The following is a 144,179-nucleotide window of genomic DNA, read 5'->3' on the forward strand; positions in this document are numbered from 1 at the left end:
ATTCAGGATCATCCCAGACAGATGATCATTTCCTTTTTTGTCACTCAGATTGTAAAGTTTGTTTGAAAAAAACTCAGCTGGGTGTGTGCTCAGGTGAAACCATGTAAAGAAACATGCTAACACCTGATTCACAGTAAAAGACAGATCTCTGATCTGTCACAGTGAAAGACAGATCTCTGATCTTACAGTCAGTAATTCAATCAGAAATACAATCTCACTATTTGGTCTCTTTATCTCTGCTGACAGAACTCGTGCTCTGATTCTTCAAAGTCAGTCTGACTCTTATTTCACCTCAAAGTCATGATAACATGCGCACCTCAAAATCCGTTTGTATTTTCAGTTGGAACGTCGAGGGACTGTAGGGCCACTGATTCAGGTGTCTCACGCTCTGATGGTCCTGGAGCAGGTGTTTAAACATATATCTATAGATTAAAGATAATCCATCAGTCACATGAAACCTCAGAGGTGTGAAGAGGGAGAACCAGCTACTTCTGTTTGTCTGTAATGATCTCCATAAATGTCCTCATAAAACAGAGGATTCGCCTGAATCACGTCAACTCTCTTTTCACATTTTAGAAAACCAGCAAGATATTTCAACTCCACAGCTCTTTCTTCATCACCTGCATCATGGATCCAAGAAAGCTTGTTTTCCTTTTTTTTTTAAACATGGTGCTGTGTTTAACTCCTTCTTGTTTTTGATTCATGTAAAATATACATAGCTCCTGCTTTGAACTATAGCCTACAGTATATCATGTAAGAGACTCCACGTGAGGTTTTCTCAGTTAAGATTGTTTATTATTGATTCAGAAGTTTCTCTTGGAAAAGCATTATGGGAGTTGTAGTTGACAACTCTCCCTCAGTTTTGATTTCCTCATAAGATGTTTTATCTGGCTATATACATTTTTTTAACAGCTGATTGACAAGCAGAATTTGTCATAAAATCAGTGGCGAGTTCAAACTGTGAGTCTCTGACGTCGTCGAAATGACGATAAACTGAACGTCTTTTTTCAAATACGTCTCCCTCTTCACAGCTCTGCCCGTGACGGACGTGTTGGCGTGACAGATGTTGAAGTGATGTGCGTTCTGAGCAGATGATGATGTGGATAAAGATGATTGGTCAGATGTGTCCGATCCGGCTGTCAGTTCATATCGATCTGATTCATTGATCTTGTCTCGACCTGCAGACGGTCTGATCACTATAAAACACATTTCAAGTAAACACACCAATCAGAAAGCACAACCACCTCCAATAGCTCATCTCATTGGCCGAGGATTGTCCTCTGCTGCACGATTGTGTTTGTACAAAACGTCACCATCTACACACACAGTCACACAATATATTATGATTATTATCACAGGTAATTGACCTGGACAGGTACACTGTCTGCATGACACCTAGCTGAACAAACATTAGTAAACCCAAAGTATATGAACAGTCTGCATGAAAAGCCGTGAACACAGAGGAGACAGCAGAAACAGAACATGACAGAGGAGAAGCTCGAAATGTTCATCCTCTGAGGATCGCTATGTGAAATCTAATGTTGGTAAGTTTTCATACTTTTGCCCTGTTGATGTTTCTCAGGTAAAAGTCAGAGTCAGTGACATCTTTCCGATTCAACTTTAGGGGACCATGAACACCGGCTGACAGTGTGACGTTTTTCTTATCTACAGTTTATCTGCGCTAAAGCTTGAAGCCCCCCAAAAAAACCCCAAAAAACCACATTCTGCCAGTGCTCCGAAAAAGCCTTTTCTTTAAACTCTCAGGATTATTCAGCAGTGATTTCTCGGTGGTAAATGTGATCGCTCAAAACAAATGCTCTTTTTGTGTGTTGTTCACATGGCTGATTTTCAGCTCAGATTTTGTTTTCACTTCTTCAGTTTCTGATTAAAAGGGATACTTCATCCATTTGCATGAAGCTGTGTATCATTAGAAACATGGTAGCAGCGTTGAATGGTCGTGAATCCAGCCCTAAAATGAGGGCTGGATTCACGACCATTCAACGCTGCTACCATGTTTCTAATGATACACAGCTTCATGTAAATGGGTCAAGTATCCCTTTAAGATACAGGATGTCGCGACATGTTAAAACTGGAACTATTTGCGTACGGATGTTGACTCCCCCCCCCCCCCCCCCCCCCCCCCCATTAGGCCAATCTGATGGGATTGTTTCATTGTCTCATGCTGCTGTCTCCTCTTTGCGTCCATGTTTTCTTCATTTTATCAGATCACTCTCTCTCTCTGCGTCTCTCTGACGACAGCTCTGTCGTGCCTTCAGAAAAACAAACATGAAGCACTTTGAACATGATCAGAAGTTTCTAGAACAAGCTACAGATTCTCTGACACGCATTCTGAGTTCACACAAACACCTGGATATGATACAGCATGAATACAGTGGCATTAAGGTGGTGAACATGCTTGTTGGCACAGTCTATAACAAATGAGGTAGATATGTCAAGAAAATATTCCCTTCTTTGGTAGAATCATACAAAATATGAAAAACAAAACAAAAAAAATCCAATGAACTGTTGAAGGAAACTTTTTTTAAATGGCTGTACAATAATAATAAAAAAAAAAACATCATGAGGTATATTTGTTTTTATACTACGACTATCTACAGACAGACTGCTGAGGTATCTGCACACATTGATGGAGCTGAATGCAACATTTGCAGGATCACATCTCAAATATCATAAATAAAATCTGCAATTCAACAGTTCAGAGACAAAATTAAAAAAAAAAATCTTCAAGCAGGTTTACGGTTTCCTGTTTCCCTTCACAATAAAGCAAAATATTAAAACAAAGAAAGGGAAGAGAAACAGGAGCTTAGATAGTGGACATAAGTGCATCAAAGAAACAAACACCTGATTCTGTTCAGAATATAAACAACAGTGTGTGTGATTTCCTGCAGACTGTGTGCACATGAGTGTGTGTGTGTGTGTGTGTGTGTGTGTGTGTGTGTGCATGTTTATTCTTCTCTCAGACGTCTCTGTCTGTGGTTCAGATTTAGTTTCTACAGTTACCGTTGCTACCTGCTGCAGCCTCAGGACAGATTGTGTAAATATTTCCGACCACAGCAACCAGTGTAGCAATCCAGTTGATTGCAATATTTACTGTAATGAATGAAGAAAGTCTGGGACCGCAGACCGCCATGACCACATCACTTTAACCCTTCACATACCTGTCAGTCTAAAAGGACTGTTTAACGTTCAGTAAGGGTTAAAATACTGTGCATGTGTGTGTGTGTGTGTGTATGTGTGTGTGTGTTTAGAGGGAGTCCTTCCTTCTTACACCATCAAAAGTAAAAATGTTACGTTGTATAAAACAATTAAAGCTTTTCTTTGGGCGCGACACAGTCGTCTGTGTCTGTCATTTGTTTCCGTAACATGTAAATCTATGAAGACATATGGGTTACTTTATGTTGGTGTTAAAGCAACAAGCTTTAACTTTACAACCTAAAAATTGTAGTTTCGAAAGTCGATCTCATGGAACAATAACTTTCAACAGGGAGAGTGGCGTCCCACCATCACCACAGAGCGCCCTGGTTGCCTGTTTTCAGCAGTATGTAACGAACAGGCCGCTGTCACTGGTGAGAAGTGTGACAGCTTTGCAGCACTAGTTCACAGCTGCCTTTAGCTACAAAGCCGTTTATGGTTTCTTTTGGTTCTCCCAGCAGCTTTGCTGGTGTTCTGTATAGATGTGCTGCCTTGTCGAGAAATGCTACAACAACGCCAAACGATAACTTTTTGATCTGTAAATATGCTCCCAGAACAAAATGACTTCATATGAATTCACCGCTCTCCTCATGTGCATTATCAGCACATTTTGGTACTGTTTTATTTAGGATTGAAGGAGTATCTCAGAAGACATTTATGACCTATCAATGAACGCTCCCATTAAAGAATCAGTTTAAAACACCATGACTCGCTGTATTTGCACTCCAGGGAAAAGCAAAGCATGTTTTGATACTCGATCAAATAATGATTCCTGTACTGCACAGAGCCAAGTGTGCAGGACATCTCGGCTGGCAGCACTATTTAAAGGAACTCCTGCTTTGCCCTCCGCTTATCAACGAATGCACATTGTTGATGAAGAGGAGGTGTAACAGCGTCATCTCTGTTTTACCGACTGTGCAGTTGCAGTCAGAGACCTTCAAAGGGCGCCAAAATGCACCAAGCCAAACTTTATACATACTGTTGCTTTAAAGAGAAAATGTAACTGGTGATGTGACTTTGCACTGTGTCGTCACCATCGTGTGTTTGGAGGGCTTTCAGTCCTGTTAACAGTGTGACACACAGGACTGCACCAACAACATCAGCCTCAGAGTGAAGCTTTGCTATCATGGAGTTATTGTGAAGAGCCTTTAGTTTATAACTGTGTTTATACCTGTGGACAGGTGTGAAGCTGTGTTCAGACCAAACGCACCTTGAGATGACACACAATTTCGATGCAAAGATAATCAAAGCTGTGAGTCATGCAGAAGGCAATGTCCCAGTATATCAGAAATATTTAAAACAAACTCCATTATAAAAACTAACATTTTATTTTTGTTGTCTTGCAGTCAGAGCTGACAAATCCTGAATTTTGGCTTTTTACAAATACGCAGCATGACAACGTTTTTTTCAGCGTCCTTTAAGCCTGTTTATCAAATCCCAATAGAATCTGTGTATTTTGAGTTTGTAGTGCTGTTGAACATGCTGTGAATGAATTTGTTTTGGATGTGTTTGGTCTGAACACAGCTTTGAGCTGAGGAGGCACTGAGTTTAAACCAGTTAGTTTAAAGTCTTGGTGATGAGCACAGGGTTTGTTCATTAGAGCTGTGTAAGCTGACTGTGTTTGAGAGAAATAAAGCACACTTACATAAGACTGTATATAAAGACATGGTGGCCAAAAGGAGCATCTGATGCTTCAGTATAAAGTCTCTGATGACACTGAACACAGCTACAGATGACTCCTCTGGATGTGTTGTGTCTCTTTGGATTCAGCTCACATGTTGACATGTTCATGCTGAAGCAGTGGGCTCATGTTTAAAGTTTAAACCAGGATGGATTCTTCTTCTTTGGTGTCAGCTGTGTGTATGAGCTCAGAGCTGACTGCTCTCTGGATCAAACACGGAGGGACTCTTCATTCACACTCCACGTGACATTACTGTGTGAACACCAGTTGACAGATGAGGAGGTAAAGACAATATTAACACACACTCAAACACAGAGTGTGTGTGTGTGTGTGTGTGTGTGTATTTGTGTGTGTGTGTGTGTGTGTGTGTGTGTGTAAGTGTGAGGTGGAGGGCCAGGAGGCTCAGGGGGAGGAGTTTCTCTGGAGCGAGGAGGAGGAGGAGGATGAAGAGGCGGAGGAGGAGGGCTGGAAGTGAGAGGGACTGCTCTTTCCCTGAGTGTGACAGCTGCTGTGTCTCCCGCGGTGTCCCGTCATCAGCGACTCACCTGAGAACAGCACACCTGAGGATGTCAAAGGTCACAGTCAGACTCAGTGTATACGCTGAGCAGATCACATCTGAGACAATTTATCATATTTCTGCCTCTTACTGGCTCTTACTTTTCATCTATCTATCTATCTATCTATCTATCTATCTATCTATCTATCTATCTATCTATCTATCTATCTATCTATCTATCTATCTATCTATCTATCTATCTATCTATCTATCTATCTATCTATCTATCTATCTATCTATCTATCTATCTATCTATCTATCTATCTATCTATCTATCTATCTATCTATCTATCTATCTATCTATCGACACACACAGTGAGTGTCAGTACAGAGTGTGCTCTCATAACTTTTCTGTTCATGTCCGAGACCCTCACGTTGATACAAAGTTTGCATAAGTCACTGAACTATCCGTACAGATTTATATGCCGTACTTTCTCCTGATCAAACACAAACTGAGACTGAGTCAAGAAATTAAACAGATAAAAAAAAAAAAGTTTAAAATGAATAAGAAGTGTGAGAGGAAACATTAAAGTCTGTTTGTTTCGCTGGTGTGTTCATGTGGTAGCACGAATAAATAAAGTCTGGTAAAATATTAGTCTCAGTAGTTTAAGACTTTAATTGATTAAAATTAATATTAAAACTATAGTTTTTAGTCTCATAGTAATATGTCCCAAACTGACAAGTTAGACCAGATTTACTGATGTTAGTGGATCTCAAACGGTGTGGGGACGGCTCCGTGTCATGTCGCCAAGGACAAGTAAAGTAAAATGATTATGACTCTTTTCTAAATGAGACCAAATCTTCTGTTTCTGCATCAAAAGAAACAAAATAATGTTGAGAAAATAAATGAATTATTGTTGAGTTAAACCCCTTCTATTAGAGTAAGACTTTTTCTATAAGTGTAATAATGATAATAAATAGTCCCCCTCAGTCCTTTATGTATACTTTTGTGATATATGGGGCGCATTAAACGAGTGTGTATCAGGAGGATGTCAGACAGGCAGTGATGTGAAGTGATGGTCAGCAGGCTTACACCCTGACATAAAGGTCTGTGTTAAAGCAGAGGCAGTAATTACCTCCACACACACACGCACGCACACACACACACACACACACACAAACACACACACACACACACACACACACACATAAGACAATAAGCCTCATCGACCTGGGCTCCACAGGCCCAATTCTGAGATATTTAACTTTTTTAACTCTATTGGACTGCCACTTCATTACGATGGATTTTATAGCAAAGACATCAAATTGTGAGGAGGACTAAGCACCAGGGTGCTGCTATAACTTATTGAATTTCCTGCCTGCAATTACATCAGCAAACGGCCCCTCTATTTACCTGTGTAGACAACTCCATTTATTTCTATTGACATGTTGATGCTGCTAATGCCGCTGGTAGACAGGTTCAATGCGGCCTCTTGTCTATCATCTGTCAGGAGAGGAGCAGAGAGGAAAACTCAATATGAGCATTTAGAGCAGGAACACAACGAGCACGATCGGTGAGAGTCTGAGGAGTGACAGCAGCAGGACAAAGAGCTGTCAAACACACACACATGCACACACACACTTAGATAGACACACACACACACACACACACTCAGATAGACATACACACAGATACAGAAAATCACAGATACAGACAGGTCACTTTAAAATGAATACTGCACAGCTGGAGAACCACAGTGAATAAAAGTGATGGTTCACACACACACACACACACACACACACACACACACACACACACAGAATAGAGAATACAACAGCTTTATGTTTTATCTAAAGCTGTTTTCGCACAAAAACTCCTGAAAGTCTTTTTTTGACAGCCTCTCAGTAACATTTCCACAAAGAGTTGAGGTGAAAGATGGAGATTAAGCAGAAAATATTCAAGACAATTTACAGCGAGTGGCCGATGTGATCTTTTCGGACTTAATGAAACTGCTTCATTCTCTTTCCTGTTCCTGTTTTCCTGTGTTCTTCTCCACTTGTTTTAATTTTATTTATGTTTTCCATTTATCTGTTCGCCATCAGATAACAACGTTACATTTTTCAATATATTTTTAGCATGGACACAAAACGATTATCAAAACCTTCAGCTTCCACTAAAGTCGGTTTCTGTTATTGTCCAAAACTTGCCTTCACATGTGAATCACGAACAACCTGAGCAAGAGAAAAGTGCCTTCTGTACTCTCGAGAGCTTATTGAATAACCAGACAAAATGCCTGTCTCTGCCCTTTAATCATGAAACGCTCCTTGACCTACATGAAGGTACTTTAAAGGCGTCACTAGAGTGAAGACGGTGGTGACAGATCAGTGAAGTTTCTTTTATTTTGAGATTTTTAATAAAGATGTGTGTAATTATAGTATTAATCATTACGGTTTAAAAAGTGACCATGTTGACTGGAGACTACATCAGATGTCGAAGACGGAAAGTCTCCTAACCAATGATGCTTTCTTAAGATTTTATATTAAGATGTTAAAAATACCAAATATGTCTGTGACTACAACAACCACAGACGCATTTGTCTGAAAGTGGGCAGTTAACTCAGTCACTCTATAAACCGTAAATCTGGTTAAAGAGTTCATTGGTCAGATTAGCTGCTATCAAAGTTATCCTCTCTATTAAAGGTAACCAAAGAACATTTTTTAATGTGCTGTGCCCACCTCTGCTGAGAATATGTCCAATTACGAATTATTATAAAGACATAAACTGTCATCATGGCCCCGTTCATGAAGACGTTCAGCTTCTGATCCAAAAAGCTTCAACGCCTTAAAAATAATAATCATCTTTCCTTTTTAATAAACCTTTAAGATCTAAGTTCTTATCACTCAGCTGTTAAATAAGATATGTGCTTTTCTGGATATCAGAGGACTGATGATCGGCTCCCTCTGCTCAGCTTTATCATAACCACCGATTCAAATATGACGTTTATTCAGTATGATGAGAGGATGATAACAGGGGTGCAGACAGGTGCACAAAACAATCATCTTCTGAGTGTGTGTGCAGGTGTGTGTGTGTGTGCATGCGTGTGTGTGAGTGTGTGTGTGACTCCATCAGATGTCAGGTGAGCTGTGATTAGGACTAATCTGAGCGGCAGTGATGCAGACAGAATGATGTCACATCAGCTCAGAGGCCTCTCTCTCTTCTTTAGCCTCCATCATTAAGGGTCATGTGACTGATGATCTGTCATCACCTTGCTTCCACACACACACACACACACGCATGCACGCACGCACGCACGCACGCACACACACACACACACACACACACACACACACACACACACACACACACACACACACACACACACACACACACACACATATACACACATACACACACACATTTTTACTCATGACAGGGCTCGGTCTGAAATGACACCAATGATATGATGAACTATGTGACTATTAGTAATTCCACACACACACACACACACACACACACACACACACACACACACACACACACATTAAAGTGTTTTAGCAGACAGGCACATTAGATATCCAAGATGGCGGGTAAAGCGACCAAGTCCAGAAGTTAAAGACAGTTTTAGATATCAGTGATAAATGTAAATTGTAAAATATGTAAAGTATTCACAGAATCAACAAAGAGTGCAAAAAGACAAGACAGTGAAGCAGCTTCATTACGTGCATGAAGATCACACCACTGGTTCACCGGTCACAGTCATCAATGAATGTCATCAAGCTGCATTCGTGAAAGTATTGGTTAACAATGACAACTCCTTTCCCCCATCCCTGTGTGTGTGTGTGTGTGTGTGTGTGTGTGTGTCTGACCTGTGTTGTGCAGTGTGATGTTGAGGGGCAGGGTGGAGCTCATGGCCAGCAGGTTGTGCTGCAGAGCATGGTGCATCATCCTCTGCTGCTCCTCCATCATCATCATCTTCTTCTTCTGTGGTGGTTCTCCGCCCTCCAGCTTCCCCCTTAGCTGCTCCAGAGCTGCCACCTGCACTGCTGCCGCCGCCTGAGCTGCAGCATGGGCGGCCGCTGCTGCTCTGTGTCTGTCGGGGGACAGGGGGAGGGGAACCCGGCCGGGCAGACAGCTCGACATCATGGACTCCTCTGAGGGGAGAGAGGGAGAGAGAACTCTAAAATGAGCATATATGCATCACAAAGAGTGGTAGATTATACTGTAGATATTATAGATACCTCCTATTTTAAAACCAGAATGTAACTGTATTTCTGTTTGTGTGTTAAAAGGCTGCATTAGACGCAGGACCCCACGAGAACCAACATAAATCCTCCAGTAGCAGGAGATGTTAACATTAATGGGGTTGGTAAAAAGAATCCCTGTGAGTGACTGACCGCTGATGTTGTCAGGAAATTCTCACTTTCTAATTTTCAGATGAACTGACAACGATAGAGAACATAAGACAACTGGAACTACTGAAACATTAATGTCTGCTGAGAGTTGGCGGTAACTGTGCCGCTGTGTTTATAACAGATGTCACGTTTAAACTTTATCAAGAAAAAAAATGTCCGCCTCTTTATGACTATGGTGTTTGTTATTCTGAGCATTTAACATGCGTTGTTCCAATGTGCCTGGGAACGGGCGGCAATGATCAGAAATCTAGCGGGAACAGCATAAAGAAAACAGTCCTGTGCAGAGTGTCAATATTAGAGCTGCTGATTTACAGCAGGTCCATAGAAGAGCTCTGCTTCGCTCGCTGTTGTATTTTGAAATCTTCATGTTTTATTAAAAGAAATTTTATTTTAAGAAAGTTTATTTTTGGCCTTTGGACATGGGTGGAGTCAGTCATTGGGAAGAGAGAGAGAGAGAGTTGGGAAATGACAAGCTGGACCCACTGTAGCCTCTGCACATGGGCCGTGCACACTGACCACTATGCTACCAGCACCCCGCATAGCCATAAATCAATCTGCATTAAACCCGTTTATAAATGTTATACTTTTACTGCTCTTTTTGAAAAAAAGTTTTTAAAGGAACATTTACAATAAAATCTTATTCATCATACAAGGAGGATCTTGTTTTCTTTTAAACCTGTTAATGCATAAAATAGACTAAAATAGAAATAATGTTGTTTATCAGTGAGTAAATTTATAGGATAGAATTAAAATCAAATGGAAACAAGAGAGTCCAAGCTTCAGTTTCAAAATGTCTAACTCCACAAAAACGTTTTTGACTGTGAACTGAAACAATGATAGGAGTGTGCTGCTCCTGTTACATCAGCCCATACATGCGTGTGTCATTTACAGATCACACAGACTCTCCCTGAGAAAATTGACGGTGCAGAAAAGAGGTAGTGTGGATGGTTCCTGTTTGTGGTGATGAGCGAGTGGCCACATGTTACAGGATGAATAATACAAGTGTGGCTACATTGTGAAATCTATTTCAAACATGCTAACACGCTAACTTCTTCTTATGTGGTCGAGGAAACGTTAAACATTGAACACGGAAACATCACGTGAACTTCTATTTAGAGTCTGTTCAGCTGACGACATCAAGACTACAACTAACTCACATGTTATCATTATTATTAGTAGTAGCAGGAAATATGTCCTAAACAGACTGTTTCATCATCAGCTCATTGTTTCTCCATATTCTAAATCAAACTCTCTGTCTCAGATAAAGTTGATCATAGGATCATATTTCAGATGTCCTCTTTATAAACTAAACTCAGTTTACAAAATCTGTTCAATAAAGACTCTCAGGAGAGCCTAATACGAGTTCACACAGTAATATTACATTGTTTTTACCACTGCCTGACTTTAACATGTTTGTGCTTGAGAGCTTGGTTTACTTCAACCATCCTCAGCTCGCCAGTAACCTGAACCATTGTGATGAAACTACTTCATCACAATGATGAATTTAAAGTGAATGAACTTAGAGATCATTGTTGATCATTGTGTTGTTATGACCATCACAGTGAAGAAGGAGGAATGAGGAGGAGGAGGAGGAGGAGGAGAAGGAGGTGACTCTAATTCTCTCTGCAGTCAAATAAAATACAAACAAATGAAATCAAAATAATAAATGTATTCAGTACTCCTGTGTTACCTTTCTTGATGCCTGGCACCTGGTTGACGTGGCTGCTGTTGTGGGGGGGCATGGACAGGTGGGACAGGTGTATCTTTGGAGGGGTCAGCAGGGTGGGGGTCCCCACAGGAGAGTAATTAAAGATAGCCGACCCGTAGCTTTGTCTGCGACCCTCACGGCGATTACTGTCGATGGCTGCCTGAAGCTCACCTGGAGAGGACAACCCCCGCTTCTCACACTCGTACGGGTACAGGTACTTCATATACCTGAGAGAGACATAATACAAGTCAATGAGTTTCATCTATCCTTTAAAAGGGGTAAAACACGAGTTTAAATGAGATTATTTTACATGTTTAATCTCATTGTTAAGGTATTCATTTTTATTTTCTTTGTTCTGGCACTGAGTTCAGTAAATTAGAAGTATTGCACGGCTTTTGAGCCCGTTACAAACGGTCAAATGAGTCAAAAGATCTACAAAACACACGGAAAGGGTTAAATGCTCCTCTCACTGCGCTGAGCAAACAGCCTCTATATGTCGGGGCTGCTTGTATTTAAATGAGCCATCATGCGCCACAGTGTAAGAGACGTCAGGCTCAAACTTTCCAGTGATGATAGAATAGAAACGTGTATTTATTTCACATCAGTGCTTTTACTTTTTTCAACCAAACTCTGATGGTATTAGTAATAATGAAGACCAGTTCACATGTTTTGATCTGAGGGGTCACTGTGGAGATATTCTAACACGTCTGCTCAACAGAAACTAAATGAAATACATTTTATCATACTGTCATGCTGTTTAAAGATGAGAGCGTGACAGCACTGAGTCTGAACACTGAACAGAGACACTGTAATTACACACACACACACACACACACACACACACACACACACACACACAGATGATGACTCTACTCTCCACACCTGTAATTATCCTCTGATAGAAAATAAACATCATCATTTAATCACAGCTCAGTGTCTGTGTGTGTCTCTTTCTGTTTTTGGTTTTTTGTCTCTCATGGTGTGTGTGTATGTGTGTGTGTGTGTGTGTGTGTGTGTGTGTGTGTGTGTGTGTGTTTGTGCAGTGTATGTGTCCTCACTGTGTTCTGAGTGTGAATGCAGCGCTGGTGATGGATGTAGGGAGGTGTAGTCCTTTGGTGATCTCTCTCCATATCTTCTTGTTGATGACTTCCACTAATCCTCCTTTCTCAGTCACCAGTCTGTACAGAGAGTACAGATCCAGCACCTGTTTGGCCATGATAGGAATCCTGTTCACCGGAGTCCCTGCAGAGAGAGAGAGAGAGAGAGAGAGAGAGAGAGAGAGAGGACCATATCTACAATCAATACCATTACCTGAGGCTCCGCCCATCAATACACCTCTACTGATTCTTATAAAGAGGGTTTATCTGCACCAGTCACACGGCTGACACTGAGACACACACAGGAGCTTTACAGGTTTATATCTAAAGTCTTTGAACTTTCCAATACAAGACACATAACTAAAGGTGAACACCCGTGAGCATTCAGGTTTCATAAGAAAACACACTAAGAAACTCACTTTAGGATTATTGGGATTATAGAGAATTAGAGAGACAGATTTGTGTTTGACACTCTGCAGCTTTGCACAGTAACACGTCCTCGCTGATGAGCGGTGTTGGGAGTAACACGTCACAGTGAACTACTATACTTTTCAAAGCCGTAACAATTACAGAAATGTAAAAGCACTTGTTAGGGTGCTGGTTGCCTCGTGCGCCCCACGTACAGAGGATGAGGTCCTCGCGGGACGCCCTGGTTTGAATCAGATTTCTTCTTCTGTCCTATCTGTAAATAAAGGTATAGATTTACCAAAAATAAACCATAAAAAGAGGAAGAAGAACGATCCATCGCCAAAAATAGTTATTCTATTCTCACGAAGCACTAAGCTAATCGCTAGCACTTCATGTGTCAGAGACCAACGTGCAGCTAACTTGAGTGACGGCTACAAAAACAAACTAACATGTCACAGTGGGAGCTCCAGCCTTTATGCACTTGGATATCTGACATGGCGCGACTGCAGCATGCCGGTAAGAATGGCACATGGCACTTTAGGAATGCTGTCGGTCATGGTCAGGATAGCACATGCTGCTGGATACAAAGCACCATGTGCCTGTCTTATGGCCTACAGAATAACAATCTGCTTTCTACAAGTCAGAATTCAGAACAAGTCTTATCTTTATGAGGTTTTCAGAAGCTTTGAATAAGGTTTATATGACACATACAAGTGGAATCACACTTTCTGCCATCGATTATTTTTATTGGCTACAGTTCCAAAGCTTACCTTGTTAGCTTGGATTAGCTATGCTACAAGCTTACAGATATCATGGGTAGCGATGTGTATATTTATGTAACTTTACCAAACAATAAAACGTTCAGTAAAGCCTACCTGAATAAAACTTGTAAAATAAATACAATCATATAAAAACATCATTTTGTTGCACTTACAATAGACAATAAAAGTTTACGTTTAGGGCAGTGAAGCAAGTCCAGAATGAATCATGGTAGTGAGAGATGTGTGGTTCTGGAGTGAGAGACAAATTTGCACATGTTGCTGTCAAATGAATGTTGGAGCCACATGCTGCTTTTCAGTCTTGGTGCACGTCAGCGCAGCAGACGAAGAATCAGACAAGGCCTGTTTTTAAATTCCAGTGCCACAAAATTTCAGCTGTACTAAAGAAAGTGATTGACAGGTATGTTATTGACGCCATGCTTCATTTTAACGGTTGAGTCTTTAGAGAGGAATTCGCAAAATACAGATTGGCAATGTTACTGAGTTAGATGAGTTTTTTCCTCTCACACAGCAACACGAAATAATGTCAACATTAATATGAGTGTTAAAGCTAAAATAAAATAACACAAAATGTTCTTTCCCAAGTAAAAGTTTCTTTAATAATTTGGTAACTCATTTGGTAGTAACTACAGCAGCTGTAACTAGTTTCAGTGTTGTGTGACTGGTGATGAGCACCTCCTCTGCGATGAGCAGATTAACGCCTCTTCTCTTTTTGTGAACACACACACACTGTGACCCTGAGATAATTAACCTGTATTTTGCTGATAGAGGTCTATTGTGCTCATTGGATTTACCATAATAGAGATCAATAAGTGCAGAAATATAGTGCAAACAGCAGCAGAGGAGGAGGAGGTGGTGAAGAACGGTCTTACGAGGTAAAAAGTCATCAATTAAAGGCAGTAATTAAGGCTTCATTCACCAAGATGGCAAGTGGACAGATGAGACACTATTAAAGTAAAGATTGATCGTCCGTCTACAGCAGGCACAAAAAAACTGCTGCTGAAGAGAAACAAAGGAGGAGGAGGAGGAGGAGGATGAAGACAGAATAACCAGAGGGTAAAAAAAATACATGATGTTTAACTTTCTAAGACGCTCTGAGTGATGATTATTGATCATTATATGAATGAGGAGACGTTGACTGTTTGGACTCTTCCAGCTCAGATTTAAATTCAATTTCAAACTTAACAAAAACCTTTTAAGCATACAAGTAATCAAATGTATTAATTTTACAAGTATGATACTCAAGCACGCACACACACACACACACACACGCACACACGCACACACACACACACACATGCGCGCGCACTGATTAAAATGTTCTGCCCGGTGCAGTTTGCTCTTGTTTAGTTTCTGTTTGTGGAGTTGAGCCCTCACTATCTCCTCTCTCTCTCTCTCTCTCTCTCTCTCTCTCTCTCTCTGCTGCGCTGTGCGCTCTCGTCCTGATTGAGCTCAAATCTGTCCACATGCAGATGATGATCTGCATGAAGAGGAAACTTTTCTACGTTATTTGAAGTCAAGTTTAATATATAGTTTATATAGTTTATATATATTCATATATACTGTATGTTAATAATAGTAATGTAATGCAATAGTAATGCACACCTCCACTTTAACCACTTTAGCTTAGAGGGAATTCCTGTCTTGGTATGAGGTCTTGACTGATTTTGGTGCAATGTTTAAAATCGGTTGATATTTTGTTGTTTTGTCTGATTTTTAAACTGTTTTGTGTGTCGTTTGATTTTGCAGCAGTGTTGACCTTTTTGTTTCTTCTGTCTCCTCCTGCTGTAAAACACATTTCCAGCAAAGAATCTGAATCTGAGTTTAGAGATTTCATCCCAGGTGATGTTTTTTTTTTTTTACCCCAGTCATCACATGGACTCCTGTTCCTGGAGAGATAAAACTGCTGAAGAGTCCGAACACTTGAGCTGAGTCTGTCCCTCTCACCTGCAGAATCTGTTTATAACCTGAAACAGACTCAATCTGTCCACAAGAGCTGAGACCTACAGGAGAGCTCCTCATCCTCCTCTTCATCCTGCTGATCAATAAAACTATTATATTAATGATAAAGAGAAGTGATCGATAAAACTACCCGCTGATTAAGATATTTATAATAATAGAAGAGTGATCTATAAAAGCATGATTTATCTGTATCTATCAGATCAGACACGTTCAGGAGCTGATTAATACACTCTGCAGGCTTTGTGTCGCAAAGACACCTTCTAAAAACAAGATGTATGTACTTTCAATACTGTGTGTGTGTGTGTGTGTGTGTGTGTGTGTGTGTGTGTGTGTGTGTGTGTGTGTGTGATTCTAACAGATAGAAGAATAAAAGAGAGAGGTGGAGTCTTTTGTCGACGGTAACTGTCCCATCAGGTCATGGATCATAATGACAACGAAGAGGAGGAGGAGGAGGGGAAGAAGAAGGAGAAGAAAAAAGAGGAGCAGGAGAAGTAGGAGGAGGAGGAGAAAGCGGAGAGGAGGAGGAGATATAATAATGCTATTATAACTGTCTCACATAATAAAACAAATCAAAGAACTGTTAGCATGCTGCTCTTTAGTCGCTGGTTACTTTAATCAAAAAAGTTGATTTAATTTGCTTCCATGATTTCTGTGTTGAATTTGAGTAGAACAATTCAAAGTCTGAATGAAACCATCCCACTTCTGACTCCAAACTCATCGTGTTTGAAGGTGCGACAGCGTTACCAGCTATCACACATGCAGGCCTTTACTGTCACATGATCGATGATGTTACATTTACTGATCACATTTGAACAGTTTGAATGCCACCTTTAGCTTGAGGTAAATGTTGATGGTGAAAAGTGTTCAGGAGCATTTTAATGCTTCACAGTACTAACACACTGGTTTAGACTTGTCTATGTAGATCACATCTTTGTTGTTTTGCATCGTATGTTCCCCGTGGGTGCCAGAGTTTATCTGACACTGCTAACGTCGCCTCTTGCACCTGTGCTGGCTTCATTGTCGCCGACGTCACTTCCTGCTTTGCTGCTGCCACACTATTACTTCACATTTGGAGCCGCAAATGCAAATAAATGTTAACCCTCATATTTGCTTCCACCGCTCCCCGTCACGGTGTTGCTTGTCAATTTATTTGACTTTAAACAAAAAAAAAAAAGACTCAGTGTACCACAAGAGGGATCACAGCGTACCACCAGTGTTACTCGAACCACAGTTTGAGAATGAAACCTGTACAGCATACAAATCTGTGTATGTAAAATATTCACAGTTACTCTATGTACAAAAAATACAGCTGTGCATGATAATCTCAGGATAACTCACTGAGGCTGAACAATCATTAAAAAGACAAAATTAATAATTGCTCGGAGTATCCTGTTTTCAGTTTACAATCAATGGCGGTTTGGATGCTGAAATCTTTATCGATGCACACTTCAAAGTGTGTGAGCTACTCATGTTTTTAAAGAAGCACAGGATTGTTTTTCTTTTTCCTCAACACGCTAACAAAGAGCGTCACTGTGAAAAGTGAAGAAATCCTGAAGCAGTGAGGATAAAGAAATAAAATAAACATAAATCTAAACAGTAAAGTGTTCACAAAGACAGATTCTAACAGATTTACAAACTCTTACACTGCATCATAGTGTCTGAGTCTCATACAGTGTATGACAGTAAAGGTAACAGGACAATAATGACATGAAGTGAACAGTCAACTCTGCAGCAGCTTTTTCTCTGCAGACTTTAAAGAGAAATATAAAGGGAGGGAACATAAAGAGGAGTATTTATGGTGACAGCGATCGAACCCTCGTACATTTTTGAAGGTAACTCTCACTAGTTCTTTATCCCTCCACTCTGAGCACGGACGTGACGAGGACGAGACAAAAGTTTAGTGTTTGAGAAGAAGATGGAAACCACGCGAGATAATCATCGCTTCATCAGAAGAGACAGTAAATCACAGCGAGGATTTATCAGAGTACAAAGGAGCCATCACAGGCTTTGTCTGCTCTCTCTCGCTCCCCCCCCCCCCCTCTCTCTCTCACACACACACACACAGACTGTATAAAGACTGTACCTGACCATGTAAAAAGAACAGGTTTGTGTTATAGCTATGATCTGAGGTAATATCACACACCTGTCCGGGTGTCTCACTCCGACAGATAGTTCATGATGAGTCCTCACTAACAGAGAGCTGAGCGCTTCTGTACATCTCACTTTAGTTGCTTTATGATATCCTGCTTACACTAATCTCTCAAACAAGCACAAAAAAAGACGTTTTAAACATGACAATAGAAGAAAACCTGCTCCACGTCTGCTCAGAAAGCATGAGCATGCTGATTCAAAAATCTAAACACATCTAAATATTTATTATTTCACAACTTCTCTGATTGTCAAAGATTTATTTCACACGAGTGTGAGTACTCTATTCTCTTTGAGAACAATGTAAATTCTCACATCCTGGCATCAGCAGCTGCTCCAGACCTGAATCTGTTCCCTCGAAAAGACGAGTCACATCAGTTTCTCTTTTGGGATTGTTGTTGACAAAGCCAAAGGATGACCACTTTAAGTGTCCAGTGAGGGAGAAGTGAGATTGTTAGCGCAGCAACAAAAAACAGCTGACGTTAAGGACATTTTTGCTCTATATCGGTTTTGTATTGAAAATAGGTTCTGCTATAGTAGACACAGACCTGATCTGCAGATATATATATATTAAAGCCGTAAAAATAGCCATCACTCCCAACAACACCACAAGTTAATTTAGAAATACACTGAGCTATTTTCTGTGATAACTTGACGTCACTGAAGTGTGGCTGAAAGATTCGACAGACAGGAAGTGACAGAGAGGTTTCTAGAAGGGTTAGATTATGTTTGTGATTAATGTGTGTATTATGACAAGTGTTATAATGCTCCAGATCACTCTGCATGTTTAAAATGTAACTTTAAACAAGATTGAAATCTTTAATTTTTTAATGTTATAATTTACGATTAATATTTTATTCCTATTTTTTTTTCAATCAGTCCTTAAAACACGAGTGATTCAATTCTTTTTCATCAAAAAAGTCCATATAATAAATAGAAATACAGACAATAGACAGTATATTATTTATATGTTTAAAATCAGAGAACACATTTCAATAATTTAAAGCATTTAATAATTAGAGCACATTTTTCCGCTGTCATCAAACAGAAAAATCTGTAAAACTGTTTTCCCCCTCTTGAGTGAAGGTCACGATGATGAGAACAGATTTATATTCAGACGTGTTAAAAAATGTGAACAGAACAAAGAATAGAGAAAAACACGTCTCTGACCTTGTGCTCCTGAAATAGCCTCATTGTGAGGTTTTACACTGAGCCGTGCGGGGGGTTCACTTCCTCACATTATGAACACTTAAGAACACTGACCTGTTTGTGAAACAGCTGCTGAACGCTCACTTAGGAAAACTTTCCATACAACAGATGGACAGTTACTAAATAGAGACTTAAAGAGACACTCCTTATAATTTAATAATAAATAAATCATTATGAATCTGTTTTTACAAAAACCTTGACTACCACACCGGGCTGTCAATCAAATAGGGAAGGATAAACTACCTGTCATATGAGAAACACAGCGAGTGTACCAGTGTGTATTATTGTGTATGATTTGTGAATGTCAGCTCAGACTGACTGAATCACAACCAAAGCTCACGATATTTGTGCTCACACTGTACGTGTTTTATCGGCTTCACAAGGTTTCTTTTGAAAACACCCACAGATGAAGGTTGGAGTCCTTTTTACGTATATTTCATATATTAACCCCCCCAACACGCACACACACACACACACACTTAGCATCATCAACAACAATGAGCTAACAAGCAGCTAAATCATGAAAAATAAGAAGACACATCAATCAAGCACCGCTACTGTTGCCATAGTGATTTCAGATGTTTTCTGCCATTTTTGACTCATGGTTCTTGTTTGTGAAGTCGTACTAAGAAAAAAGTCAAACAATTCATCTGAACTGTAGGAGAGCCTGGGATGTCACATAGACACCACAGCAAGAAAAAAAAGAGTCAGTTTTTAAAATGTTTACAGCCTGGAGCAAAAAACAAAATACATCTGATTAATCATGGTCATGTGCACACACTGTGTGTGGGGGGTGATTTTTGTTATTCACAGGTGAGCCGGATGGTATTGTTTGTCAAGAGGCTTAAAACTCTCCAAGAGAAATGAAAGGCATAAAAAGTCTCCTGTGTTGGCTACAAAGATGGAAATATTGGCTCTTATTAATGTGTTGTTATTGATTGATATTGTTGATTCGATTATGAACATATGTTGACGTTGATGAGGTTTCTTTACTTTTACTCAAGTACAGTTTTCAAGTACTTTTCCAACACTGCTGTCTTTATTTACTGGTCATACTGGTCTCATATTTTTAAACACTCACATTGTGAGACATCACAAACAACAGCACTTCGGGCGCACTCAACCTCCCCCCCCCCCCCCCCCCCCCACAGGCCTGCACTCACACTGCATCAGGACGAGTTAAGGTTACCTCATAATGTTGTAATGCAAGAATGCATCTTTTAACACTGCGAGTCTGTGTTAATGAAACAGCTGTTTGTCAATGTTTGTATCAGAGCAGACTTGTTTATTCAAATACTTTTACTGGTTTTTAAGAGGAAACATGTTTATCTAAATGCATTCCGTTTTTTTAGAGCAGTTGTGTATTCAAAATCTCACCTCGTTTCTGCATGAAGCTAAAAAGGTCGTCCAGAAACTCTTTACGCTTCTCATCATCGTCCAGCTCGTACAGCTGAGAGAGAGAGAGAGAGAGGGAGAGAGAGGGAGAGAGAGAGAGAGAGAGAGAGAGAGAGAGAGAGAGGGAGAAAAAACATGGTGATTCCTTTGTGTGTGGGGGAGAGCTTGTTTTTTATTTGTGTAAAACTCAGACAAGGACAGAGAATTTCTTTAAGACAACTTGTGAGCAACCTTGAGTGTATTTTTCTACACACACGACGCACACACACGCACACACACACACACACACACACGTGTCTGTATGTGTCTTTATGCTTTAGTAGCCCTCCTGTCCTTATTGGCAGATGCATTATGCAGTGGTTCCTGTATTTGTCGGTCAGAGAAGCTTTTAGTAACGTGTTAGTGTTCAGAGTGATCGAGCCCTGAGCTAACAGACCACCTTAATCGATTGAAGAAAGAAGGATGACCTTTGGACACAGTGGGGTCCTGTGGACGAGGCCCCTGAGATAATAACAGATCATTTAGAAGTGTACGAGCTGTCACCAATATTAAAGGAGCAGAGCAGGTCAGCACTCAGGAGGAGACCAGGGGGAGAGAGGTCATTAAGGAGTGTGTGTGTGTGTGTGTGTTTGCATGAGGGTGTGTGTGCTCTGCAGGTGGTCCACACACCAAAGAATATGGAAAGGTAAAGAACAGCAAGACACGACAAAAATGTTAAGTGTTCTGACGCACAAATAACAATGCAGCACAATCAATACAAAGACACACAAAGTGCTCACAGCTGTGTGTGTCTGTGATTGTGTGTATAATATTAAAAGCTTTAAAGTGTTCGATACTTGGATGCTTTTAGATACATGTCTGTAAATGACACAATCTGTATATTAATAGTAAGAAAAGGTCTTAACATCTTTTTCATAACAGTGTGCAGGAGTTTGTCTGAATGTGAATTAAACACAACAAATTACCCAACTGTGCCAATACGACTTCATTGTTGCCCTGGTGACGAAATAAATTTAACATTCACTCGTTACATAATGATGTTAGAATTGTCAAAACAATGTATACTACAGTATACTGTGTGTGTGTGTGTGTGTGTGTGACCAGCTAGCACCTCTATTTTTACACACACACACACATACACGCACGCACACACACACACCTACATGCACGCACGCACACACACACACACACACACACACACACACACATACACGCACGCACACACACACACACACACACACACACACACACACACACACACACACACCTACATGCACCCACACACACTCACTCACACACACACACACACACACACACACACACACACACACACACTGTGGTCCCTGTGTTGCGATCCTCTGATCTGATATATTAACCTTTATCATTTTTTTATAAACATTGTCAGCACAGTGGAGCTGGTAGATTTCTGAGCTCTTAATGAAGTTGTTCTGTGTCTTTACTATCCATTTAATTTATTCAGAAGAATGTTTTTATCTCTGCCTGACTTCAGATCATTCTTTACGTCCTCACAGAGACGAGACTCTTTCACATCAACAGTCCAGATATTTAATGAGTAGCTTGTCTGACTTTAATGATAAACAGAATGTCAGCTTGTCTGCACACAGATGACCTGCAGGCGATAACACAAGGCTCCTCAGGTTAACCTGCTCTCGATAATAAATGATTCCCTCTCACTGTGATGTTCTTATCATCTGTTCTGTGATCGGCTCGTGTTCCTGCAGACATTATTCACACACTGATCTCTGTTATAGATTTAAAACAGAGCTGGTACAATCACAGCTGGTGAAAGTCTTGACCTGAAACCTCATGTTCACCTGTCAGTTTTACTGTAATAATCTATACAGAGCTAATCAGTGAACTGAGATAAAAAGTCAGCAGGTAAAGACAACATCCACAGGTACACACAGGAACGTGGAAGAAAAAAGAAAAAATGTCCAATAATAACACTTGAATCACTTTAAATTTAATAAATATGATGAATATTTGATACAAGTTTATCTTTTTTTTTCAACATGAGAACAAACCGTCATGTTGTTTTTACAGTGTAACACATTACACAGATCAAAATGAAGCGCTGCAAAGAAGTGATAAACTGAATACACAGACACACACTCACACTGCTGACACGCTGAATGACAAACCACACCTCAGTGTGTGTGTGTGTGTGTGTGTGTGTTTTCAACTTAAATATAAAGCTGCGGCAGTCTGTGTAATGCCTTCATGTTAATGAGTGATGTGATATGGTGCACACACAGTCATGTTTGATCATTAATAACAGAGGACAAGTTCAAATGTTAATGTGTGAACTGATGGAGATCATCTACTGAGAATGAGTCACTTTCTCAGGTAGGCAACAGTAATTAATGAAGGGTTGTATTTATACAACACTTTATTAAATGAAGAGTTTGACTAATGAACGGTTTAATGAATAAACAGTTCTATTAATTAGGTTTCATACATGAAGAGTTTAATTAATAAAGATTTTTAACAAATGAAGAGTTTCATGGTAAATGGACTTGAGCTTGTTTATTTCTTTTTAGTCCTCTGACTACTCAAAACACTTTTACACCGCAGGTCACAACAACCCATTCACACACTGATGGTAGAGGCTGCTGTGTAAAGAGACCATCAGAAGTAACTCATCCCACACACATTCATACGCCACCGATGAAGCAGTGGGAGAAACTTGGGGATAAGTGTCTTGCCCAAGGGCATGTGGCTGAAGGAGCTAGGAGGAGTAGCGGCTCTACTCCGAGCTCCTACCTGGTGACTGAGCCCCTCACCCTGTCTCTAAGGGTGCGCCCAGCCACCCTACGGAGGAAGCCCATTTCGGCCACATGTATGCACACATCTTTATAAATTAATTGTAATTAATTTAGTTTTCACATGTTCATGCAGTGTGTCAATGTTCATGTACAAAAAACAGCCTCACAAGTATTCCTCCCTGTATTGTAAAATTTGCCTCCTTTAAGGCTGGAACACTCTCAGTGAAAATATTTCAGATACGTGCTGATCTGTTGATGAAAAACATCTGATGACTCAACTCAACCTGATGAACACCTGCACTGACACAAACACCTGTACTCTGTCATTAATGTGCACGTGAGTCATACAGGTGAGTCTTACTGAATCTGGTGCTTCGGAAAAAGAGCATCACTTCACACACACACACACACACACACACACACACACACACACACACACACACACACAGACACACACACACACACACAAAACACACGTTGTTACACTTGATGTAACAGTGTATCGCTCAGCAGAAATAAAGACAAAAGCTGTCAGTCAGCAGTTTTTTCACCTCACACATCAGATGTTGTGAGTTTTATAACTGTTTTAAACTGATTAATTTACCCAGATTAATGTTTTCAGTCTTCAGGAGCTCAGGAGGATCAGCTCACAAGAACTCTAATGAGGTTCTCTTCGTGATAACCGAGGAGCAGACTCATGATCATTCAGATCTCTGAAACAAATCATGAACTGAATGAACTCTGATACTAAATCAGACTGGGCGCCATCAGAATCAAACTGTGCTAATGTTAGCATCAGGTCAGCTAGCAGCTCAGAATCAGAGAGACACTGAATTTAACATTAAACTATAATCATTTTAAATAAGTCAATGATTTATTCAGAGTTTTAACTGGTTCTAATAATCCTCACTTTGTATTAAAAGTTTTTCAGATACTCTGACATTGTTTTCAATTTACTAACGGCTAACTAACTTCTGTTTCTGTTTCCTTTCCTTTTTAGACAGTGCACATTTCTGTCTTTGTGTTTCTCACTGCGTGTAAATAAAGTGTATCTCTATTTATCTAATCTCTTACAGAAAAAAGGACTAAGTGTTTGTGGTTAGATGTTAGCTGTTACTAGTGTGTCTGAGATTATCAGCGTTTTATTTTGGAGGTGCTGCAGACTCAGCTTGGCAGCAGAAAGTGTCAAACAGTCACCACGACTCACTGTGAGGAAATGTGTGTGGGTGGGGGTGGGTCACTGTTTTTTATTTGCCGTCATGTTTGATATTTGACTTTCAAAGTAGATGTCCAGTAGATGTCGCATTTTATTACCAGCCTCTCAAACCAAACAAAGCTGTTCAGCGCACTGCTTCCCCTCCTCCCCCACCCCTCCCTCTTAACAAGTGCAGTCGTTTCTATGACTGATCTCATTTCAGATATGCAGCCTGATGTTTGTTGAGTTCTTATGTTTTAAAGTATTTTACACCATAAAAGTCTTCTGTCTGTTGGTTGCCCTTCAGTTGTACTCAGTTGATGAGTGGGCCGGGCCTTCTCTATTCCACCACATGGTGGCAGTGCTAATGGTTAGAGAAGGATTTATGAAACATGTTTAAGCCTCTGAGTGAAACATAAACAAGATGAGGGAAGCACTGTCCTGTCCACTTGAACATTGAGCTTAGAACAACAAACCCAGAGGGAGTTTGACTTTTTTTTCCTTTGCTTTTTGTACCCGGTGGTCAGAAAAGGTAGAGTTATCAAATGATCTAAACATGTAGAGTTACCAAGTAAAACTGTGAGGATTGTCTACTCAGAAATGGGATGAAGATTAACATAACAAACTGCAAATCTGACATCAGATGTGTTTATATGGATACTTGAGTGGATGTTTGGGTAGCATTGTAATAACCAATGTTTGTATTTAATTGTTCCATGTATTGTCTATGCAGCAATTTCCGTGTCTGAGACAAATTTCTTCCGAGGAAGACAAATAAAAAAATCTTGAGATGATAAAAAAAAGAACATGTGGTAAAGAAAACTGGTAAATTCAAACTGTCTGATATACTTTGTGGAGACTGGCTTCCTGTTTCTTGTGCTCCATCACTAATCTGTATCTTTAATCTGAAATTGATCCTCGGGGATCTCTGACCAGATTATCAGAATTAGGAGCTGTTTATATGGCAGCAAAGTTTCAGAGGTCAAAGAGAGCAAGAGAGAGAGAGAGAGAGAGAGAGAGAGAGAGAGAGAGAGAGAGAGAGCAAGAGAGAGAGCGAGAGCAAGAGAGGGAGAGCAAGAGAGAACATAAACTGTGACTTCACTCTGCTGCTGCATTCACACAGTCTTCCTCAGATACAAAATATCCACCATTCATCATTATGAAGTTGCAGTTTTTACAGCAACACACTGATGTCTTCACATTATGAGTTCAGACACTTGCATCTGTATGTTGGCTGCATGTTGGCTGCATGCTGGGTGCATGTTGGGTGCATGTTGGCTGTATGCTGGCTGTATGTTGGCTGCATGCTGGGTGCATGTTGGCTGTATGTTGGCTGTATGCTGGCTGCATGTTGGCTGTATGTTGGCTGTATGCTGGCTGCATGCTGGGTGCATGTTGGCTGTATGTTGGCTGTATGCTGGCTGTATGTTGGCTGCATGCTGGGTGCATGTTGGCTGTATGCTGGCTGTATGTTGGCTGCATGCTGGGTGCATGTTGGCTGTATGTTGGCTGTATGCTGGCTGCATGTTGGCTGTATGTTGGCTGTATGCTGGCTGCATGCTGGGTGCATGTTGGCTGTATGTTGGCTGTATGCTGGCTGTATGTTGGCTGCATGCTGGGTGCATGTTGGCTGTATGCTGGCTGTATGTTGGCTGCATGCTGGGTGCATGTTGGCTGTATGTTGGCTGTATGCTGGGTGCATGTTGGCTGTATGTTGGCTGTATGCTGGCTGCATGCTGGGTGCATGTTGGCTGTATGTTGGCTGTATGCTGGCTGTATGTTGGCTGCATGCTGGGTGCATGTTGGCTGTATGTTGGCTGCATGCTGGGTGCATGTTGGCTGTATGTTGGCTGCATGCTGGGTGCATGTTGGCTGTATGCTGGCTGCATGCTGGGTGCATGTTGGCTGTATGTTGGCTAAATGCTGGGTGCATGTTGGCTGCATGTTGGCTGCATGTTGGTTGTATGTATGTTGGCTGTATGTTGGCTGTATGTTGGCTGCATGCTGGGTGTATGTTGGCTGCATGTTGGCTGTATGTTGGATGTATGTTGGCTGTATGTTGACTGCATGCTGGCTGTATGTTGGCTGTATGTTGGCTGAGTATTTGCTGTGTTGACTGTATGTTGGCTGCATGCTGGGTGTATGTTGGCTGCATGTTGGCTGTATGTTGGCTGTATGTTGGCTGCATGCTGGGTGTATGTTGGCTGTATTTTGGCTGCATGTTGGCTGTATGTTGGCTGAATGTTGGCTGTATGTTGGCTGAGTATTTGCTGTATGTTGGCTGCATGTTGGCTGCATGTTGGCTGTATGTTGGCTGAATGTTGGCTGCATGTTGGCTGTATGTTGGCTGAATGTTGGCTGAGTATTTGCTGTATGTTGACTGTATGTTGGCTGCATGTTGGCTGCATGTTGGCTGTATGTTGGCTGAGTATTTGCTGTGTGTTGACTGTATGTTGGCTGCATGTTGGCTGCATGTTGGCTGAGTATTTGCTGCATGTTGGCTGTATGTTGGCTGAGTATTTGCTGTGTGTTGACTGTATGTTGGCTGCATGTTGGCTGTATGTTGGCTGCATGCTGGGTGTATGTTGGCTGCATGTTGGCTGTATGTTGGCTGTATGTTGGCTGTATGTTGGCTGCATGCTGGGTGTATGTTGGCTGTATTTTGGCTGCATGTTGGCTGTATGTTGGCTGAATGTTGGCTGTATGTTGGCTGAATGTTGGCTGAGTATTTGCTGTATGTTGGCTGCATGTTGGCTGTATGTTGGCTGAATGTTGGCTGAGTATTTGCTGTATGTTGGCTGCATGTTGGCTGCATGTTAGCTGTATGTTGGCTGAATGTTGGCTGCATGTTGGCTGTATGTTGGCTGCATGTTGGATGTATGTTGGCTGAGTATTTGCTGTGTGTTGACTGTATGTTGGCTGCATGTTGGCTGCATGTTGGCTGAGTATTTGCTGCATGTTGACTGTATGTTGGCTGCATGTTGGCTGTATGTTGGCTGAGTATTTGCTGTGTGTTGACTGTATGTTGGCTGCATGTTGGCTGTATGTTGGCTGCATGCTGGGTGTATGTTGGCTGCATGTTGGCTGTATGTTGGCTGCATGTTGGCTGAATTTTGGCTGAATGTTGGCTGAGTATTTGCTGTGTGTTGACTGCATGTTGGCTGTATGTTGGCTGAATGTTGGCTGAGTATTTGCTGTATGTTGACTGCATGTTGGCTGCATGTTGGCTGAATTTTGGCTGAATGTTGGCTGAGTATTTGCTGTGTGTTGACTGCATGTTGGCTGTATGTTGGCTGAATGTTGGCTGAGTATTTGCTGTATGTTGGCTGCATGTTGGCTGCATGTTGGCTGTATGTTGGCTGAATGTTGGCTGAGTATTTGCTGTGTGTTGACTGCATGTTGGCTGTATGTTGGCTGCATGTTGGCTGTATGTTGGCTGCATGTTGGCTGTATGTTGGCTGAGTATTTGCTGCATGTTGGCTGTATGTTGGCTGCATGTTGGCTGTATGTTGGCTGCATGTTGGCTGCATGTTGGCTGAGTATTTGCTGCATGTTGGATGTATGTTTCCTGTAAGTATTTATTTGTTCTGTCTCTTTGCTTTAAAAAACATTAAGATATTGTGCATTAAAGGGCTATGAGGCATGTGCTCCAAAGATCGGGCTTATCAATGGATTATCAACCCTAACCGGCTGTGTGCTTTTGTGGGCTGGGACAATTAACTTATTTAAAATAAAAATGTTTTCTTAAACATTTCACAGTCTCCTTCCTTTGCATTTCTTTCTTAGACTTTCTTCCTGAAGCGGGCCTCTGAGCCCTTACATCCTGCTGAACCCCTCCCTCACACATGATCAGGGTCTCTGTTGTCCTTTTTCCTGTAAAGTTGGTATTGATTTGTGTTGGTGTGAGCAGCTGAAGAGTCTCTGCTGTTTCTGCAGACTAAAACTGTCCCATTAAGACCATAAAGGTGGACTCTTATTGAGAAGGATCAGGTCGTACATCATTCACCCCCTTGCAGCCCCTCGCCCACCTCTGAAATGAATGTAAATTAGACTGTTTGTGCCACATGTTTTCACTAAACACAACATCAAAACTACATAAAAACACAACTAATAACACAGTACAACACAACTGGAGTCTCCATTCACCATCAAACATTATCATCAATCATTATTTCAGTGTTTCAGTGTGTGTGTGTGTGTGTGTGTGTGTGTGTCTTAGCGGTGTCTCTGCAGATTTAACCAGACTCTGACTGTCCAACATTCCCTCACACCCTTAGAGGTAGTCTCTTCGTCTCTCAGCAGATTGTCAGCTCACACCTTTTATCAGCTCACTGAGGCTCATGCTCTGCATCGAGCACAGGAGGAAACCAGCGGCTATTGTTGGGCTGATGTCGCCCTGTCACTTACGCCTTAGAGTAGGCGTTGTTTGCCCTTGACAGATTGTGATTCCAGAACAGCGCCCTAACAAAGTCTGACCACTCTGACTGTCACATTGCATCCATAACAACGTAAGATCAGTGTGCGAGTGGGTTGATTTACATTAAGTTGCAGAAGTGTGAGAAGCACAGTGACACAGCAGGAGCTTCACACACACACACACACACACACACACACACACACACACACACACACACACACACACACATGTAATTATATGTAAATATATTGTGCCGTAATGGCTTCCTGAAAGGAGAGTGAAGTCAAACTCTCTCTGTTTGGTCTTCTGAGCTCTGTGTTCACAACGACACAGGAGGTGCTCCCTGTTTTTTTTTCCTCCTTCCTACAACCATGTGGGGGAAGAGAGAAGCCCCGCCCACCCAGGGACACTGTGTCTACAAGCATAATGACAGAATGTGGACACAGGAGTACAACTAAAGGTGAACTAACAAACAAAAACACTTTCAAAGATGTAAAAAGACAGATAGAAAATGAATAATCCTTGTGTGATGCATATCATTACTTTAAATCGATAAGAATCTTGTTTAAAGATGTTTATCGGTACTTGACTGCCGCTCTCGCTTCACACTTGCTGATGAAGCAGGAAGGGAGGGGGAGCTGAGGGATGAAGGAAAGTGTCTAAAGGGAGTGCTTGTTTTGATCTGAAAATTTGCTCTAAAAGTCAAATTGTTTTTTATCAAGCAGTAACTTTTTAACATGTTGGTATTACTCTTTTCACTGTACAGGTCAAACTCACAGTGGTCTGCAGAATGTGGGTGGAGCTTCAAACTCCTTGAAGATTAGAAGAAACCAAATCTCTGACAACTCAGAGACACAAATGTTATCTGAAATATAAGAAAACTTTAACACTTTTGGTCTGTATGTCATTTCACACTTGATCCAGATATTAAGTCAGGCTGCCCATGCCCGTGTTGTTAAAACAGAGAGAGCAGATTAACTCACAGGTTAACTCACTTATGTTACACCTGATCTGTCACCTCCAGATTACCCTCAATCCTCACAGACAGAAAGGAGATAAACATGTGACTCTCTGAGGCCCCTCAGCCTGCTACAGGAATGTGCACCACACGTGCGCGCGCACACACACACACACACACACACACACACACACACACACACACACACACACACACACACTAATCTGGAAAGCAGCTACAACACATGTAAGCATGTGTCCTCCCCTCTAACATACATGTGGGTCATGTTTTAGATCAGCTTTAACTGTTTAAGAGTGGTGGTATTAACAGTTTCTACTAATTGGATCACTATAATGCTGAACAACAAAGAATACAATATAACAACAATATACAATAAAAATAAAATCCTTCAGAGCCATGATCTGGGATAAGTTCAGTCTCAGCACAGAGATAAGAAGTTTAAATAAAATAGAAATTATTGCAATTCAAATATAATGTATATCATATAAAAAAATAATTATTGGGGTGCACTTAGGCTGGGTGGCTCCAACCACTATGAATCCAAACTGAAGGCTCCTTTCCTGCATGTTATTCCCCACTCTCTCCCTCCCTGATTTCTGGGAGCCCAAAATGTATCTTTAACAAAATCATCTCTTTTTGATATCACCTATAGATAAAGTAAGCCTTACCCTACCTAACCTAACGAAGACAAAAGATGAATTCCTCATCTCTAACCAAAGTTTATCAACAACTGTAACAGAAAAAAAAAAACTGTAAGAAAGGCAGGTGACGAGAGATAGGAGGAGCCTGACAGACAGGTATGCTGCATCCATGTGCTGCTCAGGTGGTCAAAGTTTCTGAGTTGTGACGTCTTCTTTCCACTTCAGTGCCTTTACGTAATTTCGCTTCGGAAGTAGGAATGTTGTAACAACAGCAAAAAACAGCTTTGATGCTACGAAGACGATGTGTGTGATGTAACTGTTAAAAGTTACATGTAAGACACTCAGTGTTACACTAAAACTCTGACTCTGTGTTGGATTAATACAATTGGATGAAACAGACTTGAGAAAGAGAAGATGTTAACCAACAAAGTGTCTGTAAAGTATAATTTATATGACATTTTTATGTAGCACATACAGCAACAGTAGCAGCTACCGCTTCCTATGCAGCATTTTGTCATGGCGGCTCATCATGGCGGTCGCCTATAAGACACAGTCTGTTACAACTAACATTACTGATTTCTCTGGCTCTGATAACTTTTGGAAATGTTTATGGTCATGTAAGTACTCAACTAAAAAAGATATTATAACATAACCTTAAAACCTGAAATTGAGCAAATACTGTACACCAGTCAAACTGAACAGATCAATATATTCTCTGATGTTACCATGGCTACAGCAATACATAACTTTAAAGTAGCAGCTGTAGCTTACACTTGTCTGAAGGTAACGGTTCAGACAGAAGGAAGCTTTCAGTCAACAACATTAGTATTCTGTTAGCACTTAGCGTTCATCTCGGTTGCCATCATCTTTCTTGAACACTAATTGAAATAATCAGCTGATCCTCTTTAACTCATATGGACACACTGACTGATTTATTTCAACACCCAAACTAACTGTGCTCCTCTAGAAAAATCTGATGACAAGGACATTTTTATACTTGCTGAAAACTCTTAAATATTAACCAAAATATTCAGGTTTAGCTGCGTGTATGAACGCAAACAGCTAAACTTTTCACTTTGCCTTATTCAGACTTTTCTTTGCGAAATATTTAAGAAAATGCACTGCCATATGCTGTTCTTTTTTACATCCTCTGACACTCACACACGCACACACACACACACACACACACACAAACACACACACACACACACACACACACACACAAACACACCTGTGCAACGATGCACTCTTCAAGCTGAGAGGAGCATGTTATTTTCACAGTCTATGGTGTGTACAGGACAATCAGGAAGCTTTCAGGAGCAGACTGTCTGATATGTTCCAGTGATTTTCAGGAATTGCATAGGGGGTGCAAAGGGGGCTTGAATGTGTGTCAGCACGCGATTCTCTTCCTGTTTTGTTGTTTGGCATTCAGCTGTCAGCCACATACACACACACACACACACACACACACACACACACACAGGGACATCCCAGTAATTTTGGGTGTGAGCCAGCTCCAAAACCTGAATGGTTGCCAAAATGATGTAAGGATGTGTGTGTGTGTGTGTGTGTGTGTGTGTGTGTGTGTGTGTAACTACTACTACTATAATTACTACTACTATATGTAATAAAGATATTTACAACTTTTTACTAAGGCATTATACTTTTACCTTTAGGTTGAAAGCAAAGTGTTAACTGTTGTAATATTTTTTTATTTAACACACATGTTGTGTAGATGTTGTGTTTTGCTCTTTGTTAACATACATTATCAGCCCTGCTTGTAGTTTGTCAGTCTGAGCATGCTCAGTGTGTCGGCTCCGCTCTGTCTGCTGAGCAGCCAGAAAAGTGTTTTTATTGTCCCATCATGACCATTAGCCTACATTACACACACATACACACACACACACACATACACACACACACACCTACACGCACACACGCACGCACACACACACACACACACACACACACACACACACACACACTCACACACACACACACACACACACACACAGCTGCTTCAAACAAACAAATAACTAACTACCTCTACCGGAGGTAAGCTGGTCCACTGTGTTTTTCCTGCATTTTGTTCCTACTACAGCGCACCTTGTATTACTCAACATTGCCCGACACACAGTGAACATGCCAGTGTCCATTCATTCTTTTAACTCACTGCAGTAATACAAATACATCAGGTAAGACCTGCTGCCTGTTATAAAATGTTTCAACTGTAACTTGTGACTGATCCTACAGTCCTCCACTAAAATTCATTTATTTATTTTAGGATTATTTTTTAAATAAATAAACCAATGTGCAATCTCACATGTTTATTTATGTTCATCATCGAGTTGATGAACATTTGGTGTGCACTGTGGTAGTTATTAATGTTTTTAGAAAAGCTCTTTGAGTTAGCATAGGGATTCTGTGAAATCCACCATTTTTTAACTACTACTTCTTATTAATTTAATAGGTGATTAATTAAGAACTTTTGTTTTACATATTATTCAAGTTAGACAGTTAATAAATGATTGTGTGAAAACAAGCTTCAGTCTAAATCCTGATGGTGTTCTTTCACAATAACACACTGTTACAACATACACAGAGTGTATATGATTGGTGAGTAATAAAGTCTGTATGGATCACACTGATCATATTATTATTATACTATGATGACATAAAGTCATTCTGTTAAACTTGCAGTTTATGATGCTGCACAATTAAAGTTTTAAAAAAGACATTTCCTCAGACCAAATATAAACAACAATAAATATTCTGTATATGTCTCTTTAAAATAAATTACAGATACTGCAGCAATGATTTCATATACAGGATATTTTTTTAGGATTATTAAGATGTGATCCAATACCTTTATGTGATTACTGAACAGTGAAGAAAAAGTCCATTCAAACATGAACTATATCAGTACTCTGAACTTGATTTTTGTGTTTATGGACAATAATGTTAAGTTAAAATAACGATTTATATTTCTGCTCTGATCATAGAGGATGAAAACATCAAATACAGTCCAATGTGACAGAAATATATTTATATCACATATAGTTTGATTATTGACTTTGAATCTAATCAATTTAGAAGTAGGCTAAATTATCATTTATATGATATGATGAATCCTGAATTATTTCAGACATGAAATCATTACGGTAGAGTCTATTGTAATGCTCTGTTAGTATAATCTTCATGCCTAATTAAATTAGGCTATAAACTGTAAATAAACAATAAAAACAGTTAATTTAAAAAGTCGCTCCTGTAGATCAGATTTAATACAAGTATTTTACCAGATTAAATATAAACTCCTGCTCTGATTTTAAATATAATATTCACTCTTGTTTAATATTTAATCTCTCGGGCTCTCTTTGAATAAGATTATGAAGTTTAACTATCAGACTGTCTTCAGTTTATGTTTAATAAATTTGAACATTTCAGATCAGAGAGATAAAAAATCCAAACATTTCTTTAGTATTTTAAATGATCACGCAGGTGTGAGGAGGTGTTTGGCTCCTACCTGTTTGAATTGCTCCTCGTAAGTCCACTCGTGCTGCTGGTTCTGGTTCTGGGTGAGGGAGGGGGTCGGGGTCTCTGCATGGCGACCCGGGGGTAAAGCGGTCGGAACCCGGGTGAGGAGATGCAGTGGGGCTCCCTGCAGGGAAGACTCCCGGGGCGTGAAGTTCTCCAGGTCCTCCTCTTCCTCCTCTTCGTCCAGGATCTCCTGCTCGTCCAGCTCCTCCTGCTCGTCCTCCTGGTCGGGTTTGGCTCTTCTCCGGTCCTCCATGCGTTGCAGGGACAGCCCGAGATGATCGGAGCCGGATCCCCTGAGAGCCTCCTGGTACCGTCTGAAGACCAGTGCCTGCTGCTGGATCTGAGCCTCCACCATGGACCGGAGCTCCTTCTCCGCCTCCGCCTGCCGGAGCTTCTCCTCCAGGGCGAGCCGCGCCGCCTGCTGCCGCTGCAAAGTCTCCATCACCGCCTCCAGCTTCATGCCGCCGCCCGCCGGAGGAGCCTGAGAGCCGGGGAACGAGCCGGGAGAGGTGACGATTGGAGCCGGTAGAGCGGGGAGGCTGGATGCGGAGGAGAAGGAGGCTGACTGCGGGAGGAAACAGAGAAGGTGAGTTACGCACAACACCAATTTATTAACAATGTGTTAATCTGACACTCACTCACACACTCAATCTAAAGTTACAGTTAACTATGCACACACACACATAAAACGCCTTAATGTGAACAAAGTGAGTTAATCTAATCTGGAATATAATCAACGCTAATCCAGTAAACAGTGACCTGATAATGTCAGATAAAGAGGCGTGTTAGTCTGAGATTAAATAAACTGTGTTAATTTTATTTCAAATCAAATGAAGTCTGATATTAATCTGGTATAACATGATAGTCTATAATTTGATATAAAGCGATATGCTAAATAAAGGTTTATATGTCATCTAAAATTAAATTAAAGCCAATGATATAAAATGAGTCTCACCAGCGCAGACTTCGAGGAGACGCTCGTGTGATCCACCATGCTGCTCTCAGTCTGACAGCCTCACTGACATAGAGCAGAGCAGAGTCCACGAGGCATTACACATACACACACACGCGCGCGCTCACACACTTACACACACACACACACACACACACACACACACACACACACACACACACACACATTTACACACACACACACACACACACACACAGAAGATGACAGTGTGTCGCTGCAACAGGTGTTAAATGTAGGGAGAATGACCTCTGCAGGCGGAAAGCAGACCTCCATCTGACATCGGATGTATGTGTGTGAGATAGTGTACAGTGACGTCATAATATTAATAATAATTAGAATAGTATGAATTAAAAAAGGTGTGTTTTGCGACTCCTTTACATCAGACCAGCTTTAAGTCTTTCAGCACTGAGCGCGGCATAAGTTTTTTTTTATCAGACCAGCCTTCACTCCACATGTACATCAGTATGGGGGATCACCAGTCAACCTGTTACCTGTTCATCTCCTCCCCTCTTCCTTTGACCTCTTTGGGCACCGTCTCCTGCAGAGCTGCAGATGGAGATGATCTGACCCAGTTCTCTGTCCAACACATCATAAGCCCCGCCCCTTTGTCTGCCTCATACCCCGCCCACTAACAGATGACACTAATGAGATGATGAGTTATACCCCCCACCTCACACTGCTGATAATGCTCAGAGTTCAGCTGCAGACTCTTTTGAAACATCAGGTCACTGACAGGAAGCTGCTTCAGGTTCAAAGTGTTTCATCATAAAGTTCATGTCTGCACAGTTTAATAAGAGGAGACACTCACACTTTGAAAAAGAACTTCCCTAAGGGGACAATTAACTTACTATCTAACTAACTAAATAACTTACTAACTAACACTTTATTATTCTTCTGTATGTGGGGAGAACGGTCATTATTGAGCATTTTCTATATTTAATGATTTGGATTTTTTTAAGAAAAATTAAACAACAAATTCTGATACATTAGTTTGTTTTTCATCCTAAGTGATTTTAATTATTTGTTTTTATACCACATTTAGGATAAATGTCCTTACAGATTATTTATTTCAGTTTGTTTTCATTATGGTGTTGTTTCAGTTTTTTTCATGTGAGGAACATTTAGGTATGTACCCATGTCTTTGTTATGTCAAAGCGGTGCATTAATAAAGGTTTGATAATAATACGATGGGGTTTTGTTTCTTCAAAAAGTCTGTAGGAACAAGTTATTTAAAATGTGTTTATATTCAGTTTCCTTTCTCTGCAGGTTCATGTTCAGAGCTCAATGTGCAGAACCTTAACGCCACCTAGTGGCTCTCAGGAGAACAACAGATGCTGTTTAAACTGTAAAGACTTAAATTAAACTCTGCATATTCACATCATTTATTTATTTAAAGTAGAAATAGGACCTCTGGTTTCATGAAATCATAGTTAGGTTGGACTACACTGAGTCTGAGTGAAGCAGGAGGTCCTCGCGTTTTCCCACCTTTTGAGCTTTCTATGCCATAAATGAACTGCAGTCAAGTGCAGTTGACAAAGAAATAGACAAATTTGAACGTGTTTATCTATGGACAAGGCCACTACCTTTCTCAGTGATACCATGGTTGTGATGGATTCAAGTACCTTTGGAAATTGAATGTGTTGCTGATGTTGCTCAGCCCTTTCCTGCTTACGTGCTGCACTTTGGAAGAGACCCTTGTTAACATCATTATGTGAGGGCTGATCTGAGCTTTGAAAACATTTTATACCGTTTTTAGTCGTTTAAAGCAGATATTGTTCAAGTTGCTCATGCAAGATTGAGAATTTCCTCCACCCATAATTTCCATTAAATTTTAAAGACAGCGCAAGCCGCGCAGTCCTCCCTGTTACTAACTGACGTTTACGTGTTTTTCATCTATATCCAGATCATCATGCACGAGACTCTGAGAAAAGCATTTCTCATATGGAGGGACAAACATATATGAATCAGAGGAACTTAAACCTTCTTTTCCCCCCCACACTCCTTTCTTTTGATCCACAAACTATTTCATCACTAAATAAACATGGGCCTCTAACCAATACTTAACTTTGCTAGCTACACCAGGCTTTCAAAATGGACTGGGCTGTAAATTGGAATGAACTTTTATATGAAGTTTACAGTATTTAAGTCAGTTGTATTTTTTTCTTTTGTTCAGGAGTTGTCCAACAGGTAAGCTTCCCTCCTCCAGCTCCTGGTTCTAATCTCTTCATAAAGTTATCCTGATGATGTGGTGGAGTGGTTCCTCTTGAGACGTTCTCGGTGATAGAGGCGCATCGATTGAGTCGTGGAGAGGCTGACCCCTCCATCCTGTCAGTGATTAACCTCGGGGGATGGTCGACCAATCAATCCATGAGTTCACCTCCGTCACACACTGACTGACCACATCCTCTAATGACGGCAGGATAATTAGCTGTTTCTCAATGAAGGGCATCAACTCTTCAATAATTTATTTTACCTTTTTATTCTAAATTGACGGAAGAATACTCCTGTGTCCCGTGGTTCAGGGATCGACAGCTCATGTCTGACCCTCACATTGTTTGTGACAGCTAAACATACTTAAGAACGGTTTTAAAACATTGTCAGAGTTACAACAGATTCACAGTCCACTAACACACAAGCAGATTTGCTCTAGAGATATTTCCTCTCTTAAACCTCTTTATCCTTATCAGCATTCACTCACACATGCAAAGTTTATTCTTGATCTAACAAAGTAAAAGTATAACCTGGAAAACTTTCAAATCAAGATTCAGTTTTAACATCCACCTTGGCATGCTGAGAACCGAGATTTTAAAAACTTTGGAAATATGAAGCACTGAACAATGAATGTGAAACCAGGAGAAAACATGTCATCCATTACTCTCTGTTTATCTAAAGGTTTATGACTGGAGGATTTCTTATTAACACATGCTTGAGATGAACTATAAAAGAGATCAAACACTGAACACCATGACAGCTTCTACTTCCAAAGAACATTTTATAAATCTGTATGTTGACTTAAAAAGTCTGTTTAGGAGTCTAGAAATAGAAAAAGAAACAAACTAGTCTGTGTGCCGTTACTGACCCATTATGTAGTAATTCTGGCAGAAATAAGCCCCCTTTTATGTAAACTAGCCTTCATAAAAAAGTGCATAATTCACAAACTAAAAGCCATGCACAGATGGAATGAACATCATCTCAATAACTACTGAGAATTGGTGGTAACTGCTTTGCAGTTTTATTTTTAATGTCTCAAACTTTCCAGTGATCAGGAAAACAATTTTAGCTCTGTATGTCTTAAAAATGTATTTTCTGAAAATAAAATCTGTAACTATTACTACAACATTATTATTGTTAATATAAGGTGAAACAAGTTCAGGCTGTGAGTGGTTGTGCACTTCATCCATGTTGGGAGACAGTCAAGAGCCATTACCACGACTCCTTGAGTTCTTGCTCCATTCAGAGAGGAAGCTTTTTTTTAAAAGGTGAAACTCAAATCACGTGTTCAGTCTGCCCTCAAAACAAAGTTGAAAAAGTTTCCCCTCCCTTCATACAGCTAATCATCTTAATGTGGAGTGCAGCTCCGTGCAGAGTAGAGGTGCGGACACCTTTTCTCCACATTCAAACACAAAACAAGAGCAAACTGCACGGAGATGAACAACTTTTTGGATGTGTTTGTGCCTGAATATAATGAGTGCTAAATGCTTTGAGCGGCTGCAATCCATCCAAAGTGAATGATTTCCTGTCATGTGTCTGTAAACACTGTGTGTGTTTGTGTCGGTAAACACTTTGTGTGAGTTATTAATCTGTGAATGGACTTGTGTTATTTTTCATTCCATCACAAAGAGTAGTCAGGATTATTGATCGGAGTGTAAAAATGTTAAATAAACTGAAGAATAAAAACAGCAGCCCGCATTCAAATCGCTCTACAAACGTAAATTGTCTCATTCATGTATATCTGAACAAAAAGTCAGTTCTCGATTTCGTTAAAATATTCTGAGGATCCAGAGAAGGGAGTGACATCAGTGGGATCTGTGGAGGAGGATATGACATGGGTATAAAAACTACTGTCGTTATAATAATGAGATAATTAAACACAAATATAGTTATAGAGTAATAATAGTTCATATAAAGTCTGCCGTGTACAAAGATGAATAAATAAGATGTTCTCACCTGTACATGGTCCCCTCTTAAAGCTAATGTCGTCTAAAGCAATGTCGCTGCGGAGTGTTGGTCCTCTGATGGCTTCAAATATAATCTGCACACAAACACACACACACACATACACACACACACATACACACACACACACACAAACACACACACGCACACACACACACACACGCACACACACACACACACATACACACACACACACATACACACACACACACACGCACACACACACTGATTATGGGTTCGTGATGAGCAGGAAGAAACTTATTTTAATTTCAACTAAAAATTCTGACAAATGATTTTTAAAAACAAATGAAGACATTGAGATAAAATCCGTTTTAAAATGTGATGCCTTTAGAACAGTAAAAAGTTTGTGTAGCTAGTGTGACTGTGTGTACCTGATGTCTGACGTCACAATGGTAGTCGACCATCGCTCTCATCCAGCTGATGCTCTGCTCGCCGCGTCTTCTCCACAGTAGCGTGTCTCTGATGCCGTCGCGTAGGAGTACACTCAGTAAGCCTGTACCTGAGCCGTACATGTGGAAGAAGAAGATCAGACACTGAGGGGACGATGCCCCCCGCAGGTAAGGCGACAGGAGGAGTGCCTTATGACCAGGACGCATGAGGGACGCCTCGATGTACAGGAAGTGACCTGTGAAAGGAACAAAACAGTTACATCAATACATATACACACACACACACACACACACACACACACACACACAATTATAGTGTTTCACTATGTTGATGAATAATTGTACATTTGTAGAAAAAGGAATAATTAAATGAATAATTGAACTCACCCACCCCAGTGGTGTGGTCTCCTTTGGGGCCAGTGTAGGAGGTAGGGGTGTGTCCACGGACTCTAAGCCAATCAGCTTTGTCCTCACTTTTTTCCTGGATGAATCCACAGACTCCATCCTCAAAGTCACACTCGGTGGGAAGGGGTCCTGGGGAGCAGTCAGAGGACAACACTGAAGAGCAGAAGATTGGTGTGCAGGTAGAGAAGGATCGGTAGGGGGTGAGGGATCAGCTTGTTGAAATGTAGATAAATCCACACTGATCCTGTATTTGATCATACCTATTAACCCCTCTATTTATATATGAACTGTCTGACCACGCCCCCCTGGAGGGGCTCGGGTGGGTCGGGCTTTCTTATACCACCATGCCTGATTGTTGATGGTGGCAAGGTGGACTTAGAGAACACAACAAACACCAAGCTGTGGGAGTCTCCCACCTGGGGGAGGGGTCACTGCGCTTTATGATGTCACAAAGGGACAATCTCCTGACAGCATCTACGTCAACTAATGTTCTGTGCGCTCAACATCAAAATAAAGCGCTGTAATATTTATTCACCCTGCTGGAATCCTTGGCTGTGTGTACGTGATGGACTCTGAACAGTTTGTATTGACATATGTCGGCTCCATGTCTGTGGCACTCAGTAATGTATAAGAATCATTATAACTCATACACAGCACGTGTGTTTCTGTGTATGTTAGACAGAACGAGCTCATGATGGAGAGCTTGGTGTTTGTCTCAGCTGGGGTTTTCTGAGTATTATCTCCGTCCCTTACATCATCAGACCCGCCTCATGTTCAAAATAGAATGAAGATGATGGCAGACAGGACAAGAGAAGATCACCATCGCTCAGCCCTCTGTCCAACTCAGTGTGAGTGTAAAAATATATCTAACTGAGGAGTAAGTTAGTTTATTTGTTGTCCCCTTTGGGAAATTCTTTTTCACAGTTCCATAGATATGTATGGTACACATTTAGAAAGGTTGTGGGAGCGCTGCTTCACTGTGTCTGACGAGCTGTTATGAACTTATACATGTATGCCCATCTTCCTAACGTGCCCTTTTAAGTATCAGGCACACGCTGCAACACAACCATGAGACTGCAGAGCAGGTTTTAGGTTGTGCAAGGGGCCGTGGATTTCTGCACCAGATGGCACCTCATTCAACCCTTTCCACACATGGGTGCTAACAAGGTTTGCATTTTTATTTGCTGTTCATACAAAGTGAGTGCTGGGTCAGAAAATGATTCTATCAAGTGGAAAAGAGGAAAGACATCTGCATTTTAGGCTGAGACCAATTGAGCGTTATGTAAGATACCCCAACACAGCACACAGTTCCCCTTCCCCCCCATGTGTGTGTGTGGTAGTAAGTGTTTTACCTGCAGTCACTTGACAGTTTCCCAGGCTGACTGTGATGTCATCGATGGCCACCAGACCGCACTCCCAGAAGTTTCTACAGATACTGACAAACACCAGCTGAGAGAAGCACAGCTCAGTTATCATGGAGGTAAACTCATTATTCCCTCTGTTCATACATGTATCCACCTGTCTGTGTTCGTCTTAACCCTGACTACTATCCATCTAAGATGTTCATCTAATGTTTCTACTCTTAACCCCCCCCCCCCCCAGGCTGTGTGTACCTTGGTGCTCATGGGCTTCATGTAGGTAATCTCCATCCGAGTCCACACGTTTCTGGAAGCCTCGCTCAGACTCCACACCTTCTCCTGGGCCACGTTGTTGTCGTCATAAACGTAGAGTACAAGCGCATTGTCCACGCTCCTGAGGCCCTGCAGCAGGTAGAAGAACCTCACGCAGTACATGTGGTTACCTGGCAACAAAGGACCGTGGAGACGACCCACGTAACCTGGGCTCGACAAGAAGCGAGTGTTGGCCATCAGGAAACTTCCTGTGATAGAGGGGGATAGAGATCACCGTCTTGCTCTGTGATGTTACCTGCTGACAACAACCTTTTTATGATCAGACTGCAGGTGAGGGTTATCTACAGGTAGAACTACATGTTACCACCTGGCTCAGGGCTGTTAACAAAGAGGGAGCACACAATTATCTTTATTTAACTGAAATAATCCAACATGTCAAATAACCAATGTGACATGTAAGCATCAGGATTTATAAATGTTTGGGTAGCTAGGTGAAATATGTTGAGATGTTGTGATGAGGGCACCAAACCAAACAAAGAAAAGGCTGAGCTGAGCCTTTTTTTTCCTAAGCATTTTTTCATTTATTTTTCCATTGAGTAAAGAGCGTTGGCTTTTTCGTGGGGCTACGTCAAGCACTCAACTTGAAACATTTTCAACTTTTCAGAAAGGAGCTTTTGTTGTCGCCAGAGCTCTTTTCCAAATCTATAACATTCCCTGGAGGTTTACCGCCTACTGACCGTGTCTTGTACACATCCACTTTTCTCTGTGTCTGTTCAGGAAATGAAGCAAGGCACTAGTGACCGTCATACAGTGGCTGTTGTCAAGTTAACAGAATGTTGTCGGACATGCAGCACTTTTCTTCTCAGCGCACAAAACGCTTCATGCAAGTGCTCCCAGGCACATAGCCTGTGATTTTCTGCCCAGAAAAAAACACCAGGTGGACACGGGCGCAGGCAGCCCGATATGTGACAGGAGTGAGAGACAAGCAAGCATGCAGGGTGGGAGGGAAGTACACACCTGTACCTGAGGAGGAATTTCACTTCAACATTGTACTATCACATATAACTAACAACTCACAGTCATGTATTCATCATGTTAACCATTCATACCTCATATCATTGTGATGTCACGGTGAAGTTATATTATATGAACCATGTGTATCCTCTAAAAGAGGCATTTATAAGGAAACTACACACAGAAACAACCCGCCCCAGGTATGACATCATAGCTCCATAATTTAACTTGATCATATCACATTATGACATATCATGTGATATTTGACATATGACTGAAATCCTTGTGAAATAATTGATTTCTGACTTTTGATTACTGGTTTAGTTTGTATTTTATGGTATGTTTTTATGAAGTCACTGTAACCACTAAAATGAAATCATTTGATTGTTGATACAAACAGGAAGTTTTTTTCCAAAGTGACGAACATGTTTACAGCCTGTTAGCTGCACGGCTGATCAGAAGATGTCCCCATCAATCGATTTCTATGAATGTGTGTGTTTGTGTGTGTGCGTGTATGTGTGTGTAACGGTGTGTACTAGTGTGTGTGTTACCTGTCCCTGTGCTGTGATCTCCTGTCCTGTACACATTAGGTTTCACTGTGACTCGTTTCCACACGGCGCTGTCCTCTCTCTTCTGATAGTACAGACACAGTCCTCTGTCAAAGTCACAGTCTGCTACTGAGGGGTCAAAGCTTGGCTCTGAAACACACACACACACAGTACTTATCATATATACCTGCTGTCAGATGAGGATTAGAGCGAGTCATCCAGGTAACAGGTGTGTTGGGGTTAGGATGCCAGGGCACAGGTATGTTGACAACGTGTCAAAAACATGCACAGATGTACTGTACATACATGTTTAGAGGAAATGTTTTCAAATCCTTTCACTGTACACAATATTATAATAATACAATATCATTTCCTTATTGAATTTAATCAATCAGGACAGTTCATAGTAATCATAAGTATGTTTGAATATAGTCCAATAAGTTCAGCTGTTGGCTCCTCCCCCTAACTCTCAGCAAAATGCATGTGGGGTGTTCTCTGTACCACTGGCTTACTTTGTTTAGAGATACATGCACGCTTTATGATAAAGCTCCTTTCGAATGTGTTTATTCCCCACAGCTCTTTTCCTTCTCGTCTTCCTCCCAGCTCATCCATTGCTCTCCTTCTGTGGTCTCTCTGCCTCTACGGCCACTACAGGTGTTTCTGTAATGGAGACGCTTAGTTCTCAGGGGGGTGTGCTGGTCCTGAGGCCCCGCTTCTTTAATGTGGGGGGACTGGTCTCTAGTTAATGTTCTGATGAAATACAGGTAGCATGGCCTCTGACCAATTTAGCAGTTTAGGATTCAGTGTCCAAGGATATTTGGATATGCAGTATGACATCAGGAGAGGAAAAACGACCAACCCAACCACTGATCCTCACCTGTGTCTGTGTGACAGAACTCAGGTGAGAACGTGATGTCATCTATGGCCACATATCCTCCTCTGGCACTGTTAAAGGCCGCCTCAAACACCACCTGTTAACACACACACACACACACACACACACACACACACACACACACACACACACACACACACACACACACACACGTCAGAACCATGTTAACTCAGAATGTTTCTGCTCCATGGAAAAGTTCTGCTGCTGGCTGCCTCAACACAGGAAGTGACCCAGTTACACAACATATTTTCCACACACACACACACACACACACACACACACACACACACACACACACACACACACACACACACACACACACACACACCAGACAGTGGCTGACAGTTCAGGAAACATTGTGGTGTGTGTATGTTTCAAAGATTCTTATTCTGTCTAAGGATTTTCTTTGAACAGATTTTTCTGCGGCTTCACATTAAAAAGACAACCAATCTTTAAAACAAAGAGATATGTGCCTTCAAAAATATTTTTAAGTCTTAATTATCTTTAATAATCTTTATAGGAATCTTTAATGAATTAATTTCACGTCCACAGAAAAATGTTGGATGAAAAATTATACATTCAACAAAAACACACAAACAGAGCGGAGATGTACGCAGTTCAGTTTTAAAATCAGATAAGTTGACGCGTAATTACTCATTGCTAACAGCAGAATGTTGTGTATTCAGTTTGTCTTCTTTGTTTATTCATCTGATCGCAGCAGCTCAGCGTAGATCAGCTTTGAGCAGGATGTAAGGATTCTAACTCTTTTAAATCTATTTTATATATCTGACATTGTGCTACTGTCACTGTTATTTTGTTACTCTGCTCTCATGGTCTGTCAGCAACTAACAGGATTGTAAAATCTAAAGTCGGTTCACCACTAGAGGGCGCAAAGAGAATCATCAATGTGCTGTGCTTACCGGGGGTCATATCTTTATCTTTTTAAAGTGTTGTCACAGCTTTACAGATGTGAAGGTCAAAGAAGAGGAACGTTTTCTGCTAATGTTTAGTCTTTTACGTCATAGTTTATATATAGTAAACAAGTTATAGCTTTCTTTGCAGTTGTAGTTTGTAGTTGTAGTTTATATTAGAGGTATAAATGTTATTACAGTTATATTAAAAAGTATAGTAATAGTTTATATAAAACATCAGAGACTCCACCCTGACCATCACACTCATTTCTTTATAATCCTGCGTCTGAGCTGACTCACAGAGTCGTCTCACTCATGAGAGAGAGAGAGAGTCTGTTTTTGATCAACATTGTTGCTCCTACAATGATTTCAGCTCCAGTTGATGTAAAATCAGTCTTCAGTAAACTTCCTCTGCTCACATCTTTCATCACAGAACTCAGACAACATGAAGTTCTGTCACTTTCCTCCTGTTACATTAATAAGCGTCTATATTTTTGGCGATTTAGGAAGTACCATCAACTAGGTTAGTCAGTGTTAATGTGTTCACCTCTGATCTTAAAAATAAAGCCAATGCAGAAGTGCCAAGTTCTGCAGTTCTTCAACTGTGCGCTGGAGGCTGGCTCCAGGAACACTGGAAGTTACATACACACTGCAGCCATGAAAGCTTGTTTTTAGAAATTACAACGTTCACAGCCTGTCTTCATGGGCACACACACTGTACGGGGCGGATTTGTTTTTAAACGACTTTAAGTTTATAACTGATATGTGTTAGGTGCCTAACTGACGTGATTGACAGGTGGTTTAAAACCTCAACCTCTCAGCCTGTTGTCAGGTTGACTAACACTTAGATTCAGACAGGGTGTCCAGCATGGCGGTGGCTGTCGATGAGCCTCCGAAGCCCCCTGCACTGATAGATGGGTGACGTCAGGCTTCGTCCATTAATATTCACAGTCTATGATCATGATGCAATTAAGGTCAGATATTCCATCCATCCGTCCATTCCAGGACGCAGGACTTAGCATCTTCCTGCTCTTGAAAATTGAAAAATTGATTAAAAATGTCACTGCTGTGCCTTTCACTGTCTCCCCTCTGTGAAATAAAAGTATTTACATTTTTATTTATTAAATCAGTTGAAGAGGAAGAAGTTCTATCCACTTGTTTAAAATCATCACTTCATGTCATTTAGCATTTTCCATTTGCTGCTCCATCCATAACAAGATCCCTTTCCCAAGGTGAAGTTAATTTCGCTATCCTGTATCTGCCAGAAGTTCTCTCACTCATGCTGATAAAGCTCAGCTCTGTCCACTTAAAGGTGATGAGCTGAGGACAGGGAAACTTTTCCAACTTTATTGTGAAAGCAGACTTGAAAATGTCATATGAGTCTCACTGTTTTTGAACAAAGCTTCCTCGCGAAGGTACAACTCAAACAACAAACAACACTGACGTCCTTGTCATGGTAACGGCTGCACACATGTGGGTGAACTTTGGAGCCAATGACAGCCTCAGCTTGTGGAATTGTTTGGATGATAACTGGAAAGTTTGAGCAGCACATCTCTTATAAATACTGTGGCACAGTTTCCAACAACTCTCAGAAGAAGGTCATTTTTTTTTCACTCTAACTGTGCAGCTCTCTTAGCAACGGTGAGGCTGAATTGCATAGGAAGGGGCCCAAATGACGGCACAACATTTACATATGCCAAACAGCACACTGAGCCATGATCATGAGTCTACAGAACCTGAGGCTGAGGCTGCTCTACTGATCATCTGCTGGTCTGTGTGTGTGTGTGTGTGTGTGTGTGTGAGAGTATGCATGGTGCTCACACTAACCTCCAGAGGTCTCGGGGCCTTGATGTCTACGCTGACGTGAGTCCAGCCGGCTGTAGAGTACACGTCAGGTTTCCAGACATCCTCATAATGTCCCTGCTGGTCTCTGGTGAAGATACAGAAGATGTTTCCTGTCTCCTGGTCTCTGTGGTAGAAGAAGGACAGACAGCCTGACATCGGCACTGTCGTCATGGGAGACATCAGCTTGGCCACTTCCTGGAAGTTTTTGGCGTAGACTGAGTCCACGTACATGTAGTGACCTGCAGCAGATTGTGATTATTATTATTACTTTTTGATTTTATTCTTGTTATTGTTTTAAAATATATTTGTATTATTATGTGAGAAGACAGAACATATTAAATCGTCATCTCTGCAGCTGAGACATAAATGATGAAGCACAAATAGCTGCAGTTCCTCTATTGTCCTGCATTGGCTCATCTCTCAATGTCCAATGTCCAAATGTCCAACTTCACAGCAGAAATAAACATTTACAGCCTGGTACAAAAAGTAGTGTTGGTCTCTATGCTCATTTCTCTACTTAGGACAACTGGTCGGGATGAATCTTTATCAACTCCCCAGTGTAAATTATACTACGATGAGTCACATTAGTTTCTCTTCCACCATTGTTGACAAAATAGACATCAGAAGTCCCGCACCTTCTTGATTGATCGGTCTAGTGTAAAAAACACAGGCCCTAATAAACAGAGGTGAGACACCATGACAGATAGACTCTATCTCTCTCTCTCTCTCTCTCTCTCTCTGTCAGTATGATAAAGGTTAATTAGCCCAGCTAATGAATTAGCCTCCAGGACTGTTTAGCTTTGCTAACTTAAGTTAGCTAGCATCCCATTGGCTACATCCATTGTTTCTACACTGTGGTTACATGCAGAAGATGATCTGCTGCAGAAAGACCGTACGACCCGTGTGGTTATTGGAGTGTGAATCAATAAAAACATTAAGTGAGGGATAATAAAGAGTGAGCGGGTCGTAATTAGACTCTTTGTATGCACAATTGTCAGAACAGAATCAAGCATCTAACACAGCTGTGTGATGGGTGACTTATTACAACGTGTCACAGTACAGTGGGTTTCTCACATACTGAAGATTTTGATACTGTGTCTTTAAACAGAGATGAATGAGGTCAAACATTCAAACATCACAGCAGCTTGTCTCTGCAGCTCTCCTCCTGATTATAACCTGAGCCTCCACAACCATCAATCATGTGACCTGATCTAGTGACTGTCAGACCACAGAGACCACGGCAAGACTCAGACTGTGTCAGATCAGGTGAAGAGTAGACGTTAGATGAGGAGGTGACACTGTGCTGTGATCCTTCCTCACAGTGATAATGTAAACTCTAATATATATATATATAAGTAATGAAGAGTGTGTGTGTGTGTGTGTGTGTGTGTGAGAGTGAGTGAGTGAGCAGCCTGTTCTCATAGCACAGTAACAATCAGCTGTCAGTGCAGACATAAACATCTGACCGCACACTAAACATGAGTTTGTGCTCCAACACACTGATCGAGGAGATAACAACAGAGGCGCACTTTCATCTTCAGCTCCGCTGGATTTAGGGGATCATGACTGACAGTGACAGGGCTACAGTCTGATGCTGTTTTCTCAAACACACACAACTCCTGAAATCTTCCTGAAACTTCGTGGGACTTTATTCACAAACACTCTGAGAAGAGACCTCCTAACTTAGCTTAAAAAGTAAAAAAAAAAAAAAGTTTTTAGTTAAGAGTTATTTCAGAACATTCTCAGAAAAACCAGAAAAAAAAAACAGATGGTTAATTTGGGTCTAATTATTCTTTATTGTCACAACATGACAAACTTGAACAATGGAACATTTCATAAGCACCGTGCTGGAAAAAAAACGGAGAAAACTTATATTGCATTAATCATCATGTTGTTTTGTTTCCCAGGCCTACCTAATGCTAACAGTGGTTTGATGGAAAAGACTCAAAGACTCAAAGACAACAAATGAGCAGAGGAGGTGGTCGGAAAGACTCTCAGCTGTGGGTCTATACTTCACAACTTTCAACGTGACCATAGGCTGGGAGCTGAACTACAGGTACAGGTAGATGGAAGAATTACACACTCCACATGGTGAAAAACTGAAAGAGCTACACAGATACACATGAACTCCATGTTGTGGACTCTGCTAGGCATAATGGAAATCATCACACAGGAATTGAAGTTTTTTTCCCTCTGGGAGACCCCAAGAAACAGACTGTGAGAGTTTTCTTGTGGATTTGACAGTAACTCTTAGAGGGCAATAAAAATAAGTCTAAAGCATTTCTCATCCAACAAACCTCAGGTTACATGACTGTCAGGTCTCTACTTCTCTAACAGTGCCGTGAATGTGTGTGTGTGTGTGTGTGTGTGTGTGTGTGTGTGTGTGTGTATCAATACCTCTGTTGTCGGTGTGGTTCAGATCAGCGTCATTCTCTCTGGTTAAACTTCCTCCTACATACCAGTTTACATTTGGATTCCAGCTGTTACTGTAACCACACAGGTGATGCTCCTCAAAGTTACACTCTGCACACGTGTGAAACACACAGGTAAGACATATAGTTAAAACACACAGGTAAGACATATAGTTAAAACACACAGGTAAGACATATAGGTAAGACTCAGGTAAGGCACACAGATAATAATGACCGCTGACTTTTTTGATTGCATCTTAAGGTTACACTTTGCAAAAATATAAACTTTATTTGTATTTAATTCTACTGCAGGTTACACTCTGTTGATACAGGTAAGAAACTGAAACAGGTGATTGTGTAGATCGTGTGACTCTGACCTATGCAGTAACCAGGCACGATGTGGATTTCGAAGATGGCCACGCTGTTTCCTGCTTCTCGTTCGGGTCGTCCGGACAATAAAATCTGGGGGGAAAAAAAAATCACACCGACCATCCCACAGAAACATCACGTCACACACCTTTCACTTTACATTTGAATTTGAAATAAACAGCGAGTACAGGTACTCTGATCAAAGGATAAGCGACCAGTGAAGGAGTCTTGTCCTACTGATGAGTTGCATGACCTACTTTATGAGCCTTATAAACCCAAGCTGACTTGGACAGACCGCAGGCTTTGTTAATGTGAAGTAGCACCACGATACAATATGATCCCGATCCTAAAGACACGATACAATTCTGTTGGGACTTTAAACAGTTTGCGTTGAGTATTGCTATAAAATATATTGCAATTGCTTTTTAAAGGAGATTAAGCTTTTAACAGCATATTAGGCAACTACAGTAAACTAAATTAAGAACTATCTCAGTCTATTCATCCCTCTTGACTCTTTTTATTCATACGGAGTTGGAGTCAAACTCACAGACTGACCAACACTGTGATAAAAGTAAAACCCTGTAAAAGGCTGCACACACCTCACAATAAAAAAGTACATCTAAAACATCATATTCAAAAGAGAGAGATGATATCATAACGCCACACAAAATATTGTGATACTACACTGTATCGATTTTATCTCCCACCTCTAGAAGCCAGGTGGTGATACTTTCCTACCCTACCACATGGACTCTATGGGCCGCAGCAAACCAACTATGTAGACCAATGGGCAGCCAGATAATCAAGTGTGAACTACCCTTCACTGGTGTCTTCCAAAGACATCAAGCAGACCTTATATATCTTACTTACTTCACCACACGGCGCTCCATCCATGCAAGCATCATAGTGACAACAATGGAGAGGAACAAAGGTTTCTCTTGCTCTTCTCCAACTACACCCACTTTTACAAATATGGTCATTTCCTTAAACAAAATACTAGAAACATGAAGCAACATCTCCTCAGACCTTCTTTTGTTACAACAAAACCCTAAAAAAAATGTTTTATTACGGTTGCCATGGTAGCATTTGTCCATCCTAGGTCGCCCCGACCTAACGTCTCCCCTGCTTTCTGTTCTTTGGGACAACGCTTTACTAAACGAGCATTATGCCGTTTGAAGAAGGCTTGAAACTAGACATTGAAACCTTACACTCGTTAGGAAAATCTTTACTGAGGAAATAAATTAACTGAAAAGTAGGACCATTTTATCATAGACTTCTATACAATCAGACCGCTTTATCAACAGTCTGTGATCAGATGTGTGTGTGTGCGTGTGTGTGTGTGTGTGTGTGTGTATGTGTGTGTGTATGCGTGTGTGCGTGAGTGTGTGTGATGTCGTTGCGTTTCCTCTCATTAACCAACATGTGGAACAAACTCACAGTCTCCATTACACACTTTATAAAACTCTGTCTGAGTTTTACACACACATAACCACGCAGTTGTGTAACCGCTCTGTGGTTAACTAGAACCGGACTGGAGTTACATGACATCATATCCTCTGTTTCTCTGTTTAACATCAGCAACTTAAACTCTAGATGTACCAGAAAAGTAAAAAAGTAAAAAAGTAAGATTCTTTCATTGAATACTGACCTGACCCTGCAGAAGTATCACCTGACAGATTGAGCTACCTTACCACTATGGTAAATGGACTTGAGCTTGTTTGGCTCTTTTCTAGTCTTCTGATTACTCAAAGTGCTTTAACACTAGATGTCACACAAGCTGCTATGTAGTGAGACCATCAGAAGTACCTAATCCCATTCATACACATTTATATGCTGCTGACAAAGCAAATTGTGGTTAAGTGTCTTGCCCAAGGGCACATCGGACATGCAACCGCAAGAGCTGGGAATAGAACTCCCAACTTTTCAGTGAGGAGACAACAGACTACCAACTGAACCACAGCCGCCCTGTGCTCACCTGACAGAGTGAGCCAGCTTTACCCTGTCATGACGCTCACCCCTCTCTGGACTCTGTGAGAATCAACTGTGACTTCCTGTCCGCTCTGAGGTTCTGTCTGTGTGGTCTCACCTGCAGCGGCTCAGTGGTGTTTGGCAGGTCCACACTGGAGATGAGCCAACTGTCGGAGGCCACACTTGAGGACCACAGCAGGTAGTCAAAGTTATCAGAGTCTGGTCTGAGGTGGACCTGCAGTGACCCCTGCCCTGTGATCTGGTACACCAGACGCACACAACTCCAGTCGTGCTGGTCCAGGATCGGACTTACGAGAACTGCCTGTTCCTGATCCTGGTCCTGAAGGAGGGCAGAGTCGACCGAGATCAGATGTCCTAAAAGTTATACAAATATATATTACATAAGTAAATATATTCAATTTATTCCCCATTTACACCATTTTTGATATCATTATGTGTCCTACTTAATTTATAAGTTTAGATTAAACATATTTACCATAATTGATCAGATTTCAACTATATTTTATTTGTAATATTTTTGATTAATTATATTTAAAGTATACCTCCGGATCAAACATTAAGATATTTTATAGTATCATATTGTTTCTTTTTAGTGGACTGAGTAGGAAACCAGGGAGAGAGAGAGGAGAATGAAAGGCTGGATTTGAACCTTCATACATGGTAACCACGAGGCCATCCGCACCCCAAGGCCATCATTTGACCAATGATACAACTGTAGAGTTACAGACTAAAGGGGTGATGAGAAACTAACATTTATTATTCAACAAACTATTTGGGCTCTGTAAACTGCACAATATATTACGTGTTAACTTACAGCTAACAAGCTAAGATATACCGTATTTTCCGCACTATAAGGCGCACCGTATTATAGGGCGCACCTTCAATGAATGACATATTTTAAAACTTTTTCCATATATAAGGCGCACCGCATTATAAGGCGCTACAGTAGAGGCTTGGGTTACGTTATGCATCCATTGGACGGTGCTGTGCGGAAACTCTGTTTAGTCTTCTTTACTTGGCGCAGCTCATCCTCTTTCTTCCTCCACTTCCGCACCATTGATTCGTTAATGTTAAACTCTCTCGCTGCTGCTCTATTCCCGTGTTCTACTGCGTGACTGATCGCCTTGAGTTTAAACTCTGCGTTGTAAGCGTGTCTCTTAATAGGAGCCATTTCAGGGTCTTTACACAAACACACAAATGGAATTGAAACGCCGTTTTATATATCCCAGCATGCATCGCGCACTACTTCTTCTACGGGGGGAAATTGAGTCGGCGGCTGCTTACCGTAGTTGCGAGACCTGTTGCGGCTCAATATTGATCCATATATAAAGCGCACCGGATTATAAGGCGCATGGCCAGCTTTTGAAAAAATTGAAGGCTTTTAGGTGCGCCTTATAGTGCGGAAAATACGGTCCTGTACACCCTTTTTCATCAGTGGGGAATTACAAACCCCAGCCCCGGAGAATAATGACCCAGCAGTCAAACAGAGAGTACTGACAGTGTGTCAGTAACATCCCTGTCAACACACCCATGCGGGGAACATGTGGGTCAGATATGGGCTGGTGAATGGGCCCCATCTGGGCAGCCCAGCTGGGTCCCCGTTAATTTTGTCCGGGGGTTCCATGGTGCAAGGCCAGATGGGCTCAAGGTGGGCATTACATAGGCCTTAGCTTAGACCCACATGGGCAACCCAGGTTTCTCCCATCTGGGGCCCAAACTAGCTGGGCCCCATCTGGGCTTATTATGGGTCCCTGATGGCACCCATAAGGGTAGTAACCATTATTATTATTGGCGAACAAAGGCTCTTTTTACACACTCATACAATACAGTTATTGTGTTAAATGCTATAATAATAATAATAATAATAATAATAATAATAATAATAATAATAATAATCATAATAATCATAATCATAATAATAAAGATAACAAAGAGACCAGTATTACAATTAATTACTTGTCAGGATCTGGGCCGCCCAGATGGGGCCCATTCACCAGCCCATATCTGACCCACATGTTCCCCGCATGTTGACAGGGTCTACTGCCCACCTACTGCCCATGTGGGGCCCAACAATGAAGCCCACTCTAAGCCCATGCCCACCCAAAGCCCAACCAGCCCAAGTATTGGCCACAACTGTACGTGTTTGCTGGGATTGTGAATAATGACATTAATGCTTGTCTCTTTTCAAAAAAAGGAGAGGTCACATGTTTCCACCACACTACTGACAGTAATTAGTTTAATAACAGAATTGTTGTGGTGGTGTTTGTTCTCCAAGTAGAGATGACAGATTTTTGAGTAGGACTGGGTTATGAGCAGAATGAAGAAGTCAAGTTCTGAAAAAAAAGGAACTTGATCAAACTGCAGATACGAAAAACTAAAGTATTTATTTCAACAGAAGATACTAAATCTATCAAAAGTCCAACTCAAACAAGGAGCCATAAGGAAAACACTGGTAACACTAGGAAATAAGACATAGCAGGGAGACATAAACTGAAGTCAAATAGATACAGGGGTAATCAGACACAAGTGAGACTAATAACGCGTGACGATAACCAAGGCAATCAAAACAGAGGGAAAACAGGCAAAGGGAGGAGGTAATACAAGATAAGAAACACTTGGAACAAGAACTACAACATAGAGAAAAAACATTTAACTGTCTACTGTTTACTTTCTACTGCCTGACACTTTGCAATTTGGATGCATCCATGGAGCCAGTTAGAGGCTGTGCTCTATGTACTGAGCACACTAAGTACCAACAGGAAGCTCTAAGTTATTAATTTCCTGTGTCTTATCCTCTCTGAATTTATTTATAGACACACAAAGAGTTCACCTGCAGACACGACAACACACAAACAGACACAAAAACTCTGAAAGCAAACAAATCTACAATGTCTACACACAGAAAGTCTTCGACTGGACATAAACAGTAAACACATAGCTTTCAACATAAAATAAGCAGAAACTTACTGAGAAGACTGTCTCAGTAAAATAAACTGAGAGTCTCCTCTCTCCTTTCAGTCACAGCTGAGGGATTATTAAACCCACATTAAACCCACGGACACAGAGTGCATTTAGAGAACTTGAAGTGTATTTATGGAGTTTAAAAGCCCTCAGTCTCAGTGTGTGACTGCATGCATGAGTGTGTGTGTGTTTGGTACACTTCTATCTGATCCCTTATTTGGTCAAAGAGGTCCATGAAGGATCTTCCTGCAGGGGAAACTGACAGCTTCACATGCTTAACAAGTCACACACTAAAGTGGGCTGAAATCTGTCATCACAATTAACAGATTTCCACTGTGGATTAAATACAATAAACAGGTTGAAAGGATGCAGAAATAACGACATCATGATGCTGTGTGTGGTCTGTCTGCAAGACACACGATAACAACTTTTAAATTGCTTGTTTTTCAAAAAGAGTTTGACATCAGGAGAATTTAATGGCTAATAATTGTTACTACAAATCACTAACATGTGTTCGTAGATTAAAACATAACATTTTTAATCTTGATGGTTTGTGTCCTGCCGTGAATTCATATCTCTGCACTGACTGTGAACATAATCGCAGCAGAATTTACCTCCGCTCTAAACACAACTAAAGTCAGACATTCTACTGCACAGTACAACTGAATGACCTCCTCTCCTCCTCCTACTTTTCATCTCCTCTGCTCTCCTTTACTTTCCTCTCCTCCTTCTCCTCTTCTCTCCTTTCCTCTCCTTCTCCTTCTACTTCTAATCTCCTCTGCTCTCCTTTCCTTTCCTTTCCTTTCCTTTCCTCCTCCTTCTCCTTCTCCTTTCCTTTCCTTTCCTTTCCTTTCCTCTCCTCCTCCTACTTCTCCTCTCCTCTCCCTATTCCTCTCCTGTCCTCTCCACCTCCTCCTTCTTCTCTCCTTCTCTGTTATAAAAACAGTCTCTCCTTGTTTTAACCACTAACCCTCAGGTTCTTTTTTTGGAGCAGCTTCCTCAGCTCAAGCCCACATCACCACATCGTCATGGCAACCAAACACAAACAGCGCCGTGGTCCCTTCTCTGCTTTATGGGTCTATTTTCTGCTGGAAGGGGGCAGAGCCTACATGATGCCCTGAGTCTGGTAAACCAGCCTGACCATGCTGCAGCTCTTGTCTGACACACACGCACGCACGCACGCACACACACACACACACACACACACACACACACACACACACACACACACACACACACTAATACACTTTATGTAAAAAATGGAAACATAAACTGAGGGAGAACACAAGGCAGCTGCTCTTTCATAATAAGAGTCTGTCTGAATTTGGGCTTTGTGACGTCCTGCCATTTGTATGCATGTTTGGCTTCCTGTCTTGGCAGACAGAAGGAGGAGTCAGGTGGGCCACTAGCACAACTCGGTACACCTGAGTCTAGCAGGCCTCTGCTATATAAGTGGCTTCCACTCTTACTTGTTACTTACTCTCCTCACAGGTCTCCACCAGCTGGTTTTGCTTTGTTTTGCTCTTTACAACACTACACTCACCCACACGCTGCATTCATGACTGATTTACCTAACTATGATTTTTGTAACTTTAGTTAATTTGTGTTCATGTGTGGCCTATTAAAACCTTTAACAGTGAATCTTCACTGATTCCGTCTCACTGAATGATGTGCAATGCTGTGTTGTGATCCTCATCAGAACGCTCTGTGATGTGATCGTTATGGAGACTCTCATGATGTGATCCTCTTGGGGAATGGAGATACTGTCTCTGTGATGTGATTGTCATGGAGACACTCTGTGATGTGACTGCACTAAGACGTTTGGTGATGTAATGGTCATGGAGATGCTTTGTAATGTGACCATCATGAATACACTACGTGATGTAATGATCATGGAGATGCTCTGTGATCTGATCGTCATGGAGATGTGATGTGATGTGATCGCCATGGAGATGTTCTGTGATGTGATCGACATGGAGATGTTCTGTGATGTGATCGTCATGGAGATGCTCTGTGATGTGATCGACATGGAGATGTTCTGTGATGTGATCGACATGGAGATGCTCTGTGATGTGATGTGATCGACATGGAGATGCTCTGTGATGTGATGTGATCGACATGGAGACGTTCTGTGATGTGATCGACATGGAGATGCTCTGTGATGTGATGTGATCGTCATGGAGATGCTCTGTGATGTGATCGACATGAGATGCTCTGTGATGTGTTGTGATCGACATGGAGATGCTCTGTGATGTGATCGACATGAGATGCTCTGTGATGTGTTGTGATCGTCATGGAGATGCTCTGTGATGTGATCGACATGGAGATGCTCTGTGATGTGATCGACATGAGATGCTCTGTGATGTGATCGACATGGAGATGCTCTGTGATGTGATCGTCATGGAGACGTTCTGTGATGTGATCGTCATGGAGATGCTCTGTGATGTGATCGACATGGAGATGCTCTGTGATGTGATCGACATGAGATGCTCTGTGATGTGATGTGATCGACATGAGATGCTCTGTGATGTGATCGCCATGGAGATGTTCTGTGATGTGATCGACATGGAGATGTTCTGTGATGTGATCGTCATGGAGATGCTCTGTGATGTGATCGACATGGAGATGTTCTGTGATGTGATCGACATGGAGATGCTCTGTGATGTGATCGACATGGAGATGTTCTGTGATGTGATCGACATGGAGATGCTCTGTGATGTGATGTGATCGACATGGAGATGCTCTGTGATGTGATGTGATCGACATGGAGACGTTCTGTGATGTGATCGACATGGAGATGCTCTGTGATGTGATCGACATGGAGATGTTCTGTGATGTGATCGTCATGGAGATGCTCTGTGATGTGATGTGATCGACATGGAGATGCTCTGTGATGTGATGTGATCGACATGGAGACGTTCTGTGATGTGATCATCATGGAGATGCTCTGTGATGTGATCGTCATGGAGATGCTCTGTGATGTGATCGACATGGAGATGCTCTGTGATGTGATCGACATGGAGATGCTCTGTGATGTGATCGACATGGAGATGCTCTGTGATGTGATCGACATGAGATGCTCTGTGATGTGATGTGATCGACATGGAGACGTTCTGTGATGTGATCGTCATGGAGATGCTCTGTGATGTGATCGTCATGGAGATGCTCTGTGATGTGATCGACATGGAGATGCTCTGTGATGTGATCATCATGGAGATGCTCTGTGATGTGATCATCATGGAGATGCTCTGTGATGTGATCGACATGGAGATGCTCTGTGATGTGATCGACATGGAGATGCTCTGTGATGTGATCGACATGAGATGCTCTGTGATGTGATGTGATCGTCATGGAGATGCTCTGTGATGTGATCGACATGGAGATGCTCTGTGATGTGATCGACATGAGATGCTCTGTGATGTGATGTGATCGACATGAGATGCTCTGTGATGTGATCATCATGAGATGCTCTGTGATGTGATCGACATGGAGATGCTCTGTGATGTGATGTGATCGACATGGAGACGTTCTGTGATGTGATGTGATCGACATGGAGACGTTCTGTGATGTGATCGTCATGGAGATGCTCTGTGATGTGATCGTCATGGAGATGCTCTGTGATGTGATCGACATGAGATGCTCTGTGATGTGATGTGATCGACATGGAGATGCTCTGTGATGTGATCGACATGGAGATGTTTCGTGATGTGATGTGATCGACATGGAGATGCTCTGTGATGTGATGTGATCGACATGGAGATGCTCTGTGATGTGATCGTCATGGAGATGCTCTGTGATGTGATCGTCATGGAGATGCTCTGTGATGTGATCGTCATGGAGATGCTACTGTGATGTGATCGACATGGAGATGCTCTGTGATGTGATCGACATGAGATGCTCTGTGATGTGTTGTGATCGACATGAGATGCTCTGTGATGTGATCGACATGGAGATGCTCTGTGATGTGATCGACATGGAGATGCATCATCATGAAGAAAGCTACTAAGGATACACCAATGCATTTGAAGAAGACTTTGGAACAGCCTTCAGTGCACCGCTGTGAGGTCATCAGTCTAGAAATGCCGACTTTAAAGGCTTCTTGTATATTTGTTACTGATAACTGGAGTTACAGATCCTGATCAGATGATGTAACTGATATTATCTTTAGTGGGTTGTTCTGTTCACCTCAAGTCACTATTTTCTTTTTTAATCAATAGTAAACTGCTGAGTTTTAATCAGTCTGGACTTACGATGCGTTAAGATTTAATATCTCTGCTTTATCTCCAATCATTTAATCATTTAATCATCTAATAGACATTGTGACTCTGTCTGTTAAAAGCTGTTTACGTTTGGGGGCGCCGATAGCTCAGCGGCAGCGACTGCGCGCGTACCATGTTGCGAGGCCTTGCTCCTCGCGCGGGCGGCCCGGGCTCGCGTCCGGCCTGTGGCCACCCTCCCGCATGTCTCTCCCCACTCTCTCCCCCTTTCCGACTCTATCTGTCCTATCAATAAAGGCAAAAAGGCCAAAAATAATCCTTTAAAAAAAAAAAAGCTGTTTACGTTTTATTTATTAATTCATTTATGTTTTCTTAAATGAAATGTAACTCTGAGATACACATCAGTCGTAAATTGATTATAATGGTGAAGATGAGTGTTTACCTTCTTCATTCATGCTCCAGCTACCGCTCTGAGGGTCTGACGTGTAGCCACATGAGTCCAGCTCAAAGCTGCAAGAACCAGGGAGGAGATACTGCTGAGCCTGCAGGTGGCCACACAGGAGGAGCACTGTGGAGGGAGAGAGCAATCAGGAGACAGACCGATCAGGAGACAGACCAATCAGGAGACAGACCAATCAGATGAGTACAGACCAATTGGGAGACAGACCAATCCGGTGTCAGATCAATTAGGAGACAGACCGATTATGAAAGAGCTGAATCATCCTGCCCAAGTTAATCAGTTTGATTTGATCACACACTCAACAAAGACCAGAGGAAAAAATGCACACTCTGAGAATTCAGAAACACAAAGGAAGGAAAAAACTGCTTCACCTTCTTCTCGAAAAAGACTATGCTCGCTCCCTCTTTGTTTTCCATTTGGAAATGTTGCTCATGTTTTTGTGCAATTTAGACAATTTAGTGTGCAGTAGTTTGCTTGAAGTTTTGGATGGATGAATTCTTCTGCACAAACCTGTCTTATACTGTATAAAACAGATGATGTGTTTTTTAAAACATGTCGATAATTTCATGGGTCATTTGTGAAATGGAGGTGTGGTTATAGTAATATTTCACTGTTGACTGAGGCTGTGATGGAGGGGCACGATGTGAGATCTGTTCCTGAGCACCTCCATGTAGAGACTTCCATTGTTGCTTTTGAGCCCAACCAATTAATTGGCCAACTGATTCGATGATATCGGCTGATATTCGCAGATCCTGTGACTATCGGTATCTGCACATTTTTTATGGATTATAACAATCACATAACTTTCCAGAGTGTAGGGCCGTGATGCTTGTACATGTGCAGTTGTTTTCCAGTTGAGTGAAAGTCTTGTCTATGTTGCATCTTTTCTACAAGTTTTTCAGAACTGCATCTGAGGAATAACCACAATAAAAGTGTTTATCTAAATCTATTTATCTTTACAGATCAAACATAGATGTAAGAAAATGGACCGGAATATCAGTATCTGTTTTTTTTTGGGGGGGGGGGGGGGGTTTATCCCTAATAAGGATGTCATGGTCGGCCGAAAATATCCATATTGGTCAGGCCCTATAATAAAAACGTTTAAACTTCCGTTGATCCCTTTTAAGATATAGTAGGCTACACACTTTCAGTCTGTTTACTTAAGTTGTTCCTGAAACATTCTGTTAAGTGAAACAGCCACAGCAGTGAGGAGCTGTTCATCCTTTTCCATACACACTGATGTGTGTATGAAGTTTGAATTTTTGCTAAAAATTCTTTGAATAACTTTGAAACACTTAGGAGAGAGAAATTAATTAATTGTAAATCATTATATTGTGTATTGTACATTTTGCTTTAGCAACATGTTTAACCCACGGGGACAAATAAAGGTTTTTCAATTGAATTGAAATGTCAAGCCAATAAAGTTATTTGACATTTTGAATTTTGAGAGTGGGGAGAGCCATCTGTTCTAATGGAACCCAGTTAACCAGTGAAGTGTGAAAGAAACCACACTCTGTTACTAAAGTGATGCTGTCATAAAAACTGCTCCAGCATGCATTCAGTGCGCATAAATGTTCATTGTCAGATCATTATCTCGTAAACCCGCTTTATGTTTTTAGGCTATAGGACAAGAGTCCTAACCTACAAAGTCAAAACTTCTCAGAAAGGGTTCCCTTTCTCTATCTAGCTTAAATAACTGGACTGAAGTTAGGCTATCTCAACCTCATCCGTGGTTTCAGATAAACTAATCAACTAATCTTTAAAACTTTTTTTTTTCTTTTTACTTTTTTGTGAAATTAAAGTTAATTTCACACACAAAGATAAAGTGTGAACTCACCGTGCAAACAAAGGAAGAAGCTGCTCATCGTGTCGCTTCTCTCGCTGAGATTATTTCCTCTCTGATTCACAAACTGCTTCAAACAATCCTCCTCCTCCTCCTCCTCCTCCTCCTCCTCCTTCTCACATGTTTACTCTGGTAGCGGTGTGGAGGACTGAGAAGGTGCAGGAGGTCTGGTCCGGTTGGACGAGCTGATATTCGGAGCGAGAGAAGGCGCCGGTCCGCAGCTCCTCTCCGCCTCCCTCTGCTGGATCACACTGAGGATGCAGGGCCGCTGACACACTGTGTGCAGAGGAAATTTTAAAGTCTGTTGGGCCCTATAGGTAAAAATTAATCTGGGGCCCTGCTGTCTGTCTTGGCCAGGTCTCCCTTGAAATAAAATTAGACATTTCAAAACGCATACTCATCTTTCTCTTTCTTTATTTCTTTTTCAATACCAGACAGATAAATCCTCGTTATTCTCAAAAAAAAAAAAAAAAAAAGCATGCTTAGCAGGGCAATGACAGACAGTTTGGGGGTTATCCTTCGTCACTGCAAAATTTGCACATTTTGAGCCACTGCTGTGGGTTAAAGTCGGCCCTTGGGGGCCCCCTACTGTCCTAGGGCCCCAAGCAGTTTCCTGCCTTGCCTATTATCAAACAGCACCAGTGAATTTTTTGAGCCTCTGTTGAACAGAAATGTTAAATGTCATTGTCAGCTTATGGTCATGAGTGTCGTAGTGGAGCTAAGCGTATAAGACAGAAATACCCTGAGCCCCAATGGAGGAAGGCGCTCCTCTTATTGAAACCAGATTTTTATACTGAAATACGATTCTCATAATTATTAAACAATATTGAAATGTACTCATCAAGATCAACTCCTTTACAATGTGTGAATTGTACAAAGATATTGGTAACATTTGGATTCATTTATTGGCTCTTGGCAATGATGGGATGTATTGCGGACATTGGAAGAATTGGAATTCATGGGTTGGACTAGTGGATCATCTTTGGGCAGTCCAACACAAATCTCAAAGCTGCCAATGTTTTTGTGCAACGTAGAATGTGTTCAGTATTTCGCCTGCAATTTTTGATGTATTCATTTTTCTCTTACACACCATGTTCCATTTCTTTTCTTTTTTTTTAAGTTTTACCACTTGGATTGTTAAAATAAAGATTGATTGAATGAATATAAAATGAGTATTATCTTAAAGTATTGAGGTATTTTTATTTTGCCAACCTTAATTTAAATCTCTACAGGGGATACTTGTGTAATGGAGGGGTTGTAGTAGTAACGTCTCAGGGTTTACGGAGGATGTATGATGGAGGGGCAAAATGTGAGATCTTCCCATGGGCCCCAAGAAACCTGGAGACGCCACTGTTAATAGTTTGAATTACTTACTCCCTGCATCCCAACACACCATGAATGTGATTAATTCATGGTGTCTATGACACACACACACACACACACACACACACACACACACACACGCAGAGCTGCAGTTTGTGAGCCTGTGTGTGACTCTGTGTTTGAGCTGCTCTGATCTGTGTGTGTTTTGGTATAAACATCAAAATGATTTATACTGAGACTTTCAGTTCAGACTGAAGACAACCAGCTGCTCTGATGATTATATCTATGTTAAAAACTGTAAACAAACCTGGTTAGCGTAGCAACAGAACATGTGAGAACATGATAAAGATGAAGCAGAGTACTGATCAGCAGGTGTGATTGATCAGGTGTTATTGTAATAGCAGAGAGAAGAGAAACCCGAGGGTCAAACAGAACGACAGAAACAGTTAGACCTTGTGTGAAATCAAACAAAGCAATCGCGCAGGTAAAAATCATATTTTACAAATGAAACAGACTTCAACTTTAATTTGAGAAAAGTTCAGGGTTCAAATATCTTTTTTTACAAGGCAAAATAAAAACAAGTTTAAATTCATCAGAAGTCTGAGATTTCAAACAAACTGCTTCCTGTTATGTTTGATTTCCTTTATAAAATAAGGATGATCTCTCAGAGATGAAGCTTTAATGTGAAATATCTGTGAGCCTGCAGGACAAACTGAGGGCTGAAAGAGCACTCTGTACAAACATATTAAACATCTGGAGTCTGTTATATTCAGAAACACCACATTCACAAACATCAGTGTACTGAAAGAGCTGCAACAACAGAGTGAGGGCTTTTCATATCCAACTCAATATTAGCATATTCATATTATAATTAACAACTTTTTACAGGTAGATTTATGTGTAACTGCAGAGTTAATGTAAATGTTATAACATGAAAAACACGTAATCCTCTGATAATCTCAGTGACAGCCCTTTGGCCCTTTGTGGTGTGGTGACGGTCCCCAGCTTTCTTTTCTCTTGTGTGTCCTATCTCTCTTTAGCTGTCCTGACCAGTTGAGGCAAAATGGCCCAAAAATAATTTAACATAAATTTTAAAAAATAGATCCATATAAAAATTCTGAAGCAGAGAGCTGTTTGGGCAGCCATGTTTACTGTGGTCAGTCTGAGGCTGATAGTGAGCACGATGTGACATAATGTTGACGCATGTTATCCACAGTGTTAATAACTTCAGAGGGGTGGGTGTCTCCCTGCATTGACCTCCTGTGCTGTTCAGATGTAGTGCAGGATTTAACTCAGCGTGTCAAGAGCTGAAGTCTCTCTATCATGTTCAGTCACATTCAGCAAATTTTCACATTCTACAAACTAGTTAAAACGAGTCATCTCGCAAAATAAAACCATTTTAAAGCTCCAGTGAGGAGATTTTGTATGTGATTGGAATGGAACTCACTAAAATTAACAGGCTGATGCATCTATGACATATAAGTGCAAAAAAAGACCATCAGCCTTTTAAGACGATCATTTCTTTATAATTATTTTTATTGCCTTAAACTCCTGTCACTGAGTCAGCGTAAGACGAGCAAGTTAACATCACAATGCACAAATAGTGTGATCTCCTCCAGCTGTTAAAAACAGCAGGATATTTTTTAAAGTTTAAAAAACAACATATCTACACTTGTCCCCCCCCCCCCCCCCCCCCACACTGGGCGCCAAAATAAACACAAAGTTTAAGTTTCTTAATGGAGCTTTAATCTTTGAATCATTTATTAAAAATGTAAAGGAGCTGTTCGTCCTGACAACCCATGTTTGTAATGTTTGAAATCATTAATTATCAAAACAGAGTTTGTGATGTTTTGAATTATGCATTATTCACCATTTACATAGTGTGTGTTTTGTTTTTGAATCACTGCAGGGTGAAGAAAAACTTTCTGGAAACAGTCCACTCCCCCACAGTGACTCCCCCACTGCAGCATGACACACTCTCCCCACAGACCCTCCCCAACGCTTATGTAACTCTTTGTTTGTGGGAGCGTGTATGTGTGTGTGTGTGTGTGTGTGTGTGTGTGAGAGTGTGTGTGAAAGTCGTTCGGTTTCCTCTGAAAGTATTTTCAAAGGGACATCTTTTTCAAGTTTTTCTTTCATTTGTTTGCTTTGTTCTGAATCTTTCAGAGATGTGGCATCAGGTCATATCTTCAGGCAGGATTCACACGGATTCAAATAAAGAGCTGGTTTCTGGTTCATCTCAGTCAGCAGAGTCCCAGATACAGGTTACATGTCCATGTCCAAATGCCGCCCCCTGCTGGCTTCTCTGATGTTGTGTACACTTCAATAAACAAAAAAAAAACAAAGACAGACCAATTAGTTTATTTATAAAACATAAAACTTTGATAAATGTAAAAAAGATAATACATTCAACACAGTCTGATCTGAAAAATAAAACATTTTTCTTACTTTCCACAGTACAGACCTTTCAATATAGAATGAGTTGAATGAGTTAGTTATAACAATAAACAAAAAAAAAACAAAGACAGACCAATTAGTTTATTTATAAAACATAAAACTTTGATAAATGTAAAAAAGATAATACATTCAACACAGTCTGATCTGAAAAATAAAACATTTTTCTTACTTTCCACAGTACAGACCTTTCAATATAGAATGAGTTGAATGAGTTAGTTATAACACAACATTTTCCAACATTTTTATATGTTTGCTCTGTTTATTTCCACTTCTCACTTTAAATCATTACACTGCCACACAAAAGATACATACTTATATCCAATCTATATATAGGCCTGTCTAAATCTCTCTCTCTCTCTCTCTCTCTCTCATCAGTGTTCATTAAAGTCTTGTGTAAGAGGGACAGATTATATAAGATTACTCTTCTTTCATTTTTTTTCATTCAAGATTTTATTTATAGTTTTTGTATGTTTTTAAAATAAACAAATAATAAATAATACCTATCTGCAGGTATCATAGTTTTTTTGGCCACCTTTAAGGTCTTTGTGGGCATCCGTCGTTTTTGTTTTCATTTTAACCCGGAAAGGGTTTTGTTGTTGATCTGACGTCATCAGGTGTGTGATAAAGATGGCGGAGTGTGAGGAGGAGGTGGAGGTGTTGGTGCAGAGAGTTGTTAAAGACATCACGAGCGCGTTTAAGAAAAACCCGAGCATGTAAGTACACTTGAGGGGAGTCGACACACCGGGGATAGACGGAGCCGTGGTGCATGAGGAAGATTATACAGCTGCTTTAACACCGCGTGGGCTCCGACTATCACCTGGAAAACACTGCCTGAACCTGCCGGAACACGTTAGCGGCTCCGACTATTTACTGGAGTAAAGCGGATCAGAGAAAGTAGCCAGTTTACCGGCTTCTCTTGATGTTGATCCCAAAATAAATGTATTATTAGATCCAGTTTGGGAATTGATCGTTTGTGCTCATCTATCAAACAACAGGCAGTGTGTTAGACGGTGTGTTGGTGTTTTGAAGGTTAATAGTAGTGATACACCTTCGAGCTCATCCATGAGTCTGTTTTTAATATACCTTCCCCGTGTTCTCGTGTCACGTGCCGATCAATGGGTCCACCCGTCAGCTTCACCTGTGACAGATTGTCAGGGCTAGCTGATGCTAAGCTAACACAAGCTAGCGTCTATTCCATCTGATAATGTGTTTAAAAAACAAAAACAACAACAGATAAGACAGCTGTCGTTTTTTATAAAGTTGCATTAGAATCAGTCACATAACAGATCACATAGGTTTAAAACTGGAGTTAGGAAATGATCAGACAATAAAACACACCGGCAAGCTTAGATTTGTTTTTTGTTCAAACACACTTTCATCCTCTGTTGATTCATCCTCTCTCTACACACACACACAGACACACACACACACACACACACACACACACAGACAGAGACACTCACTCACTCTCTAATGCTGTCTACAGAGGTTCAGTCACCTGCATGATGACATCTCTACTGTGTAGAGAGACAGAGACTGGGCTGTGTGATATGCAGGGACATGCAGCTTTGTTTTTTCCCCCCAGTATGATGAGTAGAAGGGAACTGTGAGAATTGATCACAGTATGTGCATTACCTACAATCCAGAAATTGAGGCCCTGGTTACCTGATAATCTTTACAGCGAGGGTCTAGATGTGGACTTATGAGACACTTAGGCTGCCTCGCAAATGTGATTTATTTTTTCTCTCCCTCAAATCTGATCAGAATCTGATCTGACGGACTCACGCTCCACATTACAGATCGCAAGTGACCAGATCCGATTTGCCTGTCCTATTGACATGGTCTGGTCCACATTGGTTTCTATGGTAACAGGTTACACCCAGCAAAAAACAACAGCAGAATGCATGACAGAGAAGTGTGATTATTTCAGACGTAAACGATCTTACGGAGCAGTCTGTCCGAGGGCGTGTTTTACTGCGTTTGTTTTGATTCTTGCTGTTTTCTTTCACTGACCAAAGTGTGAAGCAGGCCTTAAAGCATGAGGGAAATGAGCTGAGACCTTTTAGAGAGCCAAACAAACTCCTCATGCTATGGAGAGCAGATACTTGTCACTGATTAATTAGACAGACGGTGTTTGTGATGTCCCCTCCATCTGCTGTGAGCATGCAGAGTAAAACCTGGACTAGCTGAAAACTTCTGTGAGAGAGGCTCTGTCATTGAGACTTCATGACACAGGATGTGCTGTCACACTGATTCCTCTGTGTGTGTGTGTGTGTGTGTGCTCGTGTGTGTGTGCTCGTGTGTGTGTGTTCGTGTGTGTGTGTGTGGTCATCTCCCTCAGAGATGAGATCGGGGTGATCCCGTGTCCTGAGGCTCGATATAACCGCAGTCCCATCGTGTTGGTGGAGAACAAACTGGGCGTGGAGAGCTGGTGTGTCAAGTTCCTGCTGCCGTACGTCCACAACAAGCTGCTGCTGTATCGCCAACGTAAACACTGGCTGGACCGGGAGGGTGAGCGAGACTTCCATAAGCAAACTGTTTTGTGTGTGTGTGTGTGTGTGTGTTGAAAAGTTCTGTCGTTGAATCAAACGATGTGAAAACCATCACAAAGTCATGAAGTCACAGCTTCAGCCGAGATGCAGAGACACATCAGGTGACCGTGTGGTTGGTACAGGTGCTGACGTAATATCTGTATTTACTATATTATCTAATAATGATAATAATTTCTTGAATTAGAAGTATCCATCCATCCATCCATCCAATAAATGTTGTTTATAAGTGCCCTTTAAGAACACACACGTCTACATATTTAACCCTCACCTGTGCTCATGAGCTTTGGGTACAAACCAGCAGCATGAGATTTAAAATAAAAATAAAGCTTCTAACTGACATTGTTTGTGTGTCTCAGCTTTAGTGGACATCACCTGCACCGTGCTGCTTCTCAACCCAGACTTCACCACCGCCTGGAACGTCAGGTAACGCACAACCTCGGCCTCCCGCGGTCACACCTTACAGCCGGCTCCTACAACTCCACATTTACAAGAGCGACTCTCGCTTGTTGCCGCGCTGAGATAAACCAACAGTCTGCTCGGTCTGATGTAATCCAGATCTGATTGTTCTGCAGAAAGGAGCTGCTGCAGTCTGGAGTCCTGAACCCAGAGAAAGACCTGTACTTGGGACAGCTGGCTCTCACCAAGTTCCCCAAGAGCCCAGAGACCTGGATCCACAGGTAGCACCTCCTGTCTAATGTTTCTAAATGCTGTCAGTGTCCCCTGTTCAGATGCTACGCCATTATTAGCCATGCCAGAAGCTAGCAGCCAGCCTTAGCCCCTTTGTGTTCTTTATTTGACTTTGGGGCGTTTTAGGGCAGCCTCAGACTGGGTGAGACACTAACCCTGGTAGTTGTCGTCTTTGTGCAGACGCTGGGTGCTGCAGCATGTCCTGGGTCAGTTGGCAGCCGTCGGCAGCAGCAGGAAGCATCAGCAGACGGGCGAAGCAGAGCAGGTGGACGCAGACAGAAGACAGGAGCTCAGCGATCACCTTGCTCGAACTCTTCATCAGGAGATGAAGGTGTGCTCTGATGCCGCCTGCCGTTACCCCAGCAACTACAACGCCTGGTCTCACCGCATCTGGGTGCTGCAGCAGATGGCCAGGGGGAACGCCAAGGTAAGACGCCCGCACTCACACCCACAACTCGTGTTTCAACTCATCACGGTTCCATCGTCATGTCTCCTCCTCCTCGCAGGTGTTCCATGACGAGCTGTCGTCCATGCGTCTCTGGGTGTCCATGCACGTGTCCGATCACAGCGGCTTTCACTATCGTCAGTTCCTGCTGAAGGAGCTGATCCGCGAGCTCTCCCAGTCTGCCGCTTCCTGCACCAGTTCACCTCAGCACAGGACCAGCTCAGCCCCCAGCAGCCCCCCACTCCACAGCCAGGCCAATGGGGAGCTGCCAGCGGGGGAGGGGGGCGGAGAGGAGGACCTCGCAGGTGGGGAGGAAGGGGAGGAGAGACAGCTCAGCTTCATCACCGTCCTTCAGCTCTTCCACCAGGAGATGGAGCTGACCTCAGACCTGATCCAGTCCTTCCCTGGACACGAGACACTGTGGAGCCACAGGTTAGACCGCACACATGTGCAAACATGGTAAACAAATGCACTTTGGTATAAGTGAACCATGAAGGCCTGTCTATGTATACTGTAAATACATAAATGTTTATCAACTGAAAAATGGACGTCTGGACGTCTTCAGCATCACACTCTGTAGTTCTTGTATTGTGGTGCACCAGTTTGACATGAATTTTTTATTTTCCCTTTATTTTTGAAAAAAGCAAAGTGATGTAATGTAGAAAATAAACATGCGGTACTTCCTGCAGGGATGAGAGATGTGACACTCCAGCAGATTTACGGTGTTAGCATGAAATACTCCCAAAGAGAGCGATTCCTTCTTCAGGTGTTCTTCTCACCTTACAGGATTAGAAAGAAGTCCGACATTGTTGGAAAACTGAATCAAGCTGATTCCATGATGTGTGGATGCAGACCGTGTAATGTGTGAGTGTTGTTCGTGGCCGTTCTGTCTTTGAGACTCTTTAATGATCTGCAACTGAGACATGACGGCGCTGAATATTAAAGAATACGTGCCAGAGAAGAAGACGTGACAGAGAGAGACCAGAGTGCATACCATCACTAAAGTAAATAGGCACATTAATGTGCACTGTCCTTATATCAAATACAGACGTAAATAATCCTGAAGAAAGTGTTTGTAGTTGAGGACAAAGTCATCGAGGGACAATTTGTCGTCTCTCTCAAACCTACTCTCCTTTCACTTTTCTTCCTGTGTTGTAGCACTTCCTGCTGCGCTCGGTGGACTCCATCATACAGCGCTGCATTTGTAAACAGCTAATTCCACTGGTGCTGTACTTGGAACTCTGTGTTCTCAGAGAAAACACCTGACCGACTTTGACCTGGGCCGGTCGCAGTACTGAATAAGGCAGTGTCAGCCGCTTCCTGTTTTTAAACACAGGGAAGAAAAAAAAAGGCGCAGTCTAAGGAGTGCACTCCTTTGATGTTCATGTTGCCAAATTTCTCTTAAACTATCCTGCACTTTGATAAGTGAACTGATGAAGCATTTCCTTGATCACTCGTGTGGTGTGTGATCGTTGGGAGTCTGCAGGGAGAACATCACAGTGACGCGGTGCAGCTGATCAATTTAACTGCTTGGTTAAGTTTCGTCTGCATCACCACTCGCACCATAAGCTGTGCAGACTGTGGAAGCAGCTGCAGAAGTTGTTGGCGTAACAAGCATGAAATAATACTCCCAACCTGTTTGGCCTTTGTTGTTCCTTTCATGCTCTAGTCTGCACCTAAATGTACAGGCGTACCAGCTCTCTGAAGACAGTGCCGTCACACACAAACACACTCTCTTTTCACACAAAATAGTATAGAACTGAACTGTATAGATTGACTTATTGATTGGTCCATTGCCACCGATACTCAATCTAGCTATTGAAGTCAGTTGGAGCAGTATCAGATACCATGATCTCCTGCTGTCGTCTTTAAAAAACGTTTCGGACATGAGAGGGCAATGTTCCAACACATTCATTGACATATTGGTTTTTATGTTTTCAGGCGTCACGTGTTCTTCCTGTGGCAGCAGTGGAGGCGGGATCAGAAGCTCGGCCACGGTGGTGAGTTGGTCCAGCTGAGCGACGGGGAGGCGGGGCTTCAGAAGGGTGGATGTCAGAGCTGTGGGGACCTGGGGGAGGAGGGTGTGAACGGACAGAGTCACAGTGATGCGATGGAGGTGGAAAGGGTGTGTCTCCCCGACCCTCGGGACAGCAAACGTCTGAAGAGAGGGGTCCACCTGCCCGCCCCCCCCTCCCTGCCCTCTGAGTACACCTTTGTGAGTGCGGTGTTGGACGGCAGCTGCCCCCCTGACCAAAGACGCTTCGCCATGTCCTACAAAAAGTGGTTAGACACAGTCATCGTCCAGGAGCCCTGAGAGACGTAAACACCCCATTTGTACTTAAACCTGAGAGACGGGACCCGACGTTTGTACTGAGGCCTGAGAGACGGGACAACACGTTTGTATTGAGGCTTGCAGGAACAGATCAGGGAGTAGTTAGCACCAGTCCTGGATCAGTCTGACGCAGACCCTCACATTAACATCTGTCCTGTGTGATCAGATCTCAAGTGCACAGTCTTAGTGCTTGGTGGGAACACAGCCCGATGTGTCCTGAGAACTGATTTGAGGTCTGCTCACTCAGACCACATACTGAGGAGGTCTGGGGCTCATTGTAAACACTCGTGTGTCTCTGGGCACATTAAGGACCTCCTCCTCAAGTGTTGTCGTCTGCAGTATATCTCTGCGAATAAACTTTGAGAACGATGCAGGCTCCTACTGGATGGAAAGGACGACGCGTTTGGTCTTTTTAAGCAGAAACGATGTACAGCTGATTATTTATGCAGCAGGTAGGTGAGCTCTGAACACGGGAGTTACCCGGAGACACATTGTCAATGCGAAGTGTGAACTCTGAGTCCGCAGCTGTTCACTGGTGCTCTAAGGCCTGTACTTTGGAGGGAGTCCATCATCGCCATGTTATCTTTACTTACGTTTAGGGAACCTTTAGTGACCTTCAGTTATCCGTCTTCACTAACCCTGACCAATAAGATCACCCTGAATGTTCACATGAAGCTGGTAGCCTGGAGTTTCTTTGAGCGTGTTAGCATACAAAGGCTGGAGTTGGCTTAATATACGTTATTGCCGCCATGAAGTCCAGTGTTAGCAGATCGTTATATTTAACAAACTCAGAGCTTTGATATTAAAAACAAGAGTCCAGACTAAAGTCACACGGCTGCAGAGAAAAATGCAGAAAGAAAAGTCGCATTGTGAATGTGCAAGTTCGGTCTTGTCTCTCTTTCTCATGATTAGTGCACCTTAGTTCTGACTGTAACTCCTGTTTAAGTCCGCTTACATTTATTTGTTGCTCAGGTTGTTTTGTGTGGCATGTGATCGATTTAGACGTTATATACTCAGCTGCAGCCCCGAACCGTTACAAACCGCATGGAGCCATTAGAATATGAAAAACAAATTCAAAGCAATAAATATGAGTACATTACGTCTTCTAAACGTTATTAAAGGCTGCGCTGTTCGTCCAGTCTGTCTACCTCCTCCCCTCTCGCCATCAGCTCTCTGACCTCTTTATCTCGTCTCCTGAGCATAGCCGCTCCAGAGCAGGTCAGCTGTTCAGCATCAGTTACCATGGTGATATACCTTGGTAAGCGAACCGCCTTCGTGGTCTTGAAAACTCAGAGTTAACTCTCTGAAGTTACCATGGTAACAGAACATCCTTCAGAGTACAGAGCTCAGGTCAGTGAAACCACACTGACATGGTGTGAACGGGTACAGAGGAGGAGTTCTGGTCTTACCCGCCTGGTCCGGTCTTCCTGGAAGCATGTGGACTCCTGAAGACCTGAGCCAGGACCCATTCAGCTGTCACGCTCTTCACTCTGGTGTGTTCATTTTATGTTCAGATTCTGGGATTTCAGTTCAGGTGTGTTCAGTTCAAACTGACTCTGATGAACTCCTCCCTTTGATTTGATTCTGTTTCATTATTGATACTAAATGAAGCTGCAGGAGGATCAGAGTGTCTGCAGAGAGCTGAACACGCATATCTGATGTGAAACAATCCTCTGTGACATCATCAGATATTTCTCAAAATTCAGGTGTTATGAAGTTTTTGGTCATAGTAGCTGTTTATTTACATTTAGTCAATTCGTCATAAATGTGTAGTTACATTTTTAACTGTTAATATTCAGCAAGTTCATATTAAATAAAAAGGAAATTTATACTGTGGTAAAGAGTTAAAATAATGAACAGTTCAAACAATGCTGAGTTTCTGTAATCTGTGGACGGTTCATTACATGAAGCCTCTGAATTCAGATGGTTTGATTTGAATGAAACATTTTGAACTGAACACACAGAAGTCGCTGTGAATCCCAGAGTCTGTTCGATTCTCTCAGCTCTCCCCTGAGCAGGCGTCAGTCAAACTCCTCCTTACGCACGTGAAGGAGGTCACGTGTGTCAAGCACGTTACAGTCTTTGCTGCTGGTTTCTCGTTTTTTTAATGCTGAATCTATTCAGTACATGCCAACTATGTAGCTCAGTGCTAACTTAGCGTAGCCTGCAACAGGAAGCCAAACGGTTAATCGTTCGCTACAAACAGGAAGTCTTACTTTCAGCCAACCGGAAGCATTAAATCTCAGCTGAGAGATGTTTGCTTTCACAGTTAGCGGTACTGATCTTTGTTCTCTGGTGCTACATACTGCTGTTACTCTGCACCTGTTACAGGTGTGTGGTGAGCACAGGTAACAGCACCATCACCATGATCACCTGTTACAGGTGTGTGGTGAGCACAGGTAACAGCACCATCACCATGATCACCTGTTACAGGTGTGTGGTGAGCACAGGTAACATCACCATGATAATCACAGTAATTATTGATTATTGATCAAAATATGAAACTGTTTTTGTTACTTAGCAACAGTTGCTGCTTTGTCACCACCCTGTATAAATAAAGACGTGACACCATAAAGGTCAAAATCTGCTTAAATGTTTAAGATTATTATTGATAACTTTAAATATGTTTCTGTACATTTCACTTCACTCATGTTGTGTTTATTCTGCACTGTAACATACATTATGAAATAAGAGAACATGAGGTCATTGAACATGAAAACAGGATTAGATGAGAGAACAGAAGATGAGATAAATTGAGAGAAGAGATAAAAAAGGACACTTGATAAGAGTTACATTGAGAGCATGAGATAAAATAATTGATAATAAAAATATGAGTTAAATGACAGAACCTGAGATGTTATATAATGTACGATAAAACGCAGAGCTCACTGGACCCAGCTACTTACTTCAGAAATTAACTAAATATTAATTATTTATAATATTTATTTCCTCTGCTAAACAAATAGTTTGCAGGAATCTACGGTTAAAACTGTTTCCATAGCAACGGTGAACTATCCTCCTCTTATTGAGCTAAACTAGCTTTCATTGCTCACATTAAATAGAACACGTCTTAAAATAAGCTGATTTCAACTGTATCCCAGACTACGGTCTGTTACATGTGCACTTCATGGGCCATCTTTGGTAGATTTTCCCTGCCTTAGTGTTCAGATATGTTTTTTCATCATCCTTTCGCATCTGTTTATCATCTCATTTCTCTTTTCCAACAGTCAAAAGACTGATGTCAAATTAACTGGACTACTTCCTGTGGTCAATCCTCCACGGTATGTGATAAGAGCCGCGTCCCTAGCAACCGCCTCCTTTTCTTAGAAACGGTGTGTTCTCCTTTACAATGGCAATCTGTAGAGGTATATCAGACTGTTGCTATGGTAACACAGAGCCTTGTAAGAGGTTTATTATAGACTATTGTAACGATATGTGACTACATGGTTGTGTTATGGTATTTAATAAAGAACGGGTTAACAGGTGTATGACGGGATATTAAACTCTAAAACTTTAAATCTATGCAGAAATGTTATTTTAAAGGTTCATTGAGCTTTTAACAGAAAATATGTAGCTTGTTTTCTAATTTATTCTTCACTGGAGGGTTTGTCTTAATCTATAACATCACATTAATTTGTATTTATTTTTAGGTTTACACTGTTTCATCTGCTTACCAACAAAATAAACTCACCTGGGATAAAAAAAGAGAGACTTGTATGTGTTGTTTATTCAGAGTGTATTTTTCAATGTCTCGATCACGTGACGATCTGCTGATTCATCAGACGTCAATGTGATCTGATAATCTAAGGACCTTTACAGACCTCAAGGACTAAGAGATCTACAACGTGATGTGGAAAGGATCCTGGTCTTGATCAATAACGGGAGTAGTCCCGGTCACGTGATTTGATCATTTGAATAATCACTCACACTTCTGAATTGTCCTTAATGCTGTGTGTGAGTGTCGGCCACGATAAGAGCTTTTTGGATTCTCTAGATAAAAAGGAAAAGAAGCTTTATGTTAAGGATACACTGGACTTATTTTCCAAAGGACAGAAGAAAATATGACCCATAACATACACTTGATCAACTTTAGAGTCTTTGACCATTTAAGAAAAGAAGTGATTAAATTGATCGTAAATTTGAGGCAGTCTGCACTGAACAATCATTTTTATTCTATCAATTGTGGTTCATGTCGATATCATAGCATTTGCACCTACAGATCTCTCCATTACTTTCATTTAATCCAAACCTTGAAATCAGTCAATAATTCAAACTGTTTATCAGAATCAGTTTCATTAGCCAGGTGTGTTTAACACACAAGGAATTTAACTTCAGTAAACTGCTCTCAAATGTGGAAGTTAAATATGAATAATTAACTAAACATATAAACATGTATTTAAAGACTATTATGTGCAAGACTAAATAAGATAATAGTGCAGTGGTGAGTAGTGCAAAAGGATGATGAACATGAGGTAGTTATCTTTTACAGAATATTATAATGTGTGCATGGATGATCATTTCAATAAAGGGGAAACGTTTCTACACCAGTGCAGCTCTCTGTGTGTCTGCTTTGTTTGACATGAACACCTGAATGTTTCCTCAGATCAGGGAAACTGTCATTCCCTTCAGTGGTCAGAACAGAGATTACCAGAAACTGCTGAAGACTCAACACCTGGAGCATCTGAAGCAGATCGTCGTGTCGCGGGGACAACCCAACCACGTGAAGGACTTGGTAGACTTCCTGATCAGCCAGAACTGGTAAATTCTTGTGCAGTTTATCAAAGTTTTTTTTTTTTTTTTTATCTGTGATTTGTTCTCATGTGAGATTATAAATAAGATTAAACCACATGTAAATACTTGATTTGACTGAAAGCCCCTGTGAGGAGTATGAAACAGACTCAAAATCATACTAAAGCCTCTCTATGAGCTAGAAAAGCAAAAGAGACCTTCCCATAGAAGACGCGTTTATTTCTCTGTAGTTTCTTTCTTTCTTTCTTTTTTTAAAGCTTACCCGCAGGGTAGGTGTCACTTCCTGCTCAGTCCTGGCATTAGGTACGTAAAAAAAAAAACCCTAGTATAGAAAACTCACACTATTGTATTATCTCTTGGCTGTTCATACATGAGTGCTGAACAAAACAGCTACACATCAAAAACGGGTTTGACACAGAGCTTATTTTCTGCAATGATCCAAGATCCAGTTCTTTCTTTTTTCTTTCTCACAATAGTCACATTGCACTAACATGCAGCTTGTCCAGTAAGAGGCAGGCCATTGATAATTTGATTTAATTATTTATTTATTTAATTATTTATTACACACAGGGAGAGGTGACATGAACAAAAGTACATCTATTTGTTTCATATTTTGGTCAAATTAATTTGGATGAATTTTGGTCGACTTAATAGGGGGCAATTTGCCAAAAGTACCGGTATTTCTGTGGCAAGGAAAGGGTGATGAATTCTGGTTCTGTGTAACCTCATTGAAGTGAGACTTTGACTGGAGTATATTATAGTTTCTCTTTGTCTCCTGGAGTTTTTGCCTGATATCAGCATTCTCCATCTTCAGTGTCTGCACTTCGTCCCGGTTGTCAGGAGTTGAAGAGAAAAGCTCAGAAAGCTCTGCCTCTAGCTTGGCCTTTTCCTTCATCAGCTCTTCCTCAAATCTACATTCTCCTTCCTGAAGTTCTGCTTCCTTCACGAGTGAACGAATTTTGGCTTTTTCCTTTTTGATGTCTGAGGCCTGCTGGTTCACTTTCTCCTGGAGGGAGGAAATAATGTCCTCATTGTCTTTAATTGTATTTTGAAGACTCTGATTAGTGTTGAGTAAGGATTTCATTTCTTTTTTTTTCTGCAGAATTTCGTTGCGCTGCTCATCAATTTGCTGTTTCAGTTGCTTCGTTTTAGCACAGTTTTCCTTCTCGTGCTTTGCTGACTCTGTTCGCAGATTCTTGAATTCCTCCAGATAATGTGTGAGCTTCTTAATTGCAGTATTTTTCTGTTCAAGCTCAGCTGTCAATTCACAGCTCTTGTCGTTCAGCTTTGCAAGATGGCACTCATTGAGAGCATCCTCAAGTTCATCCTGCAGCCTGGTATTCTCATAAATTAGTTCTTCGTATTTGTGATTATTGATATGCAGGGATACTATTTCATTGTCTTTCTCCAGACAACTTTTCTGCAGCTTCTTGATTTCCTTCTTTTTGTCTTTGAGCTCAGAGCCCACTTCACTGACTTTGTCTGTCAGTTTTTGCTTGGACCCCTTCAGTTCTTTCAGAGACTTTTTATAATCAGCCAATTTGGCCTTTAATCTCTCATTTTCAACACTGATGCTCTGTGTTTTAGCTCTCTCCTCCTTTAGAGCCTTTGCAAGGGCTTCTTTTTCTTTGCGCTCCTTCTCCAGGGCTTTTTGCTTATGAGATCCTGCACTTTTTTCAAGAGCTATGTCTCCTTTCTTCTTAGTCAGATCATCTTGGAAATCAGCATATTTTTGTGATGTCTCTGATCTCCCAGATCCATTAGATCTCTTTGATCTTTTAGATTTATCTGATCTTTCAAATCTTTCTGATGTCTTCGATCTCTCAGATACATTAGATCGATCTGTTTTGATAGATGTATCAGATCTATCCGATAAACAAGATCGATCTGACCTTTCTGTTTTGATAGATGTATCAGATCTATCCGATAAACAAGATCTAGCTGACATTTCTGTTTTGATAGATGTATCAGATCTATCTGATAAACAAGATCGATCTGACCTTTCTGTTTTGATAGATGTATCAGATCTATCTGATAAACAAGATCGATCTGACCTTTCTGTTTTGATAGATGTATCAGATCTATCTGATAAACAAGCTCTATCTGACATTTCTGTTTTGATAGATGTATCGGCTCTATCTGATAAACAAGATCTATCTGACATTTCTGTTTTGATAGATGTATCGGCTCTATCTGATAAACAAGATCTATCTGACATTTCTGTTTTGATAGATGTATCGGCTCTATCTGATAAACAAGATCTATCTGACATTTCTGTTTTGATAGATGTATCGGCTCTATCTGATAAACAAGATCTATCTGACATTTCTGTTTTGATAGATGTATCAGATCTATCTGTTACACAAGATCGAGCCGACCTTTCTGTATTGGACAGACCTACATAAATCTTCTCGCCATTCGAAAAATCTGAATAAGAGAGGCTGTTGTCCATCGTGATCTTTTTGCTTGATTGCATGTTGGTCATTTTCTCAGCTTTAAGAAAATGCTTTACCTTAATGTTAAAACAGAGTTGAAAGTAACCAGGATTAAATCAACAGTTAAGTTCTTTGGTGCTGCAAGAAATGTGTTCTCTAACAAGCTTCCTTCAGGGTAATGCAGACATCAGGAGGTCCTAAAGATTTCTAAAACTTTGGAATCCAGATAAAAGCGCTTTGATGTGTGATGTCATTCTAATAACATTTTACATTCCGTCTTAAAGGGCCAGTTCACATTGTTATGGAAAATTTTACTTCACGGGTACTATGTGCGCTATGACGTATTTTTGTAGGCCAACCCGAAAAAATGGCGCCGGTGGTTCCTACAAAAATTCGCCTATGGGATTTTTGCATTGGATTTTGGATCATTGCAGAAAATAAGTTCTGTGTCAAACACACGTTTCTGATGCGTTGCTGTTTTGTTCAGCGGGATAATCTTTACAGATGAACATCATTTAAATGATGTTTGAAGAGTTAACGCAACCAAGAGAAGTAAAAAGCTAACGTTTTGCTACAAGGGAACTACACCACGGTCAGTTTATGTTGTCCTCACAACCGTTACGCTTCATCCATCTAATCAGTGGTTTTGACAAGCTAGCAAAACTGTATCTTAAGCATATATTTGCAAGAGCACTGAAAAACCACTGTAGTCTCAGTTAGCTTCTTGTGAACAACCGCCATTTTAAGGATGCTTAAAACTTTAAAATTCACAGGTTGGGCTGTTAGCTGACATAGATATCTCGTCTAACAAAAACTTCAGCATCTCTTAAGCTTGTGTTAACCACAGACCTTATTTCACCACAAACCCATTACAAATCCCCATGGACTTATAGTTAGGAACCCTTGGCATTAAAATGCTACTAAAATGCTAACTCGCTTCCTTGTTTTAGACTCATTCCTGTCTATTTGCCCTTTTAGTCAATTAAATTAAAAAAAACGTGTATTTGTCCCTTGGGGGCAATTCAAGAAGCAAGGCTGTAGTCAAAAACTATTAGGTCTATGTTTTTGAAAGGCTGCTATATATTTCTTAACATATCAATGTCTATTTTTTTTACACTTATTATTACACTATTTTAATGAACTAAATGGCGATGTGTTGGGAATTGTTTTTTTTTTGTTGTTTTTAAAAAAAAATTATATTATGCTTACTTTGTTGAGGATCGTCACAGATCCGGCAGCCACCGGAGGCTATGTGCGTGTGTGTGTGTGTGTGTGTGTGTGTGTGTGTGTGTGTGTGTGTGTGTGTGGCGTGTAGGAGGGAGGGGCAGCACACACACAGTCAGAGGGAAGATGGAGGACAGCAGCAGCAGCGGGGCGGACCTGATTCGTCTTCTTCTTTGAATGAAGGTGAGTTATGGTCTGGTCCGGTTCAGTTTGATTCTGGCTTTGTGTTTGTTGACACCCTCCCTCCCCACACAGCCGGGTGTGTGTGTGTGTGTGTGTGTGTGTGTGTGTGTGTGTGTGTGTGTGTGTGTGTCGGGGGGGATGAAGCTGCAGATGGGATCACGGAGGACCGTTACCGTCCCGCCGCTTCTATGCTCGGTGTCTCTGATTTATAAAACATCATCAAGGCGCATTCAGGACGGGGACAATACTGAGCCGGACCTAGCTGGACCTGCAGGATCTGTGTGCCGGTGTGAGGGGGTGGTGTGTGTGTGTGTGTGTGAGTGAGTGTGTGTGTGTATGTGTGAGTGAGTGATGGTGGTGATGGGGGGGGGGGGGGGGGGGTTAACGGAGCACAGAGGCCCTGTTGTTGTCGGCAGGTGCAGAGGCGCAGTTTGGTCCGGTGTTACGGTTTAAAGAGTGACCGTGTTAATGGATGACTTTCAGCCGAATGTGTCTGCGGTTGTCATGGTTACAACAGATGTTGAACACGCAGATACATCCTCTTTCCCACATAGGAATATCTGATGACTGTTTTTGAATTCAGGCCTATCGGCCTATTAAAAAAGAAATGTGTGTGTGTGTGTGTGTGTGTGTGTGTGTGTGTGTGTGTGTTGTTGTTGTTGTTGTTTCTGCCTGACTAAGTAAACCTGATTGTAAATTTTTGGTTCTTCACAGGGCTTCATTTCTGTCATAAACCATAAAGGTGATGTTGAGCAGAGATATTTCTTCATACCTGGTTAATGAGTTAACCATCACCTTTCACCCACAGTCAGGTTTTCTTCTTAACATGTAAAGACAAGTCCAGTCGATTTTATTTATATTGCACATTTAAAACAGCCAAGGCGGACCAAAGTGCATACAGTAATTTTGGCACAATACATTTCATCCAACCATCATAGAGCCATCATATAGCCTGCATCCTCTTAAATTCTTATGGACTCATAACGAAGGTGTCCAAGATTTCAGTCCTTGAAAAAGTTTGCATGCAAACTCCTGCACACTGTCTGAATGGCTGAAAGACATTGATTGAAACGGCTTTTCTCCCAAAACATTTATAGTTAGTTTATGCAAGTGTGACTGTGTACAGGAGTTTGCATGCACATTTACATTGACTAATTCCAGTCCTACATAGCTACTGTATCTCATGAAACAGATGTATAAACTATTTATTTACAACCTAAAAAACTCCTCCTTTGGACCAAAGCCCTGAAATGAAGGTTGTCAATACCTCCATAAGTTTTACTTGTTTAAACAATTCAATCTGTATTGTTTTAACAAAGTATCGAAAAGTGCTTAGGCTTAAAAAAAATCTGTTTCATAAGACGGGTGTGTAAGTGTGTGTAATGAGTATACTGATAACGTTTCTGTGGGGAAACTTCACCAACATATTTGTGCAATTTAGAGAGTGTGCAGGATTGTTCGCACGACAGAATCTTCTTTGCAGATAAGATCCACAGCAAACCTTAGTCCATGCACAGGCTGCACATACAGTATAGACCGGTGTGACAGGTATGGTTCTCACTGACACAGAAAGCTACTAAATAGAGCTAACGTAAGTAAAATAATGTTAGGCTGGAGACATACTTGATGTTTCACCTTGTGATTGTGGGCACTTCATGAGCTTAATTGTAAATACACTTGACTGTGCGTGACGCGTGTTACTGCAGAATACCACTCGAGGGCAGACCAGAGAGCTCAGACCTGCCTGATGTGCAGGATGTAAATTTCAAACATGATGAAAATGGAGGAGGCTATTGTTATGGTCATTCTGAGATCATAACTAACATCAATAAATAATAGTAACATCACATCAGTACAGTTAGCACTCGTTTCATAACAATTTCCTCTGTGTATGAACCTTGTGTCGGTTCAGAGGTAGAGTCAGTAACTGTTCCCTTCTCTGTGTCTGCAGAGACGTTGTCTTCTGCCTTGATTCTGATCTTCTGCTTTGTTTTAAGTGACTCTGGATTGTTCTGGGCGGGGAGCTGGTGTGGGACTATGACGGATGCGGACGTAGCAGCAAATAAGAGAAATATAATCATAGTGATGTGAAACATTCCCCTAAACAAAGGGGAACCTCTGGTTGATTTTCACCTGCGTACTTGGAGTTCGTCTACTTTCTGTTGGACAGGCAGGTGCAGTTGCTTGCAGTGTTGGTAAGTGAGTAAGTGTTCACTTGTGGATAGCACTGGGGTCAAGAGAAGGAGCCCAATTTGACTGTTGTGTTTACAAGCTTCAACTAACATTTCTACTGACTCTACCTTTAACAAGTGACCCTGTGAACTGTTGACTTTCATCCACATTTGTCCGGAGATGTCTTTGTTACAGCACCTGTTGAAAACAGTCCTCAGAAAATGTCCCTTTGTGTGCTTCTTCTTCATAATCTCAAAATGTTCTCATCAGTTATGTATTTAATGAAAAACTAAAATGCAGACAAATTCAGCTGACAGTTCACAGGGTCACTCACTGAACCTACACAGCCATCCATTTAGTTTAGCAGGTTTCCACATTGACTTTTAAACAGAACTTTTCTGCAGAGCAGAAATTGAGTAATTTTCAGCTGTTGTGACGGCCATGTTTCTCAGTGCACTGACGATGAGACGTTGTGAAGACGTGGTTAATTAAAGACTTGGTTTTATTTCAGCAGGGCACACGCGGTGTATGTCTCACCTGCAAAAATGTTCTGCAGTAAATAGTGGAGCTCTGACTTGTTAGACGGCCTGTTAGTACAATAAAGAGCACAGCAAGACAGTTTATTTGTCTGATATTTACTTGAAAACAATCTCCAAGAGGCTCCACCAGCACAAAGGCAACCCAGAGTTTAATGGTGGACATTTAAGGGACTGCTGTAGATGTTGCTTTTGTTGCTTGGAGGTTTGTTCCACTTAGCTTCACCAATTACATCAGTTTCATCTTTCTTTAATTGTTACAGCCTGCTGTGAACAGACAAATACATTACACATTGATTATGTAAGGTTTCAGGTAACAGTGTTGGTAGGTTAAAGAGCAGTAGTGCTGCTGTGTTTTGGTTCACTTGCAGAGGTTTGGTTCTGCATGCAGGAAGGCCTGCCACGAAGGAGCTGCAGTATTCATAATGTGAGATATATCAAGAGCCTGTAGCAGGAGCTGTGCAGCATGTTTTACAGGTAGGGTCTGAGCTTTCCAATCTTGTACAGGGCCAATCAACAAGACTGAGCACTCAAGACCCTTTGAACCTTAAATGTTAGCTGCTCATCTGTCATGACACACGGCAGACTTTGTGGGCATGATTGTGGTTGGTCCAAGCTGGATGGTGATCTGTGGTTGCATGAAGGGGCTGACTGGGATGACAAGGAACTCAGTCTTTGATAGATTGAGCTTAAGGTGGCATTTGATATTCCAATTAGAGATATCAACAAGGCATGTCAAATCTATGCCAAGACGTACCAGTATCAATGGAGCTGATGATTGCACCAAGTGAGTTGGTGAATAATGAGTAGACAATGAGAAAGGTTAAGCTAGCTAAATCTACATTTAATAAACCTGAATTTTATTAACCCTGAATTAAATAAACCCTAAGTTTAATTCAATCTTAATGTCATAAACCTGGATTTAACTAAACCTGAACTTAGACCGGAATGTTAATCAGATCTAATTGTTTAACCAAACCTGAACTAAACCTGACTTAAACCGAACTTATTACCTTACCTACCATGAATTTTCCTAAATATAAATTTGTCCAACTATGAGTTTAATTTTAGTTTAATATAAGTAGCCAGGAATTTACACATGTAAATTATTGTTTTTGTCAAATAGATAAATCCATATTTGTATGTATGTATGTGTGTGTGTGTGTGTGTGTGTGTGTGTGTGTGTGTGTGTGTGTGTGTGTGTGTGTGTGTGTGTGTGTGTGTGTGTGTGTGTGTGTGTGTGTGTGTGTGTGTGTGTGTGTGCGTGTGTGCGTGCGTGCGTGCGTGCGTGCGTGCGTGCGTGTAAAGGTCATCCAGTCCAAAATGTTGATTGTAATCATTATCACACACACAGGCTCACATAGACAAGCATGCAGGAAAGTAAATCCCAAGCCAATCACAGCAGAGAGTGTTTAATACTGAGTCATAAAACAGTTCTATCCAATCAGCTCTGTGTCTGTGCTCATTAACAAAAAAACAGTTAGAGGTAGAGGGACAGGTAGCAGCAGAGGGACAGGTAGCAGTAGAGGGACAGGTAGCAGTAGAGGGACAGGTAGCAGTAGAGGGACAGGTAGCAGCAGAGGGACAGGTAGCAGTAAGGGGACAGGTAGCAGTAGGGGGACATGTAGCAGTAGAGGGACAGGTAGCAGTAGGGGGACATGTAGCAGTAGAGGGACAGGTAGCAGTAAGGGGACATGTAGCAGAAGGGGGACAGGTAGCAGTAGGGGGACAGGTAGCAGTAGGGGGACAGGTAGCAGTAGAGGGACAGGTAGCAGTAAAGAGACAGGTAGCACTAGGTGGACAGTTAGCAGTAGAGGAACAGAAGATTTTTTTTTATTCTGGGCAGAAATCTGACATATTTCTGATTTCCTAAAGTCATAGTTTCTGCTCATTGTCTTCAGTGACCTGCACATATTTTCAGCCAGGTCTTTGGTGAGCGTTTCCATGGTGATCTTATCTTGTCTACTTTAATCTAATCACTAGTGTGAACAGAAGTGATTAAACCATTACAGGGACACATGAGGATCCTTAGGAGCAGGATTCTGGATAAAGGGACAACTGAAGAGCATCTTGATAACATAACCTCCCTCATAAAGGTTACCAAGGGGTTTCCATGACAACCTCTGTTGGAGAGGAAAGGCCTCAATATTTAATGACATGAGCGCTCTGTTTACTCCAGAGTTGTATACAGTGACCGACAGAGGGCCGTCTTTCAAACAGGATCACATCTCAAACACCACAGAAGAAGAAGAATCTGTTAACACAAAGTAACATAACAGATCCATGAGCTTTGACAACAGGCTGTTAAAATAAATGACACATACTAACATAAATAAGATGTACATGGTATACCTACAGTGTACAGCTCTGTTTCTTTGTTTCTGTTTGATTTAACGGTCAGTAGGAGAGATATCTGTTTGCACGGTTCAAACCAGCGTCTGTTTAGATCGATGCGTCTGTAAATATGAACATGCATTATCATAGGAATAATCACATTTTTTATTTCAGAACCTAGAACATTAAATAAAATGTTCTTCTGTCTCCACTTTCACTCTCTTCCCAGAATCCTTTGCACTGACCTAACCCAGTTCCCTGCTGGTTCCATCCCAGAATCCTTCATGCTGACCTGCTGATGATGAGCGTTTAAACCTCAGTCTGACACTATCAGACCTCCACAGCCACCATGAACCCCCAGGAGACGGAGCTTGGCCAGGAAGTGACAGAGGAGACCGACGCCCCTCCTCGCCATAGCCACAACAACCAAAACAGCCGTTCCCGCAACCATGACAAACGCTACAGACGCAGTGAAGCTGGAGGAGGTGCTGGCAGCAGAGTCAGAGCGGCACAGCAGCGCTCTCCACAGGAGGAGCCCGACGTGGAGCCACAACCAGAAGCTCCTCTGCCACAGCCCCACCTGCCCATCCCCCGACCCGCAGTGACACGGTACCGCAGACAGGGGGACAGCGAGGCGAGGCTCAGAGCGCAGCAGCAGAGACAAAGACTCAGACAACAGAGGGAGGCAGAGCGTGTTCAACAGCTCCACACCGAGGATGAGGAGCGAGACCGGGACGACTCGGTGCTCGCACGCTCAGCCAGCACTGAGAGCGGCTTCCACGCCCACACAGACCGCGCCGAGGGCGATGACGGCCTGCTAGTGATGTCTCTTGATTCTGAAGGCCAGCCGGAGGCCGAGGACGAGACAGGGAACTACGAGGTCCAGCTACGACCAGAAGCAGAGGGATACACTGAGAGTGCTGAGGCTGAACAGCATCATGTCAATCCACACATTTTTAGTCCTCATGCCCGCCCACGTGATCCTATCCCTGATACCCAGAACCCCCAGAGACCAGGTGAACCCGAGGACATGATGAACACCGGTTACTCCAACTATGTGTACACACAGCCTCTCAGTCCTCCCGGGGGGCAGGAAGGATTATCAGCCAATCAGAGGTTAGACAGTTTAGACGCTGGGCTGGCAGAAGAGGCGTACTCTGAGCCGTACGACATTTACTCTTTCTCTGAACACGTTTACGAGGAAATCTGTGACGTGGCGTCCTCTGGTCCTCCGGCTGGAGTTGGTGCTGAGTCCCTCCAGCAGAGGAGGGCTGGCTTCCAGCTGTTTGAGGGTCGGGCAGGGGACGGAGACTTCCACCAGCAGGAGGCGGTGGGCTCCCGTCTGCGTCACTACGACGAGCGCTCAGACGGAGAGTCTGACAGTCCAGAGAAGGAGGCAGAGTTTGCCCCGTATCCACGCGCTGACAGCTGCGATCAGGAAGAGGACGTCGAGCACGCTATGACCGAGGTCAGACAGAGCATGAGTGCTCATAGTCTGCATCTCGCTGCTGGAGACACCATAGAAGAAGAAACTGAGCTTCCTCCAGGAGAAGATAAAGTCCACTCTGAAACTGAATTCGATGAAAACCATCAAGCTGAGGGACAATTAAATCTTGGCAGGAAACTGACTGTGAGTCCTTCAGACGAGGCGGAGTCGGCGAGGAGCAGTCAGGAGAAGAGAGACGCCATTTCTCTCGCCATCAAGGACATAAAGGAGGCCATCGAGGAGGTAAAGACTCGGACGGTCAGGTCTCCTTACACACCTGACGAACCCAAAGAGCCAGTCTGGGTGATGAGACAAGACCTGAGCCCGAGTGCAGAGTGCGACCTGCAGCCACCACCAGGGGGCGATGTGAGTACAGCAGTTAAAGTCTGATCATTATTATCAATATTGAAACTATACATTTCATATTTGATATTATATAAATATCAGTCAGAAATATATTTTAATAAACGTTTAATAGACCAAACTTCTCAGTCATGTGACGATTTCCTCCTCCTCCCTCGTGCCCCCCTGATTTATTGATGAGGTGAGTCAGACAGGTAGAGGGTAAGACAGGTTCAATAATTCAGTGAGGCTCAGATGGCAGAGAGAAAGGAACGTTTGAATGTTTCCATCAGATCAGACCTGCAGCCGAACAACAACCTGCAGCCTAAACTCAGGATTTAATAACGTTCATGTGTTCATACAAAGCAGCAGCCGCCGCTGTTGAAAAATGAAGCAAACGCAGAAGTGCAAAATCTTGCAGTTCGTCGAGTGTCCACTTGAGGCAGGTTTCAGGAAGACCAAAAAAAAGCTGTTTTTACAGGAAATGAACGTGTATGAACGTGTTTACAGCCTGGTGCAAAAACAAAATAGGTCTGATTAGTTGTTGTTATTAATGCCACACACTGTATGTGGGGTGAAAAACGGCTCCGTTTTGATTGTGAGAACCGTACCTGTTATCCATAGTGAGGCGTGTAGCTGACGTGATTGACAGCCGGGCGCGATGTAACAGTTTGTCAGGAGGTTTAAAACCCGCCTCAGCTTCAGTTCTCAAATTTAGGCTAAGACAGGATTTCCAGCATGGCGGCTGCCGATGCACCTCTGGAGCCCCCTGTAGGAACAGATGGCTGACGTTACTAAGGAGTCAACCATTAATATATCTAATGTTCATATAGAGCATTCAGGTGGACATATACATGTGCATTTCATAAATATAAAATCTAAAGTGTGTTAATATACAGATGATATATTTGTTATATATAAATATACAGAGGAAGTTTCACACATTCATCTCATCATGTTCATATATCGAGTATATTCATGTGTCCGTTAATGGGGACACAGTTAACAGTTCCAGGTTGATGACATGGAGATGAATCCTGATACCCGAGTGTCACCTGAGCTCTCGGGTGTTGTATTTAAACAGCTACAGCCTCTCTCAACGTCAGTGTACCTGCAGCACCTACTGAGGCTCACTTGATCTAGTTTGTTCAGAGAAACATGGAGAACTTCTGGATGTATCAGGTCGAGAAGCTGGAGGAGGAACAGAGCAAACAGGAGGAGCAGCAAGGAGCAGAGGAGGAGGTGTGCACGGTTATATAGATTTAATATGGTACCTGTGTGATGACATACTTTATTACACATTCATGGTCTATGATTTAGTTAGATGGTTTGGTAGTATATTAGAGAGATACAATTCATTTGATTATATTTGATGTTTGATGCATTGGATCCTGAGGTGAAGTAGCTGATGGTGTTTCGATCATATCAGTGTTTCAGACAACAAGCAAGGATTTTTTGACATGAATAGATAAGTATGATGATCAGGATTAAAAGCAGATTTTACAGTTAGTTTTCTGTTTGTCACATAAACATTTTGGCAATAAACCTACAGAGCAACAGATGTTTAACTTCTATGTTTTTCATTCTATCTGACATTTAAAAGAGAAAAAAGTTGGATGTCAAATATTGGATGTAAATATTAAATGGGCAGCATCTAGCTCCTCTTTTGTGGTGATTTTGTAAAATCGCTTTAATAGTTTTAAGTTGTGAGAAGAGACTTTGAATGACATTAGATGATGATGTCATCGTTTTCTAAAGGCTTCGTTCTTACATGAACTGACACCTGAGCAGGTGCTTTCAAACCTGTGAAACTGACCTGAAGGTTAAGACCAAAACTGACATGGGACACAAGAAGGGACAGAACAGACCGGAAAAATAGCAAACATCCCTCATCCGCTTTTTTGAAAGTTCCAGTCCAGCATTTTAGCCTCAAATTATTATTATTTTTTGGAGCAGAACGTGACTGAATGAGATTCTATTTGTGGTGGACACTGATCAGGGTCTATTTATCACTAACCTACATCTGCTGTAAGTGGTGACAGGTCAATGAATCAAGTACAGGTACAGTCGTCCTCTCCTGACTCCATGCCAAAGACTGTAAATATTAATGGAGGAAGCCTGAGTGACGTCACCCATCTGTTACTCAATTCAATTCAATTCAAAGGCACACATACAAACAGTGCAGCTATACTAAAGGCAGACAGAAAATAATTTTAGCGCCTTTACTGCAGAGGGCTCCAGAAGCTCATCGGCAGCAGCCGCCACGCTGGAAATGCTGTCTCAGCCTAACTTACAGTTCACCTAACAATAGGCTGAGAGCTGAAGCAGGTTTTAAACATTCTGACAAACCGTTACATCACACCCAATTATCAATTAGGTCAGCTACGTATGGATAAGGCACACTGTAAACAGATGCATCTGTCTGCGTTTTGTGTGAATGTGGTGTTTATGTGACTTTTGGGGCTCTTGGAGCCAAACTCAAGCGGACACTTGATGAACTGCAGGATTTTGATCTTACATTGGCTTAATTTTTCAAGACGTGTGGTTGCTACTTGCTAAGTGTGTAACAAATAGAACGCTTATGGTTCTTATTGACACAGATAGCTGCTGATTAGTGCTAACATGACATTAAATAATTGCAGAATGTGACTGGTTGTAGAAAGTGAAGCTCAGACTTCTTGGACAGTCTGTTAGTGTTAATATTATTTGAACAAGTGAGTTGTATGAATATGCCGCCTGTACAGTTGTCCTCAGTAATGAAATGATCAATAGAGAGCTAGGTTTTTTGTACTAGGCTGTAATCATGTTTATTTTTGCTGTAGAGGTTGACATTTTACCATAGGGCTCTATGGGGAGCAAACTGACTCGAGTGGACAGTTTTTGGTACAAAAGTGTTGGCTTCATTTCTGAGCGTCAGAGGTTTCATTCTAGTGTAATGTCAGAATAGTGTTATTTCTAAATGTTCAGAAGTAAAAGAATAAATCTGTCGGAGTGAGGGGACAGGTGAGAACAGAAGAAGGTCAGATCAGAGACAGGTGAGTGTGTATGTAAGCTGAATCCTGCAGACGGTTGTGTTGTGTCTGTGCTTTCTGAGATGATCTGTTCTGATGTTTTGGGTCTGAGCTGTGGCTCGTCCTGCTGGTGTGTTAGCGCGTGTGAACAGCAGGAGACGAGACTGTGTAGCAGACGCTGCTGTTTTTAAACAGCCCTGTGTATGTGACTTTAATGGGCACTTGCATGATAGAGCTTGTAGTGTTGACCCCTGACTAAATGTTAGGACATGGATAACCAAGTAACGCATCAAATGTAAACAATGGTAGTAATGAAGCAGCAGAGCAGAGATTTAAAAATATAAAAAACTTAACCACGAAGAGAAAACTGAGTGGAAATGTATCAGCAAGGACCTTAAAGTGTCTGTGAGCAATTCAGTCATGACAGAAACTCAAAAGAAAAAAATATACATATGAACCTGGATGAAATCAGATGAGGAGATTATTAATGATTTTCTTCTGAGGTTTAAAGGTCAGACAATATGCTCTTTTTAAACCAGTTTAAATACCGGTAAGTTTCAGAGGTTTCCCAAAATATGTCTGTTAAGTTTCTTGCTAATAATGAACTCTGATCCTGTATTTGATCATGCCTATAAACCCCTCTATTAATTTTGGTTTCTGTGTCTGTAGCTTTAAATGCAAATGATCTGTTTCTGACCACGCCCCCTGGGAGGCCTTGTGTGGCTTGAGCTCTTTGCACCATGCTCTATTGTTTACAGTGAGAAGTCAGACTTAGAGGGCTGAACAAACACCTAGCTGTGGGAGTGTCACTTACCTGGGGGAGGGGTTACTGCCCTTTGTGATGTCACAAAGTATTTTCCAAATTACCGTAAATTCCGTACTATTGAGCGCACCTGGATATAAGCCGCACCGGCTAAAAATAAGTAAATAAATGTATTTGTACATATATAAGCCGCACTTGATTATAAGCCGCAGGTGTCCACGCTATAACAAGAGCTATTTACACAGACGTAGGCTACCGGTAACATCCGCAAATACTGGAGCGTCCGTACGGACGTTAAAGGACGACGAGAGCGTTCAAATAATAACTTTTAATAACCCGATCACTGTCGGCCGTGACCACGCCGTTTACAGCAGAGAGCAACACACATAACTTGCCGTAACAATCCAACTCTCTCCCCCAGCGTTCTCTCATACAGCCACTCAACACGTTCTCGCTGGTGCATTCACTGACTCTCAACATAATCGGAATTATGAACACATTATCAACTACTGACTTTACAACATGAACCGTTACAATACGAAGCCTAGCCGACGGTGTCTGTAACACGGCTGATGAAAAAGATGACCGTAATATATTTCACAAGAAAAAGTCCATCCATTCACTGCCTCAGAATGACTTCATTACTCACTTCCTCAGTCTCTGTTGTCGCTGTCAGTGTCATCTTAACGTGCAGCAGCTCTGTTAGCTTCTTAGACAGCCAGGTCGATCGCCTTTAACTTGAAAGCTGCATCATATGTATTTCTCTGTGTGTTTTCCATCATGAGGGTGCGTGCATGAAGCGCAAAATGACTGATATTAAGATCCGACGTGACGAAGTCAAATGTTTTTGCGGCAGAAGCTCATTGTCCCCCATAAAAAATCCATGCATTAGCCGCACCGGAGTAGAAGCCGCAGTGCTCGAAGTGTGAGAAAAAAGTAGCGGCTTATAGTCCGGAATTTACGGTATCTGACCTTTAATAGAAATGATTTTAAAAGAACATGTTGGTGAGTTAAGATTAAAAACTGTCTCCACGGTGGCGCCGATAGCGCAGCGGCAGCGCGCGCACCATGTTGCGAGGCATTGCTCCTCGCGCGGGCGGCCCGGGTTCGCGTCCAGCCTGTGGCCACTTTCCCGCATGTCTCTCCCCACTCTCTCCCTGTTTCCGACTCTATCCACTGTCCTATCAATAAAGGCAAAAAGGCCAAAAATAAACCTTTAAAAAAAAAAAAAAACTGTCTCCACATGTCAGAAAGATACTCTGTAAAACAAACAGGAGTGGTTCATAAATCTATTCCAACTGAATTTCTTTAGCGTTTATTGTTTTTAGATTTATTTTGTGCTTTAACTCATTCTCGCCAACAAACATCCACCTGTTTTCTGATTTTGAGTGAACGTAAGACAGCTCTCAGGATGTGATGTAAAACAAAATGTCCTCTCACCTGTTTTACACATTTTATACCCTGAGGTAGTTCATAATGAGGAAGACATATTGTGACGTTTTCAGATGGCACAGTCACAGTGAGTCTGTTATCAGGAGGAGGATACAACGCCTGGACGAGTGGCGGAGGATTTTTATCAAGTTTTTAAAGTTAAATGTCAGTAAATGAAAGATCTGGACATTAGAAGGAAATAATGGTGTTTAGGGACAGACTTTTGACGAGGCTCAATGTCATAAATGTGGGAATATGTTATTTATCAACTAACAGTCAGTGAAATTACAGAGGCTCTCTTTGAGACTAACCATTTCCCCCTTAAACTAAACTGTGTGGTTGTTTTAAATAAACACAGTTCTTGAACTGCAATCTTCCCCTTTGGCTTCATCTCCTGGTTTAATGACCTTTTATGCAGACACAGAAACACACTGGATTGCTAAAGTTACCAGTAAAATCCACTGGTGTTGATTTAGCTGACCTCTCTCAAACCTATAGAGTAACATCTCTCAGTGTCCTCAACCTCCTCCTCAGTTTGAGCACCTCCCTGTCAAGGAAATGTGTAGAAAATTGACTTCACACAAGAAATATTAAGGAGAGTCAGACGGCTTATATATGACTCACGAGGAGAAATGACATTAACACATGTGATACAGGCCAAAGCTAAGCCAGTCAGACTGTCCCAGGCTTCATCTTTATCCAACAGGAGGTTCAGGTCACCGAAGGTAGTCGTAATACAGGCCAACAAACGGACGACTGACGATTTACTTTCTCTCGTAACTTGTTGCACTTTGTTCTATGTGCCTGTGTTTTATATGTTTTATGGTTTTATCTATCAAATTAAAAAGCAAATTAAAAATTAAATTACAGCCCAAACACACTTAGTAGAAATGTAAACATGCAGGAGGAGAGACGCTAAAGGTCAATAACAGACAAAAAGGTGTGACACAAAGATGTGTTACCTTCATAAAAACGTTCTAACAGGACGACAGTTAAAGTGAAAAACAGGGGAAGTGAGAAGAGACGAGATGCAGCATAACAACAGGGCTCAGCGAGCGTGTGTCTGACAGTTAAGTTGAGTGAAGACAGGTCAGCAGGCGGGCGGAGACTTTCAGGAAACTGCAGGGTAAGAATAATTATAATATAAAAGCGCAGTCTTTAAGTTTTAAAGATGAGTTTGTCCTCTGAAGCATGATGTTCTGAAACTATCATTATGATGTGTAATACTGATCTCTTCATGTGCTATTTAAAAAGGATTGTTTGGTCTCTCTTGTCGTCCTCCTTCAGTCTCCTCGTTCTGGCTCCCCGTCTCCTCCAGGAGCCGAGTCTTCCAGTCTCCACCTGCTGCAGGACCACACCTTTGACTCCTCCCCCTCCACTAATGAGGTCAGAGTTTAGTAATACTAACAGATTAATTATTATTCCAAAGAGATTATATTATTGTTAACACATTTTGTGTGAAGTTTGTATGTTTATTTTTCTGTTTCTGTTTAGTCCAGGAGAAGTCTGGCCTCCTTCCCCACTTATGTAGAAGGTAAGAGCGCCTTCCTCGACACGGGAGGTTTAGAAACAGGGAAGCTGCCTCTGTGTGCGTGTGTGTGTGTGTGTGTGTGAGTGTGTGTGTGTGTGTGTGTGTCTGTGTGTTTGGGCTGGACAATAATAAAGACATAATCTTGACGACACATCAAATCTACAGCATGGAAACAAGGTCCGTTGTTTGGACCGATTTAGTCTTTAGGGAAGACGACACAAACAAAAATAAGTCAAATACAAGTTATTTATTTTCTACTCACTGCTTTAAACGAAGACGTGTCGTTTTCATTTCAAGAGGTGATCTGACTTCAGATCATAATATTCAATTAATAACCACAAAACAGTTCATCAGACTACTAATTGTGTGTGTGTGTGTGTGCGTGCGTGCGTGCGTGCGTGCGTGCGTGCGTGCGTGCGTGCGTGTGTATCATTAAGGGTAATGGATTCACCAGATGCTCATCATTCTTAGTTTTCACAGATGATTCAGAGAAAACACATCATAGATGAATACTCTGTGTTATCAGCAGTCAACATTTCCATTAAGAAGTTAGTTCACTTAACGACAAGGACGTTTTTTATTTACATGTATTTGTTATTCGCTTTGCTTCTTATTTATACTTTTCTTACTTTACATTTGTATTCATGACTGTTAAAATGTCTGATGACATGATGTGTAACATGGTGAGATGAATTAGTTTAAATCATATACAATAAAGTGTTTGTGTGTAGGTGGGCTTCATTATTTTACACACTGACACTGAGCCCCCCCCCCCCCCCCTTCAGTTCCAGGACCATGTGACCCTGAGGACCTGATCGATGGGATCATCTTTGCTGCGAACTACCTCGGCTCCACCCAGCTGCTGTCAGACAAAACGCCTTCCAAAAACGTACGAATGATGCAGGCGCAGGAGGCTGTCAGCAAGATAAAGGTGGATATAATTGTTACCAACCGTTTTTTACTTTATGTGTTGTAACATGTTTCTTTTTATCAGCCAGGTTTAAATCCTCAGAGCTGACCTCAGAGACATTTACTGTCATAGTCAATAAAAGGAAGTCAATTCTTTTTAATAAGTAAACAAACGATGACGTTTCTGTACAGGAAATACTTTCAGTTAAAACCACAGAGACCTCTTCTGGCAGAATAGGGTTACTGCAAATCCATTGATACAAAGCTCTATGGTGTCAGTAGACTCCATCAGTGATTATAGTATGAACATATTGGAATATGATTATTACGACCTGACAGCAGATTTAATCTATTTTAGCTTAGATTTAAGATTGATGTATCTCCACATTTTAACTGTTTGTATACACATCACCAGCTTTGATCACACAACCTCTCTGTGAGTTCAGGTGTGATAGAACAACCTGTGATCAGTCTGAGCTCTAACTCTTCTCTCTCTCTCTTTTATCCCTGCAGACAGCCCAAAAAGTTGCACAAAACAGGAAGAAGGTGAAGTATCTGTTTACCCGTCACTCCTCCTCCCCTGCTCTCTCTCTCTCTCTCTCTCTGTTTGTAAAGAGCTCTTTTTCTCCTGCTTTCTGTCTGTAAAGAGAGACAGTGTGTTTACATGCTGAGTTAAAGACAGGGTAGGGAACGTCCTCCAGATACACTTTTTAAGTTTTTGGTTGGAATTGTCCTGACAGTAATTAAGGACTACTGTCCTTGTCCAAGTACAGAAGCATTGGAAGAGATTTTATTTATTGAAAGAAGTATGATCCCTATCCAGTAGAGCTCAGTTCAGTGGAGATATGCCTCATTTCAGCGAGTTACTATTGGACATTCTTCCAGCTGACCTCTCACTTCACGTACGAAACAATCAACGGCGGTCATTCGTTGTTTTCCTTCGATCCGTTTCCTCCAACATGTTGACTTCTTCCGACTGACTCACCATGTCCCATGTCTCTCGGCTGGCTCTCTCTCCAACACTCTCCATTCTGATACCTTCGTCATGTTTCTCCTTAAACATTTATGATGTTTGACTTCCTGGTTAAAGCCCAGCTTGGAAACTGTGGAGCATGCTCAGAATGTCTAATCCAGTTCAGGTCGGATTGAAATGTTATCATTGAAGAGTAAATAGGTGATAGTCCGACTTTGAGAAACTCAACAAAGAATGACGTGTGTGTGTGTGTGTGTGTGTGTGTGTGTGCAGGCTCCTGAAGGTGAGCCTCAGCCAATGACAGAGGTGGATCTGTTCATCTCCACACAGAGAATCAAAGTGCTGAATGCCGACTCACAGGTGAAGCACAAAAAACACACACTGTTACACAACACTTTAATCAGCCTCATCACTTTTTTATTATCAGCAGGATTTTACTTATTTACACTTCTCATTGGTCTGGAGAGACTCCCTGTCAGAAATGAAGCAGCTCATATCTGAGACGTTGAATCAGAACAAACATCAGATTATAATCGCTTAATAGTTTACAGAACAGATCACGTAACACGGTTATGATGTCGGCTGTGTTGATTTTTTTTTGCTTAGTTTGTTCCTCAGATTTCTATAAACTTTGTTTGTTTTTGTCTCTCTGTTCACCAGGACACCATGATGGATCATCCTCTGAGGACCATTTCCTACATTGCTGACATCGGGAACGTGGTGGTTCTGATGGCTCGCCGCAGGATGCCCCGCCCAGACTCCCAGGAGAACCTGGAGGCGTCAGACCCGGGTCAGGAGAGCAAGCGGCAGTACAAGATGATCTGTCACGTGTTCGAGTCCGATGACGTAAGTCTGAACTTATTAAATATTGACGGGCATACTGTATTTATTAGAGGTGCTCCAGCAATACTTGTAGTAAGAAGGTCAACTTTATTAACAAATTAGCCCGACGTGTTTCGACTTGTGGTCTTCATTATGGTCATCAAGAAAGAGATTTACAAACATCAATTAAATAGTGTTGGTACAACATTGAAAAAAAAGGTCAAACAGTGAATTATTCTGAAGCCTCCGCACTCCACCAAAAACTGCCTGCTAAGAGGCAGAAACCTTGAGCAGAACCAGACACATATTGAACAGACATTTACTGCAACTGTGTTGAGCTTGAAAAGTGGGATAGATGGAGATGCAGTAAGAAAGAGAGGGATGGAGAGAAACAGAGCAACAGCAACATCAATGAATAAGATACATGTATAGTGACAATGTCAGTAATAATGATAAAGGTATGTGTAGTATGAGCAGTAACATCTATGATAATAAACCGACCCGTCTCATATTAACATTAGCAACTGTAATGATGATGAAAAAGGGAGGACTGATTATGTTAATTATAGATGTTGTAGTTGAGCAGCTCTAAGATTCACTGTAATATTTATGATAATGATGATGGATGTAAGGCTGATATCAGACTCCACAGTCAGGACCAGGGCCCTCCACACAAACGATCAAGAAGAACCTACGAGACAAGGGAACTTAGGAGCTCCCAGTATGATACAGTATATGGGTGGTATATTAAATTGTACATAAAGATTTGCAGGCAGGAGCTTAAGGTGCCCGTTCCCCAAGCAGTCCAATCCTATAGCAGTCTGTCTGAGCTGGTCCATACCTACGCCAGCCCTAACTGTGAGCTTTATCAAAAGGAACGTTTTAAGGCTACTCTTTGAAGTACAGGGAGTCTCGGCCTCTCAGACCTGACTTGTAGATGATTCCAAAAGAGAGGGGCCAGGTAACTAAAGGCTCCATCTCCCATAGTACATTAAGGGCCTGATTTACTAAGATCTCAATTAAAGAGTACTAAATTGCATGTTCACTGCAAAAGTTTGCACTTTTTGTTTGTGGGCATTTTTGCGGGTGATTTACTAAGAACATTTGCGTGAATGACGTCAGGTGCAAACCTTGTGGAGGCGGTCGTATTTCTGTCAGGCTTTTGCGCGTTCTACTGGTTTATGTCCCAGAGAGTTTGGACGGAAAGCTGGACGACTGCAGGCGCAAAATAGGTATTAGTGAGAAGCAAATGAACGTCCAGTATTTTCAAGTTATAGCAGATAAATATGAATATAACAAAAGGAAAACGTGGCTTATAAGAAAACCTCGGTATTAAACACGGCCTCTCTTTTCTTCCCTCCCTCTTTTGAATGAATTGTCATACATTGCGCAGGAGCAGCGAGTCCTCTGTGGCACTGGTGCTCAGTGTGTGTGCCACTCGTGCCATCGTTGCTCATATGAAAGACGCAATCCTCACTGCACGCTGTTAGTAGATCAGATAGCCCAGTTTTTGCTGGTGGTATCAAGTTTGCACACGTTTTAATACACACAAACGTTTAGTAAATCAGGCCCTCAGAGACTGTAGGATGAGCATCATTCTGGGAGCGTAATGTTTTCGAAGAGAAATACGACACTATCAGCTCTTTGAGATGAGATGGTGCCTGGCCATTAAGAGCTTTGTGAGAAGAGGGATTTTAAATGATAGTCTAGTAGCCTTGCAGAGAAGCCAATACAGGACTAATGTGATCTTTCTACCTAGTTTTATTCTGTACAAGAACTGCCGCATTTTTGACCAACTGAAGGGTGTTTAGAGACTTACCAGGGCAGCCTGATAACATAATTACATTAATCCAACCTGGAGGTAACAAAAACATGGGCAAATAGAACTCCCAAATTCATAAAGGTGGAGCTGGATCCCAGGCTGTCCCCGTCCAGGAAAGTCGGGGCCAAATAGAATAACGTCAGTGTTGTTTGAGTTAAACAGCAAAATGTCCTTAAGGCATTCTCCTGGTTTACATAACTGATTGGTATCATCAGGCTTCATTGATACGTATAGCTGAGTATCATCTGCATAATAGTGAACATGTATGGAATGTTTCCTCATAATACAACCCAGAGGAAGCATATATAATAAGAGAATCAGTCAAAAGAAAAAGAACAGATGGTGGGACATGCTCATCCATTCACATGCTCACACACTTGGAAGAGGCTGCTTTGTGAAGAACCCATGGGTAGTAATCACATTCGAACAATAATAATAAAATATATATATATATAAATATCTTTGCCCCCTCAGGCCCAGCTGATCGCTCAGTCCATTGGACAGGCATTCAGCGTAGCGTACCAGGAGTTCTTACGAGCTAACGGTATTAACCCGGAGGACCTGAGCCAAAAGGAGTACAGCGACCTGCTCAACACTCAGGACATGTACAACGACGACCTGATCCACTTCTCCAAGTCCGAGAACTGCAAAGATGTGAGTACAGAAAAATCTGAAGAAGTATTCTTTGATTGGAATTTGTTGTGAATTAAAATTATCATTAGCCCACAAACCCATTCATGATGTTTAATCTGCTAGAGCTGTTCCATCAAAAAGTGTCAATCACTACACCAACGGTACATCAAAAAATAATCTAAACTAAAAAAAATAATGTTAAATATTTTTCTATTATGATGATTATAAAATGTGTGTTGTTTGGTCTGTTTTTTTTAGATGTTCTGATTATGTGTTGTTTCTATAAGTCTGACTATTAGATGCTTTGTTTCTTCTGTCCATTTTCCAAAACATTTGAATAGATTTCAGAATAGTTTCTGTCTGTGTGTTGTCTCAGACAGTTGTTCAGTAATTAAAATGTTCTGCAGTATTTCTGTTTTGGTTTTTTTGTTTTCTTACTGGCTGACCTGCTGTGACCTCAGGTGCTCATAGAGAAAGGTAAGGGTGAGATCCTTGGTGTGGTCATCGTGGAGAGTGGGTGGGGCTCCATCCTGCCCACCGTCATCATTGCCAACATGTCGCATGCCGGTCCAGCAGAGAGGTCTGGCAGACTGAACATTGGAGACCAGATCATGTCCATCAATGGGACCAGTCTGGTGGGACTTCCTTTGTCTACCTGCCAGAGCATCATCAAGGTGTGTCTTCATTTTTGATAACTGACATTACACTTCTATGGTTCAGGGAGCACAGGTTAGACTTCTCAAATTCTCTCCTCAGGGTCTGAAAAACCAGGCTCGCATCAAACTGAACATTGTCAGATGTCCCCCGGTGACCACCGTACTCATCAGACGGCCTGACCTCCGCTACCAACTGGGCTTTAGTGTGCAGAACGGCATTGTGGGTAGTCTTGTCATTCTGTTTCTTGATGGAATTGGACTTCTGATTTGCTGTTCTGTTCATCAAGATAACAAATGCTCTGTTTAATCATTAGATCTGTAGCCTGATGCGGGGGGGCATCGCGGAGAGGGGTGGGGTCAGAGTTGGTCATCGCATCATCGAGATCAACAGCCAGAGCGTAGTGGCCACACCCCACGAAAAGATTGTCCACATCCTGTCCAACGCTGTGGGAGAGGTGAGAGATCATTGAGCACATAGCTAGTCTTCACATTCTTGATAAAATGCTTACTTTCAATTGTTCTCTGAATTTAAACCTTTGTTGTTTCTGTCTCAGATCCACATGAAGACAATGCCTGCTGCCATGTACCGTCTGCTGACGGCTCAGGAGCAGCCTGTTTACATTTAAATAGACAAAGCCCCCCATGTTGGTTGCATTGTTGGGTTCTGCAGCCTCGTCTTCATCATCTGTTACTGTGTTTAAAGGTAAAATGAGTAACAAATGGTTTACAACTGAATCACCTGATCTCTGCTTGAATTTATATCTGAACATGTGTCAGTCTTTTCTGAAGTGTCTTTAATGTTCCGATTGAGAAATTCACACGGTTTATGTCATTGTTAAAAAAGAGAAAGCAAAAGTTAGAAACCTTATTTTTCTGAGCTTGGCACTTAACCATGATTGTTGACTGTAAGGAAGCCTGCACAGCAAGTCCTGACCTTCAAAGCCTGACTCTGCTTTCTGCCACGCTGCTATCTCACTGTCAGACCTCTACCTGTTTGATGTGCTTTTATTTCCTCCTGTTGTGGAAACATGTCACATAAGAGCAGCCTGCTTTCACTTTCACACCCTCATCCTAACTACAGTACAAATATTTTACTAAAGTGTTAAATTCATAAATCCTGTACAAATGTGTTACATTACTTAAATGTTACAAAGTACTGTGTATGTGTCACTTTAATGAAACTTATGAAACACTGTACAGCTCTGTACTCTGCACAACACAGACAAACTGAACCGTTTTCAATTTCCCTCATATTCCATGTCTGCTGCTTCATTTTAATCTAAGCATTACATGTTTGATATTTCATACACAGAGCTCTCACACTCGGCTGTAACCGCAACAGTGGAACTATACAAAACAGCTGAAGTAGCTTAGCGCTACATGATTTAGAACATCGAATATTCATCCAACTAACAAAATGAAATAACACATCAAAGTAACACCATGTAACAAAACCATGTAACAACAGCACATCAAAGTTACACCATGTAACACCACATCAAAGTAACACCAAGTAACAAAACATGTAACAACAACACATCAAAGTAACACCATGTAACAAAACATGTAACAACAACACATCAAAGTAACACCATGTAACAACACATCAAAGTAACACCATGTAACAACACATCAAAGTAACACCATGTAACAAAACATGTAACAACAACACATCAAAGTAACACCATGTAACAACACATCAAAGTAACACCAAGTAACAAAACATGTAACAACAACACATCAAAGTAACACCATGTAACAACACATCAAAGTAACACCAAGTAACAAAACATGTAACAACAACACATCAAAGTAACACCATGTAACAACACATCAAAGTAACACCAAGTAACAAAACATGTAACAACAACACATCAAAGTAACACCATGTAACAACACATCAAAGTAACACCATGTAACAAAACATGTAACAACAACACATCAAAGTAACACCATGTAACAACACATCAAAGTAACACCATGTAACAAAACATGTAACAACAACACATCAAAGTAGCACAAGGTAACAAAACCATGTAACAACACATCAAAGTAACACCATGTAACAAAACCATGTAACAACAACACATCAAAGTTACACAATGTAACAGCACATCAAAGTTACACAATGTAACAACACATCAAAGTAACACCATATAACAAAACCATGTAACAGCAACACATCAAAGTTACACAATGTAACAAAACCATGTAACAGCAACACATCAAAGTAACACCATGTAACAACACATCAAAGTAACACCATGTACAGGCACATTAAACTAACACCATGTAACAAAACCATGTAACAACAACACATCAAAGTAACAACATGTAACAAAACCATGTAACAACAACACATCAAAGTAACACCATGTAACAACACATCAAAGTAACACCATGTAACAACACATCAAAGTAACACCATGTAACAACACATCAAAGTAACACCATGTAACAACACATCAAAGTAACACCATGTACAGGCACATTAAACTAACACCATGTAACAACATATCATGATAAGAAAGAAACTGACAAAATCTGTTTACTCTCAGAGAAATCTGTTGTCTAATGCAGATATTTCACAAAATCCTTCTTGTCAGAGTAAAGTGTATGTCTTTTAAAACCAAGGCTTTTAATGTGACGGGTTAACTGCATAGAACAGGTTGTCTGAGAGAAAAGTAAGAACCTTTTAGAGAGCAACAAACTAATCTATCCAGCTGCAGTTCTCAAAAGTTATCGTCAAAGTTAGAATACATATTTTCATTTTTAGTAAATGTTTATCATTGACATGAATCACCAAAGAGCATTTTATTATTCGTGAAACTCATGTAGCATCTTTGACTCACCAAATCTGAATGAACGACTGAAAGTTTCTCCATGTGTTTAATAATATATCTTAATGTCTACATGCTTGATGTGTTTTAATTCACTCATTCATAATACATTTAGCTATTAACATGAATAAAGGTTAGAGAGTAGGACATCTTTCAAATTCTTAATGTTTAATGTTCTCCCTTAAGAAAGTCAGAATACCTGACCAGGTGTCCATTATCAGGCATTCAAGGACAGCCTGGATGACGGCAAACTGGAGTCCATATAAACCTCATAGGGGACACTGAGTTGGGCATTATTCTGCTAATACTATGGTCACTTTTACAAAAGAAAACAAATAATAACTTTCAATCAGTTGCATTTTAATAATATATCCCTACATACTTAAATCCAATGGAAACTTTTCCAACCCAGCAAGTAAGACACTTCAAAACGAGTGTGTTATGTTGGTAAATATAACATGGCAGTATGTTTAAGAACAAGCCTAGCTAGCTATCCAGCTAGTACCTCATCATCCCTAAATCAACACAAATATTTTTACCAATAATTGGTCAGCCATGTTTACTGTGATCAGCCTGAAGCAAAGAGCTTAATGGTTGGCCAGGTAAACTGAGGTCAGACTAGACTAGAGCATTGACCATGGTAGAAGTGATAATTAATGTTTCACCTGAATGTCAGTTTCACTGCAGATCAGTTATTTGAAAACTAAAGGGATCATTTTAAACATTATGGTTCTTATTCTTATGTTTTGGAGTAGTTAGAAACTATTTTATATTCATACACAGAAAAGGTATGTTAAAGCATAAATGGTGCTTATCCTAAGACTGGATGTAATGGGACGACATTTCTGTAATGTTTTGTCCTGTATGTTTAATTTTCTGAATGTTCTCTTTCTCAATATCTGCCTTTTTCAAAGTGCATTTTTGATTTATTGTCCTTTTCAGCAGATTCAGTTACCTTAAATGTGAAACAGGTGTAAATTTAGTGTTGTCAGTCTGACTGTTGTTGAGTCCGTGTGTGCCTCCACTAAACTTTTCTGACACAGACTGCTGAGGAGATTACTGGTTTTCTGAGGTTTATAACAGATTATTCTCGTCAACTTCTGATTTTTTGATTGATACAGTAAAGATCAAACGAAGGTTTCTTTAATGCTGCCCTCTTGTAAAGCTCAAACATCTAAAGTCTCTTAAATGTTCAACTACAACACATGTAAGCACCTGTTAAACTGGTATATTATTATTATTATTATGCCTGCATATGTTCATGTCTTCTTTATGAAGCTGTTATTTTATTTCATATTGTTCATGTTGAAGGACTGTTTATTATAAACACCTCTCTGACTTCAAAGCTAAGACATGTATATTTAAATATCTTTTATATTCTCTGTTTACATGAAGCTCATCTCGGCCTTACTGAGCATGCTCCATGTGTGGTTGTGTGCGTGTGTTTACTCATGTTGGATATATAATCTCCACATATATAATATGACATATGAACTGTAAAGTAAATTCATGTAAAGGCTGTGTGTAGAGAAACAAGTTTAAAGGTGAATGTAGGAAACTGTAAAATACCTTTCATGTATATAAAGAGCACAGATTATTTAAAGTGTGAGTGTGTGTGTGTGTCTGGGTGTGTGTGATTTCTTCCTCTGTGTGGTCTGTCAGGCTCTGTAAGCTAACCTGACATAATGAAGCTAAGTGCTGCAGGCTGCTGTTTAGCTTACAGAGTTAATAAGTGCACTCATTCTGAATGTAACATTAACTAAAAAAAAAAAGAACTATAAACTCTTTCTGTATAGCAGCAGCAATGTTTTTTTTTATTTGCAAGCTTTTCCTGTGCCGTTCTGTTGGAGCAATGCTCGTGTAGCAGAGCAACATGTTTGTTACTGTATTTACAACAATAAAGGACTGAAATAGCAACTCCAACTGATTATTATTCACTCTGTTTGACACTGTTTAACCTCACTTGATCCAGCTCTCTTCCCATTAGAAAAATGGATCGCTGATGAAAAAAACACAAGCAGGAGCCAGCAGGACTGACAGAGGACCATTAGGGGCCTTCTTTTGCTGAGCTGAACTAGAAACTGAACATTAAACAAAGGGGCCTAGACTTTCGGACTATTATATTTATCAAATAAAACAATAAAATCTAAACAAAGCTCATCATTCAGGAGTCCAAAAGTCCTAAAATGTCAAACAAGTAAGCATGTTTTTCCTATCCAAGACGCATCTGAAAAACAGCCTGTCACTGAGCAATCCCTTCACAGCTCAAAATCATACATGAATTAGCGCTCCTACATGTGAAAGCTAGAGTACACTGGAGTGGAGACCCCTCAAACCTGAAACCTGTTTTGCTACACAAAATTGCAAGCAGCAAGTTTTTTTATTAAATTCCTAACTTGTATAACTTTCTTCAGTACCTGGTGTATGTCATCATCCTTTCTTGCAGCAAGAGTCTGCTGATGCAGTGTATTATGACTGCCTTTGACATTTCCTGCAACATCAAAGCTGACTGCCCAGTTTTGTTGACCTTCAGTGACCCGTCTGAACACATACCACAACAACAAGGTTGGTGAACAAGTATACTTTTGTCTTTTGGCCATATTGGAGACCCATATTATTAAAACAAGATGCAATGCCACAGATACAAGAAAAATGTTCTCTGCTTTTAATTCACTGCTCCAACCTCCTCCTGTACCCTCCGATCTGCTCACACCGCACACGTTTGTCTCATAATTTACTGAAAAGGTTGCAACCATTCATAACCACTTTTCTGAGCCTGACCAACTCAGCCCAAAGGCCAAACCCAAAAGTGCCTCACTTGGCTCATTCTCCCCTCTGACCGAGGACAAAGTCACTAAACTTATGCTACACACTTGGCCTACCACCTGTCCTGCAACACTTGAATATATTTTTGGGCACTAAGGACATTAAATGACAGAACTGGGAGGGAGTGAAGATGAAAACGTGCACTCTGTCGTCTATGTGGATACGTCCTAGTTGTCATATAGTTTGAGAGTGATGGTTGCTAATAAAATGAATTCACAGCAACTTTTTTTACACACACATTTATATTTATTTCAGACCTTTATCAGTTCATTTGATGCAGGAAACATCATTCAGCATCATTCATCTGTCATGTTCGTCTGCAGGAGGCACCGTGTGGAAAAACAGTGCAGACGTCTCAATAAAATATAAACTCAGAAGACATTGAGCTGCACTTGGAAGCTCTGTTTATAACAATGTTAAAAAGAAACTCTTTTAAACTGTGTTTATACAAAGTCTCACATTTTCCCAAAAATAAACAGTTTTACACGCACAAGCAACACACACACACACACGATGGTGCGCGGAATGATTCAGCTGCATGCACGCCGCACGCACTTGTGATTATTTTATAAAAGTAACCTGCTCACACATGCACACGTGTTTTATAAGCGCTACACGCGGCGTGACTTACAGACGCATGTTCGTGTTTAATTTTATGTTTTAGTCTCGTCAGGCGTTCTTATCTACATCAACCAGACGTTGATGCCACCCACATGTTGTCACAAACACACTGATGGCCTGATTTACTAAACGTTTGCGTGTCTTAGAACGTGTGCAAACTTGATACCACAGAGAGACGCAGGCTAAATAAAGAAGGCGTAAAGATCGTTTGCCTCTCTCACTAATACCTATTTTACGCTTGCAGTCGTCCAGCTTTCCGTCCAAACTCTCCGTGATGTAAACCAGTAGAACACGCAAAAGCCTGACTGAAATACGACCGCCTCCACAAGGTTCGCACCTGATGTCATTTACACAACTATTCTTAGTAAATCACCCGCAAAACGCCCACAAGCCAAACGTGCAAACTTTCACAGTGAACACGCAATTTAGTACTCTTTAATTGAGATCTTAGTAAACCAGGCCTCCGAGTGTCTCTGATGCAAACAATATCATCATCAGGCATTAAAGCACGATCAAATGATTCCAAAGCGGGGGCGCCGATAGCTCAGCGGCAGCGACTGCGCACGTACCATGTTGCGAGGCCTTGCTCCTCGCGCGGGCGGCCCGGGTTCGCGTCCGGCCTGTGGCCACTTTCCCGCATGTCTCTCCCCACTCTCTCCCCCTTTCCGACTCTATCTGTCCTATCAATAAAGGCAAAAAGGCCAAAAATAATCCTTAAAAAAAAAAAAAAAAAAAATGATTCCAAAGCAACAGACGGGAACGTTTCCTTCAGCGTTGCTCACTGCAGTGGAAACTCTCAAATCAAAACTTCCTGATCATAAAGATAAGATCACCCGAAGTACGTTTGTCTGTAAGTCAGGCTGCGTGCAGTATGTAAACACCGCGTGTGTAGGTGTAGGTGTGTGACTCTTATGAAATAATCACACGTGCGTGCGGCATGCATGCAGCTGAACAATTCCGTGCGGCATACACACACACGCACACGCACACGCACACGCACACACATCAGCTTTCTATGTTTTGCTTAAAGCACCGTCTCTCTAAAGACTCCGATCAGACTGTGCGGACGTTCAGGATGATCCGGTCTCGACCCCGCCCTCGACCCCGCCCTCGACCCCGCCCTCTTGCTTCCTCGATGCTCCACAGACTCGAGTGCTGCACAGGTGAAGGAGCTAAGGTCACCACAGCTCTGCAGGTGCAACAGACCAGGTGTCCTCCTGGGACGTCGAGGGAAAGTCTGAGAACCAGCTTCCTGCTGCTGTGGGGGGTCGGAGTGATGGGGACTCACCTGTGAGTCACTGAACACCTGAGAGCAGACAAGATCATCATGAACATCTTTATAGTGAACACAACAAAGATATCAGTACGAGAATAACGATTTTGAATTAGTTTGTGATAAATACAAATGTCCAATTAAAAGGAATTAAGTCGTGCAGTGACTCCTCCTCCAATGAGCGCTTTCATATCACACACTGTGAGGTTGTGGCATAATGACAGTCCTATTATGAAACTTTATGATTAGTGTGACTTTATGCTACATTTCACTCCCATGTATGCTGAAAGTTTATCATGGAAGTGACAATAATATGAATCTGGAGTCTTAAAAAACTCACTCTAAACCACATCCTGCCGTCTTCCCCTGAAGGCCTTTCTGGAGGATTTGTACATCAGAAGAAGATCCAGCCAGGTCCAGTATATGTTTGACAGCTAAAAACCAAGATGGGCCCTATCACTTAACTGTGTATGCTCCAGAAGGCATGAGGAAACGCTTTGTAAAGACCAGGTGGAAGAAGATGAAAGACTCACATAAGCATGAATTCACTCATTTGGCTATTGTGAATATTAATTAGGTATTTACAGCAACAATATTAACGCAAGACACTCATTACCTACTCACATTATTCCCCTGTTTAAATCTTAAACCTGTTTGTGCCAAAGTTTTTTATTTATGCACATTTTTGTTTTTGGAACTGCATCAAGACCATGTCTTTAACACCTCTGCAAATGACTGAAGTTTAAACAATGGTACATTGACGAATCGAGTGCCCATGTTAGCTTTAAGGCTTATGTGTGCGTTCATGTACCTGCTCTATATAACTTGCACAGCGGACAGCCTCCTCCATGTGCTCCTGGTCAGTCTGCAGAACGCTGCGGATGCTGTCCACCAGCTCCTGGACCTCCGTAGTCAGACCCTGAGCGGCCGGCTGCTCCAGGATCCTGCGGACCAGCTGCTGGGTGTGTCTGTAGCTCTGGTAGTCCACCATAGAGGAGGGCCGGGGCTGCCGGGCAGACCGGCTTTCCCTGTTGGCCCGTCTCAGAGTGACCTGGGCATGAGTTGGCGGGGCCAGCAGGGGCTGTGAGGTCTGTGTGGAGGAGTCTGTGGTCTGAGGGGGGTTAAGATGGGCGCCGCTGCTCTGAACTACAAAGAGAAATATGACGTGTCAGGGTCTCTCAAAGGATCCGTTAAAAAATACAAACAAGAGATGACACACACACACACTAAAATCCCTGCGCACACACTGATTTTAGAAACTTAAAAGTCAGGGTGTGACCTTATACTAGGATGAACAGTGCTCCCCTTCCTGACTCCAACAGGATAGGTCATAAGCTCCGCCTCCTTCATGTTAATGAAAGGTTCAAAAATATAATATCTACATAAAAGTCAAATAATGTTTCAAAACAAAACCAAGTTGATGTTACAAAACTAAATGTACGACCCATGCTCTTTTGAACACTTTTAGTCTTACCTGTAGAAATAATTAACTCAATAATGTCACATTTTATCTGGGAAAGGAAAAGACCAAAGTGTTAGGGTCCAGACATTAAAACTGCCAAAGGATGAAGGTGGATTGAATTTGCTGGTGTGATCCTAACAGTGATGTAAAATATAAGGACCTCTTTAGTTTGTTCTCAGAGAAAAAACCTCTTAAAGTGAATACATAGAGAACCTCTCCAACTCGAGTGCTGTCGCTCTTCACACAAATAAAGTTCAGAAATGTGAAAGAACTACAAGCATCAATCCTCAGTGCTGGAGGTTGTGTGGTCATTTCCAAATGTTTAAAAAAATATACCTTCTTACTGGGTGGATATGGTGATCAGACCAATAATTGATTTTACATTAAATGTTTGATTCATAAACTGTAAATACAGTGATCATTACATTACACAAAAAAACAGGTACTGGGACTGTGGAGGACAACGTTTACCCCCGTTTAGTCCATCTAGGTCTTTAGTCTCTTTTTTCCCCTCTTCTATAAATGTTTAAAATCTTTGATGATTTGAAGTTATAACAGTTATAATCACCCTCTCTGTCTTGTGTTGTCTAGACTGTTTGTGTGTAATGAATTAATAATAATTATGATAAAATAAAGTTAAAAAAGGGGACGCAACAGCATGAGAGACATTCTGACCAATGAGGTTTCAAGAGACACATTGGTACCTTCCACTGTGTGCACACTGTATTGTCAGAGTAGAGGAAGAACAGTCAGAGGAAACGTAATGAACTCACAAGAGTCATTGAACTTTCCGTAAATGTAAGTGTCAGCTTTAAATCAACACAAGAATCTGTTGTGATGTGGACTGTACCCACATGAGTGACCTTTGACCCTTTAGGTGGAAGTTACGCGTGTTCTTTGGGTAGAGGAATGGGCAGGAAGTCAATACAGCTGATCCAGCAGCCAGAGCACATGTCTACATGAGTCTGACTGTAAGGAGCGGAGATGAGCTGATAGATGCATTCTGAGTGTGTCACAGTATACTCCTGATCGCACACACCTTTAGCAGCCAGGTCCATCAGCACCGGGTCACTGCTGGACCGATGGATCCTGGCTCTCCTACGGGGAATCAGAGCAGGAGTGTGCTGCTGAGGAGGCGTAGGAGGAGGAGGAGTACACTGCTGAGGAGGAAGAGGAGGAGGAGGAGTTGGAGGGGAAGGAGATGGGGGAGGAGGAGGCTGCAGCGGGGGGTTGGCCAGAGGAGGAACACCTCTTGATTGAGATCTGGAGTGAGAACTCGTGACTGAAAGTGAGCAGACAGGAATATAGACTTTGTGTTAAAATCAGAGTTTACTTTGATATCAGGTTTATGTTGAATCAAAATTACTCATAATCTTAATTCACATCACGGTGTCTTACAGGAGGGACAAACCAGAGGATGACACCCATCCATTACTTAATGAAATAATATTTGGATGCGTATTAAAGGAGCACCTTTAAATAGGGCACGGGTGGCTGTGGAAACGCAAACGGGATCAGGCTTTACCGTACCAAACTGTACTGATCCGTACCGGACGGCTGTGTGAAAACGGGGCTATGTAGAGAGAGAAACATTTCAAGACCGATGCAAAGCTGGCTAAACGCTGAAGCTTCTGTGTTTGCAACATGGCAACTCACAGGCCCATAGACTCAACGGAGGAGGGAGCCGAGAGGGAAACAGTTCTCTCTATTGTTCTGAATTGTGAGTTCTGTAACATGTTTAAATGCCATATTTCAGAATTACATATGGCTCCTTTAAATGTACTGATGAAAACATTTATGTACCTGTACTCTGCACTGTAAAATATTGTAGTACAAAAACAGAACCTGCCAGTGCTTTGATCAGTCGTTAGTGGGCAGTACAAAGTGTGTGTGTGTGTGTGTGTGTGTGTGTGTGCTTCAGGTACCCTGAACACAGGCTCCTGTTGGAAGGGGGGTCATGGTCTCCTCTGACACAGATATTTGACACTCCTGAAATATAAATGACAAAATATTTTACATCCTTCTTAATAATATCTAAACACTCCTTTTCGGAGAAAAAACTTTTGTGTGATTATTTTGTATCAATTCAACTGTTTCCAGCCTCACATTTCTACATAAGAATGACAGACTACAGAGCTTTTATGGGTCATTTAAAGTAAAAAAATTAAGGAGTATTAAGCATGAAGTTCTTGCTGCTCCGTCCAGCATACAGGTCATGAAAAAACAAAGAGACTTAACCTAAGATGCATTAATTGTCGTTTTAATTCATTTATAGTATTTTCTGAAGTCCTCTGTAATTCATTTTTATGACTTTATGTTTGTGTGGCAATGCTGACTGTAAAACTAATTTCTCCTCAGGGATAATAAACATTTCACAGATCCTTGAGATACAGGATTAATAGGTTAGAAACCTGAATCTTTATCACATTGTTTGGTGGTGTGTTTTTTGTTTAATCAGAAGCTTTGATGAAGCTAAATCAACTATTTCTCTTCACTGTCATTTCAGAGTGAAGGCAGCAGCAGAGAGTTTAAACATTTCTTGAGTGCCTTTTAAGGGACCCAAGGAAGCTTTACATCAGAACAGAATAACACAGAAAACTTAACTAAAAAAAAAACACTTAGAATTGAAACCCATTTTATACCCAGTTCACCCTGATAAAACAACATTCATTATGCAGGTTAGTTAAAGGTGTTAATGAAACATACCTGTGTTTCTGTGAGGGCATAGCTTCCAGCAACAGCTTCGTATGGAGGGGGAGGGTCCAACGGACAGAAGACCTCCACCCCTTTCATCCGAGCGCCATAGATATGAGGAAGAGGAATCACACTGTCCCCGAGCATTCTGAGAAAAAAAACACAACAAACACAGGTCACACACAACAAACACACATCACAAACAACAAACACACATCACAAACAACAAACACACATCACACACAACAAACACACATCACAAACAACAAACACACATCACAAACAACAAACACACATCACAAACAACAAACACACATCACACACAACAAACACACATCACAAACACACACAACAAACGCATAGCACACAGCAGCAAACAGTCAAGAATAAATAAGAATGTTTTACCAAGCTAACATAAATAACATGCTAACAGTAACACTACAAAGCAAGCTAATAAAAAAAAACTATACAACAAAAAGCTTCAAAAAACTTTAAAAAAAAAACAACAAAACTGCTGCTTTCAAAAAGCCAACCTAATAACAACAAAAAAGTTAAAATCAATACAAACATTTAAACATCAGTGACAGTTTGTTTTGGTACTTCGGGGCGTACAACCAATGAAGTTGAAACATCATAATGATGTCATACAGGTGAGTAACAGTAAGCAGAGCCCCCGGGTACCTGCGAGCTAGACGAGGTGTGTATGAGTAGAAAGTAGAAAAGTATGACGGAGGAGGGGGCGGGGCCACAAACTCATCAGGGTCTGGAACCTGAGCAGCTTGTTCCCTGTCTTCCACTGTGGCCCTGGGCTCATCCTATCAAAGAACCAGAACACATGACTTCACGCTTCATAGATTTAATAGATTATTTCATGACTTGAGACCTGAACAGGTGAACCTGTTAGAGCAGACTGTGTGTGTAGTGCTTGTAAACATACCATGCAGGGGGTCCTGCTGGAGAAGATCTGCAGGTATCGGAGAGCGGCTGCCATCAGGCACACAGCTGTAGTGAGAGCGTTCAGAGCACACAGTGCAAACAGCACTTTCTGAACAGAAAACAGAAAGTGTTGTTTCAGTGTTTTTATTTCGATATGAATGTGAATATGGTGTGAGAATACATGTCCCAGAATCCTCTCTGCGTGTCTCCTCTCTACCCTTCCCCCTCTCAGACTCTCTACATTTCCTCTAAACAGCAGAGTCATGACAGGCTGAGTGAGGCCTTGTGTGCTTCGTCAGAAACAACCAGTGGACTTCTGGTTTCATTAAGGAGGGGGATAAAAGAAAGGTTTTAGAATGATGTTTTACATTGTACATCTGTGTTTATATCTGCATTATTGTGTGTAGATATTCTCATGCGTTTGTGTTGAAGCCTTGTTTCACTTGGAATAACGTGCTCTCGTTTCACTTCAGTAGCGGGGAGGGGACCCTGAGTTCTCAGAGCCTTTCTCACCACTTGCCCGTTTCATAAAAGATGAGATAAAAATCAACTCCTAGGCTGTTGAGGGCAGCGTGAAACTCAGTAGAAGAAGAAGTTTGTGGGGAAATGTAGTTTGATGTGCAGCTCCAAGTGAGGCTGTGTTTCTTTCATTTTGATTCATATGTATTACATTAATCTTGATTTGGATGTGACTGACTGTTAAAATTTAAATACACCCAAAACAAAAATCAAACCATACAGCAGATGAGTGGAGCCAGGATCACAGTCCATGGCACAGATTTTAGGATTCCCTAGTGTGTGTGTGTGTGTGTGTGTGTGTGTGTGTGTGTGTGTGTGTGTGTGTGTTTGACCTTCAACAGAAACCTCATGGTGCTGCAGGAGTGACAGTATAAAACATGTCAAATGTGTGTGTGTGTGCGCACGTGTTTGTGTGTGTTAAGTGTGTGACCTTTAACAGGATCCTCATGGTGCTGCACGAGTGAGCAGGATGAAGCTCCAGCAGCTTCTCCTGCGGACACTCGGAGGTTGAAGACACAGAGCAGCAGTAACAAACATCTCCAGAGTCACTCTGAAACACACACGAAGAGGTTGAAGGCACATGAAGAAGAAATAAAAGGAGGAAAGTGTAAAAGAAGGTTACACACAATCAGCCTCACCAGTTGGCAGCTGGTCAGACTGGAAACCAGCTGGGCTCCCTGACAGCACAGGATGAATCCGGCCAGATTGAGGAGCACACACACGACAGACAGCAGCACAAACACATTCACCTGGATGTGGGGAAGAGAGATCATAAAATACTGAGGATATTTGTCTAAAACATTAAATCAATGAATTTATATCTGAGACAGACCACAGACACATGAGATTTCAATTTAGGATCAATCAATCTGAATTCACTATAGTTTCACTTTAGCTTTTTAAAGGAAGAAGGACACTTTAATGTTTTAAACCCTAACAGATAGCACACAATGAAGGGAAAACTGAACAAAAGAACTCAGAGCTAATTAAGATTACCTGCATGACCACCCTGTGCTCTCTGGCAGTCACTATTTATCAAACTAAAAAGAAAACAGCTTCAGGTGAGTTCACAGGTTATTCTTCATAGCAGTACTGATTAGTGTGTAACATCCTGAAACTGTCAGACTGTAAGCTCTACATCAAACACGGCTGAACTTGTTTCAGGCTTACATTAAGAAGAAAGCTCAACATACCATGGGTATCTTTAGGTTACCTTCAGTTCACTTTAGTTAGTTATTATTAGTGATGTTGAGTCACCTTTGGTCATCATTAGTCTCTTAGATATGTTTATTAATCTATAGTTACCTTTAGTAAAGTCCCTCCAATAACTTTTAGTCATTTATTAGATATATTTTAGTTAACCTAAGTTATGGTTAACTTCAATTAGCTGAGAATGATAAAAGTAAGATAACTCAAAAGTCGCATATTGTTCTCCTTTTCAACAAGTTAAAATAAGTTTCAGAGCTCCCGATAGCACGTCAGTGAAGTTTCTTGTTATAAATCTACTCTGATGACGTATGATAACCTCTATTTCAGCCCTGCTCAGAACAGGCTGTTTCCGTGTCTGTAGCTTTAAATGCAAATGAGCTGTGTCTGACCCCGCCCCTCTGAGAGGGCTACATGGATTTGGGTGGCTCTGGCTTTTTTTATACCATGCTCTATTGTTTTCAATGGAAAGACATACTCAGAGGTCAGAAACAAACCCCTCGCTGTAGGAGTGTCACACACCTGGGGGAGGAGTTACTGCCCTGTGTGATGTCATGAAGGGAAAATCTCCAAACATCGGGTTTGAGCACACATTTTATGAAGAGCGGAGCATAAAAACGACAGAAGATGGACTTTCCTCATAATTGTGTGGTTTGTAGACAGACTATGGACACATGCTAATGTTAGAAAAAATAACTTCTCTAGTAGCATTTTATCTTCAAACAGTGTTACAGGGACCAAATGTTCCTCTGAGCACAGTTTGTGTATAGAGTTATGAACGTATACCACAGAATCTGTACACTTATCCATCTTTCACATCTCTCTATCAGAACATAACTTTAAGAGGAATAATGACAAGTTAAGATATCTAAATGTAACTAAAGATTAGATTCGTTAAGATCACCATGGGTATAATAACCAAACATGATGCTTATACTACATAGATAGGTATCATGTTTGGTTTCAATACAACAGAATTGCTGACTGCTGATCAATTATCAACGTATAGTAATTACCAGAAGCAGCATGGGCTTCCTCCATGTGGTGAGTCCAACCACACCTGACAGAATCACCTGAAACAACAAAACACATGTAACAACATGCAATACAACCTTTTTTATTGAACATATAAAATACAATAATACAAACACATATAACAAGTATAATAGTAATAATTTATACTTTATTAATCCCGTGAGGGGAAATTCTAATGAACACACACATCCACAAACAGGATCCTAGTGACATGCATTAATGAAGAGGTCTCAGAGTGAGGGGGCTGCCCACAGCAAGCTCTCTAGAGTAGTTTTGGGGTTCGGTGCCTTGCTCAAGGGCACCTCGGCAATGCTCAGGAAGTGAACTGGCACCTCTCCAGCTATCAAACCAATTTCTGGACATAAACTTAAACCAGCGACCCTCCGGTTCCTGACCCAAGTACCTACAGACTAAGCTGTCATAACACAACCTGGTGAAATTACACCTTAAATGCTGATAATTCTATATTTCTTAAAGCTGTTTTCTTCTGTCCTCACATTGAACACAAATGAAACAATTACATATGTAACACGAACCAACAGCTTGACAAATAACACACAGTAAGATTTGTGAACTTGAAGAGTTAATTAATATCTTTAAGCAAGTTTTTTTTTAATTATTTTATATGGTCTGTCAAACACACAGGGACAAAAAAAACCCACAAATCAGTCAGTTATCAAAATAATTACTACCATCCCCGGTTTTTATTCTCTGTTAAATTTCACTTTTCACAAGTTTTCAACCATTATAATTTAGTTTTTTTTCCCCTCTCCAACATGAATACATACATGTTATAGTCAGTGTAATGTAATATAGACCTACTATAACTAATAGTAAATAATAACTGTAGCATATAGGTCATCATTGTTGTTGTCGTCTACTAAATCAACTCTTTAACATGTTTTACATCTGATAACATTTTGCCAAAAATACACTATTAACCTGCCAACCTGCCTACCCCCCCCCCCCCCCCCCCCCCACACACACGCACACACACACACACACACACACACACACACACACACACACTCAGTACTAATATAAACCAAAGTGACTTCAGCTCATCTGTTTTTCAGATTATGGTTTGTCGTCATGTCTGTGCTTATAAAGGGTAAAACACTGATATTACCATATTAGTGTAAATCTCTAAACACTTTTGTTTACTTTATGATTTAATAAACAAACTTTTCATGATAACACCCCTCCCCCGTTAACCGTAAACTCACCGAGGAGCCGGCCCAGAAGGGACATGCGGTCCGGACGGGCGGGGACCCGGACAGGGACAGAGCTCCGACGGACAGAGCTACCATGGAGCCCCCGAGCAGGAGCTGCAGTAAGCCCAGAGACAGCAGCGGCCGCCCGGGCAACAGCAACCGGGAGCCTCCGCCGCTCAGCCGGGACGAGGCGGAGAGTCCGCGGGGTCTGTTTCTGAAACACGGCTCTGCAGTCACCGGACAGCAGGACCCGGGCAGGACAACCGGCAGAGACATGAGAGGATGAGAGGACACCGAGTCGTGGCCAACCCGAGATAAAAAAAAAGTGAGTTAGCACGGGTTAGCACGAGTTCTCTCCTGCAGCTCTCCCTCCTCCATCATGGAGTCCAAGCTGAACAACATGCAGGCTGGAGATCCACTTTCACATAGTTTGGCACGGGTCGGTGGGATAGGGGGTGGTGGGGGTCATGTAAACAGACTCCTCCTGAAATACACTGGTCACATGAGCATACGGTGGTCACATGATCGCATATAAACTGCAGGACTCTCTCTCTCTCTCACACACACACACACACACACACACACACACACACACACACACACACACACACACACACACACACACACACACACACACCTTGAGTTTTTAACATGGGAGGGGCTTAATGGAGCAGCCCCAGGGCCTTAAACAGTTTTCTGTGATCTGTGGGGGAACCCCATATAATACATATAATACTCTCAGTAGATCCCCTCCTCCTCCAGCAGCACTTCAGACAGTGTAGGCTCAAGCAGTGGGATGAGTGGTCCAGTTATTTATCAGCGGAAGTAACTAAATGCCATTGCCAGCCATTATCAATCTGCAATTTTCTGTAGGCCAAGGATGTATAACGAAGCATAGTAAATGTTGGGATGTAACAAAGGTGTTCAGAAAAAGTTGGGAAAGGAGGTACCACTTCATTAATAATTTGCATTAACATGCACATAAACTATACAGTACTTTGTGTTAGTGGACTGTGTGCATAACGTCACTGCTGCTGCAGAGTTTTTTGATCAACAAATAGTTTTTTTTTTCTAGGTCAGGGGTGCCCAACAAGTTCATGAAAAAACAAAATGAACTCATTTCATTTATTTATTTGAATTAGGACAATTCATATTCATCAACATGTCAGCATAAAGCAGCAATGTAAAGCTGCTGTAGTTAGCACAATAGCTAATAGCTATTGCTTTAACTATTATAGCTAACTAACGTGAGCCAACAGCGCAGTTCATAAAACTCAAGAAGTTATGTGACACTCAGTGGGCATGCCAGTATAATGCAATCTGGGCTGTCAAAAAAACTCAACCAGCAACCAGAAATACCCTGACCAACATCATTGCACAGTACAAAACATGTAGGATGACATGAGGCAATAGCACTGCACTTATGGATATTGTGTTTTATTTTGCATCTCATTCTTTTTCAACATGTATTTAGGACAATCAAGTTCATGTCGGATCAGATACAGTTCTTCATTTTCGATCTTGTAGCAGCACTGTGGTCTTTCAGAGTCTGAATCATCGCCTTACCTGGAATTCGCACAGAAGAAAAATGGAGGAGGACCTCTGACTTCTCGTGAGAAAAGGCCGGTCCAAATAGCTCCACATCTGAAAGGGTTTGTTGTGGAGGCCCCGTTTGAGAGATGCATGCTTACCTGTGATACAACTATTGATGCCTTTGCCCTCAAACGCAACACGTGGATTGTAATTGTTGTTGCCATTGTTATGAAGATATCAAAGGGTGAGTGCTTGTTTTTCTCCAGTCCATTTTAGAGCATCCTCTTCTCTGTTGTGAACCCCCCCAAGGTGATTGCTAAAGTTTCGCCAGAAATCCCCCAGTAACAACCACCAAGGAAAGCACTCCTCCTCAGTCATGAAAGAAATATAGCAGTGGAGCGTAAGCGTGTGTGATTAGTTGTACCATTTTGTGGACATAGCGAACAGAATTTATGTGGCCTCCCAACAAACACATAGATCTTTGGCACCTGGAGCCTCAGACTCAAGGCTCAAGACTTGAAGGATGCGACTTAGTCCTCCAGGGAGGAGGAATATATCACTGCCAATCAGCTGTTTGATGCCCCAACTCAGACTTGTGCCATTTTTGGAGGGATAAGTCATTAATAAGGGTCCATCCCATTATATCAGTTGTCTCGTCAAGAATTTCCCATTTAATACCATAGCTTAAATAAGTCCGATGAAAGTATGTATTTTTTGAATGTCTGCACTGTGAAGGTCTGTTTTGGGGGACTTTTCACCTCTTTGGATTTTAATGATTTTGTGTAGACCCTGTAGAGGTGTATGACAATTTCCTCTTAATCTTCACTTGAAGGAGAATCACGTGTAAATGAGCTATGAGTGGTCTTAGGTCTTAGATCTTCAAGGCAGAGAACCAGACTGGTAAACCCTACACTCACATTCACACACATTCATCCCAAATGCACATCTTAATTATGCTAAAATGCTGAAATAAAAGCTTAAATTCTAAAGTAAAAAAAAAATAGATTTTAGACGTTCCTATTTTGATTACAGTATATCAATTATGAATACTGCAGCCAATAATGACCGATGATCATACTATCCCCACATGTGTTTCAACCAAGAGGATAACAAGTATATGTTGTATTTCATGTGATCTTTAATGTAATACTTAGAGTTCCCTTTCACAGAATTCCATACAACAGCTTTCACTAAATATTAAATACAGCTCAAACAGAGAAAGAGAAAAAGCAAAGCAATAAACGCCCTCACTCAGTTCACGTTAATTCAGGTCACTGCACTAAAGATCTGCAAGAGTTTTGGTTTTGCTTCAGGTGATTTGTGTCAGGAACAGAACACTCACCAGGGGTGGCCATTGTTCCCAAAGACCTTTCATTCAAACCATATGGTAAGACAGTTTTTAATTTGCTGCATGTACTCTTCTGTCATTATTATTATTATTATTATTATTATTTTTAGCTAAACCCCGGGCCATCTGGGTACAATGGCATTGTGATGTGAGATGCCTGTGGCACACCTGTCCATTAGTCACCATGCTGTCACATCAGTAAGCCTATGTTAATATGGCACACTTATTGAGTTGGGGGAAACTCTCAACAAGGAAGTGCTCCCCTCGAGCCAAAATTAAAGGGATACTTCACCCATTTACATGAAGCTGTGTATCATTAGAAACATGGTAGTAGTGTTGAATGGTCATGAATCCAGCCCTCATTTTGCCCTGAGACGAGAAAAATATGTTTTTCTTTGCCTGGAAGTTTTCTTCATGTGATGCAATATGACGCTTTTTGGATTCATGACCATTCAACACTACTACCATGTTTCTAATGATACACAGCTTCATGTAAATGGGTGAAGTATCCCTTTAAAGGGAACATTGAGAAATAGGCTGTGTGTGAAAATCAAATTAGCCTACATGTTGACAAAAAAAGATGTGTGACAAAGACATTCTCAGTGGCCACAGGCATGTTCAGACATATCCCCTATCTCAAACTTTCCTTCCTGATGTAGGGATAGATTTTGTGGACTTGAATTCATCGTAGCTTTTTCATTTCATGTCCAGAAACTGTGGCTTAATTTCTCAAAACTCTAAACATCCAAAAATATGAATTACTGTGTGAAAGCTTTACAAATGTTTTACAAAATGAAAGTCAAAACAATGTTCCTTCTACTCATATAAATGATTCCTTCCACCAAAACAATACACACAGTTATCATGTGTTCAAAATCTCACAGAGCATCAAAAACACTGATGTGATCAGTTCAAAACATCAACAGCATGAATGTATGTTTTGGCTTTTAATGCCATGTTACAAAATAGGCCATGTTACATACTCAACGAATTGTGTGGAAATAAGTTTCCTTTTTCCTTTTTCTTTTGTTTACATCGACAAAACAAATGTTAACTACTTGACGTAACAACCGTCAATGATTTCACCTCAAATGAGAAAAACCAAACTATTTAATCACACAAATTCACCAACTACCTGGGAGCAGAAAAGCTCAAGCAACACTTGTGATATAAAGATCAATTTCATAAACTTTATGAAAGGACAGATCCCAACTTCATCAGGTCTAATGAGTCTTTAAGAAACTAAACGATAACATCCATTTTGCAGTATTTGTCACTGTAATGCAAAGTGATCAATACAATGGGGGGTAAGATATTGAGGTGACGTCCACTTTTCAGAGACTCAGTACTGCCACCAGATGGCAGTATAAAACAACATGTTTGATTCAATCGTCTCTTGTCGCTGATATATTGAATTATCTCTTCTAATTCTTGAAAAAAATCTCTCAGACTGCAGCTGATAAATTATCTACAGATGACATTATTTCTCACAAAGCTGATTTTTTTTATAGGCTACTGATTTGTATTGTGTTTGTGCACAAAAAGAAACCGTTTCTAAAACAAATGTAGGCCAATTTAATAAGCTTATTAGGCTTCTGGCTTTGCTTTGCACACGCTCCACAATCTGATTTCCTTTTATAAAGGGTTTATTCAGGGTTTGTTGAGCATCATAAAAATGATTTTTACCAGAAGCCCAGTGTGTTTGTCGATCATGTATCAAGTTCAAACAAAGTGAGAAGCAAACCAAAGTCCATCCATTCTGAAGACTTGACAGTTCTACAGCAGCCTGCTACAACCTGCACACACAAGAGTTTTTTTTTTTATGATAGCAGCAAACATACAAGACAAAATTTACATCCGCAGGTTTCAAGTGTTTTTTATGTGATTAGCTTGTTGCTTGTTGAACGTCTGCGACTCCAGAAGAAACGTGTATTTTTGTGTATTGAGAGATTTTGTTTGTGAAGTATAAAAGTGTAGCAGGTTGGTGTAGCATTTCTGCTTAAAGTCTGCACAGCTAAAGACGCGTGACCTGTTACAGACACAGATCCTGCCTAAGGTCCAACAGGTTTTGTGTGATTGGTCCCACAGAGACCAGTATGACACAGAATGAAGTGATCGAAGTGGACAGGGGGACATGATCTCTGTAGGGCCCAATGTGCTGTCAATTTAATGTTTTGTGTTCGTTGTATTACATTTGTTTCCTTTAATCCAGCCTGAATCCGGCCCTCTTCTGGGACTTATTGGATCACAGTTATCCCAATCCAATCAAAAGTTCTGAGCAAATAAAACTGCAGGTCGTATAAAAAAACGCATTGAATTATCCGATGTTTGCATCAAATTGATCTGCAATGTAGCGATCATATTTTCTTTTGAACAATGCATTTTGAAATTGATCCTATCCAGTAACTTTCGTACAATCAGAGTACTCCTGAACAACTAGCTGCAGTCCAGTGAATAAAGGTGCACAGTTAATATGGCCCTTGCACAAATAAATGAATTACAGCCCTCATTAAGGTTATTTATTACACCTGTGTTTTCCCTGTCTGACACTATAAAATGATTCATTACACAAACTCTATTACTGTATTGCTTTCAATTATACAACCGAGATAAGTTAAGGCAGTGAACAACAAAGACGGTACAGCGTGTGTCAACAAAACACTCCTTGGATAATTATGATCTCTCACTTGCCATTTTCCATTTTTACCTGAGCCTAACAACTGTCCAACTGTGCGGCCCACCTCCTCTGTCAGTGTTTAATAAAGTGCCTCTAATAGCTCGGTGCTCTGTGTCAGCTTAGAGGAAACCCACTGAAACCCCTGAGGAAGCTGTAACCAGGCAACAAAAGCCAGCCGTGGTCAACCGCTTTTCTTTTGACCGAAGAAAATGGGAGGTCAGACGTAGAGGCCAGATCCCAAATTGTCAGGGCGGGATTACAGAGATGAAATCATTCCTCCCTCCTCTGATGTAAAAATCTGTTTGTCTGTCTGTCTGTCTGTCTGTCTGTCTGTCTGTCTGTCTGTCTGTCTGTCTGTCTGTCTGTCTGTCTGTCTGTCTGTCTGTCTGTCTGTCTGTCTGTCTGTCTGTCTGTCTGTCTGTCTGTCTGTCTGTCTGTCTGTCTGTCTGTCTGTCTCCATCCCCATCGAAATGTTTTTTTTTGTTTTTTTGAAGACTGCACATGCACGCAACAACAGAACAAATCCTGAGGAAAAACTTGCCGACACCAATCAGGGGGGGTTGCTATTCCCGGCTGTCAAGTGTTTTTGTTATGCAAGACCCAATTCTGTATGTGTGTGTGTGTTCTGTGTGTGGGTGTGTGTGACACAGAATACACAGAGGTAATTAAGGCCCCAGAAATATTGTGCTGTTTATGCTGAATATTTTACAATAATATATATTTCATATATAATCTGTGCCTTAAAAGCAGAGACACAGAGGACCGTTTGGCCTTGAACTAACCTTGTGGAATTATACGTGTAACCTAGTTTAGGCTAATGATCACAACATTTGTGCTTTTTATGACACACAAACTAATATAAAGATAAAACCAGGAAACCAGCCCTGAAATAAACCCTCACTCACGGATGTAAGGAAGCGCCTGATTCAACGGCGGAACCATTAGGGCAATTCAATGGAAAGATAAGAGAACGAGGAAATATTGACTGGCCTAGCATGTCTGTGTTTGACCCCTAGATGAGCAACCTGTTTGTTCAATGAGACCTACAGATGTTAGTGTGTATAATGCCTTGATTAGGATTCCAGAGGCAGCAGTCTTACTCCCTCTGACCTTTTCATCTGCCAAAACAAAGCGATTAGTTCACTCTCACAAGGGACCAGAGGGGCACAGGGCCAATGAGAATGTCCGATATCATAGCGTATGAAATGACTTAAATGTCCATTTGTAACAAAATGTGTTTTATGTGTTTCTCCCACCCCCCAGTACGCTTAGCAGCCTCTTGGTTTAATGTGTGCAGTTCTGGGAGAAGGGATTCACATGAGAGAAGAGCAAAGCAACATGAAAAAAGGAAAGCTCGGATATCACATCATGGGAACACTCTCATTTTTCTGAAAGTAATGAAGGCAAAATGTGAATTCAAAAGCTTAAAACGACAGCTTGGGAAGTGCTCTGGCCAGCTATGTGGTACATGTTGTTCCTGTGATCCGGAGCGATTGCTTGTACGCGAGTCTCTCTCAAATTAAAATGCGGAGAGCCAAGATGTTAATGTTTCTGGATCTGCTTCACTGACAGGGAGAGCCTGGCCCTGTGTACTCATTGAGTGTCTTTCTCCAGATGAGCATTCACATTATAGCAGAGAAATGTGCCTTTGTATCCTCAACAGTTACTTGTAACAATAACAAGATCCCTTCATTGTCCAGTTGAAGCTTCTTTAAACCTAGGTTCCTTTTCAAAACAAAAGGGAAAATTCTCTTTTATTCGGGGGTGTTTGAAAAGAAAAGACAGGTGAGAGCAATTCAATTTCAACAAAAAGAGAGGTCTGACAGTGTGATTGGTCAGCCCAGGTCGAGGCAGCGGAAGCAACACAGTCAATTATGCTGAGAAACACCCCTGAGAGCTCCTGAAGGGCCAAACTGCCCCTGGAGAACAGGTTGCTGGGTTGTTTGAGAGGCTGTCAGTCGAAAACAGTTTTGGCTTCCTGCGAGAAAAATCCTTTTGTTGGCCTTCTGACTTTTTGATCAAGTTTCAAAGTTCCTCACAGACAAAATCTTACCTTCTTATTTTCTCTTGTTGATATATAGAGCAGTGTAAAATAACTGACTGTAATAAAGAAGGGGGCTTAATTAATGGCGGCTGCTGATGTCTTGATTTTTATGAATTATAAGTGACCATATTTGGAAGACAGGAAGGACAAACATTGCTACTACTCTCATCAATAGCAGCTTGTCTACCATAAATATCCATGCCTTAACGCATGCCCTAAATCCTCTGTTTTACTTTAAGTGAAACCAAAACCCATCAAACTGTATTTAAGAAGACTTGGACTCGACGACAGTAAATGCACCTCTTCCCACTATTCATATATTTGACCCATAGAAGCAAGTGTAACATAGTCATGTTTCCTTGCTCATTGATATGAATTTTCAGTAACACACTTACTATGTGGCACAATAAGAAGTATAAAATATTTATGTTTTTTTTCTTGGACCTTGATGTGAATTTAAGATTATTGATAAGCATTGGCTTATTGCAATTTCACACGTATATAAACTGCTGTGTGAATAAATGCAAGTGATGTGATGCGAGTAGCTCTTAGCCACTTTCATTTGTTCAAAGAAGCTCTCAGATGAGGAAATGTTGAGCTGACTTGAACTGTGCTGTGATTCAAAACTTTCTCAGCAAATAATGCACACAGATAAAGCACTCTGTTTTTGATCTAATAAAACCAAGATTTCAAAATGTGAATGGTTTAGTTAAGGATTTCTTGTATTTTTTATATAAGAACAGTAAAAGTGATGATTGGCTACTATCTGAAAGAAGAATGTTTGATATTTAACATATACATTTAGCAGAAAGCAAGTATATCCTATGTGAATGTCTCTCTCTACAATGAGAGAGAAGCAGGAGTCCTGCTGCTGTATTGTTGTGAGAGCTGTGTTTACATTGTGTTTATATGGACGGGCGGCCGAGTGTTTAAAGCTGTTTCAGTCAAGGACTAGAGAAAAGAAGAGGAACATACTCACTGCTTATTTGGATGTCACGTAAGTGTCTTTACATCACGGTCTTTTTGAGTCAATTTATGTGTAATATGAAGCTATGAGTTAATCAAAGTGCGCTAACGTTAGCCTGCTAACACAACATCGTAGGCCACAGGTGATTACAGCTCGAGCTAAGGACAATTGTGTCCACTGCTTGCACTTAATGGTGCGTTCTTATGCAAAATTCTTTTGTGCATACTTGAGGCGAGGGGGGTTTTAGGTGTGCCGATGGAGGAGACAGGATGCTTCAAGATAGCGCAGGTGCCATTAAAAATCAATTGGTTTTGGTTTCATGCTGGTGCCCAAGGGCGACATCTACTGGTTAAAAAAGTTGCACATTCTTTCTTTGACATTAAAGTATCATTATTTATTGGGTATAAGCATGCAACAGTTAATACTGTTTCTTAAAGCAAAGCAGTCTGGTCTCAGTTGGTAATTATGACTTAAACTAAGACTAGTTAAGGCAAATAAATGATCTGTTTCAAGGTTATGTGGATGAACTGACCTGCAAATTCAATGAGATGGATCTATTCTTTGCTTATACTAACACATTTAGGAATCCAGGCAGACATAGCAGTTGTGTTGGACCAAATATTACAAAATACACATAGTCATTAAAGACAATAGTAAGTGTTCTTGTTAAGTTTAATACCATGAGTAGTGACTAACAATAGGTTTCCAAGGTGATAGATAAAATGCTACACAGTGTTCTTCATTTCTGTCCACATCATAAACTATAAACGTGTCACTCCTTTGCAGGCCTTGTATGTATTCAGTAATGATATATACAACAAAAGAACCCCTCTCTGACCAAGTCCTTCACTGACACTTTTATTTTGTTTTACGGCACTTGATATACGATCAATGTATGGCACATTTTATGAGAGAAAAAGGACACACACACATTACACTGCAGCTCAAGCCTTGGCTGAAAACATTCAACTTCTATAGCTACGATCAAGATTCTCTGGGAATGATCTTTATGTCATTATTGATGGTTTTAGGTAATAAGAAAAGCATTAAGAAGATGCTACCAGATCTTGTGAATATATGCCTGGAGCAATATAATGAGCTTTAATGGTCTCTCCTCCATAAGCTCCTCTGTTCACAGTCATTAACACATTCCACAATCCCTTTATACGTTTCATTTATAGTATTAACATAAAACAGCTAAATTGAAAAAGAAAAAAAACAAACATTTGCAGCGCCCGAACCCCTTTGTCCTTTTTAACCAACTAACACTGTTGGTAGAGGCGCTCAAATCTAGCAGGCAAACGCATGAAAAAAAATCCTTCTGAACACATCCCAGTGCTTCAAAAGAAAACGGGACTGATGTTTACCACGATAAATGTTGTCTCTTTATGTCCAGAGCACATGGAGGACGAACTATACAAACTTAAGTTACATAAGTGCTCATGTGAAGTGCCTTCAGCTGCCCTTCAACGCTTTAACTTGTCCAGCCTTTGTGCCGTCACTTTGTTATCTACTTCCTCTTTCCTCATGCACCATGCTGCTGAAGGGTCCTCAGTAGTCACCTGTTGGACTGCATTGAGAGGTTTCTAACTTTGAAAATGTCAGTCTTCCTTTTGGACCCAATGAAGCAAAACAAAAATGCCAAAAAGGATGGCACAATGAGGGCGGAAGAGGCCAAAGTAGTTCCTTTGTCGTTGTCTGACAAGGCTGGGTCTAAGTGTTGATGCTGATAGAGCCATTGCTAAGGGTTGACCCCTTGGTGACCTCTGTGCTGACAGTGGACAGTGGGACGCTTTCGTACCGCTCCGCCACGCCCCAGCAGCGACAGCGCAAGAGGGTAGACTTCAGCTGCTTCTGGAAATTGCTGTTTAGGAAGCCGTAAATAATGGGGTTTACGCAGGTAGAGGCCATGGCCGCAAGGTGGCAGAATGAGAAGATGACGTCATGGCCGCAGGTTGGAATGGCCTCATGGTTCCAGTCAAACACTGTGTTGAAGACGTTGAGAGGGAGCCAGGAGATGGCGAATGCCACCACTATGGACACTAACATGGCGTTGATCCTCATGGAACCCTTGTTTTTCTTTTGGGTGGCATTCCTGCCGCGCTCCACCATGTCCTTCCTCCTTCTCAGGCGCAGGTAGACATGCAGGTAGCAGGCCATGATGAGGAGGAGAGGTAGAAAGTACTGAAAGACGAGGAGGGAGGTGGTGTACGCTCGTCGCTCTTGAACTGAAGGCCACCGCTCCATGCAAACAAGATGGTCACCAACTGGGAAGGGGATGCTCAGGTTCTGGAAAGGCAAGGTGAGGACACTGTAGGAGAGGAAAGGCACCGAGATTAGGCAGGCCACGATCCAGGTGACAGCAACAGCCAGGTAGGACTGACCCACCACAGGCTTCCATCCAGTTGGGTGGACGATGAGCTGGTAGCGCTCCATGGCGATTAGGACAAGGGAGAAGATGGAGACCGTGACAGAAATGCACTGGATGAAGGGTGTTAGCTTACAGAGGGCGTCTCCGAGGATCCAGTGGTCCATCAGCGTGTAGATAATAGTGACAGGTAGGCACACGATGCACATGAGGATGTCAGAACACGACAGGTTGGCGATGAAGATGTTGGTGACATTCTGCATCTCTTTGTGACGCGTGATGACAAACACCAGGCAAGAGTTCCCGATGAGACCCACCGCCATCACCGTGCTGTAGGCGATGATGAGGAAAGTAGTGCCGCTCACAGAGAGCGAGCAGTCCTCGTTAAAATCCAACGGTATCTCTCTCCACAAGGCCTGGTTGTGGTTGGTGCTGTGTTGCAGCTCCATTATGGTTTTCCTGGGCTCACTTCAGAGGCCGGGGGTTTAATTGGAGTAGTTGTTTGTGTCACACAAGCTGTAATTACTTCATGAATAATATTTGCATTGCTTACAGCTCTCCATTATCCTCCACCTTTGATACAGCAGTCTTCATTTGCTGCCTGAAAAAAAAAAAAGAAAAGAAAAGGTACCTTACACAAGTTCCTATTCATTAAATTGTTCTTTTTAAAGTATGCGGTGCGGGAATTTGACATGAAATCATAGAATTTCATACTGTATTTGTAGCAAACTATAGAGTCTCATTCCAAAATCAATAAACCAGAATCAAAGTTCCTAATGTTGCAGACATTAGGAACAAAATTGTGTGGGCATAGCAGAACACGCCTTGATTAACATCCCTTGCTACCAGCGTGACGTCTGGCCCTTTGTGTTTTCAGTACTTTTAAGTGAGAATCATCCGAGAACAAATGAGACGGCCTGCCATGTGACATTTTTAATATTCAAACTGGAGTTAGCTGAGAGACTGTTAGCACCTCAGCTAACACAGATGTCTCTGTAGTGTTACCTTTGGTGAGTTGTTGCTGAGTTAAACTAAAGACAAAAAGATAATAAACGCTGATCATTAAACTAGCTGCACCTAACTTCAGGAGCTTAAAATGAGCACCCACAGTCAACAGTCAACACCAGGCGCTGGTCGTGTACAGCGACTGTCAGGCTGTTGCTATTCGTCAATCTTCACTTATTGAAGACGCCAATTGGTAGTGGTGTCCAAATTGTGAGTTAGCATGATCCTACCCTATATAGTCCACTCATTGTATCCCAGAATGCATTGTGCACAGTAACGTACTGCCACTGATCCCATCATGCATTGCAGTGGCGTTTGACTTGACTGCTTTCAGACGGACGAGAGGAGCGAGCAGCGTCAACACAGAAACACAATGAGCTCATATTTGGAGCATTTTGGATGGTTAACTTCAGTAACCTTAGTTTGTCCTCAGGAGGATGACAGACACGAGAACAGAGTCAATTCAATCTTTTATTTATTTTTTGTAAATGTTTTGTGAAAATACACGAACGTAAGAAAAAGTTAACACTGAAATTCATCTCGCTTTATTCCCTTATTATCGATCCTCAGCTGTTGTCAAACTGAACGTTTTACTTAAGTGACAACAATGACGTCACTGTCAGCGGCGCGGCGTGTAGTGTCCGAAATGTTCTGTAAGTTTGCTGAATAAGAGCACGATATAGTCCCCTACAAAAACACACTGTACAGTGAGTATACTGTAGGGACACGACCGAGTGTTTAGTAAAATAATGCTTCAATTTGACACTGAAAATTTTGAGCCCAATTCAAGAATCTGGAGGCAAAGAAATGGTTATATTGTTGATTTAATTCAGTCTTCTTTATACTGTGAAGATGCTTATTATCATGTAAACAAGGCCCCATTTCACTCTTTTCTTTGTTTCTAAATTTGAATTCTAGCTGCCTTCAAACACGCAACATGAAAGACGTTGGCCCTCTCTTGCTGGGAAAGCTCATTGAATCCTTCATTCTTTTTAAATGACGATATGTGGCAGAAAGGGATTTCCTCGCTGCAGGAGAAGTTTTCATATTTGAAGTGCTCCTAGATGTACTTCTCAAAGTGTCTTTTTGGAGCTACGGTGCATTAAGTGTTCAAATTTCTCATTTGAAGGCGCTGCCACTAGATTGAATATTACAAAACCAGAGATTTATGAGGGGAATAATTCGCTTTAGTATGTTGATATTACGGGGCTGGTGCCACGGCTTAGATATTCCATCTCCTCAAGGACAGGCACTAGGAATAAATGATGTGCTGATGGTATATCATCAAGAAAAACAGCGCATCAAGCCTTCACACTATCGCTCTCATATAACGCTAATTTAGATTTACATCACAGTATCGGTGATAATGAGTGCTCATTTAGAGAAAATCATTCCCTTCCTCACTTTTGACAGCAGGAATTGATTTTGCTTCTGTCCATAAAGAAGCCCACACCTCTGATTGTCACTGAGCGTTCATAATAGCTTCTCCGATTCAAAACACATCTCAAACAAATTAACGTACTGGAACACAAGAAGAGAAATACAATGTTGTTTCACCAGGAACATCTGAGTGTAGTGTTTGTGGATGTGTGTGCACGCAGGCATATTCTTTGTGTTTGTGCTGCAGTCAAAACAGCACTGATTAACTAAGATGTTCTGCCAACGGCTCAGTTCAACAGAAAGCGCGACACAACAATGCACACAGAATAAAATCAACAGGATTTATCATTTTTAATTGAGGACTCGCTAACGATGATAAATGCTGACAGGTAGGACATTAATTGCTAGTGGCTGTCTCTATTATGAGCGGAATAGTCCTATTATAGTGTGCTGTTTCCTCCGTGGGGAACACAAACAAAGCCAGACTATCCATAATAAAGTAAATACTAATACCTGCAGCCAAGTTTTGAACTACTTAAATTCCTTTGTGGTACACAGTCTCCTCTGTTCCAGCGTCTGGATAATTAATCCTCTGCTGGATCTCAACCTGGCAGAGGGTCGAGATATGTGGTCGGCATATTATAACCAAGAAGCAGCCTTGATGTTGATTATTTATGGCAGCTTTTGGACACTTAAAGTGAAACATGGCTCGTGTTGTGTCGGCTGGAGGACAGTGCAAGCCGTGTTTCTTGGAAATCTACAAGAAATATTAATACCTGACCTGACACATAAATTATACAGACGATCTGCATATTACACAACAAAATGCATGCATTAAAAATTAGGAAATATGTACCAGAGAAGGAAAATATGATTTCCTGAAGAAAGAAAAATAACATGAAAATGAATCAGCTCAGGAATTTGTTTAGTAATATTTAGTAATTGTTTTATCAGGTTTAAAACGCATTCATGAGCGACATCATTAGAGTGAAGTCATCTCGTAAATAAACCAACTAAACAGTCATATGTTCTCTAATGCTAAACTTAACAAGGGAAACAGGGAGGAACAGGTTTTTCCAGGGTCCCTGCAGCTGTCCGGGACTCCCTGTCTGCACATGGGTGTCTGCGCGCGCTCGCAGGGACTTTGTGGTCTCCGGACAGGTGCATGGGACTCCTCTGTCCTCTCGTGCACCATCCTGTGTTATCACTCATATTAATCCCTTTTCTTTGGGAACACACATTACCAACATCCACCTAACTAAAACCCAACTTGAACCTCTGTCTAAGAACAAGCCAGCGACAAGTCAAAAGAAAATGATCCATGGCATCAGCACAGCAGACAGGACATTCAAAACCGGCGCGTGCGGTTTTAAAAACTCACAAAATTAACTTGAAATATTGACTATTATGAAATCCTTATCGGCTCATTTTAGAACAAGAAAGAACCGACCACGAATTTCTTATTACTTTTAGTTCACCCTGCAAACCTCATAAAGAGTTAGGCTAGCCTATATTCTCTCTCAAAAGTCAATGTCAAATTGTCAATGATTCTTACCGAAATATTCCGTCTTCTTGGACTTCGTGAGCAGCTTTGCATCAGGTGAGACACAGCTGACTTTTTGGTTGAAGAGAAGGTAGGAGGTTTCCTGCCAGGAGCACTGATAGGGGCTGAGAAATCTCTTAAAGCGACCTTATGCCTCAGACTCGGGCTGGGATGTGATTGGGAACATGTTACATAATAATTCAGCGTAACTCGCACTCACGTACGCACACGCGGGCACAGGCACGCGCCCACACAGGGGCCAGTGGGGAAATTGACTTATTAGAAATGTGTACACCACACATGATGTGTTTCAGCCAAATGTAACTTATTAGTGAAATAAGGGGATTATTTTAGGGCTGTTGTAGAGAGAGGCTAAACCGTCTCATTATGAAGCGAGTTTGATTTCATATTACTGTATTCTAATAAGTTTGCCCTAATATGACAAAAATATAATATTGATACATGAATGTTTTAAATATGTAAATATCCAATTGGGCTTTCTATGTTTGCTAGTAAAGCATTTATAGCTACATAACACATAACTGCCTGTTTAATGTTTTTTAATTAACAAAAAAAAGAAGAAAAAAAAGATCAATTCTGAATATATATTAGCTTTATACACTAGTTAAAAGTAACACACGTTTGTTTATGAATTTTCAGGCCCAGTTAAAGACTGTGTTCAGTTGATACATGTAGTTGTAGTCTGCAGTTTCATTGGTCTCGCATGAATAGTCAGTGCTGCAAAAAACAAAGTGTCAGTGTAAGAGGACACGAATACGCTACATTTTATAGGGTTCTCATTTCATTTATTCACCCAAAATACTTTACATAATATTAGAAAATTCAGAATCAATTGCTCAATAATCAGCATTGATTGATTGTAGTGGATATGGATTAATATGAGCATGTATTGTAGTGTTGCAATAAGCTGACTAATCTAAAGCTGTTGAAAATACCAACCACATCAACATTAAGAGAAAGTTTGAAGTGTAAGTGTAAATTTTCCTTTGATAGGAATGGGCCCATTTTACAGACCTTTAATCTGATGTTTTACCTCATGAGTGTTAGATGTTTTTCATCTCATGTTCCTACACAGCAGGCCTCCAAATATTCAGACTTAATGCCATATATTCACGAATGTACTGCAGTTAATACCCAAACCTAGCCTCACAGATGGCACATTCTCTGCACGTGTACCCCTGCATAAGTCCCCATGTCCATACCAACTCAATAATCAGCAGCATGAACATCCTCGCATCCCTCCGCAGATAACACTTAGAACTATTTTAAACCCATTTTTTGCACCTCTCTTGCCTGTGCAGAAGATTGTTAACTGCTTCTTCACACTGTCCCCACACACTCCTGTTTGAAGAGGAGGCTGTTAGTGAGAACAGTAATAGCTGTTTGTCTGAGAGGCAGAGCGCTGAAACAACTTGCCAACAACGACAGCTCTGTGGGTGTTTACTCGACACAGACACACGGGTGTCAAGTCCCTGAAGACAATTAATCTATGCACATATTGCTGACAAAGACCGAGGGAGCAGAGCTGCAGGTCTGGGATTGGTTTCCTTTAATGAGATATATACATCGAGATATGAATGGCTATTGTACCTCTCTGATGTGCAATCTCCCACTGTCACTAATGTTTGATTTCTGTCTTTTTATTTGATGGAAAGAGCGAAGAAACATTTCATAGAGACAGTCTTAAACGTCGAAACAATTCTGCACTGTGTGGCGACATACTATTGTGTTTTTGACACGGTGTGTGAAGAGGTTGATAAGTGACAAGTTGCTGGAGGACATTCATCATACTGACTCGTGATCAGGGGAGCTCTGGGAATTTGGAGAGTAAGAAAACCTTATCATAATAGCACCCAACATAAACCAACAGAGCTCATGAGCAATAACAAAAGAGGAGTAGATGGTTTGTTACATCTTATATTATACAATAGAACCGATAACGTGCTCAAGATATTTGTTTTAACAATATTGCTATCACAAGTATTTCCACTCTATCAACTGTTTAGACTCCCACCATGTGTCTATTTAAACGTTACATGCTGTGACTTGATTCAACAAAAGTCCATATTTGGATTCAGAGAGGGACTCATTTCTGCACGAGTTTCTTGTGGGAAAATTGTTCATCATTTTATGTGCCACTAACAAGGTAAACAAATGTACTGAGCCCTATTTGCATGAAATAGTTATCCTGCTGTAAGTCCAGATGTAATAGTATTTTTGGAGCAGTCGTTTCCCTGTACGTGTAACCACATATAGCCTGTCAGGGCTGGGTGTGTTTGCATTGTCTCTGCACATATTTCAACAGACCTCTAAAATCTGAGCAGTGAGGTCTCAAAACAGATCTTAACGCCAAAACAAACACCAAAGCAAAAGACGAGAAAAGAGACTGTGTAACTTCACACTTTGTTCAGTCGAGTTTAAAGGAGCTGCAGAAAGAAGAAAGAGCACATGAAAGGATGAAAGAAGAGGATGAAACTGTAAACCTGAACACAGAAGGAAAACAAGTGATCTTGTGCCTACGACACATCTGTGAAAAATCTTGTAATGACATCTCTAGATAACACAATAAATATTACTGGTACTGATGAAAATAAGATATTTCTTGCAGTGATGAGCGGCACCTTTGTTACAGCATAAAATCTTAGTTGTAGGACCTACCTTGAGCAAAAAACAAAACATTGTATTGTTAGTAATGAGTTTGCTCCACACTGAAGCTTTCTGTTTTTTCTTGTTGTCATGGTGCCAAGTCATTATTGTAAGAAAAATATGAAAAGTATCAAAGTTACTACACGTCTGATGTTTCAAGGTGGTCGTCAATATTTTCTATTGCGCAGAGCATGAAGAAAAACGAAAAGAATTCTGAATGTGTGAATTATGCTCGCAAAATCGTGACGCTCTTCTTGGCCCCTTTTAGAGGTGGTATGGGTTTATGTCTCAGCATAAGAGCTCAGTGCTGATTGGTTCCTTCTCAAATGGAGATAAACACTCCCTGCATCAGTATAGATACAGACAGATGGGCAGATCAGTTATAAAAACAGTTGTGTAATAAACAACAATAACGAATGGTGACATTTCCTTATGATGAGTTCTTAAAGGATGGATGTAGAAAAGGATTCTGATTTGTATGTTACGTTTTTAATTGTTACCATAAAATGTTGCCAAGGTCGATCTGTTCAGGGATGCTCCTGTTTACAGAGCACATAGCCAGTGGGTATAAAAACATCCTTAATGGAAAGATTTACAGTCCACTCCACTGACATTAATAACAGCAGGATATTATTCTTTGCCAACAATTTATAGTGCTGGTCGCATATCAGCTCGCTGAAATTATACGCATATGACAGGCAGTGATGAGGAACCTTATGTACACATGCATGAGACAGAATGAATGAGACAGAATCACAGTCGCTTACTTATAAGTCAAAAAGCAGCACTTACCGTTATACATGGAGTGTACATGTTTATGTGGACTTTCACAGGCTGTCACTTTGATTTGTTGGGTTTTTGAATTGATAATTTCTTTGCATGCTTGAACATACAGTACGTTTACCTTATTCATCATCAAAATACATCATAGAAGCCGTATTGATCATGTGACTTGATTTTTTCCCTCAGTTTCTCTCTCTGTGCGACCATGAATCCATACTCATTGTGAACAGGAAGCTTCTCTTTGAGCAAACACAATCTCCCCTGCAGTACTGCGGCAGCTTGCAAGAACCAGCTGAAGTGATCCTTGACACCATCAGTGCAACACAGTCCTACAAATCCCCTGAGGCTTTCAATAACCCCAGCCAAGAACAAATGCCACCATGCCTCAGGTACACCTGCATGATAAACAACCCACCCATCAGCTGCACAGATCTCATCTGACACACAGGTTCACCCTCATGCCCTTCTGTTTTACCCTGACTTTTGAAAGCAGTAGTAAAAAAAAAAAATTGCCCATATATTTGCTATCACACTGCTAAATAAGTAATTCAGAAACATTTGGTTAATGTTTTCACAACTCTTGCTTTGATCTGCTGTAGATGGTAAATTGTCAGCAGTTATGTAGACTGCTTTAATATGTTGCTTTTAGCGACACACCAACAGAGAATTGCCATCCAACTCTTTATTTCCCCATGCTCAGCAGAGTCATTTTACCATATTCAGCCTTTTTTTTCCTAACATGTTCAACCCTCAACTGACTGTTCTGGTTGAGGCTCTCTTTTAACACTCTTAGTCTCAGAAAAGAAGAAATGGAGTCAGACAGACTTTTTATTAGATTTACATTTTACTGCCTACCAAATCTTGAAGGCACTAATGTGGCTCCATGTTGGAGTTTAACAGACTTATGGGACATAACCAAGACTTCTCAACACTGTATTAAGTAGTGCCTGCAAATAATGTGTCTTTAATTGCATGTTTGCGCCACAGGAATAATGCAGAACGAAAGTTATCAATGAACCTTAATGAACCGTAAAAAAGAGTGTGATCAAGTCTGTTAAGGGTGGTGGTTTGGGGAGATTGATGGGAAACACAAACTTAAGACTTTCACCAAGGAGACCAGAGCTCCAGTTCTGTGTGATACTTAAATCAAATATTGACTGACTTACCTTTTGTCACTAAATGTTAGGCTACTTCCTGTTAAAAACACAAGGTGTTGTGTGAACATAACGTTCACTGACCTTAGTATAAGCATTTTGTTCCAACCAGATCTTTCCTTTTTTACCTAATCTCGTAGTTTCTATCGTTTCTCAACATTGATCAGGCACTCTTCTTTGTCCATGTGAACCCAGCAATGACACTGTCTTTGTGGCTCAGTATGTTTTGATAGCAGGTAATGGTAATGTCGAGGGGTTGTGGTAATCTCATGTGAACTTTAACACATGTTAGTGAATGCTCTGTACACAGCTTGTTTTCTACTGCCTTAAAATTGACCAAATCTCAATTATAGTAGGAGATGGTTTGCTAAGTGTAGAAGAGAGACACACATTATAAAGGTCACATAATTGTCAATGAGCATTGGTTTTATAAACAAATAATCAATCAATCAATCTTTATTTGTATAGCGTCAATTCATAACAGGCGTTATCTCGAGACACTTTACAAAAGCAGGTAAAGGACCTTACTGTTTGTCTGTTAGCATTAACAAAAGAGCAGGTAACAAGACCATGCTCATCGTTATGTTTACAAAAAGCAGGTAAAGGACCTTACTTATGGCTATATTACAAGAGCCCAGCTTAATCCGACGCTTAAAGACTACTGAAAGTTTCTTACATGAGAAAATTTCATAACATCCATGTTTTCTATGCTGAGGGACCAGTCTGCCATCCAGCAGCACCCCTCATAGAAATCTTCATCAAGTACATGAAGTAAAAACAGTTTGAGAGTAACCTCAATTTGAAAGTTTACAACAATATGGAAAACTTAAACAAAAAGCAAAACGTTTTAATGCGACATGCTTGAGTTGAAAGTGCCATTTTTGTTGGGAAGAGCCTACAATTCTATTTCAGTCTATTTTTATAATCGAAAGTATAAATGCAATAAGTTAAGCTTCACATTTACCATACATACATAAACTTGGTAAAAATAGGTCTGCTTGGTCGGCGGTGTATTAACATATATAAATGTATTAGCTTCTGATAGTGACTTTACATAGCAGCCTCTGCCATAAGTGTGTGAATATGTCAGTGTGACATGCTGTATAAAAGCCCTTTGAGACGTCACAGGAGTAAAAAAAACCAAACGTCTACACAAGCTCAAGTCCATTTACCATTTATGTCAGCTGGGATTCTGTCTAACTAGCAATTTATCATACCAAAATATGCTCCCCAGACACTTTACAAAATGGGCCTTTGATAGCTTCAGTATATCAGACAGCCCAAGTCAGAATTACACAAAAGCAATGTCATATCCATGGCCTCATAATGAACAGAGACATAACACAAAGGTCACAGGACATCTAGATTTTTATATGATTTATTATCATTAGAAGTTTCTACTACTAAGCTATCGAAATGTCCCACAGAGCAAAGATGATGAGTTGGTCAGCAAAAAGCATCATGTAGCCATATATGACATGCCAGATGTTTTCCTCACACCAGTAAGGATAACAGACCAGTAATTGCCATGCCATCATTGAACTCCAGTAACACCAGGTTATAGAAGTAAAATAAGGTGACATCTTTTCCAACGTGTTTCCAGTTCACAGTTAAAGCGAAACTCAGTGTTTAAGTTTTGTACCATGAAGTCTGCCAAGTATGAAATGGAAAAAAAAAAGTTGAAAATAAATTTACTTCAATTTTTTTTTTAGGCTACACACTCCTTCAAGAATTACATTTGGTGTGGAAGAATAACCTGATTTGAAGTATTGGAAGGAGAAAGAACAATAGCGACGGAGAGAAGAGGGAGAAAAAGACTGGAGGGGAGACTGAGATTGAGGTTTATTAAAACAAAATTGCATTAGCAGACCAAATGGTAGAATCAATCCAGCGTGCATTAGGCCCTCCTTCTTTAATTCATAGAAGTGTCCTGCTCGTCCTTCTTGACTTTTCAAGACATGTAAGTATTCTCCTCAGCTGCAGCCATCACTCTTTATACACTGCGTTCATGTGAGCCGCCTTATACGGCTTTTGCTTCTTCCTCAGCATTCCCGCGTCGGCTTATGATTCAGAATTTACACTGACGTTGTTCTATCATTGAAGATCGTGTATGTCTGTCCCACCCCCAATAGCCGTCTGCCAGAGAGCGAGAGGTGAGAACTGAATTCAGAGGATAGATGTAATAAAGAGAGAACAGCTGGTTGAAATGTATCCTCAGAAACCTGATGCCCTGTTTTATATCAGTCCCGGTCCACTGACACATGGCAGATATGACCTAACACCAGCTAATGTTTTTAGCTGTTATTTAGCTTTACCTAAATAAATTAGTCCCAGTTTACTTGGCGCTACTGAAAGTGTTAAAGACGATGCAGTTACCGGGGTAACTGTACGTGCCTGATTCTGATACGTCGAACACTGTTGTAGAAAATGCATGGTGCTTGATGATAATGATGATGTAAATTTGTCACCCAATAGGTGTAAAAATAAAAAAAAAAAGCTACATAAATCTACTTCTGTCATTGTTGATATTTTATGAGCAGTATGGGCAGTATGTCCACATGACGCGGACAGAACCTCTCCTATGAGGCCAGCTGTCGAGCACAGTTCAGCCGCTCTCTGATGCGGTCACGTCTCTGCTTGCTGTCTTTTATAACACTTTCCACTGGGAAACGTCTGTTTCTTGTCATGTGTGGACCAAGCAAAATAGTACAGCGATTGTTTTGGTTGCCTTTAGAGGTAGGACATACACAAAGTTGACTTTTAAACAAACAGGGAGAGATAAGTATTTGGAAGGATAAGAATATTTTCTTTCTTTCTTTCTTTCTTTCTTTCTTTCTTTCTTTCTTTCTTTCTTTCTTTCTTTCTTTCTTACTGATTACACTAACCGAAGATTCTTGCATCATAGAGCAGCGCAGGCTCATGGGATCCTTCAGTGTTTCAGAAACAAAGGTTTATTTTCTTAAAGTCCCTGGGGAGGTCGAGGAAGCTCAAAGCCTTTTCCAAGAACTCAAAGGGAAACAAACAGAAAAAGAAATGGACACCACTGTCTAGCTGGTATTATGGTCAAACAATAAAGTCAATATTTTCTCCTGCAATTATAAATTACCCTGATTCCAGAGTGATTACTGCTGAAGAATGCTTTTTCCCCAATAAATCACACTGTGCTGTGCCATCACAATTTCTCACGAAATGATTCACATTCAAAAACAAAATAAACTGAGGCAGATCCTGTGTGAGTGTAAATGACCCCCCACTGTTTATCACTGGAGGAGAGTTATGTGTCACCCAGCGGCTGCCTCGCTAAAAGGGTTGGCAGGCTTCATCAAAACCACAGTGCTGGAAGTTGTTGTGTTACAGGATTTTTTGGTGCAGAGGAAAATTGATCGCTCGCCTCCCGATCACTGAGCAGTGGGAGCAAAATTGCACCTGCCAGGGCTGCACCTCACACACTTTACAACCGTCCATTCAACTTATAAATCACAGAGCAGAGAGTGTGTCTAAAAAAGCAGACACAGTCCATTTCACACTGTTGTCATGACGGTATGAGCTGTTTTTGAATGTAGATCTTTCACACAGATTCTGCAATAGTCCTGACGAATCCTGCATACAGAGCACACTGGACTTCTGCACGGTCTACAATCTGTCAAACTTTGTGATGTAAGATCGTTCTGCTCACAATAATGTACAACTGTACAGCATGTCCATGGCAGCTTTGTAAAAGCTACTTTTTTTTGGTATCGTTTTTAACATGTTTTTTTCTTTTTCTATTCAACCTTTTTGATTGTGCAACCATTCATTGGATTTTTAGTTTTGTTTTCTCCTTCTATGCTCATTGTGTTTGAACAATAAAACAAGACACATTCCTTGAAGTAAACCTTCAAGGCAAAGCATCTTTGATTCTGATAAGTGTGATTGGCTGCTCATTAAGATTTTACCTCTTCTTCGTCCAGTATATAAGAAAGTCAAGTGTACAGTTTTGGGGAAATAATCTGCAGTCAAATCGCCTGTGTTGGCATGGAAACAAGTAGACAGTAGATTGGGTTCAGGCTGATTAAACGGCACCACTGGAGCTCTGCTGTCCCAAACTAATCAGTTATATTGTCCTCTGCTCTGCTACCAGCAATTGTTGGTGCATTCAGGGTTTTTTTTTTTTCCATTAAACTGCTGCACTGTCCGCACTGTTCCTTATTAGAGCCCTTTGTGACCATGGCACACAATCACTCACCAACCTTTCTTCCTATAGGAGTGCCAGTCATACAGCAAAAAGGCCTCCTTCAGTAATTAAACCCTGCAACTTTAACAGTTGCAGGGTTTGTTTGACAGGCATGCTCACTAAAGCTGAAGGTCAAGGAGGATGTTTTGGTTCTGTTGTTGCAAGCATCCATTTGAGGTACAGATTGACACTTAATCCTGTAAATGCAGGCCACTTAGTTTTCATTTATTTGTCATTTCTCCCTCCATCCTGTACTGTAGCAGCTCCATAACCTCTATATGATGGCACCACAAGGTCCACTGCTAATGTACTGAAATGCTCCACTCTCAATAATGGCCAAACCGGAGTGTGTGTGTGTGTGTGTGTAGGTGTGTGTGTGTGTGTGTGTGTGTGACCTACCTCCAGGAAGGTCTCTCCAAACTGTACAACAAGAGCATGCTGTCAGTGTTCGAAATGTAATGACATCACAAGAACAACACAAAAAAGACAATTGCTCAAAATGCTGCGCTACTTTCCTATAACGCACCTGTTATTTAATTCTATTTCGTAAATATTACTTCGATTTGAAGTTGAAGAATTGAAGTAAATTGTGTATTTGTGTCTTATTCTTGGAGGTCAAATACACAAAATACACTTCACCATATTTTTCTGACTCTAGTGTGTGTGCCCAAACAGGCTGTTTGTAGATTTTACCTTCGTGACATCACAAAGAGTAGTAACAGCTCCCCCAGGTGGGGGGATAGGAAATAATATATAAATATATATGTTAAATTATGAAAATGTTAAGGACTATAACATGGACATTTAGCATTAAAGTTCAGTAAACCAGATGTATATTTCTGTTTAATAATTCACAGGTAGCTTCAGCTGTGGAAATGAAAACAAATTACAAGGACAAATTACTCACTTTCAGCATGTATTAGCCTGTACTGATTGATGAGTAACATCTTTATGATTTTACTGTATTTACCAATACGGGACATTGCAGGGAAAATTGCAATTGTGATTTAAAGGTTCTTTGAGGAGTTTTTAGCTGGTTATGAAACAAACTAAAATGAATACTGACTTCGCTTTATGACCTTTGGAAGCAAATGAGACTATTGGGATAAATATTGACTATTACTACAAAGTTTTCTTTCTGTCTGAAACAGCTGCAGGGTAGGTACAAAGAGATTAACAGAACACAACACTTTTTTACATTTTAAAATACAATGATAAGATTGTTGATGCAGACAATAACACTTTTCATTAACTAATTATCTGTATCTTGCTTGGAAAAGCAAGATACAGATAATAACAGATACTCCAAAAAATGACAAACACAGTTTCCTTAAATTTAAAGGTATTCATGTCCTCCTATCAAAACCTTAAAGAATGTCTTTAACTCCGGCATAAGACACAAGGTACTTTGATATTTTTCTGCAGTATAAATTGCTTCACATACAGTTTTCAGAGTCATGATTTAGTATAGCCAAATGTGTTCGAGATGCAGTGTATGCAGTGTGTCTGTGGTGTGTATATTGGCTGTTCAGGGAGTTCATTCGTGGAAGGATCCATAGCAGGGCACCTCTGCAAACATGCAGAGCTAACCAATGTATCAAGGGAAAAAAGTGAATATTTGGTGTTTGAAAGGGACATTTCTGCACCTATAAGACAAAAAAAAAACAAAGCCAGGGGAGATTTTCTTTCCCCCTTCGATCCCTTCTGTGCTACACTGCGATGTGTATTAGACTGGAAAATAAATCAACTGATGGATTATTCCAACAGTGTTTTTGTGAGTGGAAAAATCTTTACTCTTCATGTCAGGAAATGATATATGCAAATTGAAACCCCAGCAGAAGACGAATGAGATTGTAAAACCCTCAGCAATATGGAGGCTTCAATTTTATAAAAGAACATCATGATTGGCTGCTGTATGAAATCCTGCAGTTATCAAGCACTGGAAAATCAATCTGGAAACCGTTTGATTAAATGAAGAGCAAATATCGGAGTGGCGAAAACGATAAATACAACGAACAGTTAGCAGGAATAATACATTTCAGAGCTGACACTTCAAAGTTTATTTTCATGTCATTATTTCACAGGCCTAACCCTAATGTTTTAAACGGAGATAAATATTTACAACACATTATATTTTATGAAAATAAACTATTGATAAAAGCGTGTTTACTTCTATTTAAAGTTTGGCATCAGCTGAAGTGTTTCAAAAGAAAGAAAGAAAGAAGCAAGGAGAGGTACCTAATGGCACTCCACAAGATATATATATATATATATATATATATATATATATATATATATATATATATATATAATAAGTTTATAAGTTAATATAATAATTATTTATGCAATAATAGGTAAGAATTATTTAAATACATGTAGTACAGGTGTCCCTTGCCTAAGGGTGTAGCTGAATGGTTTGTTAAAGAACAATCAGCTGCAGACAGAAAACTCTGAAATGAACAAAGACACCTTCAGCTTGTGGAGAAGAAGTGTTAAATACATTTTTTTTTAAACCTCATAAGAGCTGTATCGTACTACAGCAAAAAACTCTTGGGACTATAAGCTTCCCCCCAAATGCTGGTATGAATGTTTACTATTTGGAAACAGCACACACAGAACCCTTCACATTTAAGAAGGGCACAGCACCATCTTGTGTTCAACAGAAGGACTCACACTATCTCAAATCTTGTGTTTACGAAATACGTCTATAGAAAATAAATTATTTAACTTAGACCTAGACTTAGACTGAACTTTATTGATCCTTTTGGGATGACTCCCTCAAGGAAATTTAGGTTCCAGCAGCATGTACAATAAAAATAAAAATGTAGCAGGTAACAAAAAGTAACAATATAAAGAATAATATAGCATAAATAATAGAACACTCTTCCGTTGGACAAAAATATACAAAAGATATGCATGGAAGAAGCAAAAAAAAAAAAGGCAATGATTATTATTGCGATTATTGCACTTGGTTGAGATTATTGCACATACAAGTGAAAGTTTATTGCGAAACAACACATGGACATTAACGAAACAACATCTAAATAAAACAATATTTTTTTCCACTTTGTGCAAGAAAACGAATTTAAAAAATAAATGTCATTTTGTTTGAGTGCAAAAAAGACAGTCGTACCTAATTGGCTTATTCGTCGAACATGGGCGGGATTATGAGACTGTACTGACCAATAGAGTTTGAGCTCACCGCCCAACACCAAAAAGTAAACAGACTTGTTTTGATGTGTCAGAACTCAGGCGGCTGAGGTTGGACACTTCACGTTGGATTTATCATCATATTGAGACGAACAGGCTTTCTGAATCGGTTTGTTTTCGACGAGTACGAGAGTATTCTTCACGCATCGTCTTGTTTCAGCTCGTTTATGGTGTAAATGCTGTTGTTTTTATGACATCCTGTGTTAATGTGTCAACAGCTAGTAGGCTAGCCACCTGATATCTTGCTATCGGTCTTCTCTTTAAACTAACTTATCACCAGTGGACGGTTGTGCAGCTCTGTGACAGCCTGCAGCAGGTCAGTGTAAATAAGACAGTAACTATAACACGGTTTTTACTTTAACCCCTCTCTGATTATTCATGCATACCAGGATGTAAAGCTGTAACATTACTCTTGACTGCGCAGTGACATTTCAAGCAGCCTTCTTCACCGAGTCCTTTCCTCCTCCTCTTCCTGTGAAGTCTGTCTCTGCATCGCGAACATGTGAAGAGGATACACATATGTGATGAAGCCTGAACATCAGTACTCTGTCATGGCTGAGGATAAAGACATGAGTCCGATGGGAGGCCGTCCGGGCCGGCAGGTCTACAGAAGTCCGGCTCATTTCCGCAGCCTGCTGGACGGCCTGCTGGCTCTCAGGCAGGGGGGCATCCTGTTTGATGTGGTGCTGCTGGTGGAGGGCCGACCCATCCAAGCCCACCGGATCCTCCTGGCAGCCTCCTGCGACTACTTCAGGTAAAACTCCCTGTACTGTCACTGTCTTTATTCAGAGCTCTTTTGTGTTGAACTGCATTTTGTGCAGGATGCTCCTCTCAGAGGTCTCACTCACAGTGTGCCCATTGACATGGGACTTTAAGTGTAAAGGCAGACGTCATGCATACCAGTGAGTGTAACTAAATGGCCAGCCTACCTTCAGACTTCAAACTTAGTTGCAGAGGATTTTTTTTTCCCCACAGCTCGTTGTGTTGTTGTGTTTTTGTTTTAAAATATGTAACAATATCTCATTCTAAGAAGACTGTGTGCGTCACAAGACCAGAACAAGGACTGGAGTAGAGTACAGTTTAAACAACATTTCTTCTTTTGTACATCATTCCCTACAGCTTATCAACATTGTCACAAGTTCAACAGTGGTATGCGCTGTGTACATCGGCTTTACTTGTAGTTTCCTTTGACTTGTTTACTCTTCTTCTTTCATGCAGACTTAAATGAACCTTGAGCTTTGGTTATGGCCATCATAACAATCGCTCATGTTTAGTCCAGATTAAAGTCCTGCTTTTATTATGTTACACTCAAATAGATGGAGTTAAGTTTTAGCATCAACACAAACTTTAAGCTCAGGCTGAAGGGTGTCGAGTTGGGAACCGGAGGGTCGCCGGTTCCAATCCCGACGCGAACCGAAAGCTGGTAGCTGGAGAGGTGCCAGACCACCTCTTGAGCACCGACGAGGTCAACACTTTAAGGAATCTGTAGAGAGAGAGAGAGAGAGAGAGAGAGAGAGAGAGAGAGAGAGACAGAGAGAGAGAGAGAGATAGAGAGAGAGAGAGATAGAGAGAGAGAGAGAGAGACAGAGAGAGAGAGAGAGAGATAGAGAGAGAGAGAGAGAGAGAGACAGAGAGAGAGAGAGATAGAGAGACAGAGAGAGAGAGAGAGAAAGAGAGACAGAGAGAGAGAGAGAGATAGAGAGACAGAGAGACAGAGAGAGAGAGAGAGAA

General features: G+C 41.2%; 7 protein-coding genes across 10 annotated transcripts in view; 3 read left to right on the forward strand and 4 right to left on the reverse strand.

Annotated features, from left to right (window-relative positions):
- Positions 1-677: 677 nt before the first annotated feature.
- arid3c (AT rich interactive domain 3C (BRIGHT-like)) lies at positions 678-35,305 on the reverse strand. Its single transcript, XM_079346095.1, has 9 exons — positions 35,020-35,305; positions 34,051-34,629; positions 20,492-20,564; positions 12,570-12,753; positions 11,494-11,738; positions 9,258-9,542; positions 6,805-6,894; positions 4,853-5,454; positions 678-1,196 (listed from the first exon to the last, which is right to left on the reverse strand). Exons 1-8 carry the CDS (start codon positions 35,056-35,058, stop codon positions 5,297-5,299), a joined length of 1,653 nt encoding a protein of 550 aa, XP_079202221.1. The 5' UTR covers positions 35,059-35,305; the 3' UTR covers positions 678-1,196; positions 4,853-5,296.
- Positions 35,306-37,726: 2,421 nt separating this feature from the next.
- Positions 37,727-61,303, reverse strand: mamdc2a (MAM domain containing 2a). 3 transcript variants are annotated; one of them, XM_079363193.1, is made up of 14 exons: positions 61,117-61,303; positions 59,262-59,387; positions 51,739-51,995; positions 49,661-49,745; positions 49,270-49,395; positions 46,855-47,111; positions 44,099-44,192; positions 43,225-43,371; positions 41,642-41,907; positions 41,381-41,477; positions 40,011-40,157; positions 39,606-39,859; positions 39,205-39,289; positions 37,727-39,063 (listed from the first exon to the last, which is right to left on the reverse strand). In XM_079363193.1, exons 1-14 carry the CDS (start codon positions 61,142-61,144, stop codon positions 39,002-39,004), a joined length of 2,031 nt encoding a protein of 676 aa, XP_079219319.1. In that variant the 5' UTR covers positions 61,145-61,303; the 3' UTR covers positions 37,727-39,001. The 3 variants fall into 3 exon arrangements, with proteins under 3 accessions (XP_079219319.1, XP_079219321.1, XP_079219320.1); XM_079363195.1 differs by lacking the exons at positions 51,739-51,995; positions 61,117-61,303 and having other exon boundaries at positions 59,262-59,344; XM_079363194.1 differs by lacking the exons at positions 37,727-39,063; positions 39,205-39,289 and having other exon boundaries at positions 39,645-39,859; positions 40,015-40,157.
- Positions 61,304-65,424: 4,121 nt separating this feature from the next.
- On the forward strand, positions 65,425-74,517 carry ptar1 (protein prenyltransferase alpha subunit repeat containing 1). Its single transcript, XM_079351462.1, has 7 exons — positions 65,425-65,615; positions 67,244-67,413; positions 67,811-67,877; positions 68,027-68,131; positions 68,322-68,568; positions 68,648-69,018; positions 70,528-74,517. Exons 1-7 carry the CDS (start codon positions 65,530-65,532, stop codon positions 70,898-70,900), a joined length of 1,419 nt encoding a protein of 472 aa, XP_079207588.1. The 5' UTR covers positions 65,425-65,529; the 3' UTR covers positions 70,901-74,517.
- A 4,900-nt stretch (positions 74,518-79,417) lies between these two features.
- apba1a (amyloid beta (A4) precursor protein-binding, family A, member 1a) lies at positions 79,418-103,693 on the forward strand. 2 transcript variants are annotated; one of them, XM_079351429.1, is made up of 14 exons: positions 79,418-79,509; positions 84,781-86,403; positions 92,872-92,970; positions 93,079-93,118; positions 93,901-94,046; positions 94,538-94,570; positions 95,271-95,357; positions 95,658-95,843; positions 98,116-98,295; positions 98,736-98,948; positions 99,031-99,150; positions 99,245-99,385; positions 99,485-100,417; positions 100,954-103,693. In XM_079351429.1, exons 2-13 carry the CDS (start codon positions 84,901-84,903, stop codon positions 99,554-99,556), a joined length of 2,820 nt encoding a protein of 939 aa, XP_079207555.1. In that variant the 5' UTR covers positions 79,418-79,509; positions 84,781-84,900; the 3' UTR covers positions 99,557-100,417; positions 100,954-103,693. The 2 variants fall into 2 exon arrangements, with proteins under 2 accessions (XP_079207555.1, XP_079207556.1); XM_079351430.1 differs by having other exon boundaries at positions 99,485-100,375.
- Positions 103,694-104,753: 1,060 nt separating this feature from the next.
- On the reverse strand, positions 104,754-116,284 carry fam189a2 (family with sequence similarity 189 member A2). The gene is made up of 11 exons (XM_079339070.1): positions 115,569-116,284; positions 114,324-114,380; positions 112,740-112,850; positions 112,532-112,651; positions 111,584-111,691; positions 111,328-111,461; positions 110,659-110,794; positions 109,878-109,941; positions 108,992-109,234; positions 107,302-107,636; positions 104,754-106,523 (listed from the first exon to the last, which is right to left on the reverse strand). The coding sequence occupies exons 1-11, from the start codon at positions 115,830-115,832 to the stop codon at positions 106,242-106,244; spliced, it is 1,854 nt and encodes a 617-aa protein (XP_079195196.1). The 5' UTR covers positions 115,833-116,284; the 3' UTR covers positions 104,754-106,241.
- An 8,499-nt stretch (positions 116,285-124,783) lies between these two features.
- Positions 124,784-130,600, reverse strand: npy8br (neuropeptide Y receptor Y8b). Its single transcript, XM_079366404.1, has 2 exons — positions 130,434-130,600; positions 124,784-127,094 (listed from the first exon to the last, which is right to left on the reverse strand). Exon 2 carries the CDS (start codon positions 126,940-126,942, stop codon positions 125,839-125,841), a length of 1,104 nt encoding a protein of 367 aa, XP_079222530.1. The 5' UTR covers positions 126,943-127,094; positions 130,434-130,600; the 3' UTR covers positions 124,784-125,838.
- An 11,836-nt stretch (positions 130,601-142,436) lies between these two features.
- The window catches only part of klhl22 (kelch-like family member 22), an 8,938-nt gene continuing 7,195 nt past the window's right edge, over positions 142,437-144,179 (forward strand). The window contains exons 1-2 of the mRNA XM_079351450.1: positions 142,437-142,764; positions 142,929-143,202. Of these exons, the coding sequence (XP_079207576.1) occupies positions 142,973-143,202 (230 nt within the window). The 5' untranslated portion in view covers positions 142,437-142,764; positions 142,929-142,972. The remainder of the gene's footprint in view (positions 142,765-142,928; positions 143,203-144,179) is intronic.

The sequence above is a fragment of the Symphodus melops genome, assembly GCF_947650265.1.
Source record: "Symphodus melops genome assembly, chromosome: 1".
Classification (NCBI taxonomy): Eukaryota; Metazoa; Chordata; class Actinopteri; order Labriformes; family Labridae; genus Symphodus; species Symphodus melops.

Bases quoted from the DNA above. Each gene is read 5' to 3' on its own strand.
- npy8br (XM_079366404.1), bottom strand. From the start codon at position 126,942: ATGGAGCTGCAACACAGCACCAACCACAACCAGGCCTTGTGGAGAGAG.
- apba1a (XM_079351429.1), top strand. From the start codon at position 84,901: ATGAACCCCCAGGAGACGGAGCTTGGCCAGGAAGTGACAGAGGAGACC. The intron at 94,571-95,270 runs GTGAAGTATCTG...GTGTGTGTGCAG, and splicing joins TTGCACAAAACAGGAAGAAG to GCTCCTGAAGGTGAGCCTCA. The intron at 98,296-98,735 runs GTGAGTACAGAA...CTGTGACCTCAG, and splicing joins AGTCCGAGAACTGCAAAGAT to GTGCTCATAGAGAAAGGTAA.
- ptar1 (XM_079351462.1), top strand. From the start codon at position 65,530: ATGGCGGAGTGTGAGGAGGAGGTGGAGGTGTTGGTGCAGAGAGTTGTT. The intron at 65,616-67,243 runs GTAAGTACACTT...CATCTCCCTCAG, and splicing joins TTTAAGAAAAACCCGAGCAT to AGATGAGATCGGGGTGATCC. The intron at 67,414-67,810 runs GTGAGCGAGACT...TGTGTGTCTCAG, and splicing joins ACACTGGCTGGACCGGGAGG to CTTTAGTGGACATCACCTGC.
- mamdc2a (XM_079363193.1), bottom strand. From the start codon at position 61,144: ATGAGCAGCTTCTTCCTTTGTTTGCACG. The intron at 47,112-49,269 runs GTATTGATACAC...AATCTGCTGCAG, and splicing joins GAACCACACCGACAACAGAG to GTCACTACATGTACGTGGAC. The intron at 43,372-44,098 runs GTGAGGATCAGT...TGTGTGTTTCAG, and splicing joins GTTCTGTCACACAGACACAG to AGCCAAGCTTTGACCCCTCA.
- fam189a2 (XM_079339070.1), bottom strand. From the start codon at position 115,832: ATGTCTCTGCCGGTTGTCCTGCCCGGGTCCTGCTGTCCGGTGACTGCA. The intron at 112,851-114,323 runs GTAATTACTATA...CCCCACATCCAG, and splicing joins GGAAGCCCATGCTGCTTCTG to GTGAATGTGTTTGTGCTGCT. The intron at 110,795-111,327 runs GTACCCGGGGGC...TTTTTTTCTCAG, and splicing joins ACACCTCGTCTAGCTCGCAG to AATGCTCGGGGACAGTGTGA.
- arid3c (XM_079346095.1), bottom strand. From the start codon at position 35,058: ATGGTGGATCACACGAGCGTCTCCTCGAAGTCTGCGCTG. The intron at 34,630-35,019 runs GTGAGACTCATT...TTCCTCCCGCAG, and splicing joins TCTCCTCGAAGTCTGCGCTG to TCAGCCTCCTTCTCCTCCGC. The intron at 12,754-20,491 runs GTGAGATTTTGA...CTCTCTCTGCAG, and splicing joins TAGCTTCATGCAGAAACGAG to GGACTCCGGTGAACAGGATT.